At 36.5% G+C, this 144,179-nt stretch overlaps 1 protein-coding gene across 1 annotated transcript; it reads left to right on the forward strand.

The window, feature by feature from the left end:
* Positions 1 to 11,404: 11,404 nt before the first annotated feature.
* On the forward strand, positions 11,405 to 108,473 carry LOC149559400 (Thioredoxin z). Its single transcript, XM_089833301.1, is given in 5 exon segments — positions 11,405 to 11,430; positions 11,432 to 11,714; positions 49,289 to 49,411; positions 107,897 to 107,977; positions 108,124 to 108,473. Coding segments are annotated over 5 exon segments (630 nt in total). The 3' UTR covers positions 108,241 to 108,473.
* Positions 108,474 to 144,179: the final 35,706 nt, after the last annotated feature.

Genomic DNA, 144,179 nt, shown 5'->3' on the forward strand with positions numbered 1-144,179 from the left:
TACATCTTGAAATGCCCCGCCTACAATCAAGTGTCAAATGAAAAATTGAGAATGACAATACATGTTCTCATAACACACCATCCATGCTATTATGTACACTAAAAACACGTAGTTTAAAGCCTTACATAAATGACATAACTAATTACTATGATATAATGTCATCTAACATCATTTGCATTCAAGAAGTACACATGCAAATCCCTAAAATAAATGACCAATTCCAAGATTTCAACAACCTCAATGCCTACCACATACATGGTATAATGACACTAGCCAACAAAACCCGAGTCATTTCAAAGATAAAGCAATACAACACAACAAATATAGAATCTATTACAATAACAACTTTGATCAAAAGAAATAAACTAAATATATGTAATCTTTATGCAAGACCTAACACACCCATTCAAGAATATGCCACTATTGTTCAAAAAATCACCACATATGTGAAACCAATGACTAATCTATACATTGTGGGCAATTTCAATATTGATATGTCAACAAGAAATGCAAGGAAATAAAATCTTGAAAAGTATATGCAAGACCACAACATGAATTACATCATAGAAAAAACACAAAAAGTATACAACCTATCAATTGATCACATCTGGACAAACTCAAGTAATATATGTTGTTTTTACAAATTGGAAGCATACTGGATTGACCACCTTGCTACATTTATAGGGTTCCATATTCCACTCTAGATTGCTAATACATAGACAACCAAACACAAAATTAAATAGCAACATCACACAGTAATGCAAATACATCTTACACCTAAGAGTTTTTATGTATAAAAAATGATAACTCTAATTTAATAGTATATATTTCAATGTTCTACATTTCTATGCAGCACAATAATGAAAGCACACAAAAGAACAGGAAAGGGAACACATGTCAAGCAAGAGCAAACAACAAAAAGGTACCAAGCTTTTCTCATCTCCAATAACATGAATTCTCACATGAAATTTGATCAATCAATATATGAATTTCTATTATTTGAAGCTATGTTAAATATCAACGCACTACAATACTAAACTAACACCATAATACTTTGTCCGGGTCTAAACTAGGAAACCCCAATGCAATATCAATTGAGGACTTGAATGCAAGAAAGGCAGGAAACACTTTTGAAGGAGACATACTTGTCGTATATATAGCAACATTGGATAGAGACAACAAAATGCGAGAGGTGCTATGTGCAAGCTTGACAAACTTTAAAGGAGAAATGATAATAACTTTAAATGTGATAAGGAATCTTGTACAAGAGTACAAAAAAAAGATAGTGTTAGGAACATCCATTATAGTGTCATGATTTTAAATAGAATACAAAACAACCTATGACCATAGAGATTCTAATTGCATCTTGATGCTCGAAGATTCAAACACAATTGAAACTATATCACAACTTTGCAAAAAATATAAATTCATACCAAGCACCATAATCAAATAGCTACTCATGAGCACAAGTACCTATACCATTGGTATAATAGGTGCACTAGCAGTTCTATGACAACAGACAAGCTCCCAATATGTTTTTGACATAAAAGACAGAAACAATGATGATGACAAAATACAAGTAAAAAGCACACTAAACACCCCTTCTTTCTATGTACAATAGTCATGTTTCTATTGAGTAAAGAGTTCTAAAAGTAGAAAATAAAAATCTCTTGTCAATGATTAGCTCCAAGAAGAATCCATGCAAATAGCAATCCAATTGCAAAGAGGTGAGACTCTTGCAATGTTGTTTAAAAATATTGTACGACGGAACGATATGGACAAAACATTTCACACAAGGGTTGCTACATACATCTATACACTAAACTAGCTTATATATACCTCTATATATATTACGCCGAGAGTAATTGTTCTCGAGGCACCTATTTTCATTTAATCCCAAGGTTATTTTAGTCACAATTGGGATTTATGAAAATGAAAATAGGCACCTCGAGAACGATTACTCTCTGCGTAATATATATAGAGGTATATATAAGCTAGTGGCAATCGTGGCGCAACAGGAAAAGTATTTTAAATTTTTTTTCTATTTTTTTAAGGTTAGTGTTGAATTATATATTTCTTTTTAAATACAATTGTATAAACTTACTATAAAAATGTAATAGTGTAAACTTACTATAAAATTATTCTTGAATATTTTATTTTTTAATTCTATATATGGTGTTTATTTGCATCACTTTAATTCAGTTTTATTTTAAGCATATTGTTACATAAAATGTTATATTGAAGAGTAGAGTTACAGTTAGGGTTAGGGTTAGTGTTAGGGTTGGAGCTATTCTTAGGGTTTGAGTTATGGATAGGGTTAGAGTTATGGTCATGAATAGAGTTATAATTAGAGTCAAGATTAGCATTAGGGTTAGGGCTAGCATTATTTTTAGGATTATGAATCTTGTTAGGGTTATAGTTAGGGTTAGGTTTAGAATTAGAGTTAGAGTTAATGTTAGGATTAGGGTTAGAATTAGGGTTACAAATATAGTTAGGGTTAGGGTTAAGGTAAGGGTGAGGGTAAGAATAAGGGTTTAGGTTACAAATATAGTTAGGGTTAGGATTAGAATTAGAGTTAGGGTTTGAGTTAGAGGTAGAGTTAGAATTGGAGCTTGAATAAGGGCCAGAGTTAGAGTTGAAATTAGGGTTATAATTAGGGTTAAAATTAGGATTAGGGTTAGGGTTAAAATTAGATTTACGGTTAGAGTTAGAGAAAGGGGTAGAGAAAGGGTTAGTTTTAGGGTGATGGTTAAGGTTAGGTTTATATTTAGAGTTAGGGTTGTATATAGAGTTACATCAGGGTTAAGGTTAGGGTAAGGGTTTGAGTCAGGGTTAAGGTTAGGGTTAGGGTTAGGGCTATGGTTTTTGTCTAGATTAAAGTAAGGGTTAAGGTTAGAGTTAGAGTTTTGAGTTAGGGTTAAGGTTAGCGTTAGGGTTAGGTTATGATTTTAGTGAAGGTTAAACTAAGGATTAGGGTTAGGATTATAGTCTAATTAAGGCAGAGTTAGATGTATAGTTAGGGTTATATTTAGGGTTAGAGTTAGGGGTAGGATTATGGTTTTAAAAAGTAATTTTCTTTTTGGCATATTGTAATGTAAAATGTTATAGTCAAACATAGATATATGGTTAGGGACAAAGTTACCATTACAGTTAATGTTAACCTTAGGGATAGAATAAGGGTTAGGGTTAGCATTAGGGTTAGGGCTAGAGTTAGGATTAGGGTTTGAGTTATGGTTAAGGTTAGGGTTAGAGTTACGGTTATGGTTATTGTTAGAGTTATGGTTAAGGTTTGGGTTAGAGTTATGTTTATGGTTAAGGTTAGGGTTAGAGTTATGGTTATGGTTAAGATTCGGATTAGAGTTATGTTTATGGTTAAGGTTAGGGTTAGAGTTATGGTCATTGTTAAGGTTAGGGTTAGAGTTATGGTTATGGTTAGGGTTAGTGTTGTAGTAAGGCTAGGGTTAGGGTTTGAGTCAGGGTTAAGGTTAGAGTCAAGGTTAGGGTTTGAGTCAGGATTAAAGTAAGGGTTAGGGTTAGGGTTAGAGTCCAACTATGGTAGGGTTAGGGTTATGGTTATGGTTAGGGTTAGGGTTAGGGTTATTATAGGGCTTGAGTTAGGGTTATTGTAGGGATAGGGTTAGGGTTTGAGTTAGGGTTAAGGTTAGATTTAGGATTAGGGTTAGGGTTTTAGTTAGGATTAAAGTTAGGATTAAGGTTAGGGTTAGAGTCTAATTATGGTAGAGTTAGATTTAGGGCTGGAGTTAGGGATAGAGTTATGTTTATGGTTAAGTTTAGGGTTAGAGTTATGCACATGGTTAAGGTTAGGGTTAGACTTATGGTTATGGTTAGGGTTAGGGTTATAGTAGGGCCAGGGTTAGGGTTAGGGTTAGGGCTAGGGCTTGAGTAAGGGTTAAGGTTCTAGAGTTATGGTTAGGGAAAAGTTTTGAGCCAAGATTAAAGTTAGGGTTAGGGTTATGGTTAGAGTCCAATTATGGTAGAGTTAGATTTAGGGTTAGAGTTAGGGACAAATTAATGTTTATGGTTAAGGTTAGTGTTAAGGTGAGGGTTAGGGTCAAAGTTAGAGTTAAGGTTAGGGTTAAGGTTAAAATTAAGGTTAGGGTTAGGGTTAGAGTTAGATTTAGGTTTAGAATTAGGATGAAAATTAGGGTAAGGGATAGGGTTTGAATTAGAGTTAGGGTTCTTGTTAGGGTTAGGTTTACAATTAGAGCTAGAGTTAGGGTTAAGGTTAGAGTTACAGTCAGGGTTAGGGTTAGGTTTAAAATTAGAGTTAGAGTTGGGATTATGGTTAAGGTTAGAAATATAGTTAGGATTAGAGATATAGTTAGGGTTAGGGTAAGGGTAAGAATTAGGGTGAGGGTTAGAATTAGGGTTACAAATATAGTTAGGGTTAGTGTTAGGGTTAGAATAAGAGTTAGGGTTAGGGTTAGAGATAAAGTTAGAATTAGAGTCAGAATAAGGGTTGGAGTTAGAGTTAGAGTTAGAGTTAGGGTTATATTTAGGGTTAGAATTAAGGTTAGGATTAGAATTAGTGTTAGAGTTAGGGTTAGGGTTAGTGTTAGGGTTATGGTTAGGGTTAGCATTAGGGTTAGGGTTAGTGTTAGGGTTATGGTTAGGATTAATATTAGGGTTTGGGTTACAATTAGAGTTAGAGTTAAAATTAGAGGTAGTGTTAGTGTTAGTGTTAGTATAAGAGTTAGAGTTAGAATTAGAGTTACAGTTAGGGTTCAAGTTAGAGATAGAGTTGTGGTCAGGGTTAGATTAGGGTTAGGGTTAAAGTTACCTAATTAGATTTAGGGTTAGGGTAAGAGTTAGGGCTAGGATTAGGATTAGAATTAGGGTTAGTGTTCGAGTTAGAGTTATATATAGTGTTAGGGTTAGGATTAGGGGTAGGTTTATAGTCAAAGTTAGGGTTAGGGTTAATATTGGGGTTAGGGTTACAAAGAGAGTTAGAGTTAGAGTTAGGGGTAGGGTTAGAATTAGAGATAAAGTTAGAGTTGGAGTAAGGGTTAGAGTTAAAGTTAGAGTTAGATTTAGGGTAAGAATCAGGGTTAGAATTAGGGTTAGGATTAGAATTAGCATTAGAGTTAGAGTTAGGGTTAGAATTAGGGTTAGGGTTAGGGTTAGGGTAAGAATTAGAGTTAAAGTTATAATTAGGGTTAAAGTTAGGAACAAAGTCATAGTTAGGGTTAGAATTAGGTTAGGGTTAGAGCTAGAATTGGGGTTAGGGTTAGAATTGGGGTCAGAGTTAGGGTTATATAGGTTCGGGTTAGGATTAGGGGTAGAATTAGAGTTACAATTAGTGTTAGAGTTAGCATTTGAGTTAGGGTTAGAATTAGGGTTACAAATACAATTAGGGTTACAGATTGAGTTAGAGCTAGAGTTAGGGTAAGGGTAACAATTAGGGTTAGGGCTAGAATTAGGGTTACAAATAAAGTTAGGGTTAGAATTAGGGTTAGGGTTAGGGATAGATTTAGAGGTAGGATTTGAGCTAGAGTTAGAGTTAGAATTAGGATTAGAACAAGAGTTGGAGTTAGAGGTAGGGTTAGAATTAGGGCTAGGATTATGTTTAGCATAAGGGTTATGGTTAGAGTTAGGGTTAGCATTAGGGTTAGGGTTATAATTAGTGTTAGTGTTAGTGTTAGTGTTAGGGTTGGAATTGAGGCTAGAATTGAGGCTAGGGTTAGGGTTAGGGTTAGGGTTAGAATTAGAGTTAGAGTTAGGGATCAAGTTAGAGTTAAAGTTGGAGATAGAGTTGGGGTTAGGGTTAGGTTTAGGGTTAGGGCTAGAGTTAGGGTTAGATTTAGGTTTAGAGTTAGAGTTAGGGTTAGAATTAGGATTGGGTTTATGATTAGAATTAGTGTTAGGATTAGAGTTAGAGTTACATACAGTGTTAGGGTAAGGATTAGCATTATATATAGTGTTAGGATCAGGATTATGGGTAGGATTAGGGTTCGAGTTAGGGCTAGAGTTAGGGTTACAATTAGAGTTAGAGTTATAATTATAGTTAAGGTTAGAGTTAGAGTTAGAGTTAAGGTTAGAATTAGGGGTAGGGGTAGGGTTAGGGTTAGGGTTAGAGATAGAGTTATAGTCAGAGTTAGGGTTAGAGTTAGAATATGGATTAAAATTAGGGTTAGATTTAGGGTTAGAATTAGCATTAGAGTTAGAATTAGAGTTAGGATTAGAGTTATAGTAAGGCTTAGCGTTAAGGCTAGAATTAGGGTTAGAGTTAGAATTAGCATTAGATATAGGATTATAAAGGGTTAAGGTTAGGGTTAGGGGGAGAATTAAAGTTAGAGATAGAGTTAGAGCTAAAGTTAGGGTTAAAATTAGAATTATCTAGTTAGAGTTAGAGTTAGAGTTAGGGTTTATGTTATTATTGCAGTTAAGATAATTTTTGGGTTACTAATCATATTATAGCTAATGTTAGTGCTATTATTACACTTTACCTTGGTGTTAGGATAACTGACAGGTTAAATTTTAATATGGGTTAGTTCTATTATAGTGCCCATGATTAGTGCTATTGTGATACAAGTTATTAGCCTTTTTAATAATGTAATCCCTCCCCCCTCTCTCTCTCTCCCCTCTCTCTCTCTCTAACTACACCCATTAATATCTCCCCCCACTATCTAAATATACCCTCTCTCTCTGTAGTCTCTAGTAATGCTCCCTAATTTCTCTCTCTAATCTCTAGATACACCCACTTATCTCTCCCACCCTACTTTCTAGATACTCCTCCTAATCGCTCTCTCCCTTTATGTTCTCTCTCTCTCTCTCTAGATACACCTCATAATCAATCTCTCTCTCTCTCTCTCTCTACATAAAACATGCCTCTATAAGAAACATAATATGAGCTCCTTTTTGTCTATAGGTATGCTCTCTCTCTCTCTCTCTCTCTCTCTCTCTGGGTGTGTGTATATACATATTATCACTTATAAAAAATATAATATTATTTCTAATTACTTGTACATATAGGGTTAGGCTAAGGTATATAATTCACTAAATTATTAGTACAATCATATATAGAGTAAGAGTTAAAGTTAGGATCCAAGGTTTACAATTTCATTTATATGACACTCAGTGTTATGGTTAGGGTTAATAAGTGGTTAAATGTTACACTAAAATAAGGGACAAAGTTAAGGGAAGTATGAGATTTAGGTGTAGTGTTGGAGTATTTGGAGTACAACTATGGTCAAATTTGGGATATATGTTATACAAATGACTCAAATAGTGGAAAAATTAATTCTTGAAAGGGAAGTTATAAGTCCCAACACAACAATTCAGATGATGTTAAAAGTGTGAAAGAATATATAAGAGTCAATTTTATGAAAATTATTTCTCCATGATGATGTGAGAACATTATATATTGTTGAATTTTTAATAATGCTAATGCAATTTTTATTGCAATGATTAAGAATTGTAATCAATAAATCTCCCTGTCATTAAGGAATCTATTTAGACTTATGATTTTCTTTCTTAATTAATATATTTAGTAGCCACATCCATTGAAGAATTTTTTTGTACAACAATAAATTTATTTTGTCTTGTTCTCTTCTCCACGAAAGTTACATTGAACAATGGGGAAATAAAATTGCCAATACAACTAATTATAAGTAAAAATTTGAAACCAGAGACAAGAATGAACTATATACAAAAAATATATTTGTGATGGTGTAAATACATGTCACATTCTTCAATGATTAGGATTCTTTTGTGACCTTTATTTGAACAATGATTGCGAAATACTTCTTTCATCATTGAGGGAAACCCATCCAGTTTTGTAGATGTGTCACATAGAAATTTTTATGCATCTTCCATATGCATTTCTTCCATTTCCTCAACATAATCAATTGGAAATATTGCTTCTCTACAACTTTAATTATAGTTGTGTGCACCTCTTTAATTATCCGTAGGCATTTGTCAAACTCAATCTCCAAGAAATCATTTGAGATCATTGAAGTAGTTAGGCTCTAGTATCCAATAATGTTTGATTCTCTATTTGAGGTATCCATAACTCAAATAGTAACCTGCAAACTTATAAACAAAAATCAACATGTAGAAATAATCATAATGAAAAAGTATTAATAGTTAACATAAATTCTTTCAAATAAATAATGTTGAAAATAACATAAATAAAAATCAAAACTATTTCAAATGAAATAGTTAGATTGTAATATTTGAAATATGGTGGCATTGTCTTCCACTTTTCAAACATTACAAATATAAATATTAATAAAAATCTATATATAGTATGAAAAATATTTAAATAAAACACGTATATAATCTAATTAAATAATGACAAAATATAAACTAAATATATGATTCGTTTATTTTAAATTAATCACTAACTTTAATAAAATACAAATTTTATTGATAAGGTGACCTTCTTGTCCACATCAACGATTAAATTTAATTATGAAACATTAAAAATATAAATATTTTGAAACATGCAAATATAAAACTATTATGAAACATACAAATCTAAAACATAGAAACCAAAAGTATTTTGAAATATGCAAATCTAAAACTAATGTAAAACTAAATTGAACCATGCACATTAAAAATCTGCAAAAGAAATGTATTATCAAATATCTAAATCAAATAGTTTTTGAATCCTAAATCTAAATCAAACGTACAAGGCTAAACTATATGGAACTTTAATCTACTCTTGTTCAAAAACTCTAATTGCTCCAATAATCTCCATCTCTTCCTCCTTGCAAAAACACAAAATGAAAATGAAATGAGGAGCATTTGTTTTATAATTTATGAGAGAACCCTCATATCCCCCAATAGATGTCTTTTGACATTCCACCAATTTGTTTCAAATTCCCCCACTCCTCACAAAAAATAAGCATGAATGTGCATGCAAAAATATATTTAACAAAAAGAAAATGTTTTATATTTAAAAATTTAATTAAGTTATTTTAGCCCTATTTTCTTGGGTTCTATTTTTTTGGCCTTATTTTTTCAGATCCTATTATTTCGGCATCCATTTGGCTTGATATTATTTTGGCTAGCTATTATTTCGAGAATTTTATTTTATTTTATATTTCAATAATGATAAAATATATACTAAATATATGATTTATCTATTTTAAATAAATCATTAACTTTAATAAAATATAAATTGTATTGATATGGTGGCATTCACATCTAGAGTAATGATAAAATCATGCTTTGAAACATGAAAATATAAATACTTAGAAACATGCAAATGTAAAACTATTGTGAAACATTTAAATCTAAAACATGCAAACCAAAACTATTTTGAAATATGCAAATCTAAAACTAATATGAAACATGCAAATATAAAACTAATTTGAAACATGCACTTTTAAAATATGTAAATGAAAAGTATTATAAAATATATAAATCAAATAGATTTTGAATACAAATCTAAATCTAAATCAAACATGCAAGACTAAACTATTAAATGCAAGCCTAAATAGTTATGAATAGAATTCTAAATCTAAATGAAATTAATTAAAATTGAAATCTAAATCAAAGTAGAATATTATAACTAATTTTGAATTTCAATTTACATCTACATGTAAATCTAAATGAAAATCTAAATAAAAAATAGAAATCTCACCTGCAAAAATGTTACTCCAAAACTTCAATCTACTCCTATTCAAAAACTCCAATCTAATCCTCCAATAACCTCCACCTCTTCCTTTCTGTAAAAACATAAAATGAAAATGAAATGAGGAGCCTTGGTTTTATAATTTTTGAGAGGCTCCTCATCTCCCCCAACAGACATCTCTTCACATTCCACGAACTTGTTTCAAATTCCCCCACTCCCCACAAAAAATAAGCATGAATGTGCATGCAAAATTATATTTAACCAAAAAAAACATCATATTGAAACTATTTCGCCCCTATTTTTTCAAGCCCTATTCTTTCGAGCCCTTTTTTTTTTGTCCCTTTTTTTGGGTCCTACTTTTTTGGCCCTATTATTTCGAGCCTATTATTTTGGCCTCCATTTGGCTTCCTATTATTTCGGCCAGCTATTATTTCGAGAATTCTTTTTTAATATTTAATTTGGAAGTTTGTAATTGCTCCCAATTCTTTTTTATTAATGGAGAATCTTTTTTGGCATATTCTCGTGCTGGGCATTTGTGCTGTGATTGTATAGAACACCTCTCGGCGTAAATAAGAGAACATTGGATGCTTTGAATGCATTGCTACAAACAACACTACAGATAAGCAAACTTAGATAATTCAACACTTCAACTACGAATTAATTCATACACAAGCTACATTAATATCAAAACATATCTTGCAGGTTGATGGGGTTCTCAAAGTAACAACCTCATTCTCAAATCCATTTCATGCATTTTGTTCCCAATGCAACTTAAAGTTTGAGGATTATGGAATGCTAGAAGATAAAACAATTCATTGCAATAGATGTAATCAAAAGGTTGCATATGTATATTCATTATACCTAAAGACTATTATCACAATTGAAAACAAACAAATCATCCAGTGTTCAATAGACAAGTTCATTGTTGAGCAACTACTACCAAGCCTGAAAGACACAAAAGTTCAGGACTACACACAGGACAAATCAAAGTTCATCTTTATCCTTCGAGATTTCACTATGAAAGGTCAATTTACATTGAACCACAACAATGCCATCAATCATGTCCTGACAAATGGAGATTGAATAGTTGCTCATAACAAAATGCAAATATGACTAGTTACAAATTAATAGTTATTCAAAATATTGAAAACAAGTTATTATGAGACATGATTACAATATACTAACATGCACAAAATGGAATTTGCAGGTATCATGGATAACTATAATGACATATCAAACTATAATTAATGCTAGTTACAAAAGATACCATTCAGTAAAAAGTAAGACGTTTAATTAAATAATGTATATGCATGAGTCTCATATCCAAGTATACTCTCTATGTCGTATATGTATAATGAAATAATGTACATGCATTGATATGCTATGAGGCATACTTTTGCTCTATCAAGTTGTATAACATGATTGAGTAGATGCTTTGCTAATGTAAACTATTATTAAAACACAATGAGAAATTGCATCACATGCTTTATCCTATTGCATATTTAATGTATAAAACACTATTTAAATTGTTACTTGTCATATGCAAAAACTATACTTAGGTAGGAACTTTGACCTTTGCGTCCTTATTTAAAAGACTCATTCTAAAATTATTTTAGTCATATTACAAATGATAATCAATGACATACATATTTTTTAAAAATGTGATATCTTGTATATTCTAATATATTATTAGAGAGATATTCTTACTATCCACCTAGCCATTGCATCTGATTTTGGTACCAGTATTAGTATTATTCATTGTATTTATTAGAATAATTATATCTTATAGACACAATTTCATACATGCAAATATCCTATCACATATCAAGTTTTCCGAAAGCCAAAAAGAATGGCCATCATCTCTCCGTCAATTCATGCTATTCTGGAGACTCCATCAACAGCTCGATCATTAGCAGCATCAACATTCAAATTCCAAACTGGCGGAAGGGGTAGACAGTCCATCTCCATTTCGGAATCTTCATTCAAAAGAGAAGGTCTTTCTCTCACACCTTACAAACAGAAGCCACAATACATAAGAAATTTCAAGGTGTCTGCAATCTCTGAATCGTCATCATCGCCAAGCTCAAACTCTCTCGAACCAGACTATCTAGTGGTAAGCTTCTATTCTTTCTTCGCCACATCCAGTAAACAAACCTTGGGTTTTTATCAAGTCCTAATATTGTCAAATGGGCACTTTTTTTTTTCCGAATAAGTGGTCACGGAGGTGATTTTTCTCTGTTTAATAAAATGCGTTCTATGACCTATTTTCATCTAAGATTCCACGCTGTATAGTTGATGGCAATCGATTCATACTTATTGATATATATTTTTTTCTCCTTAGTTAAACGTCTGATAGAATTGGCTGCAATGACTTTTTGCATTTGCGTACCAAGGGTTGTGAGCGCAAGCTTATTGTATTTAGGAAATTATGAAATGCAAATAAACAGAAGAGAGCAAAAAGATAAAAAAATGAAAAAAATGCTATATGCAAGCATTCTACACGGAGTATACAAAATTTTGTTTTTCCTTCATCCAAATTCTTTACCGAATGTAATAGGTTAAATAGGTTTTTCTGTTATCCTCATAATCAGATATGGGCAGAATTTCCTTTTAGTCATGTGGAATTTGTGTTTTATAAGTTTACGTAATCTGTCCACGTTTCTGAATCTTATGCTAGAATTAGGTGTAGGGATTCTTGTTTTGAAGCATTTCCGTACTTGTAATTGTTTTTCTAGCTTTATGGAATAAGAACATGAATTTGGACTACATCCACCCCATTTGACTGTCCGCAAGGCTCAGGTACATGACAATATGAGATTTTAAAAACAAACTAGAAAAACAATGTCTATAACATATTGTCTGCAACCATCGAAGACAAGGAGTTTTTCTTAAAACTACAAAAACAATGCCTACAGCAGATCGTGTGGAAGCACAGAAAGATGGGATATTCTCCATGACATTGGTTGTCTTAAGCTGTGCAAGCCACGTGTTTCTGTTCTTAACGCATCTATCCATACCTTTTTAGTTAAGTGGCCTTATTGTTTATACATGCTACACGCAATGGATTTTCATTTTTAGTTAAGTGGGTGCTTAAATTGTTAGCATGAATGCTGATGGTATTCCTTTGGGGGAATATCCTAAGCATTGAAGAGTATTGACATGTTGCATTCATGATTGTTTTTGTCATTGATGTCAACATACCAGTAAGTCTGTGAAGATTGATAGAGTACTAGACAGAGATCATAGTTGTACAAACAAGGATTTGATTGTCTGGTGATGTGCGGTCAAGGACATGTTGTACCTTGTGTCCTAATGACAAAGGTAAATACGCAGAGTCTAAGTCGAAGATGTACGTAAGCTATGAGTGATTTACAGAGAGTAGTGCAAAGACAAAGTACATAGAAAGCAATTTCTAATGATCCTATTATATCTTCTAGCAGAGAAAATCTGGTGATGTGCGGTTAGCCAATGACAGAGGACAGTCTGATGGTGACGTTAGCAAGTGCGCAAGTCCTGAAGTCGAACGTGTGAAGTTTTGTATATACTTGTGAGCTGATAGTGCTATTGTAATTGTGAATTAATTAATTATCTTATTATAATTAATTGGGAAAGCCTTAAGGCCGACTCAAGGAGTTGTTTTGAAGATAGGATATAAAGGAAAGATGTTTTCCTTATTTGTAAGGAATGATGTAGTGTGTGTATCAAGTATTGAATGCGAAGTGTGAAAATGAGCATAGTGTTTGGTAAATGCGAGTAAGCGATCCAAGGGATTATTGGATGCAAAGTTCGTGATCTAGTATCAAGATCAGAAGGAGTAGAGGTCTGGTTGATGGGACAAAGAAAGAGGAAGGAAGTACGAATCAATTCAATTATTCTGCAAGGAATAATACAAAGATCATTTGGACAGTGGGTTCATTGGTCTTGCCTTTGAAGCTGTTTGGACAGTGGGTTTGTCTGCCTTCTACAACTCCTAACAGGGTTGAAATCTCTTAATAGGGATTCAGAGTCTCCTAACAGGGACTAATATGTACTGAATGTTGTTTTAGACTCCTAACAGGGTCCATCCTCTAACAAGGAATATTTATATTAGTACATCATCTTGTGGGTACTATTCTCACCGGGGTTTTCCCTCTGATCAAGGGTTTCCCTAGTTAACATATCTGCTGTTATTGTGCATGAGTATCTTGTTGTGGTTTTTGATTATATTGTTCACATGGTTAAGTTTGATTAAGGTTGATAATTGTGATAATAGTTGGATAATTGATTCACCCCCTCTCAGTTATATTGGTGGACTATATATTCCAACATTTGGTATCAGAGTGTTAGGTCCTTGAAGAGAAAGCTTAACAACTTTGGGAGATCCATGGCAAATCTTTTCAGAAAGGATAGTCTTAAATTTGATGGGGTCAACTATGATAGTTGGAAGGATGAGATGAAGACTCATTTGTTGTGTATGGGTCCATGTTATTGGCTTTTGACGAAAAGCAACAAGGAAATTGTAAAAGAAGAAAAGCTTGAAGAATGCATTGAAGCAAAAAGAGATCTGTTCATGTGCAATATGTGAGCCAGAGAAGCCTTACTATTAGCCCTCCAGAAAATGAATACAGTTAGGTAAAGTCTCTATTAACATCTTATGAGATTTGGAAAGCATTAGAATCTACTTTTGAGGGTGATACACATACAAAGAGAATAAGATTGCAGAATTGGTATGTGCATTTCAAGATGCTACAATGATGGAAGATGAATATGTAAGAAGCTATGTTGGTAGGATATTTGAGATTGTTGCAAGAATTAAATCATATGGTGGACCTTGTTAAAGTTTGTAGCTGCGATAGAGATCTTTATCTGTCGAAATCTGGACATTATTACCGTTATTGTCATCTTCAGCTGAAAAGGACACAAAAGTTTAATTTGTAACATTAAATGTAAATGACATGTGTCATTCTCATGCATTGAGGCATGAATATTCGAAGAGTCATATTTAATTATAGGAGTTATAAGAATCTCAAGAGACCTTCGGTTATAATGTGAAGAGTCTCTTCTTTTGTTATATACATCTCATTAAGCGAGAGGCATTGTACACTTGAACTTTCATTATCAATAAAGCTATATTTTTGTTGTGTGGCTGGGTTTTTCCCTTCATTCTAGAAGGGTTTTCCGAGGATATTTGTGGTGTTCCTTGTTTCAATTTTGTCTTTTTCTTATTGCTGGTTATCTTTATGGTTCTCTGGGCTTTAGATTTAACATGGTATCAGAGCCTAGTTAGATATCACCTTATAAGAAGATTTTCTTGTTCAAATTGTTTTTACGTGATGTTGCTTATATTTTTTGATATTTATATGGTGTTATATCGTTAAGGAAAATGTAGTGCTTCATGTCCAGGTTGAGATTTGATTTATTTCAGTATCTTCAGAGATTGTTTATGGCTGGAGATTTTTGCCAACTTATTAATCCTGTACCTTTGCATCTTTCTCTTTCACGGCGTCTCTTTTAATTTTGGGCGTTATTTATTATTTATTAAAGCTTGTGTCACCATAGCGTATTGATGCTATGTCAAAAGCCCTAGCTGGAGATATTCAATGGCTAACAGAGCAAAGCGCAATTCAAAACAAACTAATCTACAGATATCCCGTGAGCTCGTAGCATCGAGCGAGCCATGGGTACTTCTATATTTTTGAAGAAAAACTTTCGAGGCTTCCCCGCTTTACATAAATTCTACACCGGGGGACCTTATAGGCTTTCTTCAGACGCTTCTTTTCCTTTTTGCGCTTGTGACGACCAAGTTAAGATTGTGTAGGTGGCGAATGGCTCCGTCAAAAGTGCTTTGGAGGAAGATCCTGAGCCCATCACCGCATTGGCACTCACCCTTGACGATAAATTACTCTTTTCTGCCGGTTGAAGCGCACAAGTTAAACTCTGGAATTTATCATCTTTCACCTGCATCAAATCGTGAAAGGTGCATAATGGTCTCGTGGTAGACATGACTTGTGATACTTCTGGAGGATTGCTTGCAACTGCTGGTGCTGACAAAAATATTCTTGTGTGGGATGTGGAAGGAAGATTCTGCAAGCATTCTTTTCAAGGGCGCTAAATGGGTGTTACAACAGTTCTATTTCATTTGGATCCTCTTGGACGTCTTTTGGTGATCTCTGGAAGTGCAAATGCCATAGTACAAGTATGGGATCTCAAATCTAAGAAGTGCATTGTTGTTGAAAAATATTTTTCCATTGTGACTAGCTTGGCTTTCTCTAAAAATGGGTCGATTCTTCTTAGCGAGACAATCATTATGACATAATAGAAGAAGTAGAGAACGGTAAAGTTTAGTTAAGAGGATGGCTATAGCCACAGGGAAAGCTCAGGCCGGTTATGATTACCTTATCAAGCTGCTCTTGATTGGTGATAGCAGGATCGAAACAGCTACAGGTATCTCTGTCTTTGCCCTATGATATTATGCATATGCGAGAGGTAAATTATTTTTTAATGCATATTCTCCTCCTGAAAAATCTTGTTAGATTGTGCTTGCATGGGTATATCTTGTAATTGACGTCTCATTATTGTTTTCTTCTACATGTGAGAGGTCTTGCATGTGGCTATTCTTTAATGCAGTGACAACGATCGTCGGTTTTTTAAATTTTTATCCTGGCCTTTCGATGAGTGAGCTCCTAGCTTTTTGCACGTTGTCTGAAAGAAAATGGATACTTAATGTTTATCATCAACGTCTATTTTTTATTATTCAATAATAAAGTGAAGAAGATAATCTCAACAACTATGAGAGAGACAGGAATGCAAGAATGTCATATGTGGGTTACAAACGTGAATATTTTTTTTCTTATTTGGGAATTTTGTTATGAGAGTAAAGTTTTTTTTTTGCATCATAGTAGGTGTAGCACCCAATTCGGGAGGTAACTCAGCAATGTTGAGAATTTTTTGTTGCTTTCTGAAGGATGTCAAACTTCTCTTTTACGTCCAGTTGTTTCTTGTGTATTGCCTTCCCTTAGATTACTATTGGAAGTATGCAGAAGTACAATTTTATTAATGATGTTAAGGCATTCTTTATTAGTTTAATCCTCTGAAGGCAGGAAATCACATCAAATGTGTTGGAAACATTTAATATGCTTGATTTGACAAAACATTGTTGGGACCCTATGGAGATATATTGAGGAAATGTTAATCCCATAGATGTTAGAAGTTGTTCGATAAGGAAAAGTGTTGATAATGGATTGTCATTGAAGGGCATATATGGTGAGACTATGCTCTAATTTTTATATGAGGACAATCCATGAGAGAGAGAGATAAGTATTCTATAGTGTTTATTTCAAAATCTTATCTCTATATATGTTTTTTATGATAGATTGATTTAATCTCTATTGGTTGCAGGATGCAACAAGAATCATGAGACAAAGATATTGTTAAAAATATATTGTTGCATTCAGATACAAAGCTCAGAGGGAGCTTGTGCTTCAGAGGGAGGCTTCATAGTTAAGAGGGAGTGTTTATGGAATCCCCTTTACTCTCATATATGCTTATGGTATTTGTAAAATTTGAGACTTAAATGGAACTAAGTTTTGTTTTATGCATATTTCTATTCTTGTGTGAATAAATGAGATTGTAAGATCAGCTATGATAACTCTTTCACTGTGCGATAGTGAACATCATGTTGAGAGAGGCCATGATGTCATCATGTTGAGAGATTTTGTGATGAGAGTTGGATGTTGAGAGATTCCATGATAGTTCATGTTGAGACAGTCCGTGAATAAAGACTTAGCTATGAGTCTTACAAATCTTTTCATGTTGAGTGATTCCATGAATATGATTGATTGTTACAGGTTTTCATATTAAGTGATTCCATGAATATGATTAATTGTTACAGGTGTTCATATTGAGTAAGTTTATGAATTATGTTTTGAATTCGTATGATCATAATTTATTATTGACATTTTTGGTTGCAGCTTTGTGTGACTGTTAAGCTAAAGATCTCTCTTGCTAAGAGGGAGTGTTAAAGTTTGTAGCTGCGATAGAGATCTTTATCTCTCGGAATCTGGACATTATTACCATTATTGTCATCTTTAGCTTAAAAGGACACTTAAGTTTAATTTGTAACATTAAATGTAAATGACATGTGTCATTCTCATGCATTGAGGCATGAATATTCGAAGAGTCATATTTAATTATAGGAGTTATAAGAATTTCAAGAGACCTTCGGTTATAATGTGAAGAGTCTCTTCTTTTGTTATATATATCGCATTAAGTGATAGGCATTGTACACTTGAACTTTCATTATCAATAAAGCTATATTTTTGTTGTGTGGCTGGGTTTTTCCCTTCATTCTAGAAGGGTTTTTTCAGGATATTTCTGGTGTTCCTTGTTTCAATTTTGTCTTCTTCTTATTGCTGGTAATCTTTATGGTTTTCTGGGCTTTAGATTTAACAGATCCAAAGAAGAAAATGAGGTTGTATGGAAGATGTTGAAAACCTTGACACCACCATTTAAGCAAGCAGCCCATATGATTGAACTTCTGATACCTTGTACTGAGAGGTTTTCTAGAGAAACCTTGCTTGGAAGATTGGAATCAACAGAAGCAGGTATGAGACAGGCTGGAGAATTGACAAGAGTTGAAACAACTTTCAGTGCTTTAAGTCTTCGGTCTAATCTGACTAGAAGTGCGAGCACACATGGAGATTTTGCTAGCAACAGTAGAATCAGATCTGATGAAGATAAGAAGATTGAAGAAGGTATAGCCTTTCTTTTAAGAAGAGAACCAGATGGTAAGAATATTTTTAAATGTTGGACTTGTAATGAATTTGGTCATTATGCATCTAAATGTCCTAAAAGAGAGAAAAAGTATAAGGGAAAATTTAAGCCTAGAAGACCTAGAAATTGTCTGTATGCAAATGAAGTTGACGACTGATGAAAAAGTTCAGAGTGAAAGTGACAATGAATTAGGATTCGTAGCCATTAAGGAAGATGATTTGACATAGAAATTAGAGAGGAAAAGGCTCTAGTTTCCCAAGTTGAAAAGAAGTTTGATGGATAATAGACAGTGGATGTTCACATCACATGACTGTTGATATGAATAAATTTGTTAAATTCGGGAATCATGATGGGGGTATTGTTCGAGTTGCTAACAATGCAGCCTGTCACATCACAGGGATAGGATCTATTACTCTTGATGGAATACTAACACTGATGATGTTTACTTTGTTGACGGATTAAAGCATAACTTGTTGAGTGTTGGACAGTTGGTAGATAAAGGTTATCTGTTGGAATTCACAAAGAAGACTTGCATTATCAAAGACAAAGATGGTAAGCTGATTGGAATAGGAACAAGGTCCATATGTAATGTATTTCGGTTGAATCCTATTGAAATAACATGTTTGGTTGCTAAAGTGGATAACAGTTTGTTACAAGCTAGAGTTTTCGTTGCACCAAAAGATCAACCTATTAATGCCTGATACAACCACTAGACTTATATAACATAGGAGGCAGTTAAGCCATGTCACAAATCCTGAAGGGGAAGGTTGGAGGTTAGTCCAACAATTCCCCCCTCAGCGTTACCTGAGGAGATTCGAACCTGTGATCAAGCTTTGATACTACTTGTTACAAGCTAGAGTTGTTGTTGCACCAAAAGATTGACCTATTAATGCCCGATACAACCGCTAGACTTATATAATACAGGAGGCGGTTAAGCCATGTCATGAATCCTGAAGGGGAAGGCTGGCGGTTAGTCCGACACAGTTGGCTATGGTATAGGAGGTTTTGCCATATAAATTTTGATAACATTGTGAAGGTTATTAGCACATTTGCAGTTAGAGATCTGCTTAAGATAATAAAGCCTACTAATATTGTTTGCAAAGAATGTATCTTGGCTAAGCAGAAGAAGGTATCTTTTACCAGCAAGAAGTTCACTACTACTACAGAGAAGTTGGAGATTGTTCACACAGACTTGAGTGGTTCCTCGAGGACAAGAGGATTCTATGGAGAAAGGTATTTCATGATTTTTGTTGATGATTTCACTAGAATGATGTGGATAGCATTTCTTAAAAAAAAGTTTGAAGCATTTGAGAGATTTAAGATATTCAAGAATAGAGTTGAGAATGAAGCTGGTGTTAAGATAAAATGTTTGAAATCAGATAGATGAGGAGAGTTTACCTCTAGAGAGTTTAACATGTTCTGTGAAGCCAATGGAATCAAGAGACAATTGTCTTCACCCAAGACACCTGAGCAGAATGGGATTGCTGAAAGAAGAAATAGATCAGTAGCAGAGGCAGCAAGAGAATGATGTTTGAAAATACAATCAATTCAATAGTGTATACTATGAACAAAGTATAGATCAAAAAAGGTATGGATAAGACTCCTTATGAATTATGGTTTGGTCATTCACCCTTAATGAAGTATTTCAGAATCTTTGGAAGCAAATATTATACAAAGAGAGATGATGATATTTGTAAGTTTGATCTAAGAAGTGATGAAGGTATGTTTTTTGGTTATTCATTGAAAAATAAAGCTTACAGATGTTTTAACCGTAGAACTAAGACTATAGTTGAATGTGCAAATGTAAAAGTTGATGAAAAGTTTGGAATTAAGGAAAAGATGATGGATTACAATTCTGATGAAGAGGATAACACTGGAATTGTTAGACAGAATGTATAAGTTTTCTTTGAGACTAATAATGATCTGCAGAATGATGTGCAAATTGTTGAGGAAAGAGGAGAAAGATCTGAACCAAGGGAACAAATAAGAGTTGAGTTAGCAACTCCCACCTCTAACAAAAATTTGACAAAGAATTGCCCTCTAGAGTAGATAATTCGAAGCAAAGACAAAGGAGCGATGACAAGAAACAAAGTTAATGAAGAGACATATTTGATTTCTCAAGTTGAACCTAAGAGTGCAGATGAAGCTTGTAAAGATGATCATTGGATTCAAGCAATGAAGGAAGATTTAGATCAGATTGTGAAGAATTAAACATGGGAATGTTATTGGAACCAAATGGGTATTTAGAAACAAGATGAATAAGCAAGGTGAAGTTGTAAGAAACAAGGCTAGACTTGTGTGCAAAGGATATTCACAATAAGAAGGAATAGACTATGAAGAGACATATGCCCTTGTAGCCAGAATGTTCTTGGCTTATGCAACAAACAAGAAATTTAAAGTGTATCAGATGGATGTAAAATCAGCCTTCTTGAATGGAGAACTTGAAGAAGAGGTATATATTGAGCAGCCTGAAGGATTCCCGCCGACAAAAGAAAAATATATGGTATCCAGACTAAAGAAAGCTCTATATGGTCTGAAGCAAGCACCTATAACTTGGTATGCAAGGTTGGACAACTATTTTGACAAAGCTTGGATTTGCTAAAGGTACGACATATAGTAACTTTTATTTGAAAGAAATAGAGAATGGTTTGTTGATAATAGTAATATTTGTTGATGACATAATATTTGGGGGTAATGACGAAACAAGTGATAAGTTTGTTGAAGAAATGAAGAATGAGTTTGCGATGAGTATGATAGGAGAAATGAAGTTTTTCCTAGGTTTGCAGATTGTGCAAAACAATGATGGCATTTTATTTCACAAGCTAAGTATTTGAAAGACTTGTTGAAAAGATTTGGCTTGGAAAGTTGTAAGCTTGTTGTTACACCAACGATAATTGGTCACAAGTTATCTAGCAAAGATGAGACACCTACAGTTGAGCAGAAGAAGTACAGATCCATGATTGGAGGTTTGCAATATCCGACTCACACTAGGCCAGATATAGCAAATGCAGTTGGGATTGTAGCTAGATTTCAAGCTGATACTAAGGAGTATCGCTATGCAACAGTGTTTTGAGGTTCTCACACCATCGCCCCAAAATTTTGGGGACCCCATTTTTTTTGGTCGCCTTGGCAAATTTTTTGAAGTTGTCAAAAAAATTTTGATTCGATTTTTGTAAATTTTAAGTGTTGGACGCTTTTAGGCTAGAAGGGAGAGGGTTAGATTTATTTTCACCTGGTTTCAACTTGATTTTCCAGAACGACTAATTTCATCCTTAGGCCGAAAAATTTCAAAGAACAACACTTGGTCGGATAAAATTGTAAATCTTGTACTTACACCTTTTTTTTTAAAAATTTGGATATAATTGTATAAATTATTTTGTTAGATTTAAGTTTTTTGAAAAATCTTGAATTTTTTCGGTGAGAAAATTAATTTTGTGATGATGAAATCAAATAGGAAGATCGATTTTAGACTCTAGAGAAATGATTTATTTTTGTCAGAAGAAATTAAAAAATGCATAGCAAAATCGATTTGGATTAAATTGCAAAAACTGGCCTTAAATGGATTAAATTTGCCTTGAAGATTTTAAATATTTAAAGAAATTGGTAATTTAATATTAAAAAATAGCTTTTGGCTTGCCAAATGCGATTTTTAATGATATATTAATTACTAAATCATCATTAAATGGAAACATCTAGCATTTCCAAGGCATTATTCACTTTATTTTTGCAATCTTGGTCTAATTGGCAATTTAAAAAAAAAGTAAATTTCATCTTGGCAAGATTAATTTTGGGCTAAGCATTTAATTGGGGGCAAGATTTGTGTTCTAATTAATATTTTTTTTGGCTCTTAGGGTCCCAGTCGGCCAGCTAAAAAGGGCGGAGTATAAGAGGAAGTCTTTGCCCCTTATCTCCTCACTTCTCATTCCTCCTTTTCATGGTGTTGGCGATTTTGACTTGGAGCAGATTTCTTCTCCCTTGGGCGATTTTGCAAAGGCAGATTGGCATTTTCCTTGGACAATTTTTCCAGCTAGGGCAGATTGGCATTGTGTTTAAAGATAACTTGGAGCTGCTTCCCATGTTTGGCGATTTCCTTCTAGAGTAGACCTCTCATGATCTAAGTCTGATTTTATTCCGGATTTAACAATTTTTGTCAAGAAGAACATCCTCCATATTTGGCGAGTTGGATAAAGGACAAAATTTCCCACTTTTGGGCTATTTTTAAAGGTAGATTTTCATGGTGTTTGGCAATTTTTCCTCTTAGGCAATTTGGATCTGCACTTTCCATTCTCGGCGATTTGTTTTGGCAAAAGAAGACATTTTCAGAATTGCAAAGTTGAAGGGCAGATCTGTTATCATTCAGGTCTGATTTTATATTTGCTTGAGTGCTGTGATTTTCTCTTTGCCCTATTTGATTTTTGGTGGAGGGCTGTTGTTCTTCTAGAGGCTGCGATTTCTTCCAAGGTTGGACGATTTTTAGTTGATGAAGAAAACGAGGAGTAAAGTCTGATTTGTAGCATGTGCATGGACAATTTCAAGTGGGCCAAATTTTGACTTTTCCAGCTAGGGCATCAAGATTTGCAGGGGATTTGAAATTCTTAAGTTTGATCCTAAATTCCAAAAGAAGACCCGGCCATTGGTAAAGGTAAGTGCAAATCATTTGGAGTTGAAAGGGGTCCTTAAGCGGATTTCTCTCTTTCGTTCTTGTCTAATTTTATTTCCCTTGTTTCTTTTTGCATTCATCATCCACCACTTCATCATCCCATCCTAGGTTGAAGATTGGAGATTGATAAGGGTAGAATCTATGATAGGACATCTGAAGAGGCAGAGATAAGCTTGACCACCCTAGGAATGAAGTTGGGAGATATAAGTGTAGTCCATCCTAAGGCACGAAGAAGCAGAATTAAGTGTTAGTCCCATCTTAGGTTGAAGATTGGAGATTGATAAGTGTAGTGATAGGATTTGGCAAGACAGAAATAAGTGTAGAATCCATCGATAGAAAGAAGGTTGGAGATTGATAAGGGTAGTCCATATCACTTAGAACAAAGGGGCAGAAATAAGTGTTTAGGATGGTAGATGTTAGTGCAAGCAAGAACCCTAAGGGAACAAATACTAAGAAAGACATAGGATATGATGCCCAAAACAACTTTCTTCTCAAAAATGAGGCAAATAACCAATACCAATGTTGGTATAGTAAATATGATACAGGTAAAGGACAGACTAAAGGAAGGACAATCCCCCTTGGCAAAGAAGATATATAGGAGCGGAATTCTACATGCATATATACAGGAGCAGAATTGTACACGTAGCAACTTTTTCTCCTACCATGCCTTGTCCAAAGTTGGTTATGGAGTGCGCATCCAGGTTTGATCTAATCAGTAAATCCATCATTTTTGATGAAGGGAAGAGGGTGTTGGTCAATATTGGCGAACAAGCAATCAAAGAAGCATTTAACATTCCCTAGTACAAGAGCATGACGGTGGTGATGATGGATCATGCAGCCAAATCATTTCAGGATAACCAGGAAGCTTATTTCACACATCTAAAACATGATTGGCTACATGAGGGAAAGAAAGGGGTAACCAGATCGTCGAGGCTCACAGTGGCAGATTTTAAATCAGAATATGGCAATCTCATTGTGCTTCATAGCCAGATCATGGGCCTAGCTCAAGGTATGCAATTCGATAATTGGATGTACTTCTTTATTGATGAAATTGAAAAAGGGAAAAGAAGATTTGATTGGGCTAGGATCATAAGCAAAAATCTAGAGTTGCAACTTAGAACCGTACAAAACCAAAAGCAATTCTACATGGGATCTTATCTGTTTTACCTAATTGCTAGATTGTATAAAAGTCCGGGACTTAAGGCCTTAGGAAAAGTTGGCAATGGGTCGAGGCAATATTTGGTACATGAATGCTACCCATAGCTTCATTTGCACAACAACAAGGACTATAAGATGTTTTGTGATGCCTTTGCCATGAAGACAGTAAGGGTATTACAAGGGACACCTACTAAGAGATTCTCATTGGAAGCAGAAGCAAAGATAAAGAAGTATGGGAGTTGGTTCATTCAATTTCCGCAATTCACCTACATTAAAGTAGTAGGAAGCACAGTTTGTCCCAAGAAGCTTCCAAGATACCCACCTGACAAGGTAGTTTTGATGGAATTGGCTAGGCAACTTGAACATTATGACAGAATAATGAGACTCGAAGGTAAGACGGGCATTACCTTCTCATTCGGAATTGGCAATGATAGTTGCCCCAATCGTGTCGCCTTTGCAACCATAGAGAAGGAATTGGAATGGTATCATCTAGAATGGTACAGAGTAAGGCAAGGATTCGATCCTAATGGTCTTATCAAGGTATCTCATGGAAATGTGTTTAAACATGTTCCCACTATTGAAGACTTTTGGGCCAATGCCAAGGATGACTTTCATGTGAGAAAGCTAGCTTCCTCAAGGTTGTCGGTGAACATGATGAGAGATATCAAATGGAGAGGCCTTGATATTCCCGATCAACTGGAAGACCATGGAAATGTGCTGAGAGGAGATTATGATACAGTAGAAGGAACGAAGTTGAATCCAGTAGATTGGGATGATCATCAGGATCCTTCCTTGGAGGCAGTTACAAGAGCAGTTGATTTGCATACCGAGTCATGGTACAATGAAAGATTAAGGAAGCTACAAAGTCAAAGGATTCCCCTTATGAGAAGATGAAGCCAAAAGAAGGTCCAATGGAATTAGTCGGACAAAGGGGTAAAGGAAGTAGCCGGCAACAAGAAACAATTAGGAGCAAGAATAGAGCTTTGGAGGTTGAGAAAAGCAAAGAACATCAGGAACCTCCAACAAAGAGACAACACACAACACCGTCAAGGGAAAGTATAATTGAGGCTAGAGGCCAAGAAGATAACACAGGTGAACAAAGGACCGCAGTAGAAGTGAGCTCTGATTCAGAGTCAAGTGGTTACAGTGATAGCACCGAGTACTCTCCTTTCAAAAAACCAACGTGGACATAACATGGCAATTACTAGTGGAGAAGAAGATGGACCGATTGATATTGAGGAAATAAGTCAGGCGCCTGAGGCCGTTGGTGATGATCGACCAATTGAACCAAATTTAGATTTGGGGAGATGCACCGCACCACTATGGTTAAGGCAAATGCTTATGCCAAGAGGCGAGGTAGTAATTGCCCGAACAGTTGAAGACATCCAAGGACTAATGGAAAAGGGTAATAGCGGGAACAAAAAACAAATAGCAAAAATGGTGGCAAAGGTAATCAGGAGCGACAATGATGGTCATCGAAAGGTTTAGATTGCTATACCAATAGTCAACACGGCATTGGATGAGATTGTGGCCCAAGAATATGAGATAGTGGAGCATAATTTGGAAAGAAACACAGATGACATGGAATGTGAAGAGATCTAGGAGGGTATAGCTTCAATTAGAGAAAGGTTGAGGAAGGCAAATGAAAGGATCATAAAGTTGGAGGTCGAGAACAAATATTGGAGAGATTGCCAGCCTATCCAACAATTGCACCAGGCAGCCCTTCCTCAAGACAGCGGGAGAAACCTAGAAGAGATATCAACTCAGCTACATGAAGTCAAGGATTGGATCCAGGATACAATCCAAGATGGGCGAAATTTCTTGCCTTCCTTTATCTCAACATTTCGGTCATTAGTGACTGTTAGAAACAAATTCAAAATATTTGAAGAGGAGTGGAAGGATTTCCTTCCAGTCAAGGATTTAGCTATTCCCAGGCTACAGGCGTTCATTGGGCTTCCAAAGACATATTTGGAAAGGGCTAAGTTGGTTGATGGAGGATTGAGTATGGTTGAGTCTTGGTTTGTTGCCTTGACTACCAGATTGAGAACACTCAAGGAGATACAAAAGGCAGTTGCATATCAAAGCCCAGGTGTCGACACTTCCATTTCAACCATAATGAGTAATGTTGGGGCGACACTTGATTTTGAAGACATTAGAGAAGAGGACATCAATGAGACAAGACTTGGATCAAGATTGGATTAGTTAGGAAAGGTTGCTATCAAGAAGAAACATTTGGGCACCCTTTCCTCCCTCAATGCCTTTATCGAATATGCAAAAGAGTCTGAGAAGGACCATGAGAAAACACTACAGGCAGCAAGCAACATGATGAAATCGACTGAGCTCAAGATAAAGCATACACCTTGCCCTCACATGGAGGAAGTCAACGAAAGGCTAGCTAGGTTCATTGCTTTACCTAAAAGAATGAAAGAAAAAGGGAGATTTATATTAGAACATCATTTGATGTAAGCCCAAGTGGCAATTTCTCTTCCTTCTAGGGTGGGACAAGTGTCTAATTCTTATTGGCCACCATTTTGGTGCCTTCTCATAGGTTGCTACTTTTCCACTTTTTTCATTGGTTTGTTGACGAGGTGGCATCTTCTCATTGGTCGATGGGGTAGCAACCCTAATTAGGGTTTCTAGGATTCAATCTGGATCGTCAGTTTTGCCTTTTTATCTCTATCATCGGTTGTACATTTTGGCCTCTATATAAACCCATTTGCTCTCATTTGTAATGGTTGGAGAAAATTGTTGCAAAGATAATGCCAAAATTCGCTATTTCTTTCTCATTGTCGTGACTTGCATGGTGATTAAGAGCCTTTGGTATTGTTGCATGGTTTCTACTTCCAAATAGTTAGAGTAAAAATTTCTTTTCAAGTTTTTAAAGTGGATTGCATTTCAAGTTGCTAACTAAGAGTAAAATAGATGGATAGTTGCATGATAGCATTAGTAGATTTTTGATAGGGATCAATACTAGGCCACTAGCATCCTAGTGGCTTGTTGGGAAGCCTTGTGTGGTAAACTAGTTCGTTTTCCTTTGAATCATTGCATCTATGGAGGTGGAGCCGCCGATTAACTTTCATTAGATTCAATCCCCGTCCATTTGCTAATCGTCCATTCATAGGAATAGGAGTAGAATAGCAAGTAGTTTAGGAGTTAGAATTTTGAAGAAGAGAGTTAGAAAGACACAAGTCATAAGAACCATTCACCCTCCATCACCATCAACTTCTCCATCAACATCATCTAGCATTCACACCGAATCACCATCACCATCATTCCATCAAAGTCCAAGTCATCCTCAAACAAACAACGTAAGGCCGCCTATGTGATTACCAACAAATCACATCGATATACTGAGTTAGTATCCACAAGTGTAAGGAACATTGGAGTTATTCTCATGTCCCATGAGTATTAACTTTTCAAGAGAGGAATTGTGTGTTTGATACTCCGTATTAGATATTCAATTGCTAATATGTTATGTGGTATAAAAACTGACATCAACAAACAGCTAAAAGGATATTAAGATATTTGAAGGGGACATCTGATTATGGAATATGGTATGAAAGATCGAGTGATTTCACTCTATTTGCATATACTGATGCAGATTGGGCAGGCGATATGGATAACAAAAAGAACACTAGTGGTGGAGTATTCTTTCTTGAGGAAGATTGGTTTCTTGGCTGAGCAAGAAACAAAATTGTATCTCGCAGAGTACAATTGAGGCAGAGTATGTTGCAACAACAAACAATTGTAATCAAGTAATGTGGATGAAGCAGATGTTGAAAGACATTAGGATATAACTTTCAACACCTATTATCACAGTGATAACACAAGTACAATGAGTATGTCTAAGAATCTTGTATTGTATTCTAAGAGGAAGCATATATTTATTAAGTATCATGTTTTGAGAGAGAAAGTAGTAGAAAAGGAGATTAGATTGGAGTATGTGAGTACTAAAGATCAGATTGCGGATATCTTTACGAAACCCTTACCTAAAGATACATTTGAGAGTAGATGATGCAGAGATTGCATCAGTCCAGTGGTACAAAGCACTATTGTTAGATTGGACTAAATGCTGATGCTTCCTATATAAGGAGTATCTATGATGAGTAGAGTCATTAAGGACTCTTCGTATTTGGTATTGAATAGTGTCTTTGGACACTTGAGATGGTTAAAGTCTTTGAGCAGCAGTTGACATACTGATGTCTTTGTCGTTGATGTCAACGGGGGAGAAGAGTGCATGAAAAACATCTCCTAAGTGTGTATGGGGGAGAAGAGTGCATATAAATCTTTACTTTATTAGGTAGATTTAGAGAGATACACAAATATCTCTATGGGGGCGATATACAACATGAAGATACAGAACAAACAATGTTCTAGAGGATTTTTAGATTTGATTTATGAAGAGGATTTGAAAAGATGAGAACAACAGTAGCAACAGAGTACTGTTTGGTATTTTTGGAACTTAGATGTTTTTCATCTATGTTGCCATCAATGTCAAAGGGGGAGATTGTTAGCACGAATGCTCATGGTATTCCTTTGGGGGAATATTCTAAGCATTGAAGAGTATTGACATGCTGCATTCATGACTGTGTTTGTCATTGATGTCAACATAGCAGTAAGTTTGTGAAGATTGGCAAAGTAACGGACATAGATCATAGTTGTACAGACAAGGTTTTGATTGTCTGGTGATGTGCGGTCAAGGACATGTTGTAACTTGTGTCTTGATGACGAAGGTAAATGCGTAGAGTCTAAGTCGAAGATGTACGAAAGCTATAAGTGATTTACAGAGAACAGTGTAGAGACAGAGTACATGGAAAGTAGTTTCTAACGATCCTATTATATCTTCTAGCAGAGATATAATCTGGTGATGCATGGTGAGCAAATTGCAGAGGACAATCTGATGGTGACATAAGCAATTGCACAAGTCCTGAAGTCGCATGTGTGAAGTTTTGTATATACTATGACTTGACAATGCTATTGTAATTGTAAATTAATTAATTATCTTATTATAATTAATTGGGAAAGCCTCAAGGCCGACTCAAGGAATTATTTTGAAAATAGGGTATAAAGGAAAGATGTTTTCCTTGTTTGTAAGGAATGATGTAGTGTATGTGTATCAAATATTGAATGCGAAGTTGGAAAATAAGCAGAGTGTTTGGTAAATGCAAGTAAGCAATCCAAGGGATTATTGGATGCAGAGTTCATGATTTGGTATCAAGATCAGAAGGAGCAGAGGTCCGATTGACAAGACAAAGAAAGAGGAAGTACAATTCAATTCAATTATTTTGCAAGGAATAATACAAAGATCATTTGGACAGTGGGTTCATTGGTCTTGCCCTTGAAGCTATCTGGACAGTAGGTCCATCTGCCTTCTACAACTCCTAACAGGGTTGGAATCTCCTAATAGGGATTCAAAGTCTCTTAATAGGGACTTATATGTACTGAATGTTGTTATAGACTCCTAACAGGGTCCATCCTCTAACAAGGAATATTTATATTAGTACATCATCTTGTGGGTACCATCCCCACTTGGGTTTTTCCTTTGATCAAGGGTTTCCCTAGTTAACATATCTGGTGTTATTGTGCATGAGTATCTTGTTGTGGTTTCTGATTATATTGTTCACATGGTTAAGTTTGATTAAGGTTGATAATTGTGATAATAGTTGGATAACTGATTCACCCACCTCCCCCTCTCAGTTATATACTATATATTCTAACATAAGTATGATTGCTGTTAACAAACTAAATTTATCTCATCTTAGGTTGTCTTGAAGATGGTTGAATAAGGGATTTTATTGCATTGGGTTCTATTAGAATGTATTAGGTCACACTTATGTTACCCTGCTTAATGCTTATGTCTATTTTGCTGAGGCCATTCCATGTTCTCCGTTAAATGAACTTACAGCTAGACAGGGTCAGTGAATGGAGTTTCAATCAAGTGGCTACATTTATATGATTTCTCTTAATGATCCCTTTGGTCTTATAGTAAACTGTCTGCATGCACCAAAGAATAAGAGATCTTTTTCCCTTGGATTGTTTTGACCTTACGATTGTGTTATTATGCTTAATGGCACTATTTATTTCTTTAAGTTCAATCACTGTTTTTTCTTATTTTCTATACTGAAAAATATGAACTAAGTCTTCGGATTTTCTGAACTTCAGCCATGAAGTTTGAAATTTGGCGAACTTAGAAGAAGCTAAAATATTTCTAATTTGCCCAAAGATTTGTACAGAATAGGTGTTCGGCTTTTCTATTAAAATATATCTTTTGAAACTTAAAAGAGAATCTTTGGGTGTTTATAGTCTATGCCGCTTTTGTTGTATTAATTGCCTGATGTGGTGACTGCCACACAATTCAAGAAGCACTGTCCAGAAATAGTGCTGAAAAATAACGTGGCTCCCTTCAATCACCACACCCAGTTTCTTTGATCACCCCTCTCTCAAGAAGTGATATGCTAAGTGTACACTCACGCCTCTCCTTTGTTGCTCAAATATTTTGCACTTTATGTAATTTCATTAATTGATTTTAATTCAAATCTATAGCACCATATACTCGCATACTGACATTTTCCTGCAGTCACATTCTCATTGCCCAGTCATCCCACAAATCAAACGCTCAGCGCACTGCTGTTTATCCAACAAGCTAACCACCACAACCCCATACATGCTCAAATATAGTACACTGAAAATGAAGTGGCTAGTCAATAAACGAGTCATCACAGTGATGGCAAGACCGTACTTCCACTTTACTAAGAGCGACTCCCATGACTGTATTAAGATGTGACTCCTTCACATGCCATGTTAAAAAATGTTGCACTGCACAATAAAAGTCCCTTATCCTAAGAAAAAAACTCCACTCTTCACACTAATGTCCTCATGCCTTCCAATAAAGAATGATGTCTTGCCTCAAACACATAGGCATGTTTCACATAAAAAAAAGTCTTCCTTCAAAGATTCAATACCGCCCAGACATAAATGAATAGTCAACCTCCTACAAAATGCAGGCTCGTCATAAAAAATCCCGTTATAGACAGCTAAAAACCTCCATGTGATTCCTTCTATTCATCACTTATTAGAATCAGTCTTTTATATAATGCCAAGTTCTCCTGAAAACCATTAAAGTCTCCATATTAATTATCCACAGCATTCTTCATACTGTCATACTTAATCACTCCCCTTTTTATATTCAAGGTGTTACATTTGCTGTCACATGTAAACTTCATAAAAAAATCAATCCATTTGAATATTCAAACGATGACATGGCAGCTGACATGGCAATTTGGCTTGGCAAAGAAGTAGACACACAGGGAACTCAAGCAGACAGTCAACCAGCTCAACCATGCAACCAAGTAGCTCAACCAGACAACCAACTAGCTCAAGCACACAACAAAGTAGCTCAAGCAAGTGGCCACGTAGCTCAACCACGCAACCAAGCCAGCTCACGCAAATAACCAAGCAGCTCAAGCAAACAACTGTCTCATTCCAATTCTCTATCACTTTGAGTAATCCTCCAAAATTTGTACAACCTTGATCAGCAACCTTTAACATCAATGACAAAATATTCTACACTTATTTATTGCATGACGCTTTAAACACCTCTTGGATTGTGCCCTCCTGATACATGGAGATTCTGTCTGTCACATTAGAAAGAAGAACGTGCCGTATGTTCTTTCCAGTGGTGTGTAGTGGCCATGTGAACCTCAGACCTTTCCTTCTAAATATTTTACTTCTAGTAAAGTACTATTTTATTGGCTAGAAATTTGTCATTCCTCGATTTATCAACTGTTGATGAGTTGATCTCGTGTTGATCAAAGTGTTGTCGTTGATGTCAAAGGCGCTGTTAGTGTTTTCATTGATTTTAAGGTATCAAGGGGTTATCTGAAGCATTAATTATTTCTGTCATATCATGCCAAAACATCTGAAGGACAGATTGTAGAATTGGTGAATTCTCATCTTTTACCAATGTCAACTGTACCTAGTGGTCCAGCAAATGTGTTGTTGCCTGGAAGAGTCTGGAGTAGGTTTCTATGGTATATTGCTTAGAGACAGTATATCCACCCATTTGCAATGTCATTGTTTTTGATAATGCATCCTACTGTAGTGAGATTCTATGGCTTGCAGTTTGGGAGTAAAGTGAAGTTGCATTTGAACTTTTGAAGTATAATATTCTAGAGTTTCAGAGGATTTGGAGAAATAGACAAGAAGTCAGAGTTGACAGAGTGTTGGCTAGTTCAATGAATAGATGTTCCTATAGGATGCGCTAAAGTTTGGTAATCTGTGTCAGGTGAAGGAAACATGTGAAGGTAGGTCAGGACCTGTTAGCTGATGCATAGCGTGATCCTACTCCTAGTTTAGCATGTTGGCTTTAGGACCAAACTGACTGCACTTTTGGTTTAACAAATATACTTATAATAAACATGCAAATATTGTAAATATGTTCTAGGAAGAAATGAGGATGTCGTTAACTTTAGGATGCATATATGATGTCCATAAGATACATCTAATGTGTGTGATTGTAAGCATTAGTGACAAAAGTTGTGCAAGCTGTATACTCAATAAGGAGAAACAGAGATGTGGTGAAATGTGCAAACTATAACATATATTCTGCATATCATTGTCTCTTATTTGTATTCGAGGCTGGTGCCCAATTTGAGTTGGAGCTCAATCCTTTTTATTAGGGGATTGGTGTCTAATGTAGGTTGGTGCTTGCAAATCTGATTGGGGGTTGGTTTCTCCATCTCGGGTCATAATTCCTAAGGGTTGGTCCTAGAAATAATTATAAGATATTTATTATCTTTGTGAGGCTAGAATATTTGGGTTGTAGATTCAAGCAACTATTCTCACCATTGCTTTTCTTTTTCGGGTTTCCATGTATTTCCAGTGCTCTCATGTGTTGATGTGTGATTGTGTTTATCATCTTCATAACTGCTTTAATTATTGTTGGTGTAATTAATTGATTACAATCATACTTTACTTAAGCACTACTTAGGATAATGCATTACATAGTAGTTTGCATTGTAGACACCTAGGATTTTGGATCCTATTTTAGCACATGTTGTAGGAGAAGTTTTACTTGAGGTGGTGGTAGTTGTTATCTCATTCCACTTTATATGTGAGATCCACCTTTAGTGCTCTTATCACATTATCATCGTCTCAGTTTTCCACATGTTTGCACATACTTCATCACATAATGAAGGATGGTCCACCTTTGGTGGACATGTGATGCCATCTAGTTTGGCTGATAGCTTATCCATTGCTTATCTCCTAGTTATTATGCCTTGCCTATATATTCAGGCACTTCTACATTGTATTCAACGAGCTTTATTGATGTATTATCGATCATTGTTGAATCTAGTCAATTAATTGATCATATCATTTGCCTCTCTCTCTCTCTCTCTCTCTCTCTCTCTCTCTCGTCCTATCCATTAAACTAGTAGATCTTGGCATATTCTCACTATCTTAGGGGGATTCTCATACGACATTAGAGCAACAGGAGCATTCATTGCATAGTCATTGAAGAGTTCTTGCCTTATTTGTTGGAAGACTATGATTCAATCTGAGGTACCCAACGATTTGTGGGAGTGTTTAGAGCAAGATCTGACCTCACCATAGCGTTTAGGTGGTTGTTCAGATGAGTTTGACTATGATTATGCCTACTTTTTGCAAAAGTCAAATCTAAGGCAGTTTTTTGCAAATCCGACCGGCATGACCTGATTTGCCATTGGTAAGAATTTTTTGGAGATATTTTTTAATTTTTTGGATTTGCAATTAATTTGAAATTTTGTAATTGCAAATTTTTCATTATTTTTTTGTGGAACAATTTGGGGTTTTGTTGGGGACTCCACGACTTCGTATTTTGTTAGAGTTTTCAAAGATTGGGGTCGTCTTCCGTAAAGTATAATATAGATCACAATTGTATGAAGTAGAGGTTGAGCTGTCAAATCTTGGACTCTGCATGGTAGAACTGCAACAACAACCATACAAACCAAATTTTTGGTAACAAAGTCTGTAGATTGGCTAAACAAATTGTGACGTCAACTCATTTCTTAAACACTTTACAGTCTGTATATAAAAAGTGCGAACAAAAACCTGCACAGGGAATGTGGGATTACTAATCCCATACCCCCTCGCCTTGCCACCATGGGTTCCTCCCATTTATTGCCCAGGTTGTCTTGACATCGAAGACTCTGCCTACCTCTATTGATCGACTTAAAATGCAACAGCTTTGAGTCCTCCATATAGGTCCATGTGCATACAGACCCCCACTCTGGAGCTACCATGCAACATCACAAAGCTACTAGATCTCTGCCATGCAATGCCAATTCAATGGTCCTACAACATTTTTCTATGCACATGCAGGTGAATAAATAGGCAACATGTGAAATAAAAGCACAAGTTAGTTGATCCTGTTAGCCTAGCCAAATTTCTTTTTCTTTTGATGCAAATTTCATGAGCCTAAATTTGACGACCATTTGGGTGCCATATGGAGCTTTTTCTTTATTTTGCTTTGACAGTTGTTAAACCGTCAATTTTGACCCATTTCATACTCCTTTTTGCAAGCTTAAATTTGACAATCGTTTAGTTGTCATTCTTAGTTATTGTTCAATTATGACAATTGTTTGGAGGGCCAAAACTTGGTCATACAAACTCTTTTTTGAGTGCCTTTTTCCTTAAATTTTGGGTAGAATCTCCTGAATTCTTCTATAATGGTGTTAGTTTTTGGTTTTGGTGGACAAATTTTGTAGAAATCTCAAATTTTGTGACTGTACCTGTCCAAACCTTGATTTTGCAGCTTCAAAGGTTTCGTTTGGGCTTGTACATACACATTTTCAGGTGCCTTTTTTTGAAAGTGTATGACTTTTTGTCTACTTTTTAGATTTGCTATCGGCTTGTAGCCATTGTGAGTAGACATCACTTTCAGCATTTCGTCTATTTTGGCCTATTATGGCACTTGTAATTGATTGAATCCTTGAGTGATCTAGTGTCTCATTTGTTTGAGTCTTCTTTAGTCTCATTCTAATAGTTGTAATCATTGAAATTAGAAGTCCACTTAGTCTCATTTTGGCAAGTGGCAATTTACACACTTTACATATAAAGTGCACAAATCATTATTTTTCGGGGATTCTTCAATTGATTTCATTTTATTGGTGGTTGGGGTGGGGTGATTTTTTAATCTCATTTTATTATGGGATAAGTGCATCATTGATGTAATCATGGACTATACAAGTCATCACGTTGTCGTACATTTTTATTGGGGTTAATTATGAGTCATGGGCAAAAGGCATTATCACATATTGTAGATGGCTTAATAACTTGCCTCATCTTTATTGACTCATTCCTAAGCCAGAGTGCAAGTTGAAAAAATTAGTTTAGTGTGAAAAAATTCGGATATTAGAAGATTGATTGCTTACACCATTAGTTCGTTTTCCTTTCTTGACGTGAATCCAAGCTTGATGGTATTGAGTGCCTAAGCACATTTTGGACCATTGTTTGGGAGCATGTTGGAGATCCTCATGTTCCTCCCAAAAGATCTTGTTGTAGATTGTCTCATTCCACTTGATGCAAATTACATTCCCTTTGATGCTGATACCTTATGAGAGATTGAATGTCATGCATAGCTTGAGAGATATGATGATTTATTGGCTCAACTTGCAGCTCCTACTTCTCCAATTGAGATCGCTTCTATTTTTTCTCTAGTTGAGATCACTTTTATTGTTTCTCTTGATGATGCTTCAGTGCAATAGGATATCAGATGTAGTTCCATGGGATGACTTCTTCACAGACATTGTAGGTTTGTTTGTGGAGTCCCACGTTGAAGACTTGGTGGACATTATGGATGACATTTATCTTCTCTTTGATGAGGATGATCTTTCTTTAGCTGTTGCAAGGGAACACTCAACCCCTCATCTTCATTCTCCACTTGATCTTTCTTTCGAGTTTGACATGATTGTGGATCCTTGTACAACATTTGAAGGAGGTCTCTTTATCTTCAGAGAAGACATTTGAGTCTCTAAAGATTTGTTTTCACGAGTCTATACCTTTACTTGATATGTCACATTGCTTGATTCAGGTTGATCATGATTATGTGTTGGAAACTCCTATTTAATTTCCAAAGACATCATACATTTATAGGTTTCTTCTTTCAGTTTGAGGAGGCTTCATTCATACACCTATGACATTGTTTCTTCCTAAGGAGAATAATGTTATTATCAAAAAATATGGAAGAATGCTATTTTCAAAAAATATGGCATAGAAGAGAAGCTCAATAAGTAAATACAATATAGTATGTGCTTCATATTCTTTTTGTTCAATCTCTTTATATATATAGGAGTTCTATTTCCTATTTTTTAGGAAACCTCTTGAATTATTTTGCTGATTTGTTAACAAGCCAACATAAGAGCACTAATAAAATAACTTATTGAACAAATTATGAAACTAATAATAATATTACATTGTTTAATAACTTAATTTATGCCACTTATTTATCACCATCCACATATACTCTTTTTACCTAATTCCCAACAACCCCCTTAGTGTGAACATGGGGAGATTGTACCTCACACTACTTAATACCACACATAATATCTCACCAAACAACATAAGGGATGAGTAGGGATGTACACATCTACTCATAGAACCATTAATAGGGACCAACACATCTATCCAAGGTCTTACATCAAATTTGGATAGGGATAAAAGATCTATCCAAAAAGAAGGTTATGAACAGAGACATAAACTTCTTTTTACAAACACATCCAATCATAATTACCCAACAAATTTGACTAGGGATAAACACTTCTAATCACATACATCATATTGTGGATGGGGACAAACACATCCACTCACAAACAACCCAACAATAGTGATTGGGGACAAACATATCCAACCACTTACATCTTCTCGTGAATAGGGACAAACACATCTATTCACTAACGATCAAGAAATATGATTTGGGACATATACATCCAACCACAATATAAATGTTATGAGACAGTTGTCGCGCATGCACCCACCATTGTATATCAATGCCACTCCGATCACAAATTATATGAGATGGTTGTCACTGCCACTTGAAAACCAATCTTGGCTTTAGTCTTTTTGGCACGAAATGGGAAATGGAACATTGATTATTATTCCCCCTTACAATGTGAAATCTCCAATTATTCACACTAGATTAAATGGAAAATGAAATGTCACCAAACCTGATAAGCGGCCTTGTCATTGGTGACTGATGAGAGGTCATTGATTGATCACCAACCTCGGATGCCTCCATTTTGCAATTAATTGCTATTTGCCTAGCAAATTTGACTTTGAAGCTTAATTCACAGTTGCGGGAAAGAATATATCTTACCCTCTTATAGGTAATGTTTCTTCTACAAACCATAGAAATTTGGGTACCATTGATCATGCACTCCAATTACAATTGAGAATTTTTGACACAACTATTAATGCTCCATAAAAATATCCTTAATTCTAAATAAAATAATAACATGTCTTTGACATAGTTAAGACACCAACATAGGCAATAAACTAATACACTATTACAAACCTATTAAAACTTTTCACTTCAAAAATCTTTTGTAATAACTCTTCCTCCCATCTCCACTTTACAAGAAACTATAGGCAAAACCTTGGCAAGCACAATCTCCTATGTTGACATAGCCCACACCACGTCAATAGTAGCTCCTCGAGCAACTGAGGGGTTTTAAACTTGTTCGTAATCTCACGTGTGGTACACTTAAGTATTGCATCAGCCTAGATGTTTCACTGTTTCAAATGAATTGGCAATTCAATTGCGCCATCTAGTGACCTTGAATGCAAGGAGACCAACAAGCCCATATTTAAATCCCAAAAGGAGTATATAAATTGTAGGTACTCATCAATGATAGGTTTTATATAAGAAATATGAGCCCATATGACCTCAAAAAAGATATGGCCCTTGTGATCGATCGTGTGAATGCAAAAACCATGCTTTGCAATGGCTATGGAGGTGGTGGAGCTTAGGAAGCCATAAACGACCTTAGTTAGACTTTCAAAGGGAGAATATGTATTGGATGCGATGATTGCATGAAAATGTTCACTCCGCCCTTTGTTAAATAATGAAGTTTGTAAACAAATCCATCCTTGGGCCAACAACACAAGATGCAAGCTTCTGCGTTCAATGTTTTTAAAAAAGAAAGCTAAAAAATGTGAGATCAAGATGCGATTAGCACAAATAATATAATGTGTCTGCTTTGAACAGAGAAAGCTGATGATGGTCAAGGTCACAGGGAATAAATCTCTCATAGCCAAGGAAGGTTTAGCTGAGATTCAAGATTATTGCATTATACTTGAGGCAATCATCCAACATGAAAACTCGCAGAAATTGATGAGCACTCAGAGAAATTGATCTTCACGGATCAGATCGATCCCCCAACTTTTCAATCTAAAAACTAACTATTTTATTTCTAGTGATTGAGTCTTACCTAGATTTGTGGCCAGCTAGCAAACAACCAGAATGATGTTTGTCATGATCCCATTGCTCCAATTAAGATACAAAGTGAGTCACAACCAATGATTTGCAGATAAAAAAGAAAGACAATACGCTCCAAACAACTAAACAATGCACGCACATTATTGTTCTTTGACTCTATTAGCTATGCTATCCAACCAACATTATTTCTAGTCACTCTATATTCCTGGGAACTCTTTTGAGGGACTTACACCTAGTCCTGCTCCGATACCATATCAGAAAATATGCTAAAGAAGAGAATCTTAAGAAGTAAATACAATTTAGAATGTGCTTCATATTCTTTTTGTTCAATCCCTTTACATATATATAGGAGTTCCATTTCCTATATTTTAGAAAACATCTTGAACTACCTTTTTTATTATGTTGGGTTTTTATTAACATCTCAACATATGACTACAAATAAAATAACTTATTGAAAAAACTATGAAACTAATGATAATATTAAATTGTTTAATAACTTGATATTATTATAACACTTATTTATTAGCACCTGCATATACTCATTACCTAATTTGAGCACTACTTCCCAACAATTATTCAGTTTTCATGGAGCTGTTTCTGCATTGATCCTAGAGCATCTACCATTGGTGTACCTTCTACATTGTGTGTGAGGGGCTACTTTGTCTCTCTTCCTAATTCCTATTTAGAGGACACTATTAGAAAGTAAAGTCCACCAAGATAATTGGGGGGGGGGGGGGGGGTTGAATCAATTATGCATTTAAAACAACTCTCAATACCTTTATTAATTCTGAAACATGTAAATAATAGATGCAACAACCATAGAAAGATAACCATGCACAATAATGCCAGATATGTTAACTAGGGAAACCCTTGATTAGAGGAAAAACCCTGGTGGGAATGACGCCCATAAGATGATGTACTAATATTAAAGTTCCTTGTGAAAGGATGGGCTCTGTTAGGAGCCAATGAAATACAATCAATACACATGAGTCCATGTTAGGAGACTTTGAATCTTTGTTAGGAGATTCCAATCCAGTTAGGAGTTGAAAGGAGGACAATTGAACCCATTGTTCAAATAGCTTCAACCTATCTTCACTAAACAATCTTCAGGATAACATATCCAAGTTTTGAACTAACTAAACAACTTTTTTGCCAATATAGTTTCTTTGAAGCTTACAGTACATCCTCAACATCAATCTCTCCTCATAATTCACATCCAAAAGCTCTCATATCATAGTGATCTCACTGGTGATTACAAACCAAGGAAACAACCTTTCCTTTATACCAAGTCCTAAAAACAAGTATTGAGTCGACCTTGAGGCTTTCCCAATTTACAATGAATAATATAGGACCTCAATAAGATATTACAATACACGTTACATTACAAATAACACTTCCCATAATGATTTGATCAATAGTTGGCTTCCTGGGAACAACATGCTGAACAATCTTCACAAATCCTCAGAGAATGAACATTCAATTCCACCATGTTAACCATAGCATCATGAACATGTCTTCTACCATAATCCAAGTGCATCAAATGATCCTCAACATCATCAAAGAGATACAATGCAAATGCCAGAAGCTGTTAACCAGGAACTCTCTTTGAGAACAATCTCCACAATTTTTTCTGTAACTCACGCAAATCTTCATAACTCTTTCCGCGAACATAGACATAGCATCAGGACATGATTTGAATCTACCTTTAAGTGTGCTTTACATAACTCTTTGACCACAAACTGCACCAAATGAATCTTCCTCTGCAATTCTAGCTAAACTATCCAGAAAACTGATATGTTGACATCAATGATGAACACAGTCATGAATGCAAGATAAGTACTCAAACATTACTCTGGCAATCTAACAAAATCCTCCATACAACTGCATGAAGTACTCATGCTTATCAGAGACATAGTTGTCTTTGAAGGTTGATTACACTCAATTACCATTTGTTCCTTTCTTATCACCTTCTATTGGGTATGTTCCTGATTAGTTTGTGTCATCTTCATCATTCAAGGATATGGTGACAAATGAGAAGATTTTAGAGACATCTTCATGCTTCATTTGGATTCCCCTTCTTCTTCCTATCTAGAATGGGAAGCATTCTTGTATTTGTGCTTGGTATATCTTCTTCACAACAGAAGAAAAGTTGCTTCTAGGCATTGGTCTATGTGTTTCCTTTAAGCAGTCACCATTCTTGTAAGACATTGTTCATTATATGGGGGTTATCATGTCTAACGGTTTCCTTTCTATGGGGGTATTCTTTTGATTGTATATGCATTATGTATGTAGTCCTAGTGGGGTCTTTTGTCCTCCATTCATCCATGCATCTTGGTTGTTTTCATCTCTCTTTTTTGGGGGTGAATTTTTCCAATGAGGTTTTCTATCTTTCTCCGCTTTACAAGAGATTGTAGTGCATTGCTTTTGCACTTACATATTGTACATGGGTACCTAACATGGCCTAGTAGCCGAGACCCATCTTGCATTGTCATCTAGCATTATGAGTTTAAGTACATTCCCCTATGTTGTACTTAGGGGGGGTGTTGGTGTAATCTATTAATTATAATTACACTTTACTTAAGCTTACTTAGATAACGCATTACATAGTAGTTTGCATCCTATTTTAGCACATGGTGCAGGAAAAATTCTACTTTCGATGGTGATTCTTATTATCTAATTCCACTTTATGCGTGAGACCCGCCTTCAGTGCTCTAATCACATTATCATCTTCTCATTGTTGCACATTTTCGCACATACTTCATTGTACAATGGAGGATGATCCACCTTTGGTGGACATATAATGCCACTTAGTGTGGCTGATAGCTTATCCATTACTTATCTCCTAGTTATCATGCGTTGCCTATATATTTAGGCACATTTACATTGTATTAAATGGGGCTTTATTGATGTATTCATCATTGTCGAATCCAATCAATTAATTGATCATATCATTGCCTCTTTTGTGCTATTCATTGAGCTACTAGGTCTTGGCATATTGTCATTACCTTAGGCAAATTCTTACAATTATAATGTGAGATGTAGTTATGGCTTTATATTATATTGTTTTTGAACTAGAATCTGGTACATACTGATTCCTCCCCCCCACAAAATATGTGTTTATGCGTTTGATTAACATCTCATATGGGAATATTTTTGTAGGTATGATTATCTTCCTAGAATCTATGCCACATTCTTTATTTGCCACAAAATCCATCATATGATTTGCTTCATGGAAACAATGAGAAAGGGATATTTTCTTAACCTCGTTGCGTAGTGTTCATATCAATTGGGCAACATTTTTAAGCTTCTAATTAATTATTTTGGGGTTGCAAATTGTGTTCATACACATTTGGGAGTTTACTTCAATGATTATGTCTTTTTCACATTTGAGCCATTATTACTTTACAAACACCTTCCTCAATTCTTAGTTATTGGTGCCACATGCTTTATTTGCCACAAAATCCATCACATGATTTGCTTCATGGAAACAATGAGAAAGGGATATTTTCTAGCCTCGCTGTGTAGTGCCTATATCAATTTGGCAGCATTTTTAAGCTTCTAATTAATCATTTTGCAGTCACAAATTGTGTTCATACACATTTGGAAGTTTCCTTCAATGCTAATGTCTTTTTCACATTTTAGCATGATTACTTTGCAAACACCACCTTCAATTCCTAATTACTATTTCGATGCTATTGGCTTTCCCTTTACAAATTCTATAGTTCCTTTCTTTCCAAATTTCTTGTATCAACATTGATGGGTAAGAGATCCAAATACCCACCTAAACCAATAATTGAATTCTTGGCCTGACAGACCCAAATTCTTCAATACAAATATGTGATATAAGTTGAGATGGGTAAGAAAAGTTAGGCTTGAACTCAACAACAACGGACTTGACTCTTCAAATGAGATTGGCTAGATGTTTGCTAGAAACTCACATTATTACAGTGCTTTTTGAAAGTATAGACATATGTTGCTCATGCAATTTTACAATAATGTGGATTGAACATGCATTCTTGTTATTAACGTCGACTTGAAATCACTATAGTTGAGTCAATACAATTTCTTTAAACTAGAGACTTATGGATTCTACAAGGTGGGTACACCAAAATGACAGTCTAGCCAATACCTCCCCTTATCCTGCCCAACAATGTAGTAATTTTATGGCTACTTGTTGATGTCAGTTTTGTACCACTATATAACATATAGCAATTGAATACTTGATATAGAATATCAAACACTCAATCCCTCTCTTGAAAAGTAAATACTAATGAAGACATGAGAAAAACTCCAATGTTCCTTACACCCGTGGATACTAACTCAGTTATATTAATGTGATTTGTTGGTTAATCACGTAGGCGGCCTTACATTGTTCATTTGAGGATAACTTGGACTTTTGGTGTGATGGTGATGATGTCTGGCTTTGCAATGTATATGACTGCCAAATAATGTTGATAGTGATGGTGATGGGGGGTGTGTCTGCTAATGATGTTTCCCTTTTTCTGACTTTCTTCTTCAAAACTCTAACTACTAAACTACTTGCTGCTTTACTCCTATGAATGGAAAGATTAGGAAATGGACGGGGATAAAATTTGATGAAAGTTTACCAGCGGCTCTACCTCCAAAGATCCCTATCAAACATCCACTAATATCATCATGTAACTATCCATCTACTCTTACTCTTAACAAATCTCTTGAAATAAAATCTACTTTAACAACTTCAAAGGAATCTAATTTTAACTATTGGAAGTAGAAACCATGCAATAACACCAAATGTTCTTAATCACCATGCAAGTCACAACAATGATAAAGAGAAGCAATTTTGGTATTATCTTAGCAACAATTTTCTTCAACCCTTTACAAATAAGAGCAAATAGCCTTATTTAGGGGCCAAAATTACAACCAACGGTAGAGATTAAGAGGTAAAATCAACGATCTAGATCGAATCCCAGAAACCCTAATTAGGGTTGCCACTCCACTGGCCAATGAGAAGACGCCACCTCATCAATGGATCAATGAAAAAAAGGAAAAGTGGCAACCAATGAGAAGGCACCAAAATGTAGCCAATTAGAATCAGATACCTATCCTACCCAATAGAAAGGAGAAATTGCCACTTGGGCTTACATCAAATGATCTAATATAATTCTACCCTTTTCTTTCATCTTCTTAGCCAAAGTGATGAACTTGGCTAGCTTGTCGTTGACTTCCTTCATGGGAGGGCAAAGCATGTGCTTCATTCTGAGCTCAGCCAAATTCATCATGTTGCTCGCTACTTGCAGTGTCTTCTCATGATCCTTCTCATACTTGTTCACATATCCGATAAAGGCATTGAGGGAGGCAAGGGTGCCCAAATGCTTCTTCTTGATGACAACCTTCCCCAACTCATCCAATCTCAATCCAAATTCTGTTTCATTGACATTCTCGTCTTTGATATCTTCAAAATCAAGTGCAGCCCCAACATCGCTCATCATGGTTGAAATGGAAGTATTAATGCCTAGGCTGTGCTGTGCAATCTCGTTCCATATCTCTTCAAGTATCCTCAATCTGATGGTCAAGGCAACAAACCAAGACTCCACCATACTCATTCCTCCATCTACCAACTTGGTTCTCTCCAAATATCTCTCCGGTAGCTTAAGAAATGCATGTAGCTTGTGAATGGCTAAGTCCTTGACTAGAAGGAAATCCTTCCACTCCCCTTCAAATGTTTTGAATTTGTCTCTAATAGCCACCAATGATCTGAATGTTGAGATAAAGGAAGGCAAGAAATTTCGCCCATCTTGAATTGAATCATGGATCCAATCCTTGACTTTGTGCAGCTGAGCCGATATCTCTTCTATGTTACTCCTGCTGTCTTGAGGAAGGGCTGCCTGGTGCAACTGTTGGATAGGTTGACAATCTCTCCAATACTTGTTTTCGGCCTCCAACTTTACAATCCTCTCATTTGCCTTCCTCAACCTTTCTCTAATCTAAACCATGCCTTCCTGGATCTCCTCACATTCCATGTCATCTGTGATTCTTCCCAAGTTATGCTCAACTATCTCATACTCCTGAGCTACAATCTCGTCTATTGCCTTGCTAACCTTTGGTATAGCAATTTGAACATTTCGGTGACCCTCATCGTCGCTCCTGATTACTTTTGCCACCGTTTTTGCAATTTGCTTCTGTATCTCATTGTCATCCTTTTCCACTAACCCTTGAATATCTTCAGCTGTTCGGACAGTCACCAATACGCCTCTTGGCATAAGCATTTGCCTTAACCATACTAGTGCAGTGCATCTCCCCAAATTTGGATTTGGTTCGACTAGCAAAGCATCACCAATTGCCTTAGGTGCTTGGCTTATTTCCTTAATATTAATTGGCCTATCCTCTTCTTCACTAGTGACTGTCACATCATCTCCATGTTGGTTCTCCGAGAGAGGAGAGTACTCGGTACTGTTGCTGTAATAGCTTGATTCTGAATTAGAGCTCACCTCTACCACGTCCCCTTGCTCACTTGTATTATCCTCTTGGCCTCTAGCCTCAATTATGCTCTCCCTTGACAGTGCTGCATTCCGTCTCCTCTTTGCTGGAGGTTCTTGATGTTCTTTTTTTTTTTCAACCTCCAAACTTCTCTTCTTGCTCTTAACTGCTTTTTGTTGCTAGCTATTGCCCTCACCTTTTTGTCCGACTGACTTTGCTGGACTTACTTCCGGTCTCATCATCTCATAAGTAAGGCGTACCTTCCGATTTTGTAAATGCCTTAACTTCTCATTGTACCACGACTCAGTGTGTATATCAACTGTCCTTGTAACTGCCTCTAAGGAAGGATCCTGATGATCATCCCAATCCACTGGACCCAATTCCATTTCATCCACTGTATCATAATCTTCTCTTAGTACATTTTCATCATCTTCCAGCTGATCGGGAATATCAAGGCCTCTCCATCTGATTGCCCTCATCATGCCCACTGACAATCTTGAGAAAGCTAGCTTTCTCACGTGAAAGTCATTCTGTGCATTAGCCCAAAAATCTTCTATAGTAGGAATATGTTTGAATGTGTTCTTGTGAGATGTCTTGATAAGACCATTAGGATCGAATCTTTGTCTTGCTCTATACCATCTTAGATGATACCATTCTAACTCCTTCACCGTAGCTGCAAAGGTGATAGGATTGGGGCAAGTATCATTGCCTATTCCAAATGAGAAGGTAATCCCTGTCTCACCTTTAAGTTTCATCATTTTGTCATAATGCTCAAGTTGCCTAGCCAACTCTATTAAAACTAGCTTGTTGGGTGGGTACCTTGGAAGTCTTTTGGGACAAACTGTACTTCCTGCCACTCTAATGTATGTAATTTGTGGAAATTGGATGAACCAACTCCCATACTTCTTAACGTTTACTTCTGCTTCCGATGAGAGCCTTTTAGCAGGTGTCCCTTGTAATATCCTTACCGTCTTCATGGTAAAGGCGTCATAAAACATCTTATAATCTTGGGTGTTGTGCAAATGAAGCTGTGGATAGCACTCATGCACCAAACATTGCCTCGACCCATTGCCAATCACTCCTAAGGCCTTAAGTCCAGGATTTTCATATAGTCTCGCAATCAGATAGAAAAGGTAGGATCCCATAAAGAATTTCTTTTGATTTTGCACTGTCCTAAGTTGCAACCCTAAATTTTCGCTTATAATTCTAGCCCAATAAAATTTTCTCTTTCCATTTTCAATTTCATCAATAAAGAAGCACATGCAATTCTCGAATTGCATTCCTTGAGCCACGCCCATGATTCGGCTGAGAAGCACAATAAGATCGCCGTACTCTGATGTGAAATCTGACTTGGTTAGCCTTGACGCCTTGGTAACTCCCTTTTTTCCCTCGCGTAACCAATTCTGCTTTAGATAAATGAAGTAAGCCTCTTAGTTATCCTGAAATAACTTGGCCGCTTGATCCATCATTACCACTGTCATGCTTTTATACTGGGGAATATTAAATACTTCTTCGACCACTTGTCCGCCGATGTTGGCTAACACTTTCTTCCCTTCATCAAAAACGACGAACTTGGTAACAATATCAAATCGGGATGCACACTCCATTACCAATTTTGGACAAGGCAAGGTAGGAGGGAAGACCGCCGCGTGTACAATTCTGCTCTTGTAGATCTTCTTCGCCATGGGGGATTGTCCTTCTTTCAATCTGTCCTTCAATTGTATCATATTCACTGTACCGATATTGGTATCACTTATTTGCCTCACTTTTGAGAAGAAGGTGGTCTTAGGCATCATGTCTTCTTTGCCTTTTTTGGTATTCATTCCTTTTGGGTTCTTACTTGCATCATGTCTTCTTTGCCTTTTTTGGTATTCATTCCTTTTGGGTTCTTACTTGCACTAACATCTACCATCCTAAACACTTATTTCTGCCCCTTCGTTCTAAATGATATGGACTACACTTATCAATTTCCAACCTTCTTTCTATCGATGAAATCTAGCTTATTTTTGCCTCTCCAAGTCCTATCTCTACACTTATCAATCTCCAACCTTCTTTCCTAGGGGTGGGACTACCACTTATTTCTACCTCTTCGTTACCTTAGGATGGACTACACTTATATCTCCCAACTTCAATCCTAGGGTGGTCTAGCTTATTTTTGCCTCTCCAAGTATCCTATCATGAAATCTACAGTTATATCTCCCAACTTCAGCTTATCAATGGAATGATGAAGTGGTGGATGATGAGTCTAAGAAGAAAATAAGAGAAACGAGCCAAGCAAGAACAAGGAATAGAATTTGCCTTTAAACCAATCTCCACCTCTAAAGATGAATAAAATTTTACCTTAAATCTGGTTTTACCAATAATGGGGCCCTCTTCTAGTTCGGATCAAATCTTAGAAATTTCAATCCTCTTTGCAAATAATGATGCCCTAGCAAAAATCAGAATTTCGATGAAATTGCCCACATTTGCCAAAATCAGACCTTGAATCATATAGCCTCTTCACCAAACAAAATCACCTAAATCTGGAAGGAGAAATCATAGTCAAAGATGGAGAAATCAGACCCAACAAAAAAAATCGCCCTAGCTGGAAAAATCAGATCTGCTCCAAAATTGCCCTAGGACAGAAATTCGCCCAAGCAAGAAGGAAAAAAATGTCGCCAAGAAAAGGAAAAATTCTGCCTCTCCAAAAAATTGCCCAAGCTGAAAATTTGCCTCTAGAGGAAAATCGCACATCCAAGGAGAAGGAGGAAAAAGGAATGAGAAAATAAGAGGAGGGGAAGCCCCTCTTATACTACACTTTTTGCCTCTCCAAGTGGGCTGATCTGCCTGGAGGGAAAACAAAATTAAATTAGCCCCTTAATTAATGGCTCAGATTTAAATGCAATATTAAAATTACTTAACCCATAGTGAAATTGGCTCATTTAATTGCTAGTTCAAAAATTGCAAAATAGAAACAAGGTAAGCCTAGGAGATGTCAAAATTTTTATTTAATAACGTTTTGGCAATTAAAATATCATTAAAATCGAATTTTGCAAGCCAAAATCAATTTTCAATTCCAAATTACCAATTTCCTTTAACATTTTAAAAATCTTCTAGGCAATATTTCAACCAAATTAATGAGATTTTGCAATTTAATCCAATCTCAATTTAGCAATACAATTTCATTTTTTTTTTTTAAACAAAATAAATCCTTTTCCTAGCAGTCAAAATTCAAACTCCAATTTCAATTTCACTATCAAAACTTTTCTTTTTCACCAAAAAAAATTCAAGATTTTCAAAACGACTAAATCTAAAAAATTGTTTTGAAAAATGCTCAAGCATATACAATTACAAATTTTCAAAATTCTATCCAAGTCTAAAATCTGCAATTTTATCCTGCGTGATATTATTTTAACTATCAAAAAATGTTGTTTTTGAATTCTGTTTGGCCTAAGGATAAAATTACATGTTCCGAAAAAAATCAAGTTTTGCACCAAGTGAAAAATAAACTGAATCCCCTTCTGCCCGAAGGCATCTAAGGTGTACATTTTTTTAAATTGAAAACCCCTGGGCAACTCAAAAAAAAATGTTAAGGCAACCGAAAAAAGGGGGTCCCCAAATTGTTTTGGGGCGCTGATGTGAAAACCTCACAACACTACTCCAATGGGTTATTTTACCTGCAAATGTGGGCTATATTTCTCTATTTTCTTGTGAAATAAAGTCTTATGCTCAGAATCAGATAGTCTTTTAAATTTGATTTTTCTAGGGTTGCCCACTGCACACAATTTATGTATTTTGTGACTGAAGTCACACAACTATTATCACTTCTACTAGTCAAATCTGTACTATATTATGATTCGATGATGTAGGTTTTGTTGATTGCCTAATTTGTTTTCCATGTTGGAGTTGGGTTCTTAGTGATATTTGGTAGCTGTTTCCTACTACCTTAATGTCATGGAGCCATCATGCAGTCTGAAATCATAAATCCTACTCTAATAGTAGGTTGTAAATGTTTAATTTTAAATATAACCCGCAGTCTCCAGAGGATCTATGCTTCTACTTTCACAGTTTGCCAATTGTAAATGCTCTGTTTCCTGTTCATCTGCCAAAGATAATATAACTATATAGCGTTGATCTTGCGTGTAATTTTACTTCAATCAAGATTGAGATAGTTGTGGCACTGATTATGTTATATTTGTTGGAACAGAAAAAGATTACTGGCAAAGAGTTAAATGATCTCCTGAAATCTGATAGAACGACTCCTCTAGTGGTGGATTTCTATGCAACATGGTGTGGTCCCTGTGCTTTGCTTGCACAGCAGTTGGAACTGGTATATAACACTGTCCTTATATCTTTTTTACATACAGATTCAAGCAGATTGCAGAGTTTTTAATTTTATTTTAAGTGAGTGAGGGGAAGAACATGTGGCAAGCATGTAGTGCAGAACTCAATAAATTGATGAATTTTTTTCATGAGCAGATGTGAAAGAAGGTTCTATATAATTTTACAAAATATTGCAAAGTTTGGCCAAGATCATTCTTCTTACGCTGTTCTGGTTACAAACATTTCTTCAACATATTTACCAGAACCCTTTATGTAACAACATAATCATTACTATTTGCCAAATTTATTACATGTTTGCTATTCATTTCCCATTCAATTCATGTTAAAGAATTATGATCTTCCGGGTGACCTCCCTTCTTACGGCTGCCCCTTTTTCCTCTTAAATAGGATTACAATGCTTCCAACATCGCCCATCAATACTTTCTCAAGCCAATTCCCTCGTTCTATTCATTTCCATATAGGTGTGCTTAATGTCAGTGCTTGTCAATATTGAAGAGGTTGAATCCTTTCTTCCGACTTGCCTTTTAGGTGCCAAGCCTAAATTTTCTCATCTCTGTTTTTATCCATAATGAAATTTAGTTAGAATACCCATCCATCCATTAAAATCCAATGGCTAGCACTTAATAAGTCCTCTGCACCAGTGTATCAGTTACAGATTGCTTCCCTGAGGAATGGTTGAGTTTTATAACCCGTGAACAGACCCACAGGCTGTTAGTCTAATTCTAACAAGGCATTCATGCCAACACATGCATTAATAAAGAATCACATATGAAAGACAACAGAATTTTAGTATATTTTTTTAGATGAAGATATGATCATATGAGGGTCCTATTTTCTCTCTCATCTAAACAAACAGAGATATGAATATTAAATAGCATGAACCATCGACATATACTATAGTACACTTCATTAATTAACCTTTGTTTACTATGGGATTGAAGAGCCATATGACCAGAAATATGTCACTTTTGAAAATTTCTTTTGGTTTTGAACTTCTGTCCAATCTTTTGCTGCCACCTCCTCTTAGCCTTCCAAAGAAGCAGGCCAATGGGAAATGGACTGATTGTTGGATTCAAGAATGAAATCAGGAATGAAGACCCCTACTCTCCACTCTTCTGCTGAAGGTAAAATATCTATTTTTTGGATGCTGGGAGTTCTTTTACTGTATCTGATCTTTAGGTCCATCTTGCTCTTTTTTGCAACGGCCAAAATGTTTTTATCTTATTCTTCCTCAATTTCTCCAAACCAGATGTGTCCTTCCCTTTTTTGGTATTCTTCTAGGGTAAGAAAGTGAGGACTACATGAATACATTTATGAGGAGAAGAGGGGACCAAGGGTGTTTTACCTATTGGGGAAACCTGAGTTGTCAGCTCTGCAGCATCTTTTGAAGATGATACTTCTGCTGCACCTTTATTAGCTACTTTCAGTGCAACTGAAATCTTAACCAGTAAGTGTTAATATATTGGTCCATTCCACCATGTCACAGGGTTTGTTATCAGATCTTTCCCCACCATGTATATTGAAGCTAGGTGACCTTTGAACTACCTGTAAGCATTTTCTATAGCAAAAGGGGGGGGCTTTTTCCTACCTGGATTTAGTAGAGGTGGAGTGTGCCAACCCATCTCTTTCAGGGTCTAAAGCTGTGAAAATTTCTAACTCATTCCTATTCCTTGAAGGTACACATCTACCCAATATTATAAAGGAAGATTAGGGAGGCATACCTACACTGGCATTACTGAGAAAGATTCTTGTGATATTGCTATCAGGATTCAACATGTGGTTTTCGAGTCAAACTCATAAACCCATGTTTCATTAGTAGTGATTAACAAAACCCATCTCTTGTGAGAATGAATGGAACACTTAGCACTCATTGCATCTTAAGTGATGCTCACAGAGGTGAAGCATTCAACCTTCCTTGGAGGTCACCCATCCCAGTACACTTAACCATAGAGTTTCGTCCAAGGTTAAACTCACTTAGCTTGCCACCCCATTTGCAAAACCTTCAGCAAATGTTGTGCCTTATGAACATTCATTATTGAGACCCTTTAGCTAGTCAATTGATAAGTAGGAGAAAGATTCTGTTATGGGATTGAATTCAGGAAACAAAAGTTTTATCAACAGTACATGCTTTTTCAGTCCCAAGGTTTGTTTGCAAGAATGAAATGTCTATCTTCTTCAGATTCACATAACAGAACAAAACAATCTTGAGCACAAGGGGAACCTCTACAGTTTTATGTATGTGTATGCTCCCTATATTGTATATTTATTCATGCAAGAGCCCAATTGGGATAGAGAGAAATAATTGGGCAGCAAAGCGAGCAGTGCTCTTACATGATAAGGAAAGGGCCGAAAAGGAGTTAGAGGAGGCTAGAGCTGAAGTGACGGTGAGTAGGGCGACCTATGCACACAAGGAAGCATAGGCTATGGAGGCGTCACTTTTGCTGAAGGAAGTTGTGGAGATCAATTCGAGGGCACAAAAATATTTACACATTTGCACAAACCAAGTCTATGAGCTGCAAAGGATATTGGACACTCTAGGGACGTACCCTCCTCCGTCTATGTTTTTTTTGGTGTACTTAGTAATTGTTTCCAATATTGTAAGTCGTTCGGAGACAACCTTTTCTTTTGGGGGGGATGATGTTGTCGGCAAAAGTGTAAATTGTCATCGGGAATAATAAACTATTAGTTAGTGTTATTTACCGAAGGGTGTTCAGTTATGGCTCAATGGTCGAGTCATGCCCCTTTAGGTTCTATATGTACACTCTCTGTGTGGAGATATGCATCATTAATTGTGGACTATTGTATCTGGAGTATTTAGTATGTGTCTTTGCTATCTTGTATTGTCATTGATGTAACTAAAGCACTGAGCATTAATGGAATATTCATCTTGTTCTTGAAGCATTGTGTACACTTCCGTGTTTTGTTTTACATATTGTTATCGTAACATGCATTAAGCTCATTTACCGTATATAGTAAACAACTTTTCCCAAGTTTCTCCTCATATATGACCTCCTTACCTAGCAACATAATAGGAGGTGTATCTATAGAGGCACAATTTGTGCATTTCTCAGTGTCTTGTCCATAACAATAATGTGTTGCTTCCCTCCTACTTTATCCTTTGTTTTGTTTTGCATATCTATCTTTTTTCTCACCTTTCTATTGAGAAGCAATCCTTGTCCCCTAGGTAAAGATTAAGGAACAAATGACCCTCCTTGTAAGGTATCTTAGGGGCCACTATCCCTTTTGAATGCTCCATAGAGGATCCCAACATTTACATATCTCCATAGAAAATTATTTTTCAATTCTTTAGTAGGTCATCATAAGTGGCATGGCTGCCCCTAATGTCTATCTCTAACATTGTCTACTTTAGGGTTAGACATTTTTTGAGTTAGATTTTACATTTAGAAAAGAGTGCTTCTTTCTGCTACTTGCTCGTAAACGAGGTTTGTTACATGATGTTATTTATGGCTAAATCTTTGCTAACTTCTCCTGTTAATGAAGTATTACATTGATGTGATTATATAGACATTTTTCTCATCCCCAACTCAAATTCATTAACTATATTTGTATTGTTTTAAAGTTTAAACCTAAATTTGGTTTCTTATATCCTAAAAATTCATTGATTAGCTCATAGATACTATTGATGCCTAGAATTGCTCCTAGGCGAACAACCTTATGGGAATTTTAGTGAATGTGGGACCTTGTTTGTTTCACTGAGCAACCTCTGAGGTTTTAGAAGTTGGTTCTTCATTATATGTGGTAAAGGGAAAAAAAAGTGCTAGGTAAAACAATAAATGGTGATATGCCAAGCTTTCAGAACACTTTAAAATGCACATGATACCTCATAAAATGAAGTATCAAGACAGCCCTTTAAACCAGATGCAAAACAGTCACAGATTTATGCATAACTCTTTAAGCATGAGACAAAGTGAAAGACACAATAATAACCATATGCAAAAAAGCTTAAGGCATAGCTTGCTTAGCAGTAACCATGAATGCTTGTTAGGAAAAACACATAAAACATTCATGGAAGACAATGAATCCTGAAAAACAAACGGCTAAAAAAGCATGGTTGATGTATTTCATTGATTCAAAATTCCCATTACAATTTTAAGGCTTGCTTAGAATAGTCTTTCGCATAAGAGTGGAAGTCCCTTCCTCAAATACAAAGAATATGGCAGTATATATATTGGCTAGGAAGCGGTAGCCTGAAAGCCCTAACAACAAGTGAAACATGCAGCGTGCTACGTTCTCTCTTTAGTGAAGTTCTAGAGCTGAGTCACATTACTGCCATCAAAATTGTTAGCAAGCCTTCAATCGCCGTAGGAAGTCAGAATTTCTTCATGGTGCTACACCACCATTCTTCTGCAAATATTGCGGTTCACCTACCATATCTTCTGTAGTCATGGTGGTAGCTTTACAGAGATCCGTGTCAAAATTGGAAGAAACCTTGAGCTCATGGATTTTGGATGCGTGGAAGCGTTCCATTGCAATAGGAAAAACACATGGCACACTAGCGTGAAGACTTCCCTCGAATAAAAGCTGAAATTCCAAAAACTACCGCTAGACACCCACATGTTTGCCCTTGCAAAATATCGGGGCCTGCTTGCAAAAGAAACTCGGTTAGCAAAAAGAAGGGACACTGAGAACTCGAGTGGGGATTTTTCTCTCCAAAGAAAACCAAACTCCTCTAAATGCTTTGTGTAACACCCATGTGTTCCGCTTAAGTAATGCCTAGGTTTACCAACAAAGCTAATTTGTGGTTAGCATTCAATTGACACGTGGCACCTTAATGAGAATCTTAGCAAAAAGTCTCCCTTCCCCTCAAAAGTTTCGTAGTGCTCACACGTGGCACTCTCTACAACGAGCACACTTTGGAAGATGAAGCTTTTGAAGGATAAAGCTGCAGACGTGGAAGTAACTGCACAACTTTGACATTTTATCACCCCAACATCGGAGGGTTATAACTTTCTGATCGTTGCTGGAAACTTGTAATGGCACATATTGTTGGAAGTGTTTCCAAGAGATCTAACTTCAGCCCCTCATAATCATGCCATCTACACACCTTGCTGAGGGGCAGATACTAGTTTTGACCCTTTATTCCACTCCGGAGGCCTCCAAAAATGTACTTTTCTGATATATAGAAAAATATTGAAAAATTGAGTTTTCGATTTTTCTCAATTCTGCTCAATCTGCCACTTTTACACTGCCTCAAGTCATTCGAATTGCTTTCAGAATGCTTCAGATGAAGGCAGTAGTAGAGAGCATCTATAGACCGAAAATTCCATAGCTTTGCACAATCTTATCCTATGCAATCTGTACTTATATTTGCCCAAATATCAAATTTTAGAAATTATATCATCCTATAATGTGCTTTCATCTTTTTTGGTGCAACTAGTTAAACTTGGCATGCAATAGAAATTGTTACAAAACTGGCACCAATGTTCTCTTGGCACAATTTTGTGTTTGTTGTTGGGACTTGGAATAGTGAAATTGTCCAATGTGGACAATAATAAAAGAATACAAAACTACAAATAAAATGCTCTAGAGAGTAGATTGAAAACTTTAGTCTACTTTGAGAATTGTGTTGAAATAGGAAGAGACCATGAGCTTGCAAATGTTGGGACTTGGAACAGTGAAATTGTCCGATGTGGACAAAAATAAAAGAATACAAAACTATAAATAACATGCTCCAAAGAGTAAACTGTAAACTTTAGTCTACTTTGAGAATCGTGCCGAAACTGGAAGAAATTGTGTTTCTTGTTGGGACAACAGTGAAATTGTTTGATGTGGATAAAAATAAAAGAATACAAAACTATAAATAACATGCTCCAGAGAGTAGACTGGAAACTTTAGTCTACTTTGAGAACCGTGTTGAAACTGAAAGAAACCACGGGCTCGTGAACGTTGGATGCGTGGAAGCATTCTGTTGCAATAGGAAAAACATGTGGAACCTTGACATGAAAACTCCTTTCAAACAAAGGGTGAAATTACAAAAACTCCCGTGAGACACCCAAATGTATGCCCTTGGAATATATTGGCACCCATCAGCAAAAGAAACTAGGCTAGTGAAAAGAAGGGACATGCAACACTTGAGTAGGGACTTTTCTCTCTAGAGAAAACCAAACTCCTTTAAACACCCATGAAACATCGACGTCCCACTTAAGTATTGCTCAGGTTTACCAACAACGCTAATTCGCAGTTAGTGCTCGCTTGACACGTGGCGCTCTAGTGGGAATCTTAGCAAGAAGTCTCTCTTCCCCACAAAACTCCACAGTGCTGACACGTGACTTTCTCTACAACGAGTGCACTTTTGAAGATGAAGCTTTTGAAGGAAAAGAGGTTGAGGATGTGGAAGAAGTTGCACAATTTTGACAGTTTATTACCCCAACTTCGAAGGGTCATAACTTTCTTTTGGCTGCTCGAAACTTGTAATGGCATGTATCATTGGAAGGGTCTCTAGGAGATCTAACTTCAGTCTATCATTACCATGCCATTGCCACAACTTGTTGAGGGGCAGATGCGATATTTGATCCCAAATTCCACTTTGAAGTCCTCCCAAAATGCACTTTTTTGAAATATAGAAAATACTAAAAACTTGAATTTTTGATTTTTCTCAAATCTGCTCAGTCACTGCCTCAAGTCATTCAAATTGCCTTCAAAATGTTCCAGATGAAGGCAAAAGTAGAGAGCATATATAGACCCAAAATGCCATTGCTTGTTTAAAAAGATAGCTGCACAATCTATTACAAAGTAATTGGTAAATATTTGCTTGATATCAACAAAGACCGAGAGGTCAATATATACAAAAGAATGAACGATGTTTCCTTAAGAAACGATCGTAAAGAATAGAATCATTCTATTCTAGCTAATAGAGAACTAACAGTTAACTACATGCTAACTAAATATTAGAAACATTCTAATATTTACAATAAATTACAAATAGATAACCGTTAAATAATAATAGAAGCATCTATTATTGTAATACTCTCCCTTAATGGTTAATCTATCCACTACACCAACTTGTCCTTTGAATTTGGCAAATTTGTCTGGGCCAAGAAGCTTGGTGAGAATGTTTGCAGCGTGGTCTGCTGTAGGAACATACTACAAGTCTATTGTCCCATCTTCGACCAGCTGTCGTATGTAGTGACAATGAACATCCACATGCTTGGTTCGTTCATGGAAGATTGGATTTCGTGCTAACGTGATAACGCCTTCGTTATCAACAAACAAAGTGGTCAGTCCCGTTGGTGACATCTGCATATCGCCAAGCATTCGATGAAGCCAAACAACTTCACAACTTGCCTTAATTGTCCCTCTATATTCAGCCTTTGTAGAGGAGAGAGAAATTGACTGCTGCTTCTTATTGGTCCATGTGATGACACCAGATCCCAAATTGGACACATATCTAGAAGTTGACTTTTTATCAACATAGCCTGCCCAATCTGGATCTGTGAACTCATTGAGTCTAGGATTAGAACTCCAAGAGTAAAGAAGTCCGTAATCTGTGGTGCCCATGCTTTGCTACCATCTAATAATCAACCTTGGGAGCTGTCGTAAAGCGTTAGATGTAGCTGATTGTGAAGCTAATAACAGGCCTAGTAGCAAAGAGGTAGATGAGGCTGCCTACTAGTTCCCTGTATGTAGTATCATCAACGGGAGGAGAATTAGACTTGGTTGATAACTTGAGACCTTTCTCCATGGGTGTAGATGCAGGCTCACAATCTTGCATACGGAATTTGTCTAAAAGAGCCCTAGCATATTTGGATTGAGAAATGAATATACCAGAAGACTACTTCCAAACCTCAACACCTAGGCAATAATGCATGAGCCCAAGGTCATTCATATCAAAACATTGGCATAAACTCTGTTTGATTCCCTAAATCAAAGATGTCGAACTACTAGTGATGATCAAATCATCCACATAAATGTCAAGGAGGATGATGTCACTGTCAGTAGTCTTGATGTACAAATTTGAGTCTGAAGAACACTTTGGAATCCTTGATTAGTGAGGTACTTACCAATTTTCATGTACTATGCCCTAGGGGCATTCTCCAGATCATTGAGAGCTTTTACCATTCTAAGAACCTAGTGTTCTTTGCCAACAACTTTGAAACTAGGAGGTTGTGTTATGTAGGCCTCTTTTTGTAGTCACCATTCAGAAAAACACTCTTGACATCCATTTGATGGACCTTCCAGTCAAACTGTGTTGCCATGGCTAGGACTAATTTGATTGTGCTTATCTTTGTAGTAGGAGAAAAGGTCTCCTTATAATCAATGCCCTGACGTTGAGAAAAGTCCTTTGCAACTAAACAAGCTTTGTACTTATCGAAAGTACCATCAGATTTGTATTTGATTTTGTAAACCCATTTGCAACCAATGGGTTTCTTCCTTGGTGGAAGATTAGAAAGGACCCGGTTGTTATTCTTCAGCAGGTTCTGGTGTTCAATGTCATGGCTTGTTCCCACTCTGGAATTCCTTTAGCTCAGAATATGGTTGAGGTTCAAATACAATATAAATGTTGGCCATAAGAGCATTAATTGACTCTATAGGTTTGCTCTTTTTCGGAGTTGTTCTCCCATCAATGAGCTCAACATCTCGAAGATCAACAAGTGACTTAGCCCACCACTTAGGCCAGAGAGGAGAACGACTACCATTAGTATTAGGAGATGCTCTATGATCAGGTTCCTCATTAGAAGAATCTGGATCAAACCTAGGTGTAGCATCTACAAATCTGGGTGATTTTGCAGGAGAAGTTGGAGGTGTTTGTATAGGGATCATTGGTATAATTGGAGCTTCAGAAGCTGCTAGAGCCCTCCCATCAGGTGGACCTAATGGAAGCCTAACTGTTACATCCCAATTTTTGACCTGATTTAAAATGTTCATATAGCCGTTGAGGTTCACATGAAGTCAGTTGACAATTAAATTTGTTATAATCCTGTGAAATGGTAAGATGGTTGGTTGTTGTAATTTCATATGAAGATAACATGTTAGTTGAGTATTTATCATTAATTAATGGAATTGAAAAGATGGTTAACCGTTATGATTATTTATGATTAATAACTTGTTATGGTAATATCATTTAACTACGGAGAACTTCCTTGTAAGGAGTACATCAAAGGGGTGGAAACATTGTCAGAAAAGAATTGGGCATAGGAGCATCATCAATATTGGGCAAATGGGTATGAATCATCCGTCACCATGGTTGAGGACCTAGTGACTGCATAATAGGATACACACATTAGACACGCATGAGCTATTAAATAAACAATTTCAAACGTAAATTAACTTAATTAAAATATATTGCGTACCTCAAAGGTTTGATTGATCTTTCTCAATATTATTTAAATTTATACCTATGTATGTACACATAGAGATAAATACAAAGTGACACCATAATATTATCTTCTTTATAATATAATGATGACACCTCACAAATAAATCTGTATACGTAGATAAATATAAAGAATAATAATTTCGATTTTAAACTTTCAAACTTTCTTCCAACCTTTATTCTTTCCTTTTGCTTTATTTGAAACCGATTGAACACTTGGTGTTTTAAATTGGCAAATATTCTTTAAGTTACGGAAGCCAAGAAGACTTTTAAAACCTTTTATATCATAAGTTGAGAGAAGAAGGCGGACATCATTCCAAACACTCGACTACCCTACTTTTGCTACGTGTCTCCAGTAATTATTTTCGCCTCCCCATAACACCCATTCTCATTCTTCTTGTGCCGATATCTCTGCTAATTCTAGTCTGCATTTTCTTGCCACGATTTCATGCCCATTTAGACATTCTGCCATAATTCATGAGTACTCCTTTGGTTGAAGTTGTTTTAGATATTTTGCAACTAAGGTATGGCGAATTAGCTGAGTGTTCAGCAAGACATTATCTTCAATTTGTCCAGGTTATGTGAAACACCCGAAACCAATATTTCCAATTTGATTTCCTTGTATAAAAGGTGCAATAATATCGAACTTCATAGCAGTAAGCTTCAAAATTTATCAAGATGATATCTTGTTTGATTTTACAGATTTGAACTTCTTTGTAACTTAGCTTTGTTCATGGCAAGTGAAAGCTAAGTAACCTTAGTATGGATCCATAAATCATCATGCCAATGGAGAATAGAATTAAACAATAACTTCTGCAATCCTTATGAATATTTTTCTCAAATAATAGATTGTGATAAGTTACACACACACACACACACACACACACACAACACACACACACACACACACACACACACACACATGTATGTCAATTATGAAATAGTTGAAATCAACGGAAAGAGCTGGTTGCTCTGAGATTCAAACACCTAGGACTCACCCGGCTGTAATAACTAAGGAAAAGGGTGAAGAGGTGAGAGAAAGGAACTTGCAATATCATGAAATAGAATCAGATGTGACATAACATTATTTACCATATTTAAAAGGAATCATTTAATGGCTCATGTATGGTCATGTTTATTGTATTCTCTTGCTGTCAAGTCGAGTGGTGTGATTAGATACTAGGATGCTCAGTGGATGACAAGGTGTTCCATGTCTATTCTGGGTAGGGAGGTCCTTTCTCGTTAAATATTGTGTGGGGATAAGTTATGGTTCGAGGTTGGGTGGTTAAGCCCCTGACAATGTTTCCCCGCTCCACAAGATGTCGAACATGCATTAGATAAAGATAAGTTATGCAATCAAACATTTATCGGTAATAGTTAGCAATGGGAAGAAAAGAAATGATACAGTGGTATCTGATGCCCTAAGTGATACAGTGGTATCTGATGCCCTAAATGATACAGTGGTATCTGATGCTCAAAATGATCCAATGGTAATTGATGCCCTAATTGATACAATGGTTTGTGATGCCTTAAATGATCCATTAGTAATCAATGCTCTAATTGATATAAGTGGTATTTAATGGTAATCGTCATTTGATTTTGATATAGTGGTATTTGATGGTATTAATCAATTTATCCTAAGTGATATTTGTGGACTAATCTGGGTGATTGCAGAAGCATCCCTGCAATGATTTCTCAGTTCAAACTCCACGGTAGGTAGATTTTAATTTCCATAGTAAATTTATTGATGGTGTTTTCAATTGTTAGTTTTGAAATCTCATTTAACTGATTGTAACTATTAATCTCATTCACATGAACGTAACTGATATAACTGTCGTCCTATAAAAATGAAGTAATAGCTGTATTTCTTTGAATATGTTAGCTGTTAATTAAGACCCGGAAAAAGTGGTTGTTATACTAACTCTCAAATCATGAGCCTTCATAGGCTGGTTTGCTAGATCAGTAACAAGTGAAACATGCATGAATGGTCCTCGTTGCTCATCAAAGACTACATCACGACTATACAAGAGACAAGATGTCTTAGTGTTGATCAAGTAGTAGGCGTTGTGAAGACTACTGTACCCAACAAGCATGAGTTTCTGAATCTTTGCATCCAACTTGGTGTGTGACGCATCAAGGATCTAGACAAAAGCAAGAAAGCCAAAAACCTTTAGGTGACTGATTTTGGGCTTGCGACCTGACCAAGCCTCTTTTGAAGTCTTACCTTTGACGACCACTGTGGGTGATTGGTTCAAAAGATAAACTGCAGTGTTAACTGCTTCTGCCCAAAATTTCTTCTGAACATGTTTGTGTTCGAGCATGGATCGAACCATCTCGGTAATTGCTTTGTTCTGATGTTCAACTACACTGTTATGTTGTGGTGTGTGGGGTGTGTTAATGTTGCCCCGCTTTTCATCCTCTAACCAATTTGTGAAGTAGAAATTTATGCTTTAGTAAGGTCCTAGGTGTATTCAAGTCTAAGTCCCCTTAGGTGGAAGGAATCTTCATCGGATTTTTCATTTTCCCCTTCTCCACATTTCATAGCCGGGTGGTTTCTTTCCTTTGTGTCGAGGGATGTTGCGGGTAGCTTAGTTCCTAATCCGATGGAGATTCACGAAACATGCAAAGGTTATTTGCAAGAGTTATATTTGCTTGTGGCCCATCGTTTTCTTCATGAGAACGAAAGCTTGCAGAAAACTGGACTTCGTCTTCTCAAAATCAACCCATGAAGGTGATTTCTCGTGAAGAGCACCAAATGATGCATACGGGTCAAAATAAGAGGATAATAAGGTGCCCTATCACAAATTAATGTTCCTCTTACAATTATCTATCTCTGGAAGTATTCAAGATTCGTTTTAGCTCATATAATCATTCCAGGCGGAAAACTAGAAATTGACTTCTCTTCGGCGGGTTTTCAACCCATGAATTCTATTTTGCGCAAAAGGTAATTTTGAGGGAAAAGAAACAAAAGGTGGGTCCCTAATGATTATGTGCACTACTTTTCTACATTTCCAAACTCAAGGGAAAACATAATCAAAAGGTAAAGTTAAAAGCGAAGCTTGGTTTGAGAAATGGAAATTGTCTTCTACTTGGCGGGTTTTCAACCCACGAGGACAATTTTTCGGATTTTAAAGAAAATCAAGTTGGTGAGCGGATTAAACCCATATTTCGTGTGCAAAACATCTCAAGATGATAATGGAAATACTCTAACCATTTCAGGAAAGATCTATTAAGTAGAATTCGATTCAGCGGATATTTTCTTACGGAGTACTCTGTTCATAATTCCCAAAACTTAATGGAAAATGAGAAAGTAAATGAGAGATAGAAAGTTACTGTTGGGCCAACGAAATAGTGAAAAGACACCTAAATACCCATTAAAACTATGCATTTACTGTCCCAACGAATCTCTCCTTCAATTCATTGGTGTGGCGCGAATTCTGAAGATCAACGGGTGAATTGAAGCCCCTATATAGGTGGAAACATGAATAGTTACAAAACTACTGCTCTTTCTTGAACTGTTATTCTGTTAAAATTGCGTCACTTTTTCAAAAGGCTAGTATATGCACATTTGTTGTTCCTTTCATTTTGTGGATTCAAAATTCAGTTTCAAATAGGATGGCAACTAGATTTGCGGGTTTTGACGGATTTAATGGGATCAAGTCTTCACTGCAGAATTTCACAGACACTTCTCTTCATTTCTATGACATGCAAGATTTTCAGAAGAGAGTGAGATCTGAGGCTATTCATCCCATTACTGAGAAGCTCCGAGGATGTGGGCTAGTTGAAGCAACGGGTTTTCCAATTGTAGTCCAATAAATCACTATAACCCAGACATTGGACAAATTGTATTGCCAGATGACACAGTATTGATCTCCATTTATAGACAAACTGTAGTAAATTGCCTTTGAGTTCCGGAGCGGGAGGAGTTTTCAGATTTGACAATTGGCGGAGCCGTCTCTAAGTTTTTCGTGAAGAAAATGATTTGGAGAAAGGAAACCATGCAATCATGGTTTCAAAAACCACGGAGCATCAAGAGTAAGGTTCCTAAGACTCTTTTTGGTACTAATATCAAGCCTGAGATTGTTGACATCCTAGTTCTCTTGCACAGATTGAAAGGTGAGGTAGAAGCTTTAAACTTTGTTGAGCAATATTTCTTTTGGTGCAAGTAATTTTCTCTGACACCCAATATATTGATTGGGCTCACGAGGTAAGCGAGATTTTGTCCAATGCTCTTAGTTCTGCGAAATTCTACAACACCTTCTATATGTCCTTTTTGATTTACATGTTAGCTTCTCTACAATTATGGCCAGGTCTCCTGAGGGTAGAAAATTTCCCTGATGACGTGAAGTCTTATGAGTTCTCATGTTTACAATTGGAAAATAGTTATGTAGAGTATATAAGAGTTAATGATGCATTTACCATGAGAATTTGTAGGGAGCTCCAAGGATGCCCACAAAGGAGATTCAGTCCTGAGGCTATGGCCGCCATAAGTCAGTTCGGGAGTTATTTTATCTAGTTCTCATCATTTTCATATTTGTGTCTTGCAGCTTTTGATGGATTCACCTTGAAGCTGCCGAGATATCCAAGCTATATGATCGTGTTGATTGAGATCGTGAGGCAAGCGATTCAAGTGAACATGCTAAGCGGGAGTCTAAAGAAGAAAGGTTACGAGTTTCCTATGAAGGTGGGAGCTTTCAGGTGTGAGTCCTGTTTTGATGCAAAGAACATGTTAAAGGTGTTCAAGATGAAATATAAATTGGAGATGTATGAGGTTTTAAGGCCTATGTTTGATCCAAATGGATATGCAAGGGAGGTGTTGCAGATTGGAAGTGTTATCAAACATATCACCGCCATTGAAGACTACTGGGCTGATTGCAAGGATGAATTCGAGAGATGTGATCGTGCTTTTGCCAGACTCACAGTAGATCAAGTGAAAATGTATAAAGTTGATATCAATGTGGAGGGAGTGGAAGATGATGCGCAAAATATGTATAGTAATACCTATTTAACAAAGCTAAGAAATATTCCTATCAGCTCAGAGCCTTATGAGGATACTGGAGAAGATCTAGATTTCATGATGGCTCGAATTATTAAAAGGACTGGGAAGTGGATCGAGTGGACTACAACAAGTAGTCAAAGTAAAAGCATACCCACTCAAGCTTCTTCAGCAATTGCCCCTACTTTCTCCTCACAAGGTGGCACATCAGATGTAACCTTGGCCATAACTTAAGGACTAGCTCAACTAGCAGGTGGAGGTGATCAACCTCCAGACAAAAATATCCCTATGGCTAAGACCTGTCAGGATGGCTCCTCCCTAGTGAATGGTGCCCAACTAGAGGCTGAGAAGAAGGTGGATGAGCCGAAAGATAGTGCCGTTACTCCGGTTCCCTCACCTCATAGTAGTCCAGTTGCATCTGCAAGCACTACACTTCTCCTCCCAAGCAGCCCTCATGTGCAAGTAGTGGACTTAGGAGATGGAGGAAGTAGTGATAGTGAGTCCACTGAGTCAGATGAAGCAACCAAGAAGACTGCAGAGACAAAGAAAGGCGAAGAGTCCTCAAAGCTTGTTTCACAAGCCCAAAAGAACCCCTTCTCTTTGACCGCGAAAGCAATCACTCCGGTCAAAAGGAAAATGTTTAGCATAAAGTCTCTTGGGATGACTTCAAAGGTAATAGGCACAGATTCATGGTTGGAAGATACTTTGGATAGGAAGAGAAAGAGGAAGGATGAAGGTGCTCCCAACAAGGATACCTTATCCTTTGCTGTCCGCTCTGGATCTGCATTAACTAAGGTTAAGAAACAAAAGACCTTGTCTATCCTTGGGCAAGACCCTAAAACAGGGCATTTGACAATGGAAATAGCAAAACCTACTAAAGAAGGAAGGATTGAGGATATGACTACAGAAGATTTCACCATGCATTCAGTGGATCTTGGTGAAGCCAGACATGATACCAAAGTCGGCTTGTGAAAGTCTACAAATGAAGTGATCGAAGGACAGTTGGAAAGCCTTAAGTTGTCAAAGGTTCGGATGAAAGCGAAAATACAGGAATTGAATGGTTTCATAAGGCAATTAGTCACCCATTTGGCAAGCATCTTTGGGATGCCCATTACTAGAGATCCCACCGCTATAGACGTCCAGGAACTTATCTCCTAGCTCTAGGAAGATAAATTTTTTGGGCGAATTGGTAGAGAGTGGAGCGAGAAGATCAAGGCGAAAGGACTCTCCATTATAGAGGAGATTGGTAATGCTATATTAAGATTGGAAATAGAGAAAGATAACATATCATCAAATAGAGCCACCTTGGCTACAAAAAAAACCAAGAGCGATGATTGTGTTTCCTTGTTGAAGATGATCATCCGCATGAAGGTAAAGGAGGCTGTTGAAGCAAAGATTTTGCCTAAAGGAGACGAGCCCCTAGCTGAGTGGTTTCAGAGCATGCAGTTCAAATCCGAAATGATCATGGCGGCAGAGGAGGGACTTAAAGAAACTGAAGTCAAAGTAAAGAAGGAGCAAGATAGAGATTATGAACTACTAAGAGGTTTGCATACAGACCCATAGTCTAGTGGGCAAGGGAAGGCAATTATTGGAGTAACTGTCATGAAGACAAATTTCTCCAATTTCATAGATGATCTGACAGGAATGACTTCTAGTCATCAGGACAGAATCTCCGAGCTTCAGAGGCTTGGTGGATGTGTGGACATGGCCATGGAAGAATTACAAGACTGGTTGGGCACCGTTAAAGATCTGGCCTGAGAGCATTCTAAATGGCTCTTGAGATACACTAATGTACACATCCATAAACATGAAGAGCTAATTCCAATCACTGTTGCCGCTAAAGCCTATAGGACAAAGGCAAAAAAAGGAAAGAAGGCGAAGTGATTCATATTCCGCCTTTTCATTTTTGTTATGTAATCATTGTAATAGACGAATTGGCTCCTTGCAATTTGTCATTTTTGAGGAGATGAACCGATTGAACTTCCATTGTAACGGTCATCTCGGAATCCTATATGTATGATAATGAAAGATTAATAAAGGGTCGGCAAATTTTTGGTGTGAGGTACTTGATGTTGCAGAGTCAATTGAATGGTATTTTTGTATCAATTATTTTCTATTCCATTTTGGTTAATTGTTAATTGCTTGTTTTCTCTTTATTCTGGATTGAAACGAGGAACGAATAGAGCTTCATTCCCCTGTTTTCAAACAACGAGCCGAATGTGATAAGTACTGTCATTATAGGCTTCAAAGAGATCCTCTAGATGTTTTCATTCAATTTAATCTCTCTCTCTCTCTGCATTTTAGTTTCTAAATAGATCAGTTAGCCTTGGTGCATATTAACTATGAGTTTATAAGATGTGTGAGTTCATAGACTTAATCAACCCTCAAAATATCATTTCTTGCCCGAGTTAAATCCCGTATAGGTTTGACTTGGTTTACCTCTCCCGTTCTTTGGTTAAGAACATACCTTGTTTAGATTTAGGAGTAAACAAAATTCATTGCAAATTTCACAATAGGGAGCTGTACCTAATAATTTAGAGGAAAGTAAGTCTTTTTAGAAGTGACTTTCCAACTGTTGTAATTAGATGTTGTTCACAAATTAGGGCGTTGAAGAGTTAAAATCAGAAAGAACAATCTGTTTACCAACAGTTAACTAGCGTTTGATGCCATAAGTATCCAAGAAGCTAGAGAATTCATTAGAACAAAATCCCCCTCCTCCCCATTGTCTAACCTAAGAGCAATAATAGATTTCCTAGACCCTTTTTTAACTAAAGGATTAAACGTTTGAAATACAGTAAATGCATTTGATTTCTTTTTAAGAAAATATACCCACGTTTTTCTACTAAAATCATCAACAAACAAATACCTGGACCCAAGAACAAAGGCAGTGGCTATAGGGCCGCAGATATCGGCATGAACAAGCTGAAGTACATGAGAAGCTCGCCTTGAATCGCCACTGGTCAAAGGTGTACGATGTTGCTTCCCAACTTGGCATGCATCTCAAAATCCAAGTTGTTGAGTTTGAATCTCTAGCAAACCGAGGACAAGCTCTTCCCAAGCAAGTTGAGAGAGATAATGCATATTTAAGTGCCCATACTTTTAGTCTTACCCTTAAAACCTAGTCATTGGTATGAAAGTGAGTGTGTGTCCAAGTGTGATGTCTAAGTATCTTTTTAGGTCACTTCTCATCTTTCCCAAGTGCTTTCCTTTCTTTGTTTTCTGGGTCCCCCTTGCATTATCTTTACCCACCATCTAAGTGGGTTTCTTGTTTTTCCGGTGCACGTGGGGTCTAGGTGATCTAGGCGTGGTTGGGGTGTATTCTGTCGTCCTCTCGATGAGAAGTAAGTTCTTCTGCATTTCATTTTCTACTATCTTGCCCTAACATTCCATGTCCCATGGATTTCGAGCTTTTGAGCTGATTTTCCCCTTGAGCGAACTACATTGAGTGCGTATCCGAAGGATGAAGCCGTGACAGTGATTAACAAGCTGTGAATATGATTGTGTCATGCTGGAAAGGCCTATGAAGATGTGGATCGAAGCCAGATCGAATCCCATTCAAATTTGTGGATGTAAAATCAAGTGCTACGAGGGAACACGGGTCTATGGGTTTTCTGCTGCGTATTCATGGAAGCGAAGTTGTTTTGTTCTGCTTCTGATGGTGTATAAACTTGAGCCGAATCTCAGTCCCAGTGATCAAAAAGTGTGAACACGATGTTGGATGAATCATTTAGGGCTCATAATAATTAAGAGATGTTCGAAGACCTAGCTTTGAGGCCATTAGATTGAGCTTAAGGGTACGATGTTGTTAGCTGTACTCCAGTTCGGTTATTCATGTTGAGAAAGGTTACTTATCTGGAGGCTTTGGGTATAGAAACACAAGCAACTTTAAAGTACGAATATTCCTCGGAGATGCTTGAAAGATACTTTTGGAGAAGTTAGTAGTGGGAATGCAACCCCGATATAAAAGAAATGCAGTGTTAAAAGCTTTAGGTGGAAAGTGAAAGGATGAAGTGCGCAAGCCATTTGAGGATCACTCCCCGTGCTGCGATCCCGAATAGAAGGAAAATGGGTTTGCGAAAAAGCTAAGTTTCTCTCTCTCCCGCATGTGTTAAAATTATCAAATATATCTGCATTCTGGTTTTCTGAGGCAAAGTAAGGCACTTCCGGTAAAGCTAAAGCATTTGTGTTGTTAAGTGATTTTTAGTCATATCACTTTACTTTAAGTAAAGTAATAGAGCTTTCAGGAATTTAATATTTTACATGCAAATGAACAAAAACTTTAAATAGCCATTGATCATGGAATTAAATGCAAATCTTGCCATTATAATTGTTGGCCGAACTTAATTTCATTCGTGTGGTGCCAACTTTTGTCAATGTTCTAATTCCTGTACCTATTTCATCGGAATTGCCTGCAATTGGTTTCTTCAAGTATATTTAAACGACTATTTAGCGAGAACTATATCTTGTGCAATCATAGCGAATGGCAATCAGAGCTGTTGGTTACGATAAGTTAATTGGCCTGGAGAGTGAATTAAAAGAGCTTACAGACACATCTTTCAAATTCTACAATTTGGGTGATCTTCATAGAAGACTCAATTCTCAACCCATTCACCCAATCACTCAAAAGATTAAAGAGAGCGGATTGGTTGAGGCAGTCAGTTTTCCAATGGTAATTCGTGCACTTGAGCTAGTGAAGGAATGCATTGAGAGATACAACCTAGAAACGAAGCAGATTTTGTTTCCTGACCAATCTATTCTCATCTCAATCAACAAGGCATTGATGCAGTCTGCATTTGGCATTCCCGTGAAGGAGTTGTATTGTGATGTTGATTTCGGCTCTTCCGCGTCCATGTTCAACGAGAAGAAGACCCTCAGATGGGAAGATATGCAGAGGACATGGTTCCAAACTGCTCGCTCAAAGAAGAGCAAAATGCCGAAGACCTTGTTTGACACAAATTTGAAATGAGAGATTGTGGATATCCTCGTGCTCCTCCTTAGACACAAATTTGAAAAGAGGAGATTTTGGAGTTCATCGAGCACCATTTCTTCCTAGTAACAAGCAATATGTTCTGAGGATATGCAGATTGACTGGGCACAGATTATCTGTGATGAGCTCGCCTTGTGGTTGAATTCGGCCAAAGGATTCAAGTAGTTTTACATGTCCTCATATTTGATCTATGCCTTGGCAACTCACCACTTGTGGCCCGGCCTCCCTAGCATCCTGAACTATGATGAGTGCACCAAAGTATATGAATTTTACCCACATTTGCAATTGCAAACCAGCTATTAGGAGTATGTGGTTGTTAATGATGCCTTCTCAATGAGGCTACGTCGAGAATTGCTAGGATGCCTAAAAGGAGATTTTTACCAGAGGCAATTTTGGCCATAAGCCAATTCGGATGCTCATTCATCCAGTTTTCGAGTTTCTCCTATTTGCAAATAGGAGCTTACAACGGATTTCCTAAAAGGTTGCCAAGGTATCCAGAAGACAAGGTGGTTCTAGTTGAACTGTGTCGATAGATCCTTGAAGTGAACACCTAGTGTTCTAATGTGAAGAAGATAGCAGGGATTCCCTTCCTTATAGTGGTTGGCCTGTATTCATGTGCTTCTAGATTAGATGCTCGAAATTTGGTGAAGAGCTTTGAAAGCAAAATTAAATTGTTACTATGAGGTACTCAGGCCTCAATATGATCCAGTTAACTTTGTAAGGGATCACTTGAAGTTGGGATATGCCTACAGGCATGTGCCAGATATTGAAGACTTCTAGTCCAGATGTCTCAACGAGTACCAAACTCGAGAGAGGTTTTGGTCGTGGTTAACCATTAACGATATTAAATTGTATAACGATTTTGTTGATGTTTCTGACCTTGCAGATGACAGAGCCTACATGCACCCCACATCCTACGAGAAGATCAAAGGCACCCCAATTTTGTCTACCCAACCTACAGGTCTAGTCATTGACATTATGGAGGTTTTTATGTAGGGGATAATCAAGAGAATAGATATATGGGTGGAGTGGACCCGAGCGAGGAAGAAAAGGACCTGAAGCACTGGATCTACGGGTGGAGTATCAGCTAGAGCCGCTTAGTCAACCTCAACAACCACCACCATAGCTACTACATCAACATGTATAGGGCCATTATAGTCCATTGGCCAAGGCGGAGACCAACCTTAAGAAAAGAATGTGCCAATCACTCCTACTTGCGGAGCTGGCTCTCTTTCGAACATCGGGAAGGTTGGGGAGAAGCGGGATGATAAGGATAAGGGGAAAGAATAGGAAAAATCAGTGGCCAAGCCATCTTCCCCTATCGAAATCATCGATTTGGATGGCGACACTAACCCCATGGATGGCCAAGAACAAGATGCATCTCAGCAAGGGGATACCTTAGCCCTTACGGTAACTAAGGTTGCTGCCTTCCCTGTCGCTTCTTAGAGCAAGCCAACTTCCTTAATTCCGAGGAAGATTTTCGATCCCACTGCCTTGCAGTCCACTATCAAAGTGCTCTCTATAGAGTCATGGCTTGAAGAGACAATTGAAAGGAAGAAGAGGAGATATGAGTAAGCAACTCCATAGAAGGACTTGATCACACAAGTCACTTCCTCTCAGCCATCCAAGAAGATGAAGAAGCAGAAGACAATTGTTGCACTGGCTACGGATTCAACAACTGGCCATATGCTAGTGGAGATCGTTGAGCCACAAAAGGAAGGTAGATTTCATGAGCTTTCAAAGGATGATTTCTAGATCAAGACGATAGATCTTGGCATCCCAATTCACGACTCCATGGTGAACACGTGGAAGTCTACCAATGAGAAAATCAAGGATAAGCTAGAAGAGCTTAGAGTAGAAAAGGAAATATTGAAGGTCTCGAACAGAGAATCAGTGGAATACATAGGGTCTGCACTCGGGAGCACTTCGTCGAGTCAATTTGACCCGAATGCAGAGGAGAATAAAAATATACTCCTAAAGATGCAACAAGAAAGGCAATTTAGGCAGGCTGGCCGAGCATGGGTAGATCAGATGAAGGCTCAAGGTCCCCCACTAGTTGAAAACTTGGGAAGCCTAGTATTGGATGCTCACAAGCTCAGGGAAGCAACTTCAAATCATTAGACAACCATACAAAAGGACGCAGACAAGCTGATAGAGCAATTGGCCCTTCTACAAGAAGTAATTGACATGAAGACAAATGTGGCCAGTACTCATGAGATTCTGAAGATGGGAAAGGAGTCATTGTTTCATTGCAAACAACCCTTGGAGTTTGTAATAGAAAGCTCTATGAGGCCAGCAAATGAGCTCAAGGATGTACATGACCTGGTACAAAAGGTTATTGAGAAGTTGTTTCAATACTTAAAGATATTTCACACAAAGTTCTTTGTGTTCGTTAATGGAAAGCTCATGGATATTGAGAGAATGAAATCAAAGTTTTTGGCATTTGTCAATGAAGCTGTTGACCCACTCAATCTCCAAGTGTCCAAGATCCAGGAACTCTAAGCAGCGGATGCAATCATAAGGAGAGAATCAAAGAAGTTCTAGTCAAGGGTGGCCAGAATAGATGAATTGACAGAGATGCACAACTATTGGATGGTTCGAGCTGACATCATCATTCCAGATGTCGAAGAATTGGACAAAGTAATTGACGGCATGAAAGCCTATAGAGCTAAATCAATTACTCCTTAGAAGACATGATGTTCTGATGCTTTTCTAGATATTTGTCATTCTTCCCCTTCTCTTTCTTTAGTAGCCATTTATGGCACTTTGTTAGTCTTTGTAACAAACAATGATTTAAGCTTGTCCTATTTTTAGTTTATTCTGTCTAGATATGCTCTGTGAAGCAATCATCCAGTGTAACCGGCCATTTTGAAAGGCCTATAAATGTAACCTTTTAAGATGTTAATAAGATTGGCAAAATTTATTTTGGGCAAACCCCTGTAGCTGGGACTATTGTGTGTGACCTGTTGTTCATTAAGTTTCAGTATAGTGTATGGAATGAATGTACTAATGTTGAGAATTGAATGAATGTAAATGAACTTGGTTTTGGTTTCCTTCGTTCAATAGATTGTATGTCTTACTTTCTTCAGCATAAGCATCTCATTTGTTCTCTGTGCTGTACGCCATAGTTTGTGTGTTTTAGTACAGTTAGTTGCATAAGGAAGTTGGAAAGTGGTGTGTGGAGAAGCTGAGAGATAGACAATTCGGGTATTATCAAAACATCAGCAAATTGTGTAATCCGGGAATTACCTTTTTCACCATCTCTTTCTTTCTTCCTGTTGTCATAGTTGCTTAGGCATATTTCCATTCATTGCATTGTAGGTTAGAATAGATTGCATGTTGTGAGTTAGTTCCCCTTTCAATTGCCTAAGTTGTTTGAAGTCTTGAGCTACTTGGTATTTGCCTCTTCTGCTCTCTGGTTAAGAGCATACCCCCAAAACCTGAAAATCAAAATTCATTGCATATCTTGCATTCGAAAGGGAGCTGTGCCTTTCAATTCAGGGGTCTTTTATAGATAACTACACTGATCCATTTTGTTGTTAACATCTTTGTCCTTCATAAGCCATTGGGCAAGTTAAGACTCAGGTATAAACCAAAAAGATAAGGAAGACAAACTGTTAACCAACATACCACTAGTGCGAAAGTATGCTGATAGAAGATCGCCAAGCAACCATTGCTAAGTCTCGAGAATCACCAGAATCAATAGGTCAGAAAAGACCAAGATCCTCAAAACCCACTGCAACAAGAGATTGAGTCGCCCTATCAGTGATGGTGCATTAATGTGAACAGAAGGTTGCATCCAACTGTGGAGTGTTGCAGCAACTAGTTGACTGAGAGTAGATTTAGTTCCATCCCTGGAATGTAGTACACATCGAGGAAAATGAGATTCCTTCTGGCAGACTGAATCGAAATATTGCCTTTGCCAACAATGATGTACTCTTCACCATAAAAAATAATAGAATCTGAATAAGGTGGTAGTTAGTGAACTAGTCTCTATGGTGGGTGAAATGACAAGAGACACCTGAATCAATGTACTAGACAAATGACTTAACATGATTTGCAAGTCTTTTAGCCATGAAGGAGCAAAAGGCAAATTTCATTTGCTCAGTATGCTCTACACTGCTCGCTTTGGGTTACGAACCTAATTGCTTAGATTGGACAGCTAAGCGTTTCTGACATTCAACCTTCATGTGACCATACTCGTGGCAATAGTTGCATTGAATGTTATTTTTCCTGGAGTCATCTGAATCTGGAGCAGAGGACTTTTGTTGAGAAGACTGCTGAGACTTGCTTGATCCTTCTGATAGGATTTAGTAGCAAAGGCTTGCTCTATGGAGGTGGAGCTGGAATTGCTACCGAACTGTTGTTCCCACCGATCTTGCTGAAGCAGAAGTGTGCAGAGTTCTGCGAACTTCAGAACAACAATAGTAGAAGTAATGTTGAGAGTCTTGATAAAATGCTCGTATGACTTGGGCAAACTTTTGAGGATTATGACCACAATGTCCTCTTCCTTCATCTTGCGTTTAATGGCAAGCAACGGATCACAAATTTCCTAAATTCTATTAAGGTGTTCCTGGAGCGATTTTCGCTCATCCATGATAATAGAAAACAAAGTTTTCTTGAGGAAGAAGGCTCTGCTTTTATTTGAAGTCTTTTGAATTTTCTTGAGACATTCCCATATCTCGGTAGCTGTTTTGCCGGATTGAATCTGGGGGAGTTGATTAATAGCCGTGGATAATTTGAGAAGCATCATCGCCTCTCGATTATTTAGATCCCATGTATCCCGATCAGTACCAGCTGCAGTTGGATGCTTTGTAACACCCAAAACAATCTGATCAGTATTCCGGTATTCAAAGATTGCTAGTATCTGCTACTTCCACGTGCCATAATTTCAACCATTGAATTTTGAATTTGCCTCAAGCAAAATATTAATCAGAGATGCTATAGCATGTTTTTCAGTGAAAAAGTGTGAAAATCTGTGAGGGCACATACTTCAAAGAAAAAATGGAAGACCCAGAAAAAATTAAGAGTTACCTAGAAGAGAGCTCGGAAAACTTAGAATATGTTGTCGGCAACTGATTTTGCTTGCTCGAAAATAGAGGCACAAAAATTGAGGCACCTAGAAAAAATGGATGACAACCTAGTTGACCTCTCGAAAAACCCACCAAGAATATGTAATTGTTTTTTTGATTTGCTACAAAAAATTAGGGTTTTGAAAAAAAATGGCCCGGGCTGCAAAAAAGCTTGAAAAATGATAGATTTAGTAGAGAAAAATGGTAGATTTTGGGCGCTGATTAAAAAACAGAGGGTCTGGAAACCCTAGACGACATCAAGTACTGTAAATAATGGCCACAAGCAAACTACAGATCCTGTCCAAAGATACTGCAAGACAACCAGGTGCGATTTTATAAAAAGATGTGGGGAAAAACAGCTTGAAATTGCATCACACAGGAACAACGATTTGCTGGAAGGAAGGCCACGTTTTTGTGTGCAGAGTTTGCTACCAAACACAGGGATTTTCTGCCAGGGAAAACTGATCAGAGAAGGAGAAAAAATTGCGCAAAATCCTAGACAGGTTCTGCAAAAAACAATGTTATTTTGCCCACGAATTTTCCAGAAAAATTATTCTCGAAAAATTTAAACAAATAATTTCCAAAGAGAAATAACAATTTTTTTCAAATTTTTTAAGTTGGCTCTGAGACCATATTATGAAATAATTGGTAAATATTTTCTTGATATTAGCAAAGACCGAGAGGTCAAAATATACAAAAGAATGAACGATGTTTCCATAGGTAACGATCGTAAAGAATAGAAACATTCTATTGTAGCTAATATAAAACTAACAGTTATCTACAGGCTGACTAAATATTATAAACATTCTAATATTTACAATAGATTATAAATAGATAACCATTAAATAATAATAGAAGTTATCTATTATCGTAATACAGTCTTATCCAATGCATTCTGTACTTACATTTTCCCAAACTATCAGATATTAGAAACCATATTATCCTATAATGTGCTTTCATCTTTTTTGGTGTAACTAATTACAAACTAGTTAAACTTCTCACGCAATAGAAACTGTTACAAAACTGGCACCAGTGTTCTCCTGGTACAATCCTGTGTTTGTCGTTGGGACTTGGTACAGTGAAATTGTCTGATGTGTACAAAAATAGAAGGATACAAAACTGTAAATAACATGCTCCAGAGAGTAGACTGGAAACTTCAGGGGCAGGGTTTCAAGTTTAAAATCCATTATCTGTTACCATGGCTTGCATGCACTTGCCACTCTCTCCTAGGGAATCCACACAGCTCCGGCAATCTGCTCAAGGACATCCTCCTCAGGCCAGAGCTTGCCAATTTGGCACTTAAGCTTGGAAAAAATCAGATGCCATGCTCTCTGATTCCTCAACTGTACTTTTAATTGTGGCAAGCAGCAAGGGAGAAATTTCCTAACTATACTGTATTGTGGGCACACACTCTTTGATTTGAATCGTCTGCATTTAAACTCTCTGCGCTCATGATCTCTCCATCTGTGAGATCCTTCTCTGCAAAATTTGCTAGTAATTTGTTCATTTGGCTTCCTGACAAGTGATGCATCTATACACAAATACCACTGGGTGGTGCTAGTTTGAATCTTGTGCCTGCTTGATATTCTCATTGAATTTGGTGTGCATCTATCCAATGACTTTCAGTTGTGTTTTCTTTCCCTCCCAGTTCATTTGTTTTCAATATTTTGGACTTCTTTTCCTTTTGCTGCCCTCTTTGCTTCCTTTTCATTCTGGTGGAGATGCTTTTTCTGTTCCATTTATGCTGCCAAGCCAATGATATTGAGAGACTGCCCTCTTTTTCCTCTGACTGGTTTCTCCTCTTTTTGTTCCTCTCCTTAATGATATTGGAATGCTGATTCACATCAAAGAGATCGAAAACCATAACTGTTCTGAGTGTGAGTGCCATATGTAGTTGATTACTAGTTTCTTTTTTAAAATGTTAAGTGGAAACAAATATTACCTGTCCATTCTCCTTTTGGCAGATTCCTCCTCTCCCGTTGCGCAGGTTGCTCCTACCCCCTCTATCGGAGTTTGAGATTGATATTAAAATCATCATGTGTGGGGCGTTGGGATTTTGGCAAGGTGCTGGGTGCAATTTTGATGTCTTGAGATTAGGGGAGATCAGATTGTGCCTCTTCCTTGGGATTGTCCTCTCGACTTTTTGTCTATTGGGCTGAATTTAGACTCCTTCACTCCACTTGGTTTCCATCTGACTTTGTCATGGATTTGAAACATTATTTTGCCAAGAAACATCAACTGAATTTCATATTTGAGTTACCCCCATCTTAGTTGTTTGAAACTTGCCTAGACTATGGGACGGAATTCTTGGGTGAGTCGGGATTTGGAATATTGACTAGGCATCGAATTCCTTCCCTAAGTCAGGATTTTTCTTCCTCGTCATGGATTCATGTTGTAAATCCAATTTCCTACCTTGCATTCCTCCATTCCATGTGATTTCCCAGAGTAAGGGTATATTTGCTTTTATCTGTGCTTACTTCCAAAAGTTTGCTCACCTCTTTCTAATTACTTGACTGATTTTCATTTTTGTCTACCAACTTTGGTCTTATACATCAATTTGGGACTGAGATTTCACCTTAGCCCGCCCCTGTACTCGGGCGAAAGTCTTGGTGTTCTTAGAACTTTGCCAATAGGCTGGGGTGGAAACTTCATGGGAGTCAGGATTTTGAATCTTGAGACGACGTCAGATTCCCATCTCCTCTTGGGATTACTTTTTTGTTTGCAAGTCAACCTCCCAAGATCATCCTATCATTGCTTTTCACTCATTTTTGTTTTATCATTTCGCACTCGTAAATAGCCTCGTAATTACTTGGAATCCAGCTATGCTTGGGCAGAATTTTGGGGGTTGTCTAGATTGTCAATCCCCTGATTTCAACTCCATATTCTTGATTAGCTATATCAGGCTATCAGCTCTCACTCACACCCCTAATAGACTTGACTACCCAGCAGGCCAAAGTTGCCCAAACTTCTCTCACTTGGAGACTTGAAAGTTGCTACCAAGACTACTACTACTACTTCCTAAAAAAACAGAGGGGTCTCCATTTGCAATGGGGTGATGCTGTGAAAACCTTACAACACTGCTGGCCTTGATAGTCCTAATATGGACAGAGATATATTGTACAATTATATTCAAACAAGAAAAATACTGCTCAAATATTTGTACCATGTGAAGTATCCAAAAGGTTCAAGGCCATTGCAAAGAGGTGATCCTGATCTGCCTTTGTTTATCTCATTGGCCTAAGAATGAAGTTGAAATAATTCCCAATTTGCCTTGATAGAGCAGGAATTATGTCTAAATTGTTGAACACTCCTAAGAGGCGCATGCATTGATTGGCTGATGTAGGTTCATAGACATCAGTATTAAATGTAGTGGAAATTCTTTTACAGACTTTGAGTTACGTACCTCAATCAACTGCTCTTGCATTCTGTCATCTGGCAACAGATCTTATAGAGTTCTGCATGATATTTTTGATGTATTAATTCAATTGTGGGAGACGGGGGTTGGTAACTAATATGGGGATTCCATGACAACAAGGGTCGCACTCAAAGATATCAGCCAAGTACGCTGTTGTTGAAAACTGCCATGAAGAAGCCCTTTAGTCCACTTTTGGTATCCAAATATCTCTTTCAAGCCTTTTTTTTTTGTTTTTCGTGCTTGCATTTTGTTGTCCTCCGAGGCATAAGCCTTTGGATTAGGAGATTAGGGCTTGCTTTCCTTGCATTTATGCTTCTGGCTTGGTTAGTTCCTGCTTCATTTTGACCCCAGGCTTGTTTGCTGCCACTTTCACACAGCCTCTAGGAAGAAACATGGTATCTATTGCTTCATCTGCAAATCTTCAGGTTTGATACAGTTGATTAGGCATCCTAGCTGCAACTAGACCTGGCTGTTGCTTCATGAAATATTGGTTTCAGGCAGAACATCCCAAACCTACTCCGTTTTACTTGACCTTGATCGTGAACAGGAAGCTCCTACATAACTTGATGATTGATAGCAGAGCAAGCACCATGTTTATGCCAAAGCAAATCGCCAATGTGCTAGGACTTGGGTATGAACCCTTGAGCAAAGGAGTGATGAAGGTAGATGGCAACAAAGTTTAGACTCTGGACATCATCAAGAAGATGGCACTCACTTTATACGCTTGCCCAACATCACCACACTACAAGAGGTAGTCATCATCAACATTTCCACCACCTTTGATCTCTCTCTCACAAGATTTCGCAGACAAGATCGGTGAATACCTTTCTTTGGATTGATCACATTTCATCCTTAGGAATAAACATGGGGCTAAGTTCAAAATTATGACTGAAACTTTGCATTCTGAACATGTCTTTGAGGCTCTGGTTAATACCAAGTTTGCAAAATCTGAATGTGTGGAAGAGCTGTTGGAAGGTGAGGTCATTCCCCAATTCGAGCATATAGAAGACCTTTCCCAATAAAGCAATGACTCCTGGAGTCATCTCCAATATGAGTGTACTAGCCTTGGAACCTATATGATCTATGAAGAATACCAATCTTTGCCACAGATAACCAAAGGTGTTGCTACAGAAGCCGAGGAGATTGAAAGTAGAAGTTCAGGTGTTTGGACCCTACATTTCGATGGGGGAAAAAGCAGGAAAGGGTCTGGTATAGGGTCAAAGAATTCTGAGAGCTTTTTCTTTTCCAGTTCCCATGTTCAAATAATATAGACTAAACTTGGCAATACATATGGGTATTAAGAAGCTAAGAGTACTCGAAGACTCTAAGCTCATGGAACCAAGCAACCACAAAACATTTCATAGAAAGCTTCGATGTTTTCAACATTCAAGTTATATCAAGAAGTTTAAACACATTAGCAGATGGTCTAGCCATAGTGGTCTCCCATTTCTGCCTAGTTATAGACCTGCTTGAAAACAAGCATGCGGTTTGTGTAGTTGTGAGGCCCGCCATTCCCGATAACGACTAAAACTAGTAAGTGTTTGAAAGTGATGAGCAGGTCGTCGTGTTCTTGTAGCACTCCAACAAGTTTGGGGAACAACAGCAACCCAAGGTTGTTGAAACATTCGATGACCAAGTTATCCAAGTAAGGGGAAACAAACTCCTTGGAGGCTTAATCACCTTGGAAAACATCTTTGATTTCAACAATACAATTGCAAACCAAACAAAGTTCAAAGCAGATGAGCAAGATTATAGTGATCAGCAAGTCGACAAAGGTCAAGTGCTAAAGGTGGGTATTGTTGTTCCTCAACATGATCAGGGTGGTCTAGTTCATTTTTGTGAAAAGTATGCAACAGTCATCGCTTGGACATACAAGGACTTGAAGGGGTATGACCCTCTGTAATCCAATAAACCATAGAGCTAACAGAAGGTACGAACCTTGTCAAATAGAAACAAAGATTCGTGAATTCGAAGATTGAGCCACCAATGCCTAAGGAATCGACCAAGTTGGTAGATTTCCAGAGTGTCTTCTCAATAAAGCATAGTGCATGGGTGCCTAACCTGGTCCCCGTACACAATAAGAATGGAGATATCTGCCTCTGCATCGACTTCCATGACTTGAATAAAGTATCACCTTGAAGGACCATTTCCCTTTATTGTCAATAGAGTTGATCCTATAATCAATAGTTGGGTTAGAAGCTTTTTCTTTGTTAGATGGCTTTTCAGAATACAATCAAGTGTTGGTGAGAGTGGAAGATTGGCACAATTTCTGAAGTAGGCACAACCTGTAGATGGCCATGGATATGGCCTTTAAAGACTTGATCAATAAGATCATTCTTATGTACCTAGAATACTTAAAGATATATCAAAATTTGCTATCGATAACTTTGACCCTTCAGAAGTTGTTTTTCAAAGATGTAAAGAGTTTGGCATATTCTTGGACCCAAAGTGGTGTATCTTTGGTGCTCCCCAAGGGAAGCTCCTAGGCCTTGTGGTATCAAAAGATGGTGTAGCAATAGACCCAGAATGGGTAGAAGCAATTTAAAGATTATCTTTGCCAGTCAACAAGAAGGGCTTGCTGCCTTTTCTTGGGTAAAATCAATATTGTAAGTATATCATAGACTTCGTTGGACTTGTAAGACATATAACATTGATGTTGAAGAAAGATTTACAATTTTGGTTAGACTCCAGAAGCGCTTGAATCTTTTGAAAAGATCAAGAAAGCCATTGCTTCAGCTCTTGTACTCATGAACCCATATTTGTCCAGTGACTTGATTATGTATGTAAACGTGGCTATTGTATTAGCTCAAAAGGACATAGAAGTTAAGGGAGAGCACCCTAGCGCATTTTACTCTAGAATGCTCAAGGATTATGAGGTCAAAAATAATTTTGTTAAGAAGTAAGCATTTACTATAGTAAAAGGTTGAAGAAATTAAGATACATCCCAACATCTTGAAAGACTACCATCTTTATTGCACATCCTAGTGTGCGCAAATATATCATGGAAGGAGAAATCATAGAAAAGAGGGCAAATTGGATAACCAAGATCATGGAATATGACATTGAGGTTAGGCCCACTAAGGTAATTAGAGGGAAGGGCATGTTTGAATACATCACTCAAGAGGTGGACTCTGCATAAGCAGAAGATGAGCAAGTCGTTCTTTTCCACTCACATTTGTTGGAGTCCGACTAGGTAACTGTTCGGGTTGATTTCATGAAGACCGATGATACCCTCAGAGCCTTCAAACCTACAAGAGAAGCTATAATCGGTTACAAAATGTTGGTTTCCAGTTGATAGAGGGAGTACTATTTAAGAGAAATTTCGATGACGTCCTCCTCCAGTGTATTGGAGAAACTGATGCTCCAAAGTTCAAAGAAAATTTCACAATGGTTTCGTCGGGGGGGACATTTTTCTGCCCAAACCATTCCCATAAAGACCAACCGCACTGGATACTATTAGTTGTCAATGTTCAATGACGTACATTCTCTTGTCAAGGGATGTCATGAATGCCAGGTTTACACTGGTAAGAGAAAAGTCGTGGCAATGCACACCTTCGGCTCATCCCGATCGACAAGCCTTTTGTTCAATGGGGACTTGATTTCATAGGGATCATCAAGTGCTGGCCAAATGTGGATCCTCACGACCACTGACTATTGCACAAGGTGAGCAGAGACAACCCCTCTTAAAAATGTCAGAGAGATGGAAATCTTGAATTTCTTAGCGGAAATAATCATCCGTTTTGGTCCCCCAAAGACTGTCATATCCAACAATGCGAAAGCTTTCCTAGGACGCACTTGCTTGAGTTTGCTCTGTGCAATAGTATATTCCTAAGGACATCTTCAAACTACTACCCGCAGGGAAACAATCTAGTAGTGTATACCAATAAGAACTTGATTCGCCTCATCAAAAGGATCAAAGTTGAGCATAAACGAGAGTGGCATAAATTTTTTTGGAGTGCTCTTTGGGCTAATTTGATCACTCTTAAGAAAATCCTGAAGACTTCCTTGTATGAGCTTGTATACATAAAAGATGCAGTATTCCCCATCACGGTGGAACTATTAGCACTACAGTTGATAGAATCAATTGAGTCAGAGGAGAATTCTTTTGGAGAAGTTAGGATACCCAAGCTAACATTACAAGAAAAAAGAGAAATGGTTATTTCCATTATGAATGCAAGGCAAGAGGCGGTCAAAAGGTGGTTCGATAAAAAGAGCTCAGACCTTGTATTCAAGAAGGATGATCTAGTGTTGAAGTACAATAAGTGTGGGGCCAAGCCTGACATGCGCGCCAAATTTGGCAGTCTAGAAGGCCCCTTTCGCGTTGCCGAGTGCAAACAATTAAATTCTTTTGAGTTGGAAACCACAGAGGGAGAACCCCTTGGAATCCTAGTTAATGGGATTCATTTAAAACGTTTCAATAAAGTAGATTGGTGTGCTTGTGTATGTTATGTATATAAGTGTGCTTTTTTTGCTTTCATTAAGTTGAAAGTCCTTTGTTTTTTATGACGAGGTGGTACAAGGGAAAACCTAGAAGTGCTACTACCCATGTGGTGGTTTGTGAGCTTAGCAATCTTCTCTTGATGGGACGACTCATGGAACGATCCAAATGTAGTTCAGTGACAAAGTTGCATTAAATGAAAATCTTTTTAGGTCCTAACTTGTGGATCCCAAAGAACTCATTTTTAAAAAGGTGACAGTGCCATAGGGAATGCACATTTTTCAAGGCACAATGGCATTTAAAATGCATATATGCATTTAGTACTCGAATAACAATTAAAGAGAGCATTTAATGCAATTAAAGCTTACAATGCATAATAAAGGATAACCATAGTTTTTAAAGCATAAAATGCCCGCCATTCCATAACCATTTTATTTCTCAAAGCTTCTCTGCAAAAGAAAGAGGACTTAGGCCTTTTGATTCACAAGTTTGAATAGAGGCTCTAGAGTGTTGCAAAAATAAAATAAAAAAGGAAATGGTGCAAGAAGTATGCTCTTCCAGAGCCGAAGCATCAAGCGGTTATGTTGACATCTATGGAGATGTCTCATATGTAAACCCCAAGATGCTTGCAAAACCTGTCTATTACTGGGCTTCTATGAGAGGGAAGGTTATAACAAGGCACATTGGTGTGCTAGTGGACACCCTGGAGGAAGTAATTGACCCTAGCTTGTGGAGACCTACAAAAAGCTTGGTGAAGGGTGCTTGTAGGCAAATGATAGATAGTCGTAGCTGGAAGTAAAGGCGTGACTGCTCCACTAGGATATGGAGATGTGGCCTCGCACAGTATATGGTACCTAGGATACCACTTTGCCCAGATTTCATTACGTGTTGTGTGGACTTCTTTGACCCAAAAAGAAGCATTATTTAGGGTCGCAATCTTAAGGTGGACATTTTTCTCTGAAGCTCTATGTGACATGTTATGCATTCCTCCACCACAACAGGATGGGTCAGAGTAGTTCAATAGAGAAACCCTTGCGAAGTAATGGGTCACTAGATACAACCAACAATCCTTCTACAATTATTGCTTCGCTCTTTCTAGATGGAATAATGTGCCACCAAAATTCCCTCTTAGAAGGAACATGCAACATGAGCATTTGCAAGATGTTTGTTCGATGTTGGCCTTCATCTATGGTGATTCACATTACTAGTAGGTGCACCAGTACCAAATGGGTTTGCTATTCAAAATTACAAAGGGAAAATGATGTTTTTTCCTACAACTTTGCAAATGATTCGGAAACCTCATCTCCACTGAAGTTCTCTTTAGCCAAGATACAGTTTTTTGACATATATTGTTCTTGGTGTGCATGTTTTTGCATCAGAATGTGTCATTCTTCGAGTGACACATAAGGTTGAAGATGAAGGATGGAGAAAGAAGAAAGTTGTTAGTTATGATGTGGACCACTCTACTATTTGCTAGCCATGATTTCTATAAGTTCTTGCGGGCTTCTTGGTGCTCGCAGTGTGTGATTTCAAAGGTTAAGATGTTCAGAACCCTCGGCATTTCCTTCTTGATTTGGTTAAAAATTCATGCGACCAAGTGTGAATGGTTCTTCAGACAGATTTTACAATTGTTAAGAGTACACGCTTCCGCCTGCTTGTCTAAGTTTCCAACTAAACTCTCGCCTTAGAGCTGATGCTATCGGTAGCCATGATAGAAACCAAGTTTGGTGCAGGCAAGCATGGGCAGTCCATTGTACCTAGGAGGCAGATGCTTGACCCAATCACCCTTGAAAAGAAGAGGGCTGCCAATGACGTCCTATTATCCAAGTTATTACAAATTGACCTTGTCTATGTCAACGACAAGTGTAGTTTCGACACTTGTGGCAGTCTGACCAGCCAAAAGATTTTTGTCAAGCATGTGACCAAGGAATACTGGGAGGAGTGTATGAGCCCTAGTGTTGTAGACCCAAAGCTTTTCATGAGCATGGAAGAAGCATTGCATCCAGAGCGGCCGTCATATCCCTCCTACAACCCCATCGTAGAAGCAGACTTTGGAAATATCTTCATGAACTAGGCAAGAAAATTGGAATAATTGGGTTAGGAAGCATAATTGATGGAAGTATTCTAGACCTAATTGGGCTAGGAGATTAAGCAAGTACAAATTAATCTAGGTAATTTTGCATTTGATGAAGTTTTATTGCAAAAATGGGACAAAGAGTTGAGATCTCCCAAAGTTCAATATGATGCCTTCCCACAAATGGGAAATTTTAGCCCTGATTCAGAAGGTGCAATTGAGATGACCCTCTCACCAATGAGTTGTTTCTCCTCTCTCATAATCTTTCAAGAGAAGCACGTGTCCCAACTTGTTAGAGCCGCCTCGAGGTAGTACACGTAAGTGGGTAGACTCTCCTATGTGTAACCCCATGACAAGCAAATATGCCACTCCTTCGCCTAAAAGGTAAAACACTAGCCTTGAGTGTTGAAGTATAGCATCAGTCGAAGTGATATACTCATTACATTGAGTATTTGTATTCATGATTTATATGAACATTGTTTTATGTCTTATATTATTGATAAGAATTATATATGGGTATGTGCAGGATCATGGTCAACCAAACTATGGCCTTAAGTGGCAGTGAAAAACCAACAAATCAGGGTTATGTCAACTTGACACATAATTTTAAAGTGGTTCTGGACTTTATATCAAAAAGTTGTAAGAAAATAATCTATAGGAAATTGAATGTAGTTTCTAAACTACTAGGCCTTATCTGGAGAAAAATTATTTGATTGGTCAAAAGTTCGGATTTTAATGTAGTACTACAAAACTTTTAGGGCGAAAATAAAAAGCAGGTGTATGTCTAACCACCTTAATCAAAATCAAATGATAATGTTTTTAGATAAAATTATAGATATAAAAAGCAAACTCATGCCCGAATGTGACACATATTTTTGGGTATTTTTATTCTAAATAAATAATTAATTATGAATTTTCTACTATACTATTTTCAGAATTAAAAAACTCCCGTGTCTGACAACCTTATTAACTAGTTCAATTTTTTTTTCTTCTTATACTAGTCGAAGCATACAATGTGACACATCTTTTGGATTTTAAAAATCCTATATCGTTTGAAAGTTATAGCTATTTTTAAATCAGTATGTCAATCAACACTTTGTAGCTAACTCCATTAGAAAATAAGTAATAATTACTTAACTCATAATTTGACAGACATATCGATGGAAAGTTGAGAACGTTCTCAAGAAACTCTTTTTGTTTCATCAAATTTGGATGAAAAAAAAGTCGTCAGCTACATCGTCGAAGTTAGAAACACACTACAATAGGCCAAAAACACGTTTTTGGGTGGGACATTTTTGGTGTTGACTATGGAGGGTTGGCATCCAGAGCAAAACCAAGCCTAATCGGGTACTCAATAGAATCAGGTACCCATTCCCAAATCGGATACCCCTTTTTTTTAAATTCTTTTTTTTTTTAAAATTTAAAATTAATTAATTAGTTAATTTTTTTTTTTCAAATTCGTTTATAATAGTATGACTCCTTTTTAGGATACTTAATATGTTTTTAAAAGGCTTTAGGACCCTTAACTATACATATAATGGTTCCAAAGGATCAAAAAGAGTCATAGGGTACCTTTGACACTCTTTAACCCATTCAATCACAATAAGTGTGCTTATGGATCGTAGGACCCCTAACCAACGATGTGATCTAATGACTCAAAATGGGCCTTAGAATACCCTATGACCCTTTTTGACCCATTCGATGACATTAAGTGAGCTTAGGGTCATAAGATATTCTATTACCCCTTTCGACTTATTGAAACTCATAATATATATTCCTAGGACCCCTAGGAATGTATTTTTTTATTTAATGGGTCTAAAGGGGTCATAGAGAACTTTATGGTCCCATTCGACACATTCAAACACATAATGTATGTCCCTAGGGGTCCTAGGATCCCTAGGAACCTATGACCCCTTTGGATCCATATCAATGATTTTAATGTCCCTAGGAGTCATAGGACACCTAGAGACATATGTTGTCATGAAATGTGTTGAAAGGGGTCATAGGTTATACTATGACACCTTTCGACCCATAGAAATGATTATAATATGTCCCTAGGGGTCCTAGCCCTAGGGACATGTTATAATGAAATATGTTGAAAGGGGTCATAGGTTATCCTATGGCCCCTTTCGACGCATATAAATGATTATAATATGTCTCTAGGGGTTCTAGGACCCTTAGAGACATATGTTGTGATGAAATGTGTCGAAAGGGGTCATAGGTTATTCTATGACCCCTTTTGACTCATATAAATGATTGTAATATGTCCCTAGGGGTCTTGGGACCCCTAGAGACATGTTGTAATGAAATGTGTCTGTTGGAGTTTTTAAAAGTGCTAAAACTACTAAGCGACAAAATGCTTAATACCAAAGTGACAGTACATACACAATCTAAAGACTAGCCTATTCTTATTAACAATTGCATATGTAAGGTATTTGGACCCAACTTCAACAAAACCACAGATGGTTTTCTACTCTTTTGGCTGTGCAAAACCAGGGTGGGTGTACCCAGGGATGGTTCAAAATTGAAACAAATGTATGACGATTGTTCTTAGTTTCATTCTGATTTTCATTTCAAGATCCTTGAACATATACTTAATTTTTACTAACTTGATAAAACACATCCCATAAACAGATATGGCCAAGAATTCTTCTATAGATCTGCAGATGTTTTCAACAACAATGGCTAACTGAAGCTAAAACATTCCATGCAGACAAGTGCTGGCCAACTTTGAAGATCTACAGGGAATAAAAGTAAAATTTGATTTGATGATGCATTTGAAAAACCATTTGTAAGATATTTCTCCTTCAGCTGAAATAACTTGATCAGTGCCTAATCCATTGGGGTTCAGAGTCTATAGCAAATTCTTAGATCTAATTTGTTGCCTTAAACAAATTCTATCAGCAATTCTTATCAGAACTTATCATTCAAAAATCCTTTTCAATACTTGAGGAATCTTATCACATTCATCAAAGCCTTTATTTAATCCATTGAATTAACAGCAGTGATAAATGGATATACAACCTAATTTGATTGTATTCAATTGCACAAGCTTTTACTCATACAACATCAAGGCAGCTAAGTATTTAAAAGGAGACAAAATTCAGAAAGAACTGATATGGGGACAGTTCATAATTTGTATTCATTTCCTTTGAAAATGGTATATCCTTTACAGTAGACTCGGAATGGCCTTCAGAAAGAAACACAGGTCATTCTATATTCATGTATTCTCAGAGAATTTGACAACAAAATACATTACAAACTTGCTTTCAAAATTTGGACCAAAAACCAGACTAAGCACAATACTTAGAAGAAATAGAAATCGGACCATTCTTTAGCCTTGGGATCTCACTTAAATAGTGTGAGATGCAACAAGCTTCGGGCTAAAGAAAGTGACACGTGTCCTTTTACAAAAATTTGGTAAATTACCCCTTTTTAGAAGAAAACCGAACAAACAAAACAAAACAAAACAAATGAAACAGAAGGCAAATGACAGCTGGAGCATAAAATCTTCAATTTTGTCCTCTTCTCTAACTGCTCCCGGTTGGTAGTGCTTTGATTTCTGCAATTGCTTCCCAGACAAATATTTCTCTTTTAGTGGGCCAATCACATTCTTTAACTGTTGTTAATTCATCCACCGTTTTCTGCCACCTGGCATCAGTAATCACCCTTCCTTCTATGATAAACCTATTCACTTCAGTTTCAATCTTGAAAAGGGTATCAATTAGTTCATTGAAAAGACATTCATCAATACCATCTTGGAGGACGGACACCACTTGTGGCAAGTCTATAATGTGATCAAAAGAATTAGACCACTCATCAAAATCTTTTAACTTATCATTAGAATCGATAACAGAAGGAATCAAAGAATAGAAACCATTTGTTAGCATTTTTAATTTACTTTGAATTACTGCCAGCTTCCCTGTGAAGATTTGCAATAATTCTTTCACTTTGTCCATACCTTCTTTCACAGTAATAACTTTATCTGGGAGATCTGGCTTCTTGGCTAACAAGGGTATCAACCTGTCAAAAAATTGCATATAGGGTCCCCACTGCTGAAAAATAGGCTCAAGCCATCTAACTGCACCCATGCATACCTGTTCTGCAGATTGTAGACTGATGAATGTATTATAAGTATCCTGAGATATTCTTTTCAGAATGCTGATTCTATGATTTAATACATTCATCAAAACATTTTTCTTGGTATTATTGTCGACTTGGGAAACTTCTGTTTCCACATTAATCACAGGCGCTGACACTGTTGTTCCCATAAGCATTTCTTCTGTTTGGGCCTCTGCTTCTACTTTGTGCCTTCTCTCTTCCTCTTGCCTTGGTGCATGCTCTGCCTCTGTTGCTATCTTGAGCTGTTCTTTGAGGGATTTTATTTCTGTTTCCAGAATCTTAATTTTTTCCTCCAACTCCTTTATTCTTTCTTTCTGTACATGGCTCATTTTGAGCTCTTCTTCATATGTTCTCCTGATATCAAGGCATTCATTAAACATTGCAGCTAACTTATCCTCAATTTCATCAACCTTTTCCTCATTCATAAGAGCAAAATGTTTTACCAAACTGGAGATTTACTTCCCAGTAGTGCTCTCCAATGTCCACACAATCATATTGCCCTGAGCAGTTTCTTCTATATCCATCATCTTAGGCTTCTTGGTGTCAGGGGCCACACTCCATACTGCTAGGGTTTTAGTGTCCACATTAAAACCTAACCCTCTTTTAAAACCTTCACTGCTAGTGGCTTCATAACTGATGGCCTTATCTTGTCTTCTCATTTGGTCCAATACAAAAGCTTTTTCAATGTCCCAATGTGGTATTAGAATCATGCCACTCCTATGTACTAATTCCCTAGCTTTTGCAGCAGTCATTGTTTCACTTTCAGGGTCATAAGCCAATAGTTTTTCAACTAACTCTTTATTTTTCTCTGGATCTTCTCCCGCCATGAGATTCAATGTGAGTTCATTTTGTTTGATTTTATAGAGAAAACTTTTAAATTCAGATGATTTAATAAAATCATCATCTTCCATGAATTTCTCAGATTGAATGAGCCTGTCATCCAACCTTGATGCTGCAATTTGCATGTCAGTAGAAGCTTTTCCTGCTTCAATAGCCCTTTGATGAAAATAATTTTGCCTAATATCAGCAAAATACTCACTACTTCTAGACATGACTTGTACAGCTCTGCTTACCACCTTTTGAGGAATGTGCATTGTCTTTTGTCTTTTATTTCCATGTGGCATCCAGGCTGATGTTGATGGCTGCTCTTCTTCCAAATCAATTTCTAATTGTGTATCTGGTTCAGGGGATTCTCTATTTATAATGGCTTCTTCTCCTTCTGGCTCATGAGGCATTTGTAACATAATATGATCAAAATTCTCAATCATTTTCCTCAGATTATTTGGATATGGAACTTCTGTATAAAAACCCTTAAATTCAGGGTTGGTCCTCTTCAAAGCATTTTCCACTTTCCTTATTTTTTCATACTTCCTTAATAACTCATCTGCCTCCCCTGTTGCTACTATGTTGGCAATTAGGTCCTCTACAGGGATAGGCTTACTTGGAGGCAGAACAAAACCCCTAATGGTCTTAACCTCGTTTGCAATATAACTGTCAGGATCATACATCCTATAGGGCCCAGTAGCAAATTTATACTGACCTAAATAGTCACTCAATTCCTCAAAAGCATTCTTGCCTATTTCAAAGTCTCCTACCTTAAAGGTTCTACATACAAAAGTAGGCTTATGCAGAGAGGGAGGGATCATTTCTTTATTCATCAATAAGAATTGCCAAAAGAATTCAATAATGGCCAATCTAGGGGGTAGATATTTAGGCAATAGATGAGGAGGCTGTGGGTATGCAAAGACTCTGATTAAAGTACATTCTTTAAACAAAAATATGCTTCCCCAGTTATGATCTAATTTTATTTTTTCATCTAAGAAAGAGAGCCTAAGCAGAGTCTTCAAAACATTGGGTGCCCTAAAGAAAGTATGATCTAGCTGCCTCATAATAACAGAACTGAACAAATTGAAAAAAACTAGAGCATTTGAATAGAAGAAATCTTTATGCCAAATACGAGTCCAGAGTTGCACAGGTAACTCACCAAATTCATCGTAAGTTTGATCAATGAAGTCTCCACTGATGTGCCCAATGTTGCTATACAGGATAAGGTGCATCAATAATGAATAATGGTGGAACTTGAAGTCTTTCAGTTCTCCTTTCTTAGCATCACAAATTTGCATGTGCATACTGTCAATGATAAAGGCCACATAATCATACTCCTTATGATGAAAAGGATCCTGTATGTCGCATGCCATCAGAAAAAGAGAACCATATACACAATCCTCTGCACCATCACTTCCCAATACTTTGTGCAACCCATATACTGTGTTTTTGAAATAATTTTTGAACCTACTCAAAGGTAAAAAGTCTCCCACCTTTTTTGGTATTAACCTTGCCTTCTTAACTTTGTAAGGAATGTGTGGCAGCATGACATTGTTTACAAAGTAGGTTTTATTTCTAGCGAATTTTCCTTGCAAGTCTGCAATGTCAATAGGTACATCCATTTGTCCCATCAATCCAAAAGCCTCAATAAAAGAAGTTTTGTCCAATGTACATAATACACTCCCATTATGCCTGTGAAAAGTCCTGGTTACTGGATTGTATGAATTTATTAGGGCCTTCAACAGGTCAACATCAACGAACACTTTCGGAAAAATTAATTTTGCCATATTTCTATTCCAAGGGTTACATACTGGCACATTCTCTATTCTGTTATGATAAAAGTACATAAAAAGATCATAGCCAGTAATTCTAGGGCATTCAGCATCTCGAACAAAAGCATAAGGGTCTCTGAATATATGATCGTTTGCAGAAATTGCATTTGACGACCTTGGAAGGAGTTTTAACCAGTCTTCTGCATGCTTGTTCGATTTTCTGACCCTTGTCTTCTTTTTTGTTTTGATAGCAGATTTCTTCCTTTTTCCTTCTGGTGTGACTTCTACCACATCATCACCCTTGTCTTCGACTTCGAATTCTTCTGCGTGTACCTCTTCAACTTCTTGGTCGGCCATTTTTTTTACTTTGAATTCTTCTGCAATTTCACAGGATACACAGAGCTCTGTAGCTTTCAAAACTTCAGAATAGCATAGGAACAAGCTTCTTGAGGCTGGTAATTCAGTTAAATCCTTGATGTTTTAATTATATATTTGCCAACCTTTTTTTAATAAATTTAGCATGCATGAGCTTTAAAATTTATGATCGCAGGTTGCCATTAGGGTATATCAGCCGCAAAATTGGATTCTGATTGTACTTTTCAAAGCCTTACTTTGCTTGGCTACAGTAATTTTGTCCTTTTTTGCTTATCTGTCGTGACACATCAAAGGTTTTTTCTTATATGACTATCTTCTGTTTTTATGATGAGTCAAATCTTCAATCTTCGTGATGCCGGAAATGCTCTCGATGGATCTCTATGCTCACTCGGAGAAGCTTCAGAATGCCCTAATCGTAGGAACGTAATGATGCTCTTACACTGTTTTGCAAATCCCTTTTATGTTCCTACGAAACCTTTTACCCCGTAGGATCTCAAGCCCTTCTACTGTGTGTTTGCGCCTTTACGATTTAAGCTTCTTCCGTATAAGCGTAAAGATCCTTAACTCTGTCTTATTACCTTTTACGCTTATACGTAACCCTTTACACCAGAACATCGAAAACCTTTTTACTAACATCTCCGTTCTTACGATTCAACATTCCTCGTGTGAGCATAAAACCCTTATTCAAGCCGTCCTTGTAGCCTTTACGCTCTTACGTGCACGTATCTGGGGAGACCTTGGAAATTCCCTCTACGTTGTTCCGCTTATTTCATTTCCCGAGGCAGCGTAAGGCTTCAAAACTTATCTCCCGCTCTTGCGACTTAGCTTTATTCGTATCACCGGAGAGCCCTCTCAACTGCTATTGCGGTCTCACGTCTTCCTTTTATCGTATGAGCGTAAACCCCTTTTACTGATCTTCCTTATCACCTCTTTACGCTTACACGTTGAGACTGGATCCGTAACCACGGAAAAAAAGAAAAAATAGTTCTTCGTTCATACGCTTAACCTACAAGCGTAAGGGCGTAATATCAAAAGCTTAAGTCATATGCCATGAGGGATGGGCACATCTGACATAAATGTCGTGTCTCCATCTGATTTGCTGCAACTGGGCCCTTCTGACACTTCAACAGGTCCCACATGATTCCTTTACCGCTAAGAACAAATCTTTATGGTTGTCCGCAAGCCCAAAAATCGTAGACCCGTAAACACCATGAAACCTTGCCTCCGTGCTTACGGAAAAACCTTTACTCGTAACACCGTAATACCCTCGCGTGCCCTTCAGATCATGCTTTACGCCTTTACGCTACCCATTGAGGCGTATACGCGTAGATCACATTGCAGGCTTCCCTGCTCCTTCGCTCAAGGTATTTAGTCATAAGCCCGTAGAAAGAGGTTTTCAAGGTGGGATAAATCCTTTACGCCTCTTCGCTGTATCAGAAAGCGTGGCCACGGAAACCAAAAGCAAAAGGCATTCCGTTGTTATGTGAAACCTCACACCGTAAGAACGTAAAGGACTAACTTAAAACATTTTACAACTCCTTCTGAGAAATTCAAAAGGGATGCCATCAATTTCAGACCTGGGACAATTTCATGGCTGTTTTAAAAGATCAATCTAGAGAAATCAATAGACTCTGATAACACATGAAACAGGGCAAGACTAGGGCAATCCTAAACAAACTCAAGTGATTTCTTGCCATAATTTTCAAAATTTTTTTGCAAGTGTGAAAAATTAGACCAACAGTGTCGATAGGGTTCATAGGTTATCCTATGACCCCTTCCAACCCATATAAACGATGATAATATGTCCCTAGGGATCTTTGGACACCCGAAGAGACATGTTATAATGAAATGTGTTGAAAAGGGTCATAGGTTATTCTATGACCCCTTTCGACCCATATAAACGATTATAATGTCCCTAGGTGTCCTAGGACCCCTAGAGAAATGTTGTAATGAAATGTGTCGAAAGGGGTTATAGGTTATCCTATGACTCCTTTTGACCCATATAAACGATTATAATATGTCACTAGCGGTCCTGGGACCCCTAGGGACATGTGTTGTCATGAAACATGTCGAAAGGGGTCATAAAGTTATCCTATGACTCCTTTCGACCCATATAAATGATTATAATATGTCCCTAAGGGTCCTAAGACCCCTAGAGACATATGTTGTAATGAAATGTGTTGACTGGGGTCATAGGTTATACTATGATCCCTTTCGACTCATAAAATTGATTATAAGATGTCCCTAGGGGTCCTAGGACCCCTAGAGACATATATTGTCATAAAATGTGTCGAAAGGGGTCCCATATAAACGATTATAATATGTCCCTAGGGGTCCTAGGACCCCTAGAGACATCTTGTGATGAAATGTGTCAAATGGATATAAATAATTATAATATGTCCCTTGGAGTCCTATGGCCCCTAGGAAATATGTTGTCATTAAACATGTCGAAAGGGGTCCTATGACTCCTTCGACACATGTGAACGATTATAATACCCGTTCTCAAATCGGATACCCGATCAGGCAAGGTATTACATTTTTGGTTTGGTACCAGGATGGGTGGGAGAAAAGTCAAAGTGCATTTTGAAACGCTTTTAGGCGTTTCAAAACTACATGTTTTTCACATTGCCACTTTTTGACACACCATGATCCTGCACATACCCATATATGTGCGTGTGTGTGCGTGTGTGTGTGTGTTTATTTATAAATGACTTTACTTAACTAATCGGGCTCTTATAACCAAATAGACTGATGTTATCGGGTTCCTGAATGTAATTGTTTTTCCACTGCATGATTGTCGATTAAGAAGCAAATTAATTGTATATGCTTATACACCAACGGTGTTCAGTTATGTCCATGTAGGGACATGACTTTGTTGTTAAGGTTGTAGCTTCTATTGGATTGATTTTATCATGAGATACCTTGTTGATGGTAAATCATCTTTAAGATAAATATCTTATATATAAATATCATATATATAAATATCATATATATTATATATTATTATATAATATATCATATATATTATATATTATTATATAATATATCATATATATTATATATTATTATATAATAATATAATAATATATTACATGTATGGTTAATATATTAATATCACATATATGCTTAAAGATGAGTTATACATATGGTTATTTATTAACTAATGATGATTAACTATAGAGACATGTCTCCTCTCATATTTATGAGTCTTCAAATCTGCATTTGAAAATCATTAATCACATGGGCAATATTACTACATTTGCAGAAACAATCTTAGAAAAACAACATGGTGTTAGAGCCAATTGCAAATGTAGTCTTAAACAAGCAAAAGGAAGGGATGTGGGTCTCCTCCATTGATTGTGAGCACACTTGGAACATAGCCTGTGAAGTCTCATTGTTCACTAAGTTGATTATTATTAAGTTTCACAAATTATATTGACTGGCAAATTAAATATAGATTGGTGAATCAAAACCACATTATCAGGAGTCAAGATTGGAGGATGTGATTTGTCAATAACATTAAAAGATTGATTGTATGGGAAAAGAAAAGCCACATTGACGTGAAAACCTAACACATTGTTCTTAATACTGTAGGAATGTGTTCCGAATTATATGGGACGTAACTGAAAAGAAAAAAGACGACTGAAGAAATGAAAAGGGGAAGCTACTATGAAGGATGTGCCACATGGAGAACAATCAAGCAATACAATTGATACCAAATTGAAGGTTGCTCCAATAAGGAGCAATTTTATAATGATATGAAGTAGCGTCAGCTATAAGTGGTAAAGGAATTACAACCATACACATCGCAAGAGGACGATGAGGCATTCTTCATCTCAAGGAAGGAAGATCTTGAGTAGAGAGTATGGTCAAAGAACCATATTATATATCAGTTAGTTTGTCTAATAATGGAGAATATGGTTAGTTTGTCTAATAATGGAGCCAAATGAAAACTGAAAAATATAGTTCTGCACATCCAAATCCAACATTAAAATAAAATAAAATGGGAAGGTCTGCCACATGGAAAGAAAGTGAAGTTATCAACAGGCAATTCATACTTTAATGAGACATGAGCATTGTAAGAAACCTTGCATCAACACACTTTCCATTATAATAAAGTTTAGGCAAGCACCTAAGCAAGTCACGTCACCCTCAGAAGGGATAAAGGACGAACGTACCAAGAAAGTGGCAGTCAAACCTGATGTAGACAAGTTTGGTGCGAGAGATAAATACTAGGAAAGCGACGTTATCATGTGAACTATAGGCCCACATCAAGACCGTCGATATCACTCCCCCTTGTTTTCTAGGAAGAGACATCAGCCACATAGTAGCTCATAGGCAAGTTAAGTTATTCTCATTATGAAAACAAATAAAAAGGATAGGGGATAAACAAACACATTTTAGAAGATAGGTGACTCGTCGAGGCAAAGGTGAGAACATTTGGATTGCAAGATATATGGAGATAAAGTATGGATTTCATCAACTGTGATCCATAAAGTATAAATCCTAAAACTTAGTTTAGATGAAAGAGGCATTGGAGTCATCAAACATTAGCTTCATAAAGTTTATTGGGCGGCGAACTTTCTTTTGGCAGACGGTACCAAACCTTTTAGATAAGACATTGTGGGTCCCAGATAAAAGGATGAGACATGACATAGAAGTGACTTTCATATTGGGCAGCGACAAAAGAGTAAGGCTTTGGGTACCGACCCAATTAAAAGATAGGTATAAGAGTTATATTATTTTAAATTCCCTTTTCTCATTATTGTGTATGAGATATATTACTTGAATATAGTAAGTATATATATCAATATTGGAATTAGGTTAATGCTAACACTATAAATAATAAATTAGATAGAGTGATAATAGATATCAAATAATATGTTTAAAATAAAGATATATATATATATATATATAGAGAGAGAGAGAGAGGGAGAGAGAGAGAGAGAGAGAGAGAGAGAGAGAGAGAGAGGATTGTAAATGTATATATGCTCAAAGTTTATATTTAAATTAGATATTATCTATATTTTATTGGAATGATATTATCCTTATGTAACTTTTTTCTTTTAAGAGCTATGTGCCTTGATTTTTTTTCCTCTGAGAATATTATTGCAAGAAAAAGAGGGAGATTGAGATTGACATTCATTAGAGGCGGCCTTGAAAGAGAAGGAACAGATAGAGAATTTGACTCAGTTAAACCTTCAGTGATCATGATCATATTGATTCAGAGGGAGTAAACCAATGTTGTGATGGAATCTTCAGTGATCGATAAATTGTAACAGTGAAGAGGACTGAAATTCATGCAACTATGTGAATGGGCCTACCCTTTGTGTACATCATAAGAAAGTTGCGACTTTAATTAAACTATCTACGAGTCTCTCTTTGATAAATAAAACTTGACATATGAGTTGTAGAGTCTTTCAAGTGGCACAATCATACTCAATCATGATATTGGCGTATTGAGGACGAGTTTGTATTCGCTTCTACTATTAAACTTAATGAATGTTTGGAGCTTCAATGGATGAAAAGAGCAAGTTGGAACTTAGAAAGGAGTTGTCATATTTGATACAAAATTTTTCAGCAATATAAGAATGAGTGAAAAGTTTACATTGTGGGGGAGAATAATAGTCAATGTTCCATTCCCACTTGAACCTTATTTAGAGGGTAGATGTTCCATTCTAAAATAATCTAAATAGACAATTTTTGAATCTTCATGTGCAGATAAGTATTCATATCTTTTACATTTATCTACTCTGTAGACTCTCTCTTATATGAAATTTTATATATACTATAAGGGTTATTTATCTTTTCCTTTATGTTTTGAAGATGTTCTTATAGGAAAAGAAAGTTGGTATTTTACACATGCTACCAAATATTGTGCAGACTCAATCTAATGATAGTAGCTCCAAAGACCCTGATGATCAAGGTGGATAAAGTGAGACTCTTGAAGCATCTTTGATGATTGAGATTATGAGATTCTTCTACATTAAGAGGGAGTATGATAGTTCTTCGAAGGCAACGTAGGAGCTTAGAAGATTGATACTCAGAGGTAGTCTAAAAATACGTGTGTGATTGCATGATTTTGATGGGCTTACTCCTATGTATATCACGAGGAAGCGATGAATTATCTCCAGAAAATCAGACAATTGATTTAGAGTGAGTTCGACTGGCATCCTTGCGTGAAGAGAATTTCTAAGGAAGTAACTAAAGGACCTGACTTCCTAGGATCGATGTTTAGAGGGAGAAATTTTGAGATGCAATCCTTTGTGAATGATATCTTCTCTATGAGAAGAAGTTCTAAGTGAAAGTCCTTGAAATGCATTCTTCTCTGTGAGAGACAATTGAGGTGAAAACCTTTGTACCACCCTCTGACTAGGTTCATGGTGGTTACTATTTCACATATCATATGTAATGAAAGGTGACGATCTTCATTGACATATATATATAAATAGAAGATAACCATTATAAGATGACGATCTTATAAATGGTAGACCTGTTATCATGACAAACTTCATTAAATTGTTGTCCTAGAGTGCTAGAAATCATAATAACGAACAAACAAAAGGTAATCTTTGTAAGGTGACGAGCTTGCAAATGATAGGCCTGTTATTATGACAATTTTGTTTCGAATACGCCAGAAGTCATTGATAATGAAATCATTATGATTACTCTCGATATTGTTTCAGACAATTAGAGATCATAATATATGTTATGATAGTGTTCATAACATTGTGATTGTAGTTTTTTGACAAGTCACTATTTCGGAGTGTTAAAGTCAGATAATATGTTGTGTATAGATATCCTTGATACTGATATCTCATAATTTTTTTGTCACTTCTCCCTTGCAAAGAGGGAGTGTTGAAGTATAGCATCAGTCGAAGTGATATACTCATTACATTGAGTATTTGTATTCATGATTTACATGAACATTGTTTTATGTCTTATATTATTGATTATATATATATGTCTATTTATTTATAAATGATTTTACTTAACTAATCGGGCTCTTATAATCAAAAGAGACTATTATATTATCAGTTTCCTGAATGTAATTGTTTCTCTATTGCATGATTGTTGATTAAGAAGCAAATTAATTGTATTTGCTTATACACCGACGGTGTTTAGTTATGTCCACGTAGGGAAATGACCCTACGTGGCCTTTGACATGACTTTGTTGTTAAGGTTGTAGCTTCTATCGGATTGATTTTATCATGAGATACCTTGTTGATGGTAAATCATCTTTAAGATAAATATCTTATATATATATATTATATATGCAATATAATATATATTATACATTATATATTATTATATAATAATATAATAATATATTACATATATGGTTAATATATTAATATTACATATATGCTGAAAAAAGATGAGTTATACATATGGTTATTTATTGACTAATGATGATTAACTTTAGAGACATGTCTCCTCTCATATTTATGAGTCTTCAAATCTGCATTTGAAAATCATCAATTACATTGGCAATGTTACTACATTTGTAGAAACGATCTTAAAAAAACAAGGAGAGAATTTCGACAGTTCAATCCAAAACCTTGGTGCCTCTAGCAACATTGACAATACAAGTAAGTTTTACTTCCCCTCTTCTTAGTTCTCAATCTCTAGTTTCGTCGATTGTGCCCAAAAATGCCTCTGTGCCACGTACTGTACCATCCCAGACTACATCGTCATTGTCCTTTGCCACTTCGACAGTCTCTAGCAATTTGGTAAGCATGACTGCAACCCCTGCATAAGTCGGAATACCATCTGTGTTCCCCTTTGCAATAGTTTCCCCAAATCCAAATCCAAATCCATTCACTTTGCCAAGGGTCACCCAAATTTCATCATTCGACAACCACCCTAAAGCTAGCCTGAGTACTACCCTTGCCACTTTACCCCATATTAATGCAAGCACAACTTTGGCCTCCATTCAAACCCAATAGTTCCTTGCTGGTAGCCTCTTTCTTTCCCAGGCCACATTTGCCACTCCTCCGCCAGCCCTTGCTTTTACAAGAGTCCCTTGTGGTTTCTTTTCCGAGGAATCCTTCGTAGGCCAAATAGTCTCCTCTTTTGAAGAATGGCAGAGGCAAGCGTAATCCGAGAAATCTGCCAAAGTGCAGTGGATGATAAAGAAGGAAAACAAAGATGTTGCAAAGCTTGTCACTCTCAAGATATGTACTTGTTACAATGAGGAGCATCAGTGCATGTTGATGGCCAAGTTGAAATCCAAGCTGCTCAAGCCATGAGGAGAGATGAGTATAAATTACGATTGAGTAGCTGAGCTATCTATTGATTTGAGTGCAACCCAACCTGAGGATTGGGTTGAACTTGCAAAGGAAGCTTAGAGGATTATATCCTCTGATTATAATAGAAAGAAGGTAAGGAAATTAGAACAGGAAGAGGTCGAGGTTGAAAGACTGAGCAAGGTTGTCGTGTGCCTGCAACAATGAGAGAAATCTCTTGACTAGGAGAGAAAACAATTGAGGATCCAGGTCCTCAAAGAGTAGACAGATAATTAAGCATCCTAGGCACAGGTGAAAGATGTAACCTCCCGACTGCAGCTAGGGCCACAGGAAAAAGAAGATAGCGCTATGAGGTTAATAGAGAAGGTGATTGAGTTGGCCCAAAGATAGGGAAATACACAAGACATTACACACCTCCAGATATGAGAGAAGGCCAACAGGACCATGGAATTGAAAACTTAGGCAACCAACTCGCATAAAGATGTTGGGGATTGCTCTGAATAAGGAATAGATTGGGCTGGAGAAAAGTATTGTAGATTATGTAACTCAAAGCGAAGAGTTGGACAGGTTTATTAAACTCTCTATTTTTGTTTCTCTCTTTTGTAGATTTATTTCTACTTCTAATGGCCACTCTTCTTCCACGTTTTCATTTTCCTCTGTGTTAACATACAGAAACTTTTTCTCTTTAGAATGTTTCTATCTCTCTCTTTGTTCGTCATTGAAACACTCTTGAATAGACTTGTATATATAGATAATTTATGATCTTTGTTTAATAACACATTTATTATTTTACCATAATATGGTATCAGAGTGGGTTGATGGGATTTCATAAAATTTGGTTTTTAAGAAACGAGCCTCTTTTGATTTGGAATTTTTTCTAAAATTTATTTTCCAATTTTTTGAAATAAAAATCGTTAATAATTATTTTATGAAAATTTTGTGGTTTGTCTTCTAAGATTTTTGTTGAAAATCGCAAGCTTGGTTGAAGATTTTGATTGCAGAATTTTTTTGTTTAGGCAAAAGTCTCTAATTTTTGAAGGTTGCATGTATTTGCATGAGTTGCATGTGCATTTTTTCACTTACATGTGCTGTTTTACAATGCCAAATCTCATATTTTGCCACATGAAGGTATCTTTGATGAGTTTTCATAATTTTTTCCCTAAAAAAATTCTGATGGATTTTCATAATGTTTCCATTAAAAAACTTCTGATGGGTTTTATAAAATTTTCCCTCAAATTTTTTTTTCTCATTGTGTAATTTGTAAAGTTGCATATGATGAAAGTATTGTCATTGATATCAAAGGATTCATGAACATGAACAAACCTATAAGTATCAATGTCAAAGGTATGAAGAAGAAGTCATCAAAGCCATATAAAGATTCAACAACATAAGCATTACTATATAAGAACCAGACAACATTACTATATGCTATATTCCAAGGTGTGATAATAATAAGGAAAATGACTCACAAATGTGAAATGAGTTACTGAATTGCTACAAAAGAAACCTATACATTGTTCATTGATAAGAAGACAAACATAGGTGATGAAAATATAAATGTACATATACATGGTTCATTGATAAGAAGAAGACAAACATAGGTGATGAAAATATAAATGTAGTCCTATCAAGAGCAGTAATTTCATCCAGTGATACAAATCTGATAGCGTCAAAGAATTTAAATATGATATATATCTGCTTAAAACACACAGTGGTGGTAAAGTAGCAATCTTCCATTGAAATAACTTGTAGATTCTTGAGTTATACTTGTTTAGAAACATGAAGTTAGTAGAATGTATCTCCAGAAAATCATATTCGAATGATGATAGAAATGAACAGGTCAGCAGTGATTGAAGGATTGACTTCGAACCTCATAGAAGGGAAATAAGTTGATGTAAGAACGTGATATACAATGTTTAAAAAATCAAAGTTTATATCGCAGCGATATGTATTGGGTAACAACAGGTCAGCGAAATGTTAATCTAAAGCAATGAATATATGCGGCAATACAAAGATATACAAGGCAGCGACAGGTTATAATATTTTATGTTTGCCAAAGACCATGGGTTAAAGAACGAATCATACAAGAGGAATTGTTGATGGAAGAATATATAAGGACACAAAATATAGCTATCGGGACTTTGATAAAAAGAGTTAAATACCTGAAAGTTATTCTAACATAAGCTTGGTCATTATCGATGGAGATATGACGGTAGCTTCTCACAGCAAAAGTCCAAACGCAGAGCAAAGACAAACACACAGGTCAGAATATGATCCAAGTGATGTTGTTGATGGAGCCCAAATTTTCACAAATCAAGGCCTCCATTTATTGCATAATGTCAGAGATTTGATGTCATTTACCCATTAGATGGTAAAAGGAAAATATGCAATAGCCAATACAAGTAACATGATTTGGTGAAGTTTCATAAAAATAAAATAAGTTACAAGAATTTCACATAATATAGGTGATGAAGAAGGGTTGAGATATGACAGTCATTGAATCAATGGAGGCAAACACTTGGGTAACATGTATCTATTGTAGTATTGAGTGAGATGGTGTGAGCATGTTAATGTTAACTTTATTTTTTTAGATTAAATTCGACAACCATCTACATGTCAAAAGTTTAAATCTTATTATAAATAGAATATATTTTTACAAATAATTTAATAAATAGAACATAATTTAAATTATAATATTTGTAGATATAAATCATTTAAAAAAAATTTAAAAAAAAAGCTTAAATTAGTAAAAAAATTAATTAAATGCAGATAAAGAAAATATAAATAATTTTAGATGTACTAAATTAAATTATAATTATTTTGTAGTGAATATTTTGCATTTTTTTAAATAGATTTATTTAAATATCTATACTAGTTTATATTTACAAAGATACAAAGGACTGTGACTTCCAGATTTGTCATATCACATTATAGCTTTGAACAAATCAAAGCATATACAGAAATCATCATGGGACTAGAAGCAATTTAACAAAGACGTCAGAGCAGAATTGATGACCAAGGATTGATGCCAACCATACATGATGAAACCAGAAATTGACATGATTCCAAAATATGCATCTGTGTATGTGAATCCAAAAATAAACGGCAATACAAAATTTCATCATAGACAAGAACGATACTTCCTGAGACTACAAATGGCATCGAGGGAAATTGTTAAGAAGTGAATATATGAGACGAAGAAGAACATTGGTTCGTGATTGATGGAGCCACCATGCGACAAAGACCATAAATCACATAAGGACCGTCACAATATTCAAATGAATACATAGTACGGAGAACCCGATAAAGAATGAATTACTGTTGGCACATTCTTTCTGCCGTCGCTTTCATATTACAAGCGATTGGAGTTTTAATAAAGTGGTAAAGAGCACGATTCATTTGCCATGTCATTAGCAACATGAAAACAAATACCACCGTGAGTGTGGTATGTGCGGAGGACAAGAGAAGAGGTTTTACGGCATTCGTTTTGGATGCGAAGATATCAGTTTGTATTGCCGCATAGAAGCCTGTGTGGTTAGAATTACTTTCAAATCATACACAGAAAGTACTTGTAGTTCGTTGAATATAAGAGCGACCCAATTTGTGGAAGAGAAAACAGAAGGAAGTAACACAAACTCAGGAATATGTATATCACGAACATGTGAAGACTCGGCAAAAATCATTATCGTTGAATCACGATGAGTTCATATCAAGAGGAGACGGTTATAGAAGCCAAGCCCAAGTAATAAGGAAATGACCGGTATGTGTATAGAATCACCCATGATGCCAAGCCTGCGTAGAGTATGGAAAATCTATATGGTTAATACGCTAATTTCACCAAGACTGCATTTAGTATAACTGCAACACAAATGATGCCGTAGGACATTCTTGCTGTTGTTCGGATCGAAGAGATAATTCACAGGAGTTGCGGATAATAAAAGTTAATAGTTTTAAATAAAGTTTATAATGTTATGCTATTAAATGGAGGAATTATATTATAAAGTGCGATTTGTTAAAAAGAAAGGAGTGAGTTATGTTTTAAGAAAAGATATGACCTTTTATTCTGCAAGGCATGCATGACTTTAGGAAGACAGAGATATAAATAAGAAGAGATATTCGAAAAAACATATAAGAGAAGAAGGAAAGTATTTGTAGGGAGGGATAAGGTGCTTATGATATGGCTTTGTAATGTAAATTCAAATATTTTATTTTAATAATAAAATAAAAAGTCTTTTGTTTATTTTTATTGAAGGCATGGAGATTTAAACTGTAGTTGATTCGTCTTTTATAATCATTTAAAAATAAATTATGTAAGCAATTTATGTCAGATAAGTGGACGAGGTCATCTATGGCATTTTAAACTTGATCATCGCAGATATTGTGAAATACTTAATTATTTCAGAATTTGTGTCCAGTTTGTCTCCCCGGCCTTAGGAGTTAAAGCACAATCTGGACTAGTTTAGAATTGCATATACATATTTGATCCATTGAGTCTTTGATCATTAAACTGTTTATAGTTTACGTGCATAGAACATTATAAAGTTGTACTTTATAATTTTATTTGTAGTTCACTTTGTTGCCCAAATAAGCCAAAGCACTGGTCTTTTATCCTTGAAGTATTGGATTTATATTTGAGGTCAAAAAATCTATAACTTCCTTCTTACAAACCTCAAATCCATTGTAAAAAACCTGATACAAAACATTCATTTCAAACTATCACATAAGTCCATATTAATTGAGTTTGAGGACCTTGTCAACCAAAGAACTCACCAAAGCTTAAATTTGCTATAGAAAAGTTTTGAACCAAGCAGTTAGCATTTGAGGTGAAGGTCTACCCGCCTCAGTGTAGCAAAGACTAAAGTGTAGAGGAATCAAGGTGATTTCCGTTCATTGGCTAGAACTGATTGAGAGATCCTATTGGAGAAGTGGCAAGCTCTTGGATTTTCAACCTGCGGTTTTGAGAACCAACAGATTGGATGAGTCTACTAGGAACCAACATTTGATCCGTGGTGGGCTCATTGTGGGCCAAACAACTTCACAATTAGATCAATGGCTATTTGACATTGTGAACATTGACATAAACCATATATAAAGTTATAAGAGTAGGGCATTCAATACTAACCATCCAAAATGGTCTACAACTCAATTTCCACAAGGGTTTTCATTTAAGGATGAAAATATAAAGCAGCATGAGATCGGTTTTTCATATGATAAAAGCTATATGTATCACGCTTCTCTCTTTTTGTTTTATTTTCATGAGTCATCTGCATTGCAAGCATTAAAGGAAGTCAAGCCAGTTTCCAACAAAAAGTGTCAATTTTTATAATCAGCATGTTCCATTCCTGAAAATACTTGAACACTATTTTGGTACATTCTGTATTGTAGTGATTTATTCTATAGTAAAATTCTCAGACATTACAATAGGTTTTGTCTCCTCTTGGACTAGACCTGTCACAATTTTGAACCATAATTGCCTTTCCGCGTGATGGAGCTTTAGTACACTATCTTTATTGTCTCGTTTTTATTTATGACTTTTGCCTTTCCGCGTGATGGAGCTTTAGTTCACCATCTTTATTGTCTCATTTTTATTTATGACTTTCAAACCCTTTGGAAGAGTAACGCTCTTAACCCTGGTAAGTTTTATGGTAATTTTGAATTCTTTGGATATGCATCAGCAGGGATCGAACAATATTTTTATTCTGCTTTTAAATTCGTAAGTGGCAGTCTTGACATGAAAATCAATATTTGAAACCATTTAAATGAATGGAAATGCAATCTAACATGTCGGACTTGAATGTAAATTGTTATGATTGAATATTGCTGGTAGGAGCTCATGGAAATTTTAATTAATCAATGTCTGAAGGCAATATTTGAAGCTTTTTGGAAATTTTACCTGTATTATTCACCTCTTTCCCTCTACAATAATGACGAATAAACTGCTATGTTACAAAGTTTATTGAATTTAGCTTTTTGACTTAAAAACATTTCTTCCCATGTGTCAAGTCTATTCGTAACCTATACTTCAATAGGTCATCTAATGTGACATTTAGACAAAATATGTTTGAAAATACCACATGCCAATGTCAGATCACAGGATATTATTTAATGATATGGTTGCAATTAGAAAGACCATGAAAGCTTATGTTCATAACAAATATATATTATAAAATTAATAAGATCGGTATCATTTGAGTCAGCAATTCAATTTCCGAAAGTTTATACCAGTTGTAAACGTTTTCAAGCGGCCATTGGTCTACTGGTGAATATGGTTTATTAAAAAATATCTTACCAAAGATTGATTCTTGCTTAGTGCAAAGGCCTGACACTATAAAGGATTAGACTGGATTTGAAATCACATGACTTTTGCAGAATGAATATCCCATAGTTGTTGGAACTAAGATCAAAGGGGTCCATTTATGCAACCAATGTGAACAGGTGCAACAAAGGTTTGGGATGTTTGTCCCCTCCCACTCCCTCACCCAAAAAAAAGTCACTTTTATCATTATTTTCTGTAATGTTCTCTTTTTAGCTCACCGTGGTTGGTGGTTAGGATTAGTTTATTAGTGGCCCTTTTAGGCTAGTATGGCGGATTAGAGGGTACAGTTTGGGAGTTTGGAGCTCTTCAGGTGGTCGTTGTGAGTGTTCACCTCACCACATCCTTCATTTGTTCTGAGACATTGATATTCAAAGGTTTTTGGTTTTGTTTAGAGGGACCTACTTTTTATAGTAATTTAGGGAATGTTAGAGAGGGACCTACTATTTATAGTAATCAGTTAATGTTAGAGAGGGACCTACTATTTATAGTAATCAGTTAATGTTAAGGCATCTAGATTGACAGTGGGAGTAATGGGTCAGCCATTGATGAAGTCAAAATCATTAAATAATGGTTCTGAATGGAGTTATGACATTTATTATTGAAGTATTACTATAATAATAATAATTATTTTAATCTTATAAAAAAAAAAATTAATTATTTTAAGAGAATATTAAATTGATTTCATGTGACTATAAGTAAAGGGGATTTAATATCATCAAGTCAAATTAATGGAGTGAGTATTTAATGACTTTGTTTGACTTTATTACAGGACACTGGATGGTGCATTTGAGTAAGTTGGAATGAGCACCCACTTATGCGATTATTATGAAGTCTTACTAAAAAGTGGATTCCAAAGAGGGAATTAAAGGCATGTAAGAGTTAAGAGGATATAAAATATATAAAAGGTTTCAAAAAGCAAATCAAACTGTCCAAGGGGTTTAGCTTGGTTGAAGCAATGAGTTCTCATTGTGGACACCCTGGTTCAAATCCCACGAGGGACATCTTTGTGGAATTTTAAGTTGATTCTTGGTCTTCCAATTGTTGTTTCTAGTGTGATTGCTCGAAAGGAGCTTGAATAAGTTCAAGTTGTAGTTGTTGCTCTTAAGAAGCACCCGATATGTAAACGATCTTAATATTAAAAAAAAACAAATCAAACTCAGTATAAGATGATTATTTGACTTCGCTTGATTGTTCTGTGTGTTTGTGCAATTGAAGCAAGGGTTTCAGCTGTACTAGTGCAGTAGAGTTTGTCCAATCTTCGTTGTTTAGCAATTTTTAGGTTTTGAGAGATCAACCGAATTACTGTCTAAGGAAAGACTTTATCCAGATGTGTTCATTGTGCAAGAATTGGTGGAAGACTCAAGGGTTTGATGATCAAATTCAAAGGGATAACGCAGTGAATTACCATGCCAGCCTGTAGCAAGTGTTTGCTGCTGTTTATTAATAGATTTAAATAATTTCTTGGCCTGCTGTCCATTCTCTTGCTTTCACACAAGACTTCCAGCCCTGGCATGAGATCCCTAGGCTCATACGTCTTGGAAAATACACCATCTTCAGCTCAGATTTAAGTATATACCAGCATTAAAGGGTTTGGAATTATTATTTTAAGGATTTCCATCAAATTCCAGGGTATGCATTGAGTTCCAAGTTTTCTTATAAGCTGCAATTCATTTCCAGAGTTCATTAAAACAATTACCAATGCATTCTATATGATTTACCATGCCGACGTTTTGTTATAATGCTGTTATTGGCGCTGGTAATCTGAAGTTAGTTTCGTCACAAGTGTTTGCCATTATGCCGCTGTGGTACTCAATGTTTAATTTTGAAAATTATGATCAGCCAAGTGTTTGCATGACAACTGTTTGACGATATTCCTTGAGGTTCAAATCTGCTACATATGGTTAGTTTTAGCAAAAGGTTTTACATTTTCAGGGGAGGTATTTTAATGCTATCATACAAGCACGTGGATAGAGATTTACAGGTTTCCTTCTAATTTTAGTGCTTGTTCCTTTTAATAGATATATATATTTTAATTTAATAAATATTTGCATGTCTATAAATGGTCATTTGATTGTTACATGGTTTGAAGCTAGTTCAACACCGGGAGAGGACATAAATTGGGAAAATTTGAATTGGTTTAGATGGGATACTTTGTAATTAAAAATTTATTTTGAATCTTACCTCTTCTGAATACTGTTGTACTTGGTATCTTGCAGAATAGGCAGGAAAAAAATCTCCTGATTATCTTGTTTTTCTGATGTCCTGATTATCTTGTTTTTCAACTTTTTCTCTCCCAACTGTGAGATGCCTAAGCAAACTCTTCAGCAGGCACCTCTATTTTTTTCATATTTATAGATTGTTCTCAATTATCAAATATCTGCTGTTGCGAAGTATTTAATAGAGGCTGTGTCTTGTGCCTTTTTGACGCCATAACTTTATCATCTTAACTTCTACTTGCACGGTCAAGTTTACTATCATTCCTTTTATTTATTGCAGCTTGCAGTGGAATGTGGTGATTCTGCAACAATTGTCAAGGTAGACACTGATGAAGAATTTGAACTTGCAAGTCAATTGCAGGTAATTTCATGTTTTGCATCTTTTATATATGGCATGCAGATCAAATTTGTCTTATAACTTACAAGTTTTGCAAGTTAGAATCACTTGGAGATGTTTTGTTTTCAAACTCAGTTATTTGTTTAACTTTCCTCAACTGTTGTTTTCAGATCCGCGGTCTTCCCACTGTGTTCTTTATCAGCCCAGATCGTAAGAAAGATGCAGTTCGAATTGAAGGCTTGCTTCCTAATGTAACAATGAAAAATATAATTGACAATGAACTGTGAGCATAATGATGCTCGAGTTCAATACTTGATTTAGATACAATGTACATTGTGAGCATAATATACTTCAATTTTTCATCCACATTATTTCTGGCATGACATATTTGCAGAAAGTGAAGATAAGTCTACCACTTAGGTTAAATCTCCATGAATTCATTTAAACATGTGGATTCCTTTGAGTAGTGTATTTAGATTTTATTTTATACAATTTTATGCAAAATATAAAATAGTGATCAGATATTGGTTCATTTTGTGCCTAGAGATTAGAAACAAAAGTTTACACCGGACCCTCTCAAAATTTTCCTAGAATTTTGGAGTTTTAAGTTCCTGTTTGCTTGAGCTAAAATTGTTTCGCAAAACTACAATGTTAAATCCTATACAATGTCCAAATCCTTGAACATATCATCTTAGGTGGGAAGAAACTAGCTGTGAGGCCTTCTGGATTCTTTTCACACCAATGACACAATGTGTTTTAAAATCAAAAGCATTGCAGATTAAGAAGAAAAAAGTGGTCCTTAGTTTTGCATTTAATAGTGTCTGATTAGAAACTGTAACATTGCCCATCTCCATGAACATTGCTAACAATGAATTTGGTTACCGAAATGGAGATTTACACCCGCAAATCCACTATCTCTAGGCCTCTTTGCTTTCTGTCCATAGTAGAAATATGCCATGAGATTCGGGGTGAACTTGTTCCCCCACTAATCACAAGGGAACTCAAGGGAAGGTGAGCTTCTTGTTGGCTTTGGAATTTCTCATGAGGCAAATGACCTAGTGATAGCACGTGGAACCATAGTCCCTCCTATATTAATGACTGTTTCACATTATCTTCTATTTACAAATTTACAAAACTTAGAAAATTTTGTTTCTTGTTGGGACCTTTTTAAGTTTTAAATGTAGATCCGAGTCGGTTTCCACTATAAAGCTAAAATTAAATACTTGACACTATGATGACCTTCATAGTGTATGCCACTTGTCATAATTTAATCACTTTTAATTAAGCTCCAAGTCCTTTTGAAAATGAGGTGTTGAGGCAGTTAAGCCACAATTTAAATCTGCCTCAAAATGCATGTCACTGGGTTGGAAAAAACATGGTGATCCAGTTTGACTTGGACTTTCAACTTTGGAGAAAGGCATTTGATTAGTGTTTTTCTATGTTCCACGGAGTTTCTAGGACAGGGACGTTTTAGGGGACGGGGACGTGTTTCCGGTACGGGTACGGGTCAAAGCCAAAATTTAGGAGACGGGACATCAAGGGGCGGCGGTTAAAAACATAGGGGTTTTTTTTAAATATAAAGACAAAATTCAAATATGTATATCATAACATTGATAAACCATTCACCATAGACATTTTAGAAGATAAATACATGGAATATTATCAAATGGCAAATACTAAGTGCTTCCATTATAACAATATCACATACATATATAGCAAAAATTAAAATGCCTAAAGGCTTCAAGTATCATGCTGAAATCAGAATGAAATAAAGAGAAGTCCAACTAAAATAGTTAGTAAATAGTAAATACCAAACGCAATCTTTCCTCACTAAACACAATCTTTGCTCATTGCTGCTACTGCTCTTATGTTTTTTTTCCTTCCTCTTAACAAGTATATTAAATCGAAAAATGAGTAGAAGAGTTAGTGTTTTAATGGACCAAATATGGGTTGCATATTGTTATTATGTCTTTAAGATAACTAGCGGCCACACGAACAACAAAAATTAGAAAAAAATGTTTTTTTGGGGATGGTTTGCCTTTACCAGATTGATTGGAAAAAAGGGGATGACCAGCAGTTTCGAGGACGGATGGGGACGGCAAAATCGTCCTCGATATTGTTGGTCGTCCCCAAGTTTCCTGCAAAAAAAATTGGCCATTTCGGGGACGTTTTTGAATTTTTCAAAAAAGGGACGACTCAAGGGACGGCCAAAATCCATCCCCGGTACGGGTACGAGGGTAAAACGCTAGGAAACGCGTCCCTGTGGAGCATAGGTGTTTTTAATACATTATTGTGACTATTTTTTAGATATATTGGAGATAATATTCCTTTCGGGTTGGTTCTTATAGGCTTCATATCTAGACCAATCACCACAACGATAGGGAGGACCGGATTTGTCGGCTATATACCTTGGCTAAGGTGAGATTGATGCCCACTTCCTTTTTCGATGCCTCACCTACTATGAGATTAGAGGGAGATACTACTACTTATTCAAAGATTGTTGGCCCCTCTCCACCTTCAGTTATATGGACTAGTGATTTCTCACGCTTTACCTTCGGGAGACTATGTAGCTCTGTGGCCATACTTATTATTGCCTTCTCACCCTTGCCTCTTGCTCAAGGTTTATAGCGTCTGATCAACACTTCTACATTGGTCATTCCAGATCCGTGAGACGTTGCAGTGGGCTATCTTGACATCGTCACCCCTCCAGGAGTTCTCAGAGATGCACTACGAATCTTGGTTACCTTGAGCCTTACCCTTTTATTTTGGACTTCTTTGCACCAAGGAAGGGTCCCCAGTCCTTGCCTTGGGGGTGTTCTTGTTCTTGTGCTGGCTTCTCTTTCACCTTATTGTTTTCTTTTGTTTTGCTCTTTCCTGGACATCATTTGGTGGTCATGTTGTTGTTAGTCTCCTTGGTTGGACGCTTTCAGTGCCTTAGACCCTTTTCATGGTCTTTTGTTGGTCATTTATTAATTTACCTTATCTTAGTATGAGATTTTTCTTTATGAAACTATATTGATGTTTTTGAACACCACCTCATCTAGAGAAAAAACATTTTAAAGACTGTTGTGCATTGTGGGAGCTCAATCTTTGATACTATTATTTTTTGAACTTTCTAGCATTTATTTTTTGTGGGTTTTCATGACCCTGCATGTGCTATATGAATCTAATATCAACGATGAAAAGATTCTTTCTTGCCAATGTTGTTGACAATAGTGGGGAATGACAAATGAGAAGATTCTTTCCGACATATAAGATGACTAGGATACTACAATTGAGAGATTGGAGATCCAACTTGGCCAGAATTGGATGGCTGTCCTTGCCAGCCAAACAAATTTATAATGATTTATATGTTTGAAGAGCTTTACATTTTAGGTTGTAGGAAATTTATGACATGCAGTGTTTTTAAAAAAACTTCTAGTTTCTCTAAACTCTTCTTGCATGCTTAACCTTAATATCTAGGAGATTTGAAAATAGTTAACAATCCTCAATTTGCACATGGGAAAAATAAAATCTAAGAAACGTATATATTCCTAAACAAAAACATTTTATCATTCGTGAGCAAAGTGTCAAACAAGTGCATTACAAAATATTATAATATAAAGTTAAACTACCATAAGAAGAAATTATGCTAGGGAAGTTTTTTTGAAGATCAATCTTGCTATGATAGTGGCATTAAATTAAGTTGAATTTGAAAATTGAAGTATCTTTATTGGTGAGTGTAATGCCCCCCTTTGGAGGTCACTTATTTTGGACTAATTTCTTGGTTTTGTAATCTAAAATTGTATGCGATTTCACTCTATCAATAGCTTGCATTGAATCTTTCATATGTTGTAGATGTTTGTATTGGATGTGATAGATGTGAATGGGTCAATTATCCTTAGTCTAACGAAGTAGACAATGAAAGGTTCAATAAATGTAAATGTTTGATACTATTGAAGATTGGTTTGCAGTGATGGTATAGTCAAACTATAATATTGATAGGAGTTTTTGATTTCAATTCAACAAACCTAGTTGATGATAGTATAACCACTTTGAAAGAGATTGTCTTTGATCAATCAATATTGACAATATAACATTATATCTGAGATATTTCATGTAATGAATGTAAGATAATTATCCATATCAATTTGGATTTCTAGAGAGACCCTATGGGTTGTATTGGTTTGAATATGAGTTCGTTATTATGATCTCACTAGCTAAAGCCACTATGGATATCTTTTATATGATTTGTCTACTTTGGTAAAATGATTCTCCAAACTAGATAAAAATGCTTGAATTTTGATTCGAATTTGGAATGGAGACTTCTATTCAATACACTTTTAGCTTATTCATTATGCTACATTGATTCCTCAATCTTGAGCCCAAAGACCATTTTATTGATTTATGTCTTATGTCTACAGCTCTACATAAGACAGGGAGGAAATGGGTTGTAGTCTAATTCCTCTCTGTTACATACTTGATTATGGAAGAGATCCCTTTGTAAGGAAAAAGAAAATGGAGAAAATCTTTGTTTGATGCCTGGTTATTCTTGTTTATAATATAAAATGTTGAATGGATTATTAGATTGCTGATATGATGATTTTGAGAGTGTCGCTCCATGAGTGGCTGTGGCTCAGAATGGAATAACTTAGGATAGATTGTACGATGAAGTCAAAGTCAAAATCAAAACTTTTGCTAGTAGTTTTGAATGCTTTAGGAGTGATATTGGGGTCACAAGGTTGTCCCTTTTCACCTACGTTGTTTGGTCATTATATTGACAATGTGGAAGTGTGGTTAAACATATTAGATGGGGAGGGTGTCCATTTAGGGGAATTTGTTATTAGGTTGCTCCTTTATGCATTAACCTTATTTTGATTGCCAAATCTGCCTGGGTTTTGCCAGAGAATTTAATTACCCTTAGTGTTTTTGTAATATGGTGGGAATGCAAGTCAACATCAATAAAACTAAAATCATGGTATTCTCTACCAACAAAAAATAGAATCAACATAAGTTTTATTTTAATAGCAACACTCTTGCATAAGTTATTGATTACAAATATTTAAGCATGGACTTTAACAAGTATCTAAGATGGGAAAGCTATAAATTTTTTTTTGGTTGGCTAGAAGGCCTTTATTGCTCTTCAAAACAAGTCTAGAGAGGTTGAGGTTTGGGATTGGAAGACTACTCGAACACATTTTAGTCTTTTGGTGGTGCCGGTTGTCCTTTATGTTTGTGAGGTGTGGGCTAGCACCACTTCCATTTCTCAGTGGAAGAAAATTGAGGGTATTCAAAAGCGTTTGATCACTAGCAAGTGTTCGGTCCTACATGATAATAATGCTAAGTGAAATATGAGCTTCCCCTATTGAGGCTATCACTATGATTCGTCTCCTATGTTATCTTAAAAGAATCAAACAAATGGAAAATGGTAGATGGCCTAAGATTGTCTCTATTGATGTTTTGTGCAGAAGGAAGAGGACGTTGATGCGACAAAACATCAAATGGATGAGTAGATAGAACATTCATTTTAAAATGTGTCCATTAATGGCAAAGAAATTATGGTCTTTGTTTTGGATTAATATTCTAAGAGGAATTGGGGTAAAGGGATAGGCATGAAGAAAAGGTATTATATCAACGAGTTTAATCCCACAGGTGACAAACTTCAAAATCCTTACATTGGTGCCAATATTGCTTGGAAAGCTAAACTTCTTATTGCTCAAATGAGGACTAACTCGCAATAGCTTTGCAATGAGATCAAACATTGGAAAAGATCGAAAGAGGCCTGGGAGGAAAGGGTCTATACCTTTTGCAACTCTAAGAATGTGGAAACTGAGCATCATTTTGTTGTTGATTGTGCTGCTTTTAAGGACAACAAGGTCAAATTCACAGTTCTAACTGCTTGCTCTCGACATAACCTAATCAACAAGAACATTGCGAAGCTTGGGGCCCTTATCATCATTTTGTATAGGAAAATACTCGATCAACTGAAAATAATACGCTAGCCCATAGGCTATGTTTATTCTTGTGGATGTTAATTTTTGTTTTTGTTCTTTTAAAATTTTTTAGGGGAAGGTCACATCTTTAGAGGGCAGAGAGACGTAACCCTTCCTTATGCTCGAGTTGCTACTATAGCTTACAACAATAAATTTCGCTGAAAACTATTGCCCAATCAATGACCAATTACATGTGGGATGACATACATAAATATTAATTAGACTTTAATCGAGCCATTAGTTTGGCTATACAAATTGATGTGGTTATTTGTCTAATTAGTTCTAGGCAGGATACTATTGCACCAGTTTGATGCATACAACAATTAGTTTAACCAACATTTAAGAAATTTTCAAACATATAGATTAGTAACTACAATTTATATATTTATATATATTTTAAAAATTCAAAAAAATTACTTATCTATTTTGCTATTGGCAGTTAGAAAAATGATTAAGGAGAAAAACCAAATTCATTAATAAAAATAATAAAATATAATATCATTTAATCTAAGGTCCTTGACTATGTTTATCTATTGTTTTCCAACTTGAATGTGCTGCTATAATCCTCTCCACAACCATCTAGAGCATGACTGCCAATATTAACAACATGGTTCCTTTGGCACAAAATGCACCCAAAAACTATGGTAGGCAGTTCCTTGAAAGGGTTTCACCTCCATTTTGATGCAATTGTTTAATGCAAGATTGAAAACCCAACACATATTCCCCTCATTTCCCTACATTGCAACATCAACCATGAAGTATCAAATTTATGATAAGACAAAGAAAGCCATCACCATCTCTTGCCAACAGCTCATGTTCTAATTAGGCACGTCAATGAAAAATGCCCTACAATAATATCTAACAATTACAAGGCAAGGAACCCTTGAACTTTGCATCCATATATACATTTATGCTTCCATTAAAATAGAACTGAAAAACCTCACCGAGGCAAGGAAAAATAAATATTAGATGGATCATTAAACAAACTTCACTTGCCACATAAGAACAAGTTCATATGATGGGGTATATCAAATTCTACTCAACTTTAGTAATAATTACAAAAGAGAGATTGATATGTATTAGAAAAACTATAACCACTACAAGTAGTTGGAAATATAAGAGTAATTGAGAGGGGAGGGGTGAATTGGTTACAACTAAAATAAATCCCAGATCCCTTAGATGTCAGCTCAAAACATAAACACTACTGAAAATACTGATGCTCGGTAAACACACACACACACACACACACACACACACTTGATAAATACTAATGATATGTTGAAACTCAATAATCATTGAAATAACAACTGTAACTCGACAGATGCTTAACATGCAAATCTTAAGATGTTTTCTGTGATTAACCTTAATTAACTTAGTTGCATACACATGAAAGAAATAGCATGAACACAAGTGACACCAAGATTTAACATAGAAACCCAATTTGGGAAAAACCACCAATTGCAATTAGTTACTGATTTTCACTCTTATGAAGTGAGCCCTGTTAGGAGCCAACCCCATTAAAGGTTACAAAACACACTGTTAGGTGTGACCCTATTAGAGGATTTAATCACCCTGGTAGGAGTGGCCTTGTTAGAGGTCTTTAGACACTTCAATCTAGAAATGTCACCTTGTTAGAGGATTTACAAATAGTTGTTAAGCCAACTCTGTTAAGAGATTTAAATCACTGCTACAATGGTTAGAGAGTAACAATGAGATGACCTAATTTTTGATGCAACTGAATTGCTGATTACTTATCTCAATTCTGGCTTGTATACTTGATCCTTCTTGATCAAATATATCTTTGCAACTCCTCAAGGATATTCTACTTATTCTTCTAATTCGTTTCCTCTAAGCATCTTCTATTCTTCTATATACTTGCACACATTCAATCCTCAACTTGACCTTATCTTTATACCTTATGCATTGTCAAGTCGACTTGAATATAACTTAGAATAATTATTATTCATCTCCCCAGTTGGCTAGAACCAAAAAACAAATCCATTGAACTCATTATGCCAAAACAAGAAAATCCTTTGTTAGCCGACCCTGCTCGGTAGACACTATCTCAGAAACAATTTTCCTGTGTTAACCAAGTGAACTTGGTTAACATTGCATCTTCACAAAGTTCCTTTGGCAATCGAGTGAGCTCGATTAACACTAGTTCCATCCAACATTTCCTTTGTTACCTGAGTGAGCTTGGTTAACACTCAACTTTTGCGATCTTCTCTTCGACACCCAAGAGAACTCAATTAACATTGCCTTTTGAACTTGACAAACTCTGGAATGTTTTTCAGACATAGAAAACTATCTTCAATGGCCAAGCGAGCTCGACATACACTGATTAGTAAAGATATGACATTTTGTGTAACATCAAAGACAATACACAATTAACCAATTATTTTCAACACAAGTTGCATCCTTGAGTACAGTAAATGAGCTTGGAATGCAGTGCTTGATCAAATAAAATGAATTATATGTAGATCGATCATAGCCTTCAACCTTTACTACATGTGTTACAAAGCCTCACTTGTCAAGATAAAAGTCACTTGAATTAGATAGACCAGAGGTTTTGGTGGATTCCACTGGGTCATCATAGTTTAATGAAAATTATGACCATGTTGAATTTGATTCTAATGCAAACCTTCGACATATGCATCCACTTGAGTTTAAATCTTGAAAAAATTGATGGAATTTCAAATCTTATCAATTTTTTAAAATCTTGCCCTATTCTTTAACTATGTGTTGTTAACACAATAGTGGCATGATGGATATGACCCCTAGTTCCAGGCCAATGACAGTCAAGATACACTATCTTCTAATAGAAAATTGAGCAAGTGTATGGTCTAAATATTGTCTATTCCCCTAGAAAATAACAACAAATGCATATTAAAAAATGAGTGATTGCATGGAATGATGGATAAAGATTACATATTAAATGCATCTACGTCAAATAATATAAACGCTTCGGGTTTTGGGCACACAATGTCTAATGGATTGTATATCACAAAAAGAAATACCACTCCTCATAGAATCCCATAACACTAGAATTACTATTTCTTTCATGAATTTTGTGAATGAAAACAAAGCTTTGTTTTTTGTTCACATGTTTTTGAAGATAAAAATGCATGCCATATGCATTACACATGTAACTATGTATTTTCTACCATTAATATATGCACACTCCAACGTTTCAATTATTCTAATCCAACTCATTTTCAAGTGTGAGACAATCCATCTAATAAAAATCGTTGGGGAACATTACTGGTGTTGTTATTTTCATTACTCCTTGTATCATTTAACTAATTAGAGAAAAAAAAGGTTTTAGAAAATAAACATTTAGTTAAAAGGACATGTCTAAGTCAACGTGTTAGTGAGCAAATTTGTCCTTATAAAAAAAACACAAAATATGACTCACAATGCTAAGAAGAAAAAAGAGCACTAACAGTTGAAAAAATTATCATTGAGTTGATAACTTTTCTTTGAATTGAGAGGTACAATAGCCTCTTAATATATGTAATGAATTAAAATATTGATTTTTTTTTCACTAGAAGTCAATGAAGTTGCTAACATCTAATCACCTTCTCCAATGCACCTCTCAAACTTCAGGGACTTAGCCTCTTGAGGTAGTGGGGTGCTCAAGACCTATATGGTTAAAAAAATACAATGATAAAATGGGGCTAGGGAACTCTAGTTAGTCGAGTTAGGATTTGGTGTTTCATGCCATTTCTATCTTAAAGTTCAGTTGTTGCCTTTGTGTACCTCCTGATTTGATACATATTATAGTCTTCTCTACCTGGTCAGGTTTTATTTCAGTGGAGGTGATGGAACCCAAATTTTCACAAAATTTCAATCCTAAGCACCATGGAAAAGACAAAATTTTCAGATCTTACCCATCTCTTATATTCAAATAATATGCCATGATTAGGATAATGTGGAGAAGAAAGTTGGTTCGTGAGTACATTTCTTTTAAGACTATACAACTACATCAGTGGTTTATCACGAAGGAAATACATAAGAAATTATTTTCAGAATACATGGATTATATGTTTTAATCGTAGAGATATCAAACATCAACAAAGTATGGTCTCACATCACAAATTGAAGCAGATGAATATTATTATACCACATCCAACGAAACATCAAGTGTATATATATAAGACATTTGGAATTTATACAGGAGCGATGTATGTGTGAGCAAATACTTACTCTCTAAAATACATTAGCATGAAGCGGGCAATCTTATTTGAGAAAATGCCAGATTTATACTCTAGTATATAATCTTGAACTTGGTTGTGAGGCTGGTAGCTGGTAACAACTACTTGGTGTGAAGGTTGAGGTCCTTGATATAAATTCAAAATCTAGTTTGGAATCAGAGGATACAAGGACATTGAATAAGCTTCCAAGTCCTAGCAAAAGAGGTACAAAAACAATGGAGTCTAAAATACCATCATCTTCACAACCTGTATTTGTTATCATGGTGAATGATACTACATCTGCTATGTATGTTGCACCTAGTGGCAATCCTGCTTCACTAGTCTATTCCTACGAGGTGAATGATCCACACATACTAGGGGCAAATAGGATATGTTCAAAACCACCATGTAACAAATAGATAAGTCATATGTTCAAATTCTCCACAATAAATGTGTTTCTTTGTTTTAGGAAGATTGGTGTAAATTGTTAAGGATGATTGCAACATACTCCGCCTAAGGCTACCATAGCTCATTCACTCTATATTTCAAGTGTCATGAAGCACACATATGATAATGAAATTGGTAGTTTGTTTAAGAAAGTTCAGTGGATATCACTAGTATCCTTATTCAAATCCAATGGACTTAAGACCTCGTTAATTGATGGAAGATGGGGAAAGTATAGTGGGTGCAAAGCAAAAGACATATATTTGATGCAGTACACTTCTAGTGCAACGGGAAACCCTAAGCCAGTCTTGCTAACAGAAGGATCTATAGCACACTATGTAAGAGCAGCAAGAAAAGCATATGATCTTGATCCATCGAGTTTCATAGTTTCATGGCTTCCTTAGTATCATGATTTTGGTCTCATGTTCCTTCTATTGATCATTGTTAGTGCTTCAACATGTATTTTAACTTCCCCATTCATCATCACCAGAAGGCCAACTTTGTAGCTCGAAATGGTGAGCAAATACAAGGCTACCTGTACACCAATACCATCTTTTGCCCTTCCTTTAGTGCAAAACTACATGAGTAGTGGATCAAAGGGAGAGCCAAAGATTAAATTGAATCTAGTGTCCCTTAAGAATCTTATAGTGATTAATGAGCTTATATATGGTAGTATTATTGAAAGTTTTGTGAAGAAATTTGAGGTATATGGTCTGAGTGCTTTTGCCATGGCTCCATCTTATGGACTTACAGAAAACTGCACATTTGTGTCCACTGCATGGGGCGCCAATAAAACCCAAGTTCCTACTTATAAAGGCCTTTTGCCTTGTGCTAGAATTTGCTCACAATCAGAACTAGGCATTGAGATGATAGTTGTTGATCCAGAGACTTGTGAAGAAGTAGAAGCTGAAGTAGAAGGTGAGATTTAGATCCCCTCTCCAAGCAATGCATATGGCTACCTGGACGAACCATGGCTTACAAATGAGGCCAAATACGAATGGAGATTGGGATAAGGGAATTTTCTACCTAAGAACAGGAGACGTGGGAGTCATAACAAAAGGAAACAATCAATACTAGTATATTACTGGTTGCCTGAAGGACATTATAAGAGTGGGTGGTGGGTTGGTGCATCCTCACTACCTTGAGAAAACTGCTTTCACGAGATGCACTCAAAGTTTGAGAGCAGGTTGCACTGCTGCCTTTGAAGTAGACATAACTGGATCCAACATAAATGTGAAGCGATATTTGGAAATAGTGGAGAATTACCATGGAAAATGATTGTAGGAGGCACGGTAGGTTGAGTTGCAAGAGCCTTTAGGAGTCACGTTTGAAGTGGAACAGGTAGTCACAATAGTTGTGAAATTGATGGCAAGTTATACTTGTTGTGATACCTCATGGTAGAAGCACATGGAACACCATTGGGAAGCCCTTAGAATATCACGCAAGGATTTTTGCAAATTATTTTAACACATTCTTTGTATATGTTGCAGGAATATCCGTAGAGGACATATGAATGTGTGGAGTTCGAGCATGGAGAATACATCCATATGAGGAGCGAAAGTTTTCTAAAGAGAGACCATCAAATATGGAGTCGAATTTGAACTATGCCGCCATCCATATAGCTGAGAAAGGAATTTGAAGACATAATGTTTTAAGTGCTACCTGTGTCATACAAAAACATGCCCGTGCTTATATTGTTACCCTGAATATATATGGATGGCTTCAAAAATATTAGTTTTGATTTCTTAAAATAATTTCAACTTAAATTATGAGTCATATTAAGGTTCACATTGTACAAACAAGTATTCAGTTACTTGTTAGGAAGGGGTATGTTGTTTTGAGAAAGGAAGATGTAAAAGCCAAACAGGGGAGAGACTAAAAAATAAATAAATTTATATTCTTAGATTTTTAAATTTTTTAAAAAATCTATCCTATCCTCTATGATGTATTATATTTTCTCATTGGCAAAGAAATGACCTTTTGAACTAAGCTTGTGGATGGTGGATTATTGGGTAAATTTCATGCGGTCCGGATAAATTTGCAGTAGATGGATCATCCATAAGGAGTGTCTCTACATATAATTTTTATTTCCAACACAATCTGTAAGCGTATTTATTTTATTTGTATTGGAGTTTAAATTATTATTATGTTGTCCTTTATAAATGTTTTTTTAAAATTTTCTATAAATATTTTAATATTCGGATAAGTGGACTGGGTTGTTATTGCATTTTAAACTCGATAAATGTAAATATTGTGAAATATTTTATTGTTTCCGTATTTATGTCTAATTTGTCTCCACAGGAGTTAAAGTGCATTTAAGACTAATTTAAATTGCGTTTATATAATTGATCTGTCGTGTTAGAATTATTAAAATTGTTTATAGTTAAATATATTAAACTTTATAAAGTTGTACGTCTCAACTTATAATGTTGACTCTGATTGCCCATTTAATTAGGCATTGGTCTTTTACTCCTGATCCATAATCCATATGCTGGCAACTGTTTCATTTCTTTCCTTTGAAGAATTAATATATTCATTTTTTGCAATCATTTGTAATAATCATTTTTATTTAAAAAACATTCATACAATTATTTACTTTTATTCTCATAAATTGCAAGTTTAAAGCTTTCGATAATTCTTGCCATTTTGGAAGTTTTCATTACATTCGCATTCTAATTAAATCTTCTTTAAGTGTCTTGGATCTAAGTGTTTTGTCTAGGATTAGGTATACCCGCCTCGATTTTGCAGAGCCGAAAGTGTAGGGGATTTAGATCGCATCGATCAATTTGGCCTTAACCAGTTGGATATCCTAGCATCGAGTAGGCAAGGCTCGTAGGATTCCAATTTGCAGTTTTGGGAACCAACAGATTGGTGACTCTACTGGGGAGAGTTGCTCGCAATACATAGTGCAAAGTTACCCAGGATTTCTTAGTTCGTAGAAAGAGGTGGCAACTCTATTCAATAAAATTTTAGTTGGTAACTCTGCTAAGGGAAAGGACTTAGAAGGAGATGATTTGATTATCTAACATGGAAAATATGTACTATGATCAGGAGGCGGATTTATGTTACACCATGGAGGAAGAATACATACACCCCTTAGATACATTTTTCAATTTGGAAAGATATGAAGGCGAGACATCGACACATTTGTTTATAAGGATGGTGGATATTTTTTGGGAAGTACCTTTACACATCTTGCCTTCATGCAAGGAATTGATAAGAAAGTTTCGTGAGTTGGGAATCTTGCCAAAATATCCTGATTTTATGCTTCTCTTCCAAATATTGGATGGAAGTCCCAATTACATACCTCCTTTGGATGCATTTTGGAATTTAGAAAAGCAAGAAGATGAATCTGCAACACAATTCTTCATAAGGATGTTTAATGCTTATCAAGAAATACCTTCAGAATACAGACCTGCATCATCTAATCTTCTCTACAAGATGTGGGAATTAGGCCTCTTATATGATCATCAGTTTATTAATTTTCTCAAACTTATGGACAATGAGTTGGTTGTAGAGGAAAATGAATGCGAGACTGAAATAACATATGAGTCAAGTGAAGTTTCAGATTCAAGTAGAGATGAAATTTTTGAACATGCTAAAGGAGAGTCAGTTCATGATGATACTAATATGCCTATAGATGATGATGAATGTGAAAATGAGGAAGAGGATTCTCTTAGTGTGGAGGAGATTTCAGCCTTGTTAGATTTAGAATATCAGAAGCATGTTGAAAGAAATAGTGCAAATTTTTTCTCAAATCACCATGGTGAGTAGATTGATCAATCAATGCATTCTCAAGAGGTATTGGATGAAAGAGATGATCATTCCATGGAATCATATAGTGAGGATGAAATAGAATTGCATGCAATGTATGAACATGAAGAAGTCTTAGAATATATTGTTGATGAAGATATCTATCTTACTGGTCAAGAAGATGATGATTCCCAGAAGGATGAAATTAGTACACTATTTAATGAAACATTTGCTGATTTAGATGAAAGTTCTCATGATAGTATGCCTAAATTCTCCATGTACCTAAACCCATTGTTTGAAGACAGCTCTGAATTTACTACATTCTCAAATCCATTATTTGAGGAGCACTTTCCATGCAATCAAATCCATCAGCATTATGATGAGAATAGCAGGTCTGATTTTGAAATTGGTGATAGTCATGAAGTGTATTCAGAAGATGAGACTTCTTTCACTTCATCCTATGAGAAGGAGTTGCTGCAAACATGTGAAGGTAAAGTGGAATCAGCCAAGCGTAATGAGGAGAGTATATTGGAAAATAGTTCTGAAAATTGTTCCAGCATCCTACTTGATCAATTTCTTGATAAAAAGGAGGTTTTTGAATGCTAGTTATCTTTGAATTCTTTTTGTGAAAATGGGTCAGATTATATGCATGAAGATCTTCCACATAGCAAAGACAATAGTGTACTTGATGACTTCTCAGAGGCTAAACATAAATCAGATCCTAAAGACTACATTGAAGAAGTAGAGCCAATAACGATCATCCGTGAGGATGGTGCATCTAATACAAGTTTGATATGTGAGCAATAGACTGAAATGATGAAAGCAAGGCATACCATTGTATATGAGAAATGTTAGTATGCTAATAGAAACCAAATTTAAATAAAGCTTCTACAAACTAAACAAAATTCATAAACTTTAAGATAGACTAAGATGAGCTCTCAAATGAGAATATGAGCCATTAATAGGCTCTCTCAATGAGAAGCTCTCTTGTTGAGTAGCTTTGTCTAAATAGATAGGGTGTATGCTCAAGCTTATGCTTCAAAAATGACTTCAAATGGAGTTGAAATTTGGGTGTGAGTGTATGGTTTTGATGTAAAATGGCTTCTCAAAATGGCATTATGACTTTACTTCATGGATTGTGTTAATTTGCAAAGGGGAAGGATCCAATTTATAGGCAAGAGGCTTGAGGGATTGAGGGCTAAGATGCAAGGATGGGAAAAAGCTTATGGAGGGCTCAGATTGCATGAGAGGAGAGCACATGGATTGTGCTTCCTTATAGCCAATCAAGGAGTGACACATGTCACATGGTGAGAGGATGGAGGAAAGGGGAAGGATGAGTCAACAAAGGAGGCTCAAGGGATAAAATCTTCATAAAGACCCTCATAATGACTTGTAAGAGCAATAAAAGGGCTTGTAAGAGTCATTTATGACCTAGTGGACTTCATAAAATTTTATGGTTGAGATATTTTGAGGGTGATGAGAGCAATTTCGACTTGGACTTGATTAGGAAGGTTTTAAGCTTGTTTAGGCTTGTGCAAATGATTAGAGGATGGATTAGGATGGTTTAGGATTAGCTTAGGGATAGGCAAGTGGATGGCATTTAATGAGGGTGGGTGAAGGAGGAGATATTTGTTAACTTTGGCTTGGGTTAGTAAGTTTTAACCTATGTTTAGGGAATGTGACAAGGTTAGGAAGGGATTAGGATTAGGTTTAAAGACATCTTCTAGAAGAGTCTAGACTTTGGATGAGGATAAAGACTTTCTAGAATAGTCTAGAATTTCCTAGGATGAGGATGAAGACTTTCTAGAAGAGTCTAGAACTTCTTAGGATGAGGATAAATTAGATTTTTAAGAAATAAATAAAGTTTTATTTATTTCAAGGGTTTGGGTTGAGGAGATATTTATTAAAACTTTTTTAATAAACATGAGGATTAATATTTAATTTTAATTAAATATTTTGAGTTGGGGTTAGGGGTAGGAAATGATGGGATTAGCCTTTAATCGAAATTAAAGAAGGATTAGAAGATTTTGGAAGAGGTTATTGGTCATAAGGAAATTGGCCAAGTTTTGGGCAAAAAATAAATTTTTAATTTATTTTGGGTTTTTTGGTCAATTTATTAATTAAATAATTAATAAATAAGGAAATAATGTTTAAATAAGATTTAAACATTTTTGGGAGGGATTCCTTAATTAAATATTTTTAATTAAGATAAAGGGATTTAATGGCATAAAAATTAATTAATTAATTAATTAAATAATTAATTAATAAATGATGATGTCATCAGGACTTTTTCAGAAAATAAAAATACTTTATTTTCTAAAGGTTTTTAGGTGTCTACATTTTGCCCCTCTTTGATGTGATGCCGCAAGTGGCATGGCATCAAAGATAAGAAAATAAGATGCCTAAGGCTAGAGCAGAAGAGGAGAGAATGGACTATGAGATGCCCCCTCAAGAAGGTGGTGGGGAGAGAAAGCGAGGCTCGATGACTTCTTGAAAAGTACAAGAATCCGAGATGAGCAAGAAGACTCAGATTGGCAAAGAGAAGGGGCTGAATTAGCTCAAACTCTCACTATGGGAGAATGATAAAGGAGAATCAGATGCAGAAGAGGAAGCAAGCTTAAGACTTTAGGGAAGGTGGAGGATGAAGGAGCAGAGCGCTATAAAAAGGAATCCAAGATAGGGAGATGGATGAGGGGATTAAAAAAGCTGATGCAACAGGATTTCAAAGAGTCAGATTGGCGGAAGATGGGTTTCAGAGATCCCTAGGACCAGGATTGTGGATCTCGAAAGATGAGGCTTGGTGGATTGATTTGGATTGGTGGATCCCTAAGACTAGGATTGTGGATCCCTAAAGCTAAGAGTGATGAGTGATTCAAAGAGATACTGATGCATAAGCTGGGGTAGGAGAGACGGATGCTGGATATGGATGGGTGATAATGGAGATGAAGGAAAACCATTGAAGCTTTTTTGAGCGGAGGGATACTTCAAAGAGAAGTACCACCATGTAGTTGAGCACTAGATTTTCTATAGGACTGTTGGTTAATTGCCAAGGTTACCAAGAACATCAAGGCCTTTTCACCAACTATCCAAAGGACTGATGAACTGACTCAAAACAAACATGCAAGGATTGCCCCAGCATCACACATGAATCCTAGAGGAAGCAGCGTGGAAACGACACTGGAGAACCCACAAGCAGAAAAGAAAAACAAACAAAAGACCTAATCAAGACCTTATGCTCTAATTGCCCCATTCGCAGCATACCATGGTATGGAAGATGGTGGCAACCTTGAGGAGGGAACAAGGAGATTTCTTGGAAAAGATATTTCAAGACCCAACAGGGAAGAGTCCAAATCAAAAGAAAGCGAAAATCCAAAAGAGAACCGTTTGCCAACGAGATGGGTAGGACGAGGTACTAACAGACCAAGATCAGACATGAGGAAAGCTATATCCTGCAAGGACCTATCGGAGAGCACCTAAGCTGGTGGATTTGGATGAGTGACGCGTTTGGCAAGCTGAACTAAGAAAGATAACACTTTGGTGACAGGAAATCTAGCTAAAGGATGCATTGGAATAGCTAACCAAGATGTGTGATGGGTGCAAGATGCTGATCAAAGATGAACTGACACGAACGCTGGATAGATACAATGGTACTAAGCTAAAGAGGATGTACAAGCTGACAGACCAAGATATTTACAAGTGAGCTAATCAAGATATGGTACAAGCTAACGAACCAAGATAGTTACAAGCAGGCAAAAGCTCAGGATGATAGGATAGCAGGATGGTTCGATATTGTGCAAGATGTGAAAGCTAAGGGTGGGGTGATAGCAAAAGATATGGATTTGGCAGGATGCATCCAATGATGATGAGAGATTTTGTGACCAAGGATAGCTAGAGGAGCAGGATGAGATGGTTGGATAGGATGGTAGATAGCTAGGATTATGATGGATATAAAGAGATGACATTGGGTTTGCATGAGGATAGCCTAGAGCTAGATACCAATGACAAGGGAGGATGGACAAGACAAGATCTCCAAGGAATATAGTGCCCCCAATCAGAAGATAACATGCGGAAGGAGGTCTTATGATGGATGTGATAGGATTGAAGCTAGGATGGACAAAGTTGAAGGGGCTAGGGAGATGGATGATAGCTGGGATGATTGGCTGAAGCTGCATAAGATTAGTGGATGGTGTGAGATGGAAGATGGAGGGTGGAGGATAGGTGGATAGATTGGAAGATGGAGTTGGATGTCAAGAGATGACCAAAAGCATGAGGGTGATAGGCTAAGCTAGGGATGGCGGGATTACGCATGACGCTTGTTTGCCAAGTTTTCATCATGGTACTTGTCCAAGGCGCTTGAATTGCCAAGTTTTCACCAGTGGACACTTTATTTTTCTTTTTTCTTTTTTTCTTTTTTGACTTTGGACTTATCTGGAATGATTTTGGCTTTCTTCAGCTATTTTTGGCTATTTTGGGATTTTTCACTGGCTATTGAAATGTTCAATTTTGTTGCTAGTTGTTGGTACACCGGATGTGTGATTTATGCAATAGATCGGATTAGATGGGATTGATGGTAGGAGATGGAGGGATGAAAATGCTGGAAAGGAGCATGAGATGGGGATGCTTGCAAGAGCAACATTGGCACATGTTGGAACGGGTGTGAAAAGAGCATATGGGGGATAGATGGTAGATGCGGGCGTGATGGAGGATTTGTGGAAGCGTGTTTCGGGATATAGGCACCCAAGATGGAGTTAGGAGATGGGGGACATGAGTCACTAGATGGGGGATTAGCAATGGTGGATGCCATTATGCATTGGGTTTCAACTTTTTTCTTGGGGATCCACATGGTTTTGGATTTTCTTTCCATAGGCTTTTGCATTGTTTTGCATTCTTTGATTGGATTTTGCCTTTTTGGAGTATGTCTTTTAGAATAGACATATGATTGCCTAGGATGTAGATTTTTAGCTTTATGCATTTTGAAGTTGGCATTCACATTGCTGTGGTAAGCTTTGGGAAGATGGTTAGGAGAAGCTTTGTGAGATGGAGAGGATATGAAAGAGCATGTAGGGGGATGATGATGGATGATGTGCCCTGATATGTGCCTTTGTTGATCTTGCATAGAAATGGATGGAATAGGATTTTTATGATGGCTGATAGGAGGATGGAGGATGGTAGATTTTGGGACATAGGGACCCAAAATGGATTTAGCGGATGAAGGGGGGATATGGTAGGTTGTTTTGGGTTGCAAAGATGGTGGAGGGGGGATGACATAAGATTTATTGAAGGAGTGATGGGAGGCTGGCATGGTGGGCTTGGAGATAGGCTTGGTTTGGGGGTGTGGTGTACCAACACCTTTAGATGGTGAGCCTTTGGATACATATCCAAGACCATGAAATCCTAGATTTTTTTGTGCAATAATAGGCTCTCTGATTCCTTGCTCTTGTGGTCCTAAACCTTGACCTTGATAATGCCATCGATTGAGCATTTGAACAAGCCGAGAAAACTTTTTGCTTGCAGAAAATGGTAGAAGTGATTTATTAGGTGTATTGCAATGGGGAGATATTGTTCTTAATTCTTCTGTTGAGAGAGGGCCACCGTGGATGAATGTAAGTGAACCAAGAGGGTAGATTATAGATGGTGGAATAACTTGGATAGGTGGTAAGATGGAAGCATGGAGCGGGGGAGATGGAAGGATAGGATCTTGATGTAGCTGGTGGGATGACAAGATATCTTGTAGTGGAGGAGATATGGCTTGAGGTTTTGGAGATGGAGGAGATGGTGACTGCACTATGGATGGAAGACATGGTATGATGATATCTTCATTTATGCTTTGGGGGATGTCAACATGCTTTTGGGCAGGATCTTGATAGGATTGGTTTGGAGTGGATGGTGCGATAGGAGGTGAAGGGATGGATTCTTCAAAGGCAACAGATGGATAGATGGGAGATTCAGTAGTGGAGATGGGTGAGTAGAAGATGGATGCATAAGGGTCATTACGAGAGATTTGGGAAATGCTTGGAGGCGATGTGGATAGGATTTTGAGGGATTTGACAGGTGGTGGGATTTTGATGCTTGCAGGAAGTGGAAGGATTTTAAGCAATTTGATGGATGGTATGGGGATGATAGCTATGGGAGATGGAGGTGATATTATAGATGGGGAAGCTTCATCACTGACTACTTCACATGGTTGGATTAGATGACATGGCTTATCAACTGTTGGAGGCAACTTTTCTTGTATTTCCTCTATGAGATTCCTTGGAGACTCGTGTGTCGAAGGTGGAGGTGGATTGATAGGAATAGCTAGTGTGATGGGGGTGGAAGATTGGAAGCTTGGTTGATGGGGTGATGGAGGGGAAGTTGGAATATCAGATGGCATGACTAGATAGTTTGGAATAAATCTTGGATTTTGGGGGATGTTTGGGGGAATGTTTCTAAGGCTTTCAATATACCTTTCATAGTCAACAAGATTTTCATCATCATTGGAATAGGAGGTGGCAGGAGCAAGGACAATGCGACCAAACACATCATGATAGGATTGGTACTTCATGCTTTGATGATGAGTTTGATGGGGATGGGGTCTTGCGTATGGATGAACACGGAAGCTCATGGTTGGATTTGGGTTAAGCACAGATTTTGGATTGGCTGATGAAAGATTTCCTAGGGAGAGTCAAAGCTGTATGACAGACCTAAGGAGGATTGGCTGTAGATTTTTGGCTTTCTTGTGGGTGGAAGACTTCAAGGGTATGCTATCAAAAAGTGAGATTTTTTCTTTCCTATGCGCTAGATTTGGTGGTGGCTGTGTCAACTTGAGGATAGACTAATGATCCTATGGGCATGACACAATATTGACCACTTGTGGATCCCAACCTTTAGCTCAAGGTGATGAGGGATGCAAGTGACAAAGCTAGATTACCCTAGACAATGCTCTGTCAGAGGGATAACCTTGGTGAGATTGGTTGATTGGTAGGATAGATTGATTGGATAGCAAAATCTAGCAAAGTGACAACAACTCTTTAAAGGCTTGGGTGATTTTGGATAGGGTTGCTAGCTGGCTGGGGGGATGATTTTGATGGACTTTGGATTTGGGATTGTTCTAAGGAAAAGAACTAGATAGATTCGGTTGCAGCGGGGGAGCTTGGATAATTTTCTGATAAGGCAGTGACTACGCTAAGTATGCCTTGAGCTGGGAGATTTCTACTTTTCTGGGATTTCGACCAAAATTGGCAAACATTCATTCAAAAGCTATGAACAAACAAGCAGACAAAAGTTTTCAGCAAGCACGTCAAACACACCAACATCCTAGGAAGCTTTCTACAAGGATAAAATTTGGTTTAGCTAGGGAGTCCTCAATATACGCAAGGTACGTGAGGCCCAAATCCGTAGATGAAACCAAAAAGATGTCACACAGCCGAGAGGAGCGGTAACCCACTTCTCCTCTTTCACTTCTCAAGGGTATAAAGTTCCTTGAGGCTTAGCCTGAGTGACAAAATTTTGATTTCAAGAGAGGTGTCTTTGGATTCACCTCCCGATCTTTATACTCCGCCGGAACGCTGGAGTTGAGGTCGTCCCAAGGGGTGATGAAATCTCCAAGCAGGCCTCCTAAAAAGTGTAAAACAAGACCACATACATGATCTTGGGCTTTAAAAGACATGCGTTCATTCCAATTGATGATTTAAATTTTGTAAGCTATGATTGAAGACACTTGTGATTATGGCATACAATGTTCATTCCAATTTGACAGCGTCATTAGCATAATGAAAGTCAAGAGATCGTCAACATAAGAAATGCGAGCGCCATTGAAAATGCGTCCAAACCATGCAATGTTCATTGATTGTTAGGTATTCAAGATTGAGTGTGAGTTTTTTTTTTAAGCCCAAAAAAAAGATGTGTGAAACTCGATTGCCAAGCACGCACCTGGAGGCCCTCCACATCAAAATTTGTCCAATTTTTATGTCCAAATGAAGTGTGAGCGAGATTAATGTGCATTCAAAAAATTTTCTAACTTAGAAAAACCACTAAAGACCCAAGTGAGTGGAGTTTGATCTTTGTGGAGCACTTAACACCCTCTTAGGTAGACCCATCCCCATAGATGGCGCTAAGATTGCAACCAATTGTTAAATTGATGGGTGATTAAAGAGGGTGAGTTCAACTACAAACTTACTCAAAGCGTCTTTATTAGTTTTTATAACTTAGAAGATTTCAAAAATGTGGATTCTTTTTATGCCCCAAAAGATGATTATTTGATCTATGTCATTCAAGATTGGATTTGTTGTTTTAATCATGCATTCATAAAAAAACAAACTTTGATTTTAATCCATGGCACTCAAGAGTGATTTTAGCAACATGCATTCAAAGACAAGTGATTAAACATTCAAGATTTTTCCTTTGAGCATTCAAGATTGAGATTTTGTGTGTTGTTTTAAGAACTTTGAAGTGCTTTGTTTTAACCTTAGATCATTCAAGATTGTTTTGGACTCAAAACTGAAAATGACTCTTTGGATTTTGGTTTTCATTCAAGATTTTGTGTTCTAGTTTGCATATTTTAAGCCCAAAAATGATATTCCTAGATTGTTTTGATGCATGAAAAACCTAAGAAACATTCAAGATTTTGCAACAAGACATTTGTTTGGAACAGATAACAAAGCTTTTAGGACAATTTTTGGCAACCATTTAGGACTCTTAGTTTTCATGAGATTTTTTAAAAGAACTTTAGTGTGCACTTAGTGTTGATTTTGAACCTTTTGAAATGGAAACTTGAAGTTCTTTTTAAATTCCCAAAAATGAAGTGTTCCTAATTTTGCATGAATGCATCTAAAACCTTGATGTTGCAAGGATGCAAATGATTAGATTGGTTTAGTTTCACTTGTTAAATTTTTTTTTCTTTTTTGCAAATTTTTAATTTTTCAATGAATTTAAGTATGATTTGGGGGTTCATTTTAAGCACTAAAAAGAAGTGTGTATGATTTTGCTTCCTTAAAAAAAAATGGCCAAGATCTCCCACAAGAAGAAGAAGAAGAAGAAGTAGATGGAATAAGAAGAATATAGACAAGAAGAGGAAGAAGAATTCCAAGTGCTTTGTCCACCTATAAGCTTGAAAAATCTGCAAATACTATGAGATAGACTATGAGTTCCTTTGTCTTCTTCATGCTCATGTGGACCTACAAAACCAATTTATACAATCCTACCAATCACAAAAACAAGCAAAATTAGCCAAAATCAGCAAATGACATACAAAACTTGACTAAAAAAGCTAATGAAGATGACCCATGCGGGGTCCCACCGGGCGTGCCAAAATGTATATGAGCAATGTTAGTATGCTAATAGAAACCAAATTTAAATAAAGCTTCTACAAACTAAACAAAATTCATAAACTTTAAGATAGACTAAGATGAGCTCTCAAATGAGAATATGAGCCATTAATGGGCTCTCTCAATGAGAAGCTCTCTTGTTGAGTAGCTTTGTCTAAATAGATAGGATGTATGCGCAAGCTTATGTTTCAAAAATGACTTCAAATGGAGTTGGAATTTGGGTGTGAGTGTATGGTTTTGATGTAAAATGGCTTCTCAAAATGGAATTATGACTTTACTTCATGGATTGTGTTATTTTGCAAAGGGTAAGGATCCAATTTATAGACAAGAGGCTTGAGGGATTGAGGGCTAAGATGCAAGGATGGGAAAAAGCTTATGGAGGGCTCAGATTGCATGAGAGGAGAGCACATGGATTGTGCTTCCTTATAGCCAATCAAGGAGTGACACATGTCACATGGTGAGAGGATGGAGGAAAGGGGAAGGATGAGTCAACAAAGGAGGCTCAAGGGATAAAATCTTCATAAAGACCTTCATAATGACTTGTAAGAGCAATAAAAGGGCTTGTAAGAGTCATTTATGACCTAGTGGACTTCATAAAGTTTTATGGTTGAGATATTTTGAAGGTGATGAGAGCAATTTCGACTTGGACTTGATTAGGAAGGTTTTAAGCTTGTTTAGGCTTGTGCAAATGATTAGAGGATGGATTAGGATGGTTTAGGATTAGCTTAGGGATAGGCAAGTGGATGGCATTTAATGAGGGTGGGTGAAGGAGGAGATATTTGTTAACTTTGGCTTGGGTTAGTAAGTTTTAACCCATGTTTAGGGAATGTGACAAGGTTAGGAAGGGATTAGGATTAGGTTTAAAGACATCTTCTAGAAGAGTCTAGACTTTGGATGAGGATAAAGACTTTCTAGAATAGTCTAGAATTTCCTAGGATGAGGATGAAGACTTTCTATAAGAGTCTAGAACTTCTTAGGATGAGGATAAATTAGATTTTTAAGAAATAAATAAAGTTTTATTTATTTCAAGGGTTTGGGTTGAGGAGATATTTATTAAAACTTTTTTAATAAACATGAGGATTAATATTTAATTTTAATTAAATATTTTGAGTTGGGGTTAGGGGTAGGAAATGATGGGATTAGCCTTTAATCGAAATTAAAGAAGGATTAGAAGATTTTGGAAGAGGTTATTGGTCATAAAGAAATTGGCCAAGTTTTGGGCAAAAAATAATTTTTTTATTTATTTTGGGTTTTTTGGTCAATTTATTAATTAAATAATTAATAAATAAAGAAATAATGTTTAAATAAGATTTAAACATTTTTGGGAGGGATTCCTTAATTAAATATTTTTAATTAAGATAAAGAGATTTAATGGCATAAAAATTAATTAATTAATTAAATAAATAATTAATTAATAAATGATGATGTCATCAGAACTTATTCAGAAAATAAAAATACTTTATTTTCTAAAGGTTTTTAGGTGTCTACAACCATGAGTAAAAGGAGTGAGTTGTTACATGATCAGAATCAAAATTTTAATAGAGGGAAGAAGTAATGTTCACTTTTTGGGGGCCTGGGGCCACCCAATTTCACCTTGCATCATGCTAAGCATGGATGCTCGGTCTGCTCCTCCAGAGATAGTTGAGATGTTCACTATGCTCACAAGGGGCAAGTGCCCCAATAAGAGCCACTGATGGAGCTCTAATTTTAGAGTCTCCATTTAGGAAGCATGTTTGAAATTTAATGAGGAATTATCAAAGCATATCTTGGTATAGAAAAACTTATTGCATAGAAAAGATTTCATTGTTTTTTCCTTACAATCAAAGGTGCTTCTCTGTTGAGCTATGCATATGATGAATATAAAATCTCAGTCATATGAATGGGAGCCATTGAAGGAAAAAATGACCCCTTTTGCAAAATAGGAGTATTGGGTAGATTCAGGCATCATATCAGGTTCAGTATTGTGTATAACCTCAGAGGTATTTTGGATTGCTATTAAGGAGTGTATGAAATTAAAGTATTAGTTTAAGGTACAGTGAAGGTTAATACAAAAAATCTTGTACATAAAAAATTTGATGATAGAGGCCACAAATTACAAAATTTTCCCAAAGAAAACCCTCGTGGAACAACAATCTAGTATGCTTGCTTAGGCTCTCTCGGAACCTCCACAAAATGCACCATTGTACGGTTTGAATTACAGTTTAAAAACCAATTGCAAGTGCAGATTATAATGGCAATGCAAATTGGCTCCACTAGCTACTTCCTGGTCTTGCTTTATTGATTGCCTGGGATAAAAACAAGCCTTAATTAGTTGTGGAAGGTCACACAACTTCGATTTGGAAAAAATGATTATACAAGATAGTGTCATTTATTTAAGCAAGCATACAAGCCATGCCGCAGAATCTATTTAAATGGAAGTGCATGAGTACTTAAGGTTTGAAGATTGACAATTATATTCAAGTATGTTGAGCTCCCATTATAAAACCTGTGAAGCTGGAGGACGGTATGTTAAAAGTATAGGGGAACATTCGACTTGTAAAGGTTTTGAAAGGGTCTAAGCAGAGCATCACCCGAAACAATGGCAAAGAAATTGGGAGAGATGGCATTCAATACGGGAGCAATTGATTTAGAATATTTCATCTACCAGTCCCCATATCGTAGATTCTGCGTAAGGAAGAAGTGATGTCGTGAATGTGCAGGTGAAATATTATTTTGAAACTACGGTGATTTAAATAAATTCGAGACCTTCCGACTATGTTAAAAGGGGCAGGTTATAAGGGTAAACCGAGATGCAATTTTACTGAAGCACACTGTGGCGTTTCTCAAACATAATGTGTGTGCACAATATTGGGAAGATTTGTGCCGGAGGTCGCCTGCGGATCCCTGCATACTTTGCATAAAAGAGGTGTCAAAAATTAAAATCAAACCTTCGAAACTCATGGGCGCTGAGAAGAATATTAAGCGTCGTTCTTTTCATAAACATAAAATACTATGCCCTAAAATAGTAATTATGCAACTTTAATAAAGTTCAAATTATGAACTTTAATTAGACCATGTTATACACCAGATTAAATATTATTTAGAAAGGGGTATGTTTTTTTTTCATGTAAGGGAGTGACTTTTGGGTTGGAAAAGTCAGATTCTTTTAAATATTCTCATATATAAAGGGGTGAAAAGAAGACATATGGGAACACCCATTCAGAGATTGAGAAGAAGCATTTTATATTTATATTTTTTTGGAGGAATAAGGACTCAACATGGCTTTGTAATGTAAATTCTATTATTTTATTTTTAAAATAAAATAAAATGTTCTTTGTTTATCATTAATGGCGTGGAGATTTAAACTACAGGCGAGTTGTCCTTTGTAATTATATTTTAGAATTTTGTATATGATTTTGATATCAGATAAGTGGACATGGTCAATTAGCATTTTAGATTTGATCATCATAGGAATTGTGAAATATTAAATTGTTTCCGTACCTATGTCCAGTTTGTCTCCTTCTCAGCAGAGTTAAAAATTCAATCTGGACTAATTTAAGATTGCATTATAATTGGTCTATCATATCTGGATTATTAAATTTTTTGGCATTATAAGTGCATTGAACATTATGAAGTTGTATGTGAAAGTTCACCGAAGTTGACTCTATTGCCCAGATTAACAAAGCACTGGTCTTTTGTTATTAAAGTTAGAAAATTTAAAATATCCCTCTTACAAAAAAAAAAATTCATTATTATTAAAATTTTATCCAAATACTCAGCATCCAGTTTCATTCTGATCAAGTTCAAGGACCTTGCCAGTCGAGGAACTCGCAAAGTTTAAATTTGCTATAGAAAACCCTTGAATTGAGTAGTCAGTGTTTGAGGAGAAGGTCTACCCACTTACGTGTAGCGCAGCTTGAAGTGCAAGGGAATCGAGAAGTATTCCCATTCGTTAGCCAGAACTAATTGAGAAGTCTTATCGGAGAAGTGGCAGGCTCTTGGATTTTCAATTTGCTATTTTGGGAACCAACAGGAGGTTCTTCAAATCAATAGTTACTTTTGATAGAGTTTTGCAACTTCTACATGCTTTAGTGGTGTTCTTCATGATCATCTTTTGTTCCTATCTTCTGGGAATTTCCCTAGTTTAGAGGATTCTTTAGTCCTTCACTAATTTCTTTTAACATGTTTTTTCATCTCTTTTTGGGGTAGGGGTTTGCCCATGTGGTTTTCTCTATTTCTCATCTTTTCAGAGATTTGGTTATGCTTGGGTACCTCATCAGGCCTTATTTTCCAAGACCCAATTCTATATTCTGTAGTAGTTTCTAGGTTTTTAGCTACTCCCTAAGTTTATCTTAAGGGGGGTGGGGGTATTAGAGTAATTAGATATTTCCTAATTAACTTTGGTTTGCTTAAGCTAAACTTTAGGCATCTAATAATTAATCAATTTTATTAATTATTATGATGCAACGTAGGTTAGACCTTTTTAGGGTTTTGTTCTCCTTTATAAGGATGATCTCTCTTTGTAATTATTAACTGATTCGCTTTTGATTATAGCAATTTCTTTTTTTTCTCATCAAGAATGTCTCATTTGTGGATCTAGGAATTCCAACCTCCATAACTTTTGCTTATCTCTTTCTGTGACAAGTGTTTGCATGCAGGTGATTCTCGAGAGCTTTGGGGTTGATCTTTCATCAACTTCAACAATGACAATGAACATTGATGGATCCATTATGTATATGGAGGCTCAAAGCATGGACATGTCAATCCATTCTTTGTGGAGACTAGAGGACTATGGCAATCAAGGGGTAGTAAGAGGGACTATCTCTTTCACTATTTTTCCTATAGTGAGAAGAACTTATGGGGCTTGCTTATTGACAACCAAAAACCCCCTCAAAATTGTAGATTGAGTCTCTTTCCTTAGGACAAGCACCCTTCTCCTTAAGGAACTTTTTGAAGTCCTTTAAGTTTTCATCTAAGGATTGCACTTTCTCAAAATCCAATATGAGAGATGAATCACAATCCACCACAAGAGGGGATTGTGGTGGAGAGTTCTTAGGTGTAATGTGACAAGATCCCAACTTTGGGCCTGTATTGAGTCCTAAAATGGGTCTTGTAAAGAGTTGTGAATCATAAAAAATATTTTACATCCATTTTACTAGAGAACTTAGTTCCTATCATAGATGAAACATATTGATCAATGAGGATTCTTTGTTTGGAGGTCCCATGTACAACTGACCCTATTGTAGTTTGAGTTGTAAAGCTCATAGAGCCTCAACACACCCATATGTTAATAAAGGATTTGTTCATGTTGAGTTCACCAAATTATGGAGGAGAAAATAATTCACCCCCTAAAGACTGGTTAAAGTCTTAAAGGAGTACATAATTCCCTTATGTATTGTCTTAAATTAGAAGTACATCAATTTAACGATGATTTAGCACCTATTTAAGGAAATCATCATTTATTTGCATTTCTCCCCTTTTCTTCTCATTTCATCTCATTTATCCTATGAGGAATTAGGGTAGGACCTAATAGACCCTCCTTGGTATTCCTATTTCATGGCATAAAACTCAAGGTGGGATCTGCCCATTTGGGTCCCCCCTTGCCTTCCTCCAATCACTTGGAATCTATTTTTTGCACTAAAGCTAGCTTTTATAAAAAACTACACCTGATTTTTGAAGTTCGCAACTTGTTTCGAGACTCCAAGGGAATCTTAGTTGTTTCAGGACCTGGTTAGTAGGGACGTAGTGTGTCCCTTCTTGGGACCTATTTTGGTTCTTCTTCTTGAGGCTTAATTCTAGGTTAATCCAGGGTGCAAAATTTGAAGTACAATTAGCTTGAGGGAGAAATTCTATTCTGAGCCCTTTATAAGCCCATCTATTTGCCTCATTTTTCATCCATCACTCCTATGCAAAAGCAATCCAAGCATCCATCCGAGTCTAGTACTCAAGCACTTAAGTCTTTGAGAATTCAAGCATTGAAGCATTCAAGCCATCTTCAAGTACGTTCAAGGAGATCCTTTTGCAAGTCATTAGAGAGAAGATCTCTTGCATTTACACTTCTTCTACATTCACATCCTCTCGATCCATTCAATTGGTAATATGAGCTCATTGCATTAGATTTGAGAGATCTTACTATTGTAAGGTGAATTCATGAATTTACTTTACATTTCCAGTATTTAATTACTTCAATATTAAGGTTAATTCCTATACTGGGGTTTGACCAAGGCAAACCACCCATCAACAAAACAAAACCATTTTTCTTGTAGGTTGCAGGTATTGGAAGGAAAAATAGGTTGCATATTTGGATACCCTTTTCGTCAAACTTTGGAGAATTAAAATATGTTTCACGATCAGATACTGTTGAGCACCAACACATTTCATCCCTACCATTTTGACCTTACTACTCCATTTTGACCTTGACAGAAAGCCGAATGATATTTGGGTTTTGGAAATATCAGAGTTTGTGGTCTAGATTGCGGGAATCAACATCTTTAGAGATCGTTTGATGACCCATTTATAGGTTTGTGTTTTGTAAGTTGAGTTTTCTTTCCTTCTCTATTTCAATACACATTTTTATATTTCCTTATATTTCAACTTTACATTGCACATCTACTTAATTACACTTCATAGTTCTTACTACATTAGGGCTTCAAGGATTTGGCATTCTTTCTCTAGTTCTATAAGCATTAGATATTTGTTTGCATTAGTACTCCTTCATCATTTGGTTGACACTAATATTCTTAGATCTAGTTACTTTAGAGTTGGAATTGAAAGGATCAATTTATTTAACTTCCCTACAAGGTACAAGGTTAATCAACTCTTAAAATGTGAAGTAGTTGAGCCCTATTATGAATGCTTCACATATCACCTTGTACACCTTCCAACCACCTCACTTAGTCAACTATGAGTGTTAGAAAAATATGGCTGATTTGTTTTATGTGAGTTGATGTTTAAAGTTTCAATGAGACAAGTGGGTGCACATGTGTGATGTTAATTAATCGAATGTGAGATCAAGTCAATTATAATGAAATCAAACTATGTGAAAGTTAATTAATTAATGAAAAAAATAATTAACTAGATGTGAATGGGGTTTTAGTGTGTTTAGATGTATAAGCATGAATAACATGCACTACTAGACATATATGAATACTTTGATCACAGAGACCAAAAAGGAAAGTCCAAGAGATCAAACCTTGAACCCAATTATTTCTTTGTCATGGATAGATGCATGAGTTAAGAGGACTATGACACATCTAGAAGACATTAACACTGTTGGAATATTCAAATAGGAAGAATACTTCTGAGAAGAGGTGGGGGGGGGGGGGGGGGTGGTGAATCAGAAGTATTGGCCTTTAACCATTAAAACTTTTAATTGAAAGTAGATTGCATGCATATAAACATATCAAACAACCATGAAAAACAAATATTCATCACCACATAATAGTTGAGATTTTGGTAACCCAGAAACCCTCTAGGAATAAGAAGGTAAAACTAGGGTGGGGATGATACCCACAAAATCACTGCAGCAATAATGTTTGACCACTTCTGATGGTTTACCCTGTTAAAGGCTTTACACTATGTCAATAGTGACCTGGTTAAAGGATTTACAAATACTTTACATGAAGTTTTACCCTATTAAAGGATTTAATCACCTATTTAAAGGATCTAGAAAATAGCTGTTAAGCTAACCTATCACCATAGGGTTTCCTTTCTAATACAATTGCTAGAGAGTATTAGGTATAATAAATCTGATAGCTTACAATCCTTTGATTGCTGAATACAGGCACTTGATTTGCTTACTCTGATCTCGATCCTCTGAGATCTGATACTCATTTGTATTCCTTGCTTTGTTCTGATCAATTGAATACTTAACTTCTGCTCTCTTCCTCTAAGTTTTTTTTTCTTTATTGCGAACTCCAGTATAATTTTCCCATACACTCCTTCATCCATCTTGATTTAATGAGATTTCTTCTTCCTTATAAAGACATTCGAAGACTTAGGGTTAGATATGGATCTACGACTCATATTGAATCTTTGATTCCCGCTCATTCCTTGCACTTTTATTATTGGTTGCATGCCTTCTCCATTTTTCTTATTGGTTGCATGTAGATTGCATAGGAAATATAAAAGATTCAATCTTATCTGTCTAATCTTTCGAGATTCATCATATGTTGGCCATGAAAATGGTTTACATATGAATTAGTGAAGTTACAAACTCATATGTGCATTCTGTGTTACTCGACACTTACTGATTCCTGATGCTCGACACATATAACAAATTGGCTTACTTGGCTCCTGTTGCGTTTCTATTTTACTCGGCATCGTCTGTGACTCGGCACTTAAATATCACTCGGCTTCTGTATCATGCTCGACACCTGAAGGCTGCTCGGCACCTGAAGATCACTCGGCACCTGTTGGATTTTTTGACTTGGCTCATGTTGTGGCTCGACATACGTAGTGTGCTCGGTTCCAATGTAGAGAGTGGTTAAGTGTGTTGGCACTCAAATGTCAAAACCATTCTGAGACTAACAATCTCCCCCTTTGACATGAATTTCAAAAACACTTAACTAAGCATTATTTATCTGACCTTGTGAGTACATTCACTAATCTGCTTGGTCTATACAAAGATTTTTTTTTTAAATTTTAAATTTTTAAAAACTTGATCAAAATTTTGTAACTTACAATTCAAAATTATTGTAACTCCCCCTGAGTTGATTGTGCCATTATCTATGCTATCTTGGTAACCAAAATTTTGTGCTATGTGCTGTATATCATGCTCCCCTTTTATCTTGTCTCCCCTATTCATCTTATAATATCTCCCCCTTTTTGACACTTATGTCAAAGGGTTTTAAGGGTTAAGACCATATTTTTCTAAAAATGTGCTATTTACCTCCATAATCATCCTGAGAGCTGCATCCCAATTATGCAAAGAAATTTCCAATGACTTGTACTGGATGGCAGTCTCTGTAGCAAGGTGAAAAAGTCCATCTAAAGTAGAAAGATTAGGATCTTTCTTGAGAACAATTTCAGAATAGACCTGTTCTTTATGTAGTACTTTCAAATGTGGGGTAATGGAGGATTGTAGCTGTATCAATTTTTCCTTGATGGTGGCCTCTTCTACTATTAACACAACTACTTCTTTCTGGGTGTGAAGTGTTTGATTAAAATACTTCTCACTGTGAGCTGGATCTTTGGGTAATTGCGTGCTTTAAATCTTTAGATTCCTCTCTAGGCTCATTATTCTTTGGCTTGTCTCCTATGTGAAGTATGAAAAGTCACACAACTTTGTGTACAATGAGAATATATTCTCAAGTACCTTTTTCACTTTGTCAAGCATTTTTGCCAATTCAACCTGGGAAAGTGCAATTTCACTTGATATTTTCTCATTTACTTTCCCTTGGAATTTCCTTTCAGACCATTCCATAAGTTTTACATTTGTTTCTTGGTCTTCATTTGTCACTTGGTCAACAATATCTAATAATTGTTCCATTATATGTTTTGACTCATTTGGTGACTACAAACTGAAGGCATTCATAAAGATGTCCTTAATCTCCTTCCTGAGTATCTCCTGTCTCTTTCTTCTATTCAATGCTTCCTGCACCTCATTGATTTGATCAATGCTTATTGTTTTTGAGTCATAACTTGGTATGAATATCTCCTCATCTAATTCAAGGTCTCCATAGTGAAGTACCCTTGCAACTTTTGTAGTACTTGATCCTGGTGCTGATATTTGCAATGGCATTGCATCATTGCTTGGCTGTTTTGAAGGAGTTTTCGAGGTAGGCAAATTTATCAACGTTTGTATTGCCTCCTGCTCTTTAGGGGTTTCCTCTGCTTTCTCCTCCTACTATCTACTACCTTGATCAATTATAGAAATTTTAGGAAGTGCACCTTGTGTTTGTGCTGTAGGATCAGATGTAATAGTCTGTCTTTTTTATTCTACTTCTTTGTCTCCTACCTCACTCGGCTTTTGTATTATGGTATCAACTATTCCTGATGAAACAACTGTTTGCATTTGAAGTTGACCACTTGTAGCTATAGAAATGATGGAAGTTGGTTCTTGTGGATTCACCTTATCTCTAACTGTGTCTTCTACTAATTTTTGTAATTCATCCACACTGACCATACTAGATCTGTACATAATTTTTCTTGTTGTGTGGATTGGTCAAGGATTCTTTTGAGATCCTCTGCAGTTAAAGGATTGATGTTTTGAGCAGAAGTGTCAGGAACATCCTGTACAGTTATAGTGTCTGCAGGTGTGATGAGTACATGAGGAGGGCTAGAAGGTGGAAATTGTGTGTCTTGTACACTCTGATCTTATTGTTGCTCCTGCTCAGCTGTTGCCATTTCATCTTGTTTTTGTGTCTCCTCCTCCTCTGTTTCTTTCTCCTCTCCATCTTTCTTTTCTTCTCATTTTTTCTCTTCTTCTTCTTTCTTTTCTTCTTCCTTCTTCTCCTCTTCTTCTTTCTTCTCTTCTCCTTTTTCTGTATTCTTTACTTCTTCCTCCTCTTTCTCACTAGGCTCTTCATGTTCTGTGTTTTGTCCTTAAGGGGATCTTCTTCTCCATCTCTGACAGTAGTTAAGCCGTATATCAACTTCCATATTTTTGTTGATTTACTGACTACATTTTCAATCTTGTTTTGTAAGATATCAAAGGCTCTATGCTTTGGTGTGAAATTGCCACTATATTTCTTATTAGCCTTTGTTATTTGACCTCTTGTTAGGTCAGGCATCACCTGTGCTAAGGTAAATTCTCTTATCTCCTTTTCAATTTTTAGACAATGATGCCATTTATTTTCAATTATCTCATATAATTGTGTAGGCATGGTATTGTCTAGCTCTAGAGGTGTAGTCTTGGATTCAACCATCATGGCATATACTGATTCTTCTATTTTGTTTTGCTCTTCTTTACTAAGCTTGTTGAAGTCAATGCTTTTCAAATCAATAAAATCTGCATTCTTAATATTTTCACAAATTTTATCTAAGGCTAATTTTGGAGGATGACTTACCACACTTAATTGGCTAATATCTTATGACTCTGTTCTTTCCTCCTCATCAAAATATGGTTGTGCTACATATTTTCTTCTTTTTCTCAGCACTTCACCAGTTTGTTCGATAGCCTTCTTCTTCTCTTTGATTTGTTCCTTGGCTTTTTGTGAAGATGCCCTTGTGGTAGCCCTTGTAACTGGTATTTGTGGCTTGGCTTGAGTTGGCTTAGCACCCTTCTTTGTTTTGGGTTGGGCTGGAGGTTGTACTGTTGCCTTTCTTTTCTTTGGCTCTGCTTGGGTTGGTGCTTCCTCAGCTTCTTCTTCCTTAGCACCTTCCTCCTTGTCTTCACCTAGGCCTTGAGTCAATTCCATTTGGCCTTGCTCTTGTTCATCCTCATCATCATCATCGTCATCATCATCTTCTTCTTCTACTTCAACCTCAATTCGTTCACCAAATTTCTTCTTAATTTTTTTCACCAATTTATCTTTCTTCTTCATTATGGAGGCAATATTTAACTCCATATTCACCTTTGACCTTACCACATCATAAGTGCCAAAGTCTGGGGCACTCTTGTTTGTCTCTTCTGCCAATAATGCAGTTATTGCTGCAAATGCTTCATCTATGTTGATCTCATAACCAAATGGCCTTAGCCATCTCACCCTTGGAACTGCTGCTTGGATATAGGTGAAATCAATATCAACTAAGAAGCATATATCATTAGTATGTCTTTCCACTAAGGAAACTAGTATTCTTACCCTTTGCTTCATGGATTTCTTGAAATCCTCAAAATAGCTTGTCATCAGTGTGTCAAAATTGTCTCCCATTTGTTCTATATATTCATTAATTTGGGATATGATAGTTCTATCATTTCTTGATGTAACTTTTCCAAAAGAAGTAAATTCATTCTGAACATAAAAGAATATACAAACCAAAATTGCTCCAAATTTGCATTGGGCACCCTTTGTCCTTCTTATTGCTGCTAGGTTTTCATTAATCTGTTGTAGTTGTAGTTCTGCAAGATCATAAGTATGATCCTTTTTCACCAATTTGTAGCCTACCTCTACTGCAATACATGGCATACTATTGAGTCTACTAGATTGATAGAATTTATGGGCAATAGCTCTAACAACAAATTCAACAAGAGGATCTTGAATGGTGTGAATTGTCATTCCTCTTTTATTCCACTGGGCACTTGTGTGTTTGTCAATAACCTCCTTGGATTAACTTCTCAAAGTCTTGTACCAATCTAGGGTAGGATATCCAGTTAGCCTATGAATGATTCTTTTCGTGATCTTGATGGGAACATCTTCTAGCCATAGACTACCATCATGAATTCTGCTTAACACAAGTCTAATCCATTCTGTCTTAAATACGATGGGAAAACTCAAAACTTGTGTTAAACCCTTCCTTTCAACAATTTTGTATTCATCCTTCAAAACTCCATCTACACACAACTTCTCATAGGCTTCCCTTATTTCCATATCTCCTATGGCTCCTATCTTACAATTATAGCATCTCCTTACATCCTGAACCATTACAACTTTCGGGGGTATGTGAGAAAGGGCTCTAGTGGGATCATTCTTGTATGCAA

This window comes from Cupressus sempervirens, chromosome 5 (assembly GCF_028749045.1).
Source record: "Cupressus sempervirens isolate cs-2001-9-10 chromosome 5, ASM2874904v1, whole genome shotgun sequence".
NCBI classification, from domain to species: domain Eukaryota; kingdom Viridiplantae; phylum Streptophyta; class Pinopsida; order Cupressales; family Cupressaceae; genus Cupressus; species Cupressus sempervirens.